The following is a 144,179-nucleotide window of genomic DNA, read 5'->3' as shown; positions in this document are numbered from 1 at the left end:
GAAGAAGAACCAAGAGAACAATAGAGTTATCAAGAATATAAAAATAAAGTTAAGAAACTGTTAAATATCACAGTAATATACGTACAATTAAACTTTTGTGGAGAGGGTAGCGGACCCTCCATTATTACAGATTACAGGTGATAAAAGAAACTTATGCTTTTCTTTCGCTTTTCCTGTGTGTCCATTTTTTTGTGCTGACTCTGAAAAGAAAGTCAGCGATGTTGTGATTTTGTTTTTTTCTCTCGACAGAAGAAATAAAAGAGAAAGAGGAAGCAGCAGCAGCGAGAGCCGCACGGGACGGTAAGATCAGAATACCGCGTTTTTGTGGAGAAGAGTGACCGGAAACCTCGGCGCGTTTTCAGAGGCCGGCGAACGCGTGATGTGGAGACGGAGAGAGAGGATAGCACCACCTGTGGACTGCTGTGGTAACTGCACCTTTAACAGCAGGTGTTCAATGTGTCGCAAATGAAAAAGCCGTAAACGTGCGAACAAGACTAACTTCCACCCCATGGATCCACTGTTTTGAGAGACGGCTGCACATTTACATGTTTGGAGGGCTCACGTTTTGTGGCTAAACTTTTTTTCGCATCCCAGTGTGCGTCAGGAATATCTATTTACATCCACATAATGTCGAGAATACAGTATCAAAGATCAACCCGCATCCGATCGCTGTATGTCAATCCACGTTCGTTGTAAAATAAATAAATGAATAAATTCTTGCGCGGTTGCCATTGATGCGTTTGAGTCCTCGCAACATGTTCCGATGCCAAAAAAAGCACGTAATAAATGCAATTAATGTACGGGAAGTAGAAAAAGACCAGGTTACACATTCATTTAGTCAACAAACTGCATTGCGTTTGTTGGATTTGATTGGGTAAAAACGCCGCTTAACGTCAATTCCTCTCATTTTCGTGTTTTAACGTGAATAAAGTCTATACAACATGGACATAAACGCAACAAAACAAGGAACATGACACAAAGAAGGAACACACAAACACAAAAGGCACAAGACGTCAACGCAGAGTTCTGAAAATGAAGTGTGCTGTGTTTATTACACTTATAAATGCAATTTCCCCCAATTTTCCCCCATTTTTCTCATTCCTGCCCTTGATTATTAGTTCAGTCTGTGTCATTCATAACTTATCATCACTGTAACATCTGCCTGTTTAAAAAAGTACAAAACGCAGTAAAAAACGTGTGCTTTAACTCCAATTCGACAAACACGATTTGGAAGTAACAGAAAAAGAACACAGTCTAAATAAAACCAAAATAGTGTTTCCTGTAGAAGTACAATATGGTGCGGCGGGTTCTTTGATGTCGAGTCCTGGGGCCACAGAGGGGAATTTGCTGAATGTTAAATAAAAAAAAAAAACAGTCCCTTTGCTCATGTTATTGCATAACTTTGATGTGCCAGTTTGATAATAGCGTGGTTTGTCTGCATGTGTCTAGTTTAGGTTTGCATCAGAGGAACGGAAAGTCCACGCCCACTCAAAATGTACTGTAAATGTGAGAACCGGAACGTGCTGAGAGGCATTTCCAGTCAAAACAGAATACAGTGCCTCTCTGCCCTGTAACGAGGAGCTTTTGGTGTGACGATCAGCTGTTTTGCATCGCTCGGGTCTGAATGTAACAGATTAGACGGGAAACGGATGACGAGACTGAGGGATAAAGTCATTTGAGTCGAGTAAAACTACCGAAAATGTCAAGTAACGAGAAATACACTGTCGAAAGTTGTTTTATGACTTGGGACAAAGCTAATTTTTCAGATTTGTTCGATCACATTAACTCTTGTTACGTTCTCAGTCTTTGCTGTATTTAAATTGTTCAATAAAGTCTGACTTGAGATGTAAAACGACAAACTTTTATGACAATGAGCTAAAACGATCACTTTTGTTTCTCTTAATGAACAAACTTTTGTTTCTCTTAATGAACAAACTCAGTGAAATAGTCAAACTTTGCGTTAACTACATTTAAACTGAGCTTTACTCCAGGATACAGCGGACTGAATACATACAAATCACAAATTCATATGTTTCAGGTAAAATAATAACAATAATTTGAACACATAAGCATGAATAAGTGTACTTTTACTTGTTTTTTATTTGTTATTATGTACGTTTCCCGTGCGCTCAGATCTTTACTTAACACAAAAATAACATATTTCTGCAATTTTAGTAATGATTACAAAATTATTAAGTCGGTGGTAATTTTTGATTACGTTTGTTGTTGTTCTTCTTCTTCATTTGTGTTTTATGGCGGTTGGTATCCAAGTGTTACATTACCACCGCCCTTATACGTCTTCTTTAGTTGTACGTCTTCTGTAGTTGTACGTCTTCTGTAGTTGTACGTCTTCTGTAGTTGTACGTCTTCTGTAGTTGTACGTCTTCTGTAGTTGTACTTCTGTAGTTGTACGTCTTCTGTAGTTGTACGTCTTCTGTAGTTGTACGTCTTCTGTAGTTGTACGTCTTCTGTAGTTGTACTTCTGTAGTTGTACTTCTGTAGTTCTACGTCTTCTGTAGTTGTACTTCTGTAGTTCTACGTCTTCTGTAGTTGTACTTCTGTAGTTCTACGTCTTCTGTAGTTGTACTTCTGTAGTTCTACGTCTTCTGTAGTTGTACTTCTGTAGTTGTACTTCTGTAGTTCTACGTCTTCTGTAGTTGTACTTCTGTAGTTGTACTTCTGTAGTTCTACGTCTTCTGTAGTTGTACTTCTGTAGTTCTACGTCTTCTGTAGTTGTACTTCTGTAGTTGTACTTCTGTAGTTCTACGTCTTCTGTAGTTGTACTTCTGTAGTTGTACTTCTGTAGTTGTACTTCTGTAGTTCTACGTCTTCTGTAGTCGTACGTCTACTGTAGTTGTACTTCTGTAGTTGTACTTCTGTAGTCGTACGTCTTCTGTAGTTGTACTTCTGTAGTTGTACTTCTGTAGTTGTACTTCTGTAGTTCTACGTCTTCTGTAGTTGTACTTCTGTAGTTGTACTTCTGTAGTTGTACTTCTGTAGTTCTACGTCTTCTGTAGTCGTACGTCTTCTGTAGTTGTACTTCTGTAGTTGTAGTTCTGTTGTTGTACTTCTGTAGTTCTACGTCTTCTGTAGTTGTACGTCTTCTGTAGTTGTACTTCTGTAGTCGTACTTCTGTAGTTCTACGTCTTCTGTAGTTGTACGTCTTCTGTAGTTGTACTTCTGTAGTCGTACGTCTTCTGTAGTTGTACTTCTGTAGTTGTAGTTCTGTTGTTGTACTTCTGTAGTTCTACGTCTTCTGTAGTCGTACGTCTTCTGTAGTTGTACTTCTGTAGTTGTACTTCTGTAGTCGTACGTCTTCTGTAGTTGTACTTCTGTAGTTCTATGTCTTCTGAAGTTGTACTTCTGTAGTTGTACTTCTGTAGTTGTACTTCTGTAGTTGTGGGTGTATTGGCTGCGTACATTTGAACATTCTGTACTTTTTGCATTGGGTATTTTGCGCGCTGACAACATGCTACGCACTCATAACAAACACAATGTACGGTTCACTTTGACGGAGCGCCCTTCATCATCTCATTTCCATAACTGAATCCAAACTTTGACATCTGCCATCGACCGAAACGCTCTCGACAAACTCTGGAACAACCTCCGGCCCAAACGGGTACAAAACATTCTGCCCTTATTGTGATAGAACGCCACATCAAAGCCACAATGTTAGCGCTGAAAACTCCCTGCGCAGGCCCACTTCCTGTTACCTGTCTGGTACACGTGTGTGCTGCGCTCAGATGCACTGCCCCGGTGCATTCTGGGTAAAGGTGCGTGCGTCACAGTGTTTGGTTTGAGTGCGAGCGAGGCGTTTGTGGCGGTGAATGAACGCTGTATGCCTGAATGTATCGCTGCACCGAGAGAGGAGACAGAGAGAGGGGACAGAGAAGAGAGACAAAAAGAAGAGACAGAGAGAGGGGACAGAGAAGAGAGACAAAAAGAAGAGACAGAGAAGAGACAGAGAGAGAAGAGACAGAGAGAGGGGAAAGAGAAGAGAGACAGAGAAGAGGGACAAAAAGAAGAAACAGAGGGGGGGCGGAGAGGGGGGACTGAGAGGGGGGACGGAGAAGAGAGACAAAAAGAAGGGACGGAGAGAGGGGACGGAGAAGAGAGAGAGAAGAGACAGATAGAGAGAGAGAGAAGGAAGAGACAGAGAGAAGAGACAGAGAAGAGAGAGAGAAGAGACAGATAGAGAGAGAGAGAAGGAAGAAACAGAGAAGAGACAGAGACAGACAGAGAGAGGGTTAATTCTAGAGCTGCACGTTCACCTCTTGTTTACCTCTCGTCCTTGTGGCTTCGGTTTGTGCAGAGACAGCTGCGTTTGTAAAAATACAAGAAGCAAAACCAAAAACAAGATGTTGTAGAAGAAAACTGTCCTCATTGTCTCACCCAAGAACACAACAGAATAACGACACATTTCAACCCGACACGGACCATCCCCAAGTTACCACGGCGATTACAGATTTAACACGTTTCATTTGAACATTTTTGACAGGTATTGGACAGTTCAATCCTAAACATTTACAAACCTTTACAGAACTTGGACTGGAGCACACGTTGGCTTTTTCAACAATCTTATTCCTGGACTTGTCAAAATGTAGATACTTTGGATCATTTAAGCGTGTCCTAGCGTTAAAACGTTCACGTCGACCGTAATTGCTGCTGGTTTCCCGGCTTTGGAGCTGAGTGTGCAGTGGGGCAGAGGTGAGACCGGTGCCGGGGCCGCGACCCGGGGGACGATGGTCGGGGGGACGATGGTCGGGGGGACGATGGTCGGGGGGACGATGGTCGGGGACGGCGTGTTCTGACTCATCCGGGCCTTCGCAGATGACCAGAGGGGGCGACGTCAGAGAGATTCACGCGAAGCACATGAAGAAGTCGATGTGTGTGAGGAACGGCAAGAATAAACCAAAAGAACAAGTGCGTCTGAAATGACACGAGGGATAAACGCAGAATAAATCAATAATTGTGATTACCTTTTGTTTCATGCCGTTTTAATGACTTTTACGTAAATGAAAGTAGAAGGTTAAAGCGCCCCCTACAGGTCGGACGACTCATTGAACTAAAATGCAGTTAAGATAAATATATTTGGAATTTTGCTCAAAATTATTAAAAAAATTATCACAGAATAGCAATTTTCTCAGGTTTATCATTTTACTTCCTGTTTGTAATTGATGACATCATTCCCAGAAATTACCCAGCAAACATTGGGCAAAAACTCTAGTCAAAAAAGTTGTGTAAATGATATGCGTATATTTTGAGTGTCCCTATTGTGATGTCACTTCCTGTCACTTCCTACAGAATTTTCGACGTTTTCTCCACAAATACCTGCTCGATTGGCGTAAAACTATAATCTATATGTACAACAGGTACAGAGACACCAAATAAAGTCAAAATTTGAAAATTGTAAAAAACCTGTCATACACCCTTTAATATTAAAGCTGCTGCATCTAATTTACAAAAAGAGGAAGAGTGTTTAAAGCTAATTGGTTCGTAGCTAACCCTTTAGCACGTTGCTATTGTATAAATGTAGAACGTTTTCGGCCACTAACACAGCTTTAGAGCGGCTTTTTCAGACAGAAAAGTAATGCAGGCTTAACCATCTTTGCATACTTCAAATATGAAGATTTTCCAATTTATGAGAAAAAGTTTGGTGTTTCGGCTTTTAAAATATGAGAAATTTACTATAATTTACCATAAACCAGTCAAGGGTGTTGAAGTTTGTGCCAGATTTAGTTTAATTTTGGCTCTCAAACATGTCCCACTGGTTGGTGCAGTTGGTGTGTGGTCCTTCTGCAGTTACGTATAATATTTGCTTAATTTAGAGTCATTTTAATCCACATTGAGTTAGTCCTTGTTTAGTATTAGTCGTAGCAATTGCAAAGTCCTGTTTTAGAACTGATTTAGCCTTAGTTCTGACATAGGCGAGTCCTGTTTCTGACCTGATTTTCTTATCTGGTGGTGAAAAAAGTGTTTGAAAACCACTGAAGAGACAATAAATCCACTATAGCAAGGGCCGCAACTTTAGAATACAATATAAATATGAGTTAAACCAATGATTGTGATGGTTTTTAAAGTTTTGGGGCGTCCGAGGAGGCCACCGGCTCTCGTGTTTTGCATCCCCGCATACTTAAATGATCTTATTATTTCATTTCACTGTTCTGTCCAATCAAAGGACCATCTTAGCGTTTTCCCACAAGAACGCCACCCAAACACCTCGGTACAAGGCATTACTCATGTATTTTCTGCGTTGGCACTCACAGACTGCCCACCGTCCAGCCGAACGCGCTGCTCGACACGACAAACGGAGCGACATCGGGCCTTCGAGGAACCGTTACGTCCGGGGCCCTCGGAGCGGAGCGATCGGCGTGAGTGGTGACGGGGCCAAACTCAGCTGCAGCTACGAAAACACAGATGATTGACACACGAGGGAAAGCGGTGACTACAATAACACAGACTCATTCGATCAGCGCATGAGAAACCGTGGCAGATAAGGAGCTGCAGACAGGGCGTTTGAACCACGGGGAACGTCTGAGGGGGACGTCTGAGGGGGACGTCTGAGGGGGACATCTGAGGGGGACATCTGAGGGGGACGTCTGAGGGGGACGTCTGAGGGGGACGTCTGAGGGGGACGTTTGAGGGGCCCGAGAGGCGCGTTGTGACTACTCATTTTCATAAACGCACATGTTGTTTTGACGCTGGTTGAGTCACGTTGTTGTTGTTCCTCTTTTTAAGGTTCAAACACGTGTGACTTTCGGTCAGTGCGCAGTGTGTTTTGTGATGAGCACAGGCGGTTGCACATGTGAAACTAGTTTATTCTAAGATTTCAAGTTATTTGATCGATGATTTTAGTCTGAAGTTGACCAAAACACATTGCAAATATGAACTCAGGTCAGATCTACCGTAAATGCCAATGATTTTAAGTCTTAGTTTGAATTGCCATGGTAGAAATGTCAGTTACTTTGCTTTATCTAATACAAAGGAACAAAATAAATCTCTTTTTTGAGTTTTAAAAATGTATTCCACCTTCACACCATATAATTTGTGGCAAAGTATACAATATAAAATGAAATACTATTGCAAGACAAACATTTCTGTACTTTTTTTGTCCAGTAAAACCTAAAAAAACATGGATATTTCTTTCATTAAAATGACTAGCTATCATAATCTTCTGTTAAATAATGTAAAATACAATAGTGATGTCACTCATGTGTATTTGAGTCTTTCTATTTGCCAAAACTACTGTCATTTTAATTTTTTTGTGGCTAATCTCATGCAGTTTCTCTATTTCTTAACGTTTAAATGATTTACTGTACATCTTCTGTGCGTTTTCAAGCCATTCTTCAACCATTGCTGTCGCTGCGAGCTTCTCCAACTCTTGAATCAGGATTTTCGTAGTAACTAACTGCAGAACTCGCTCCCCTTCCGTGCCGTTCAAAGCACTGATATTAAACCGCTCATTCACAGACGCAGTGCAATGTTTAGACCGTCGGCCCGATTACGTTCTCCAGCTGTTCTTTGCACAGACGCTGCATACTCTCGGTGCGGTCAGGGCTCAGACGCACCACTTCCTCTGCACCGCTCTCGGGCTCGCTGCACCTTCACCTCATGCTCAGTGCAAAATGTGCTAATGCTGCTAAACGGATAGTATCGCACTATCAAACAGACCCGTGCGCACCGCTTGATGTTCTGAATAGATTTAGAAGCGTGAGGAAGCAGCGATCTCATCTGTTTGAATCGTAACAGAATCGAAATCGAGCGACAAGATTATACAGACTTAACTTAACTTTAACTAATATTGTAGCAACATACGGTAGCAGATACTGTGACTATTTCATCTTCACATACAACCTGAACTGCACCAGAACATACAAACCGACCAACCATTTTGCATTTTATTTTGTTGTGCATTCATTTCCATCCATTTGACTTAATATAATACAATTCAGTATTTACTATTTTCTACTCTCAGTCCAGATAACTTTACTTTACTTGTTGTTTTGCACTGGCTTTCTTTGCACACGTTCTTGTTAGAGACGTGGACACGGTAAAATCTTGATAGCCGGACTTCTGGACATAATCCATGGAGAGATCGATACGTTTTGTATCACAATGTGGAATATTATAGCCAAAGGATCAACATTTCCATGGAAACAAGAGGAAGTAGTCCCAATGTTGTATTTGTATTTATTGTGGTTTGGTCAAAAACAAAACAAAAGGTGCTCAACATTCAAGCACAAAACTAAATTCGAGATACATTAATGTTTTTTGACCAGGTGTAGCAGAAGCCAAGGCTTATTGTGCCGACCCTTCTCTCAAACGCTCAATATTGGTGGACATTTTATAGTTCACAAGCAACAGTTCATCAACAAAAACAACACTACATAATACTGGACAGTCTGCTCACAAGTATCCTCCACAAGCATTCAAGGTATTATAACAAAGCTGCATTTTCATTCTGCTAAATATTTTTTCTATGATTGTTTCCTTAAAGATCCTTTTAAACAGAAATAAAGAAATGGCATTTTTTATCCTTACGTTGATTTGGGTGTGAAATTATGTGTGGAATTGTTATGCAAACTTGACTCTTTGGAGCTTTTACCCATGTTATAAGCTTGTTTCCTCGTCAAAAACATCCCTGGGCTGCGTCCTAATGTCCACGCTCGACCCCTGACCCCTCATTCACCACAGTGTCCTACTATTTACAGTGCACTCAATCACGGAGCGATTCTGTCACTCAAATCACTACCTTCTCCTCGCCGCGGGTCACGTGATGTGTCCAAGTGAAAAAAGTCAACAAAACTCAGATAAAAATAGATTTATGTAATAAATATGGTTCAAATCTGTCTGACACGCTCATATTTATGGACAAATAATCCTGGTAATAATCATGGATCTCACATTAAACAACAAACGGACTGGATTATTCAACTTTTTGCTTTTATCTAAGGTAAGTGGCTAACGCTAAGAACTTTGTGGCCTAACAGTTTATTTAAGATCGTTTTGTTCATTCTGGAGTGCGTTTAAACAGCTCTTCTGCTTCAGTCTGTTGTGTCCAGTTAAAGACCTGTCGCTGCTGTTTTTCCGACTCTCGCAATGCATTGTGGTCTGTTCTGATCGGTGTAGTGACCATCGCTGTACACTACTTTTCATGGTGCATTGTGGGACATTTGAGTGCACTAGTTTCTCACCTGCTGGACATTCGGACACCACTACAAAAGCCCGAAATAGTGTCCTCTGTAGGGAAAAGTGCGGACATTCGGAGTTGTGTTTTATTGCTTCATTCGCACTAGTTTTATAAATCCTGCTTAGTTCGTCCTCTCCCCTCCGAGCCTCAAAAAAACTCTGAACAAGCTGAATTTCCCAGTTTTATGACATTATAGGAAGCACTCTACGTTCCACCTGACCTGAGTACTTCTGCCATCCAATTGCGTCCTTGCATTAGCATTTTAGCTTTGTAAATCCCTGAAGCCTGATTGGAGCTCCCTTCCTGATGAGAGAAACCCCAGACTCATAGAATGTCACGTACGCTTTTAGAACTCACACTATTTCAAGTTTTAAAACACTAGACGCCACAGCAGAAGAACTCAAGAACACGTTTAAACGCCAATAGCAATACAAATGATGCACGTCCTTTTTCCGTTCCGGCCATTCCGTCTTCGCCTCGCTCAGGGGTTGAGTGAGGCGTCGGGCCGCGCCTTCGTCACCTCCACCTCCCCCCGTCCTACACCTGTACCTGCAGCGTGCTCCGACTGGATCCGACACCAGGATACGGCGTGTGCACACTCACAGAGACTCAAATGCGTATCAGGAATCTGCGCTCACACAATCCCCCCGCATGCCTCCATCTCAGGCCCGGCCATGGGAAACTCGACCAGCGCTCCGCTCCATTTACCTCCACAGCCGATGACTGACAACCTTCTGCGCCTTTGTTTCGCTCGCTCATTCACACAGACTGCATTAAAGTGTCAGCCAGCGTCACCGCCCGGCGAATACCAACGCTAAAACGGCTTGAATTCACATCGTCATCGTCAGATCGTCAGTCTTTTCAACGCTGACTTGCTTGCGTTAGTTTGAAGCATGTTTTTTTGGATCAGTTTGAATGATTAAACCCAAATTATCGGCCATGACAAGAGCAGACTACGACCCTGGTGATCCGGTTGCCATGGTCCTGTTGACGAGTGGGAGAGTGGGTGAAAAGTGTGGCCTTAAACGTGCTACAAAAGCGAAAGAATGAGGAAGCTTGGACAAGAGCGGCTTTGTCATAACGTGGGCACTTGCCAATGAAGTGTTGTACGACTTAACTGTGTCACGGTCACAAAGGTGGAGCTAGTGGAACTTCTGCCCGACGACAAAGAAGCGCTCTCCTACGCGACAACGCTACAATGCGACGTGCGATACGACGAATCGGTCCAAGGCTGCGCAGTGTAGAGCCACAGGTTTCTTGCAAATGCGTCATTGCAATCTGTAAAGCATGTACGTGGTTTCAAAGGCCATGTTGAGTGGAATTATGAATGATATTCTCTGTGTACAGTTGTTTATAAAGTACTTTTTAAATAGCTGTGCATGTGCGGTTATGAGTAAATACAACACTAACCAAAAAGAAGAAAATGAGCAAAAGGCTGAGCTCCGGATGGGTTTCTGCAGCAGCACTGTGTGGGTCAAATGCAGGACAAAGTTTTATATAGTGGGGAAAAAGCTGTTTTTGTACTGACCCCAACAAAACCCCCTGAAAACCAGAACAAAATGTACAAACAGTGAATTCGATTGTGACATTTGCGGCTCAGACACAGCTGTTAATAGTAAATGATGCTTTGTTTTCATCAAAAGAAAGACTTGCATTTGCATTTTTTTCACATGACAAACTATAACAGTCTTGATGTTCTTTATCACAGCAACAGAGCTTTCTTTTGAAGAAGTCCACAACTGAAGAACTAGAAGAGACTAAAATGAAGGCCCTTCAGCTCATTTCTGTGCAGAGGGTTTTTGTCCCCAAACTTCACTAATCATTTGTGATCCTATTTCTCTGGGACTAATCAAGTAAGTCAAGTAAACAAATCAGGACTAGGTCTAAACTAGGACTAAACTAGGACTAAACTAGGACAAAACTAGGACAAAACTGGGACTAAACTGGGGACTAAACCTGGAACTGACCAGGACTAAACGAGGATTACTACAGGACCAAACCAAGCCGAAATCACTGCCCTTTTTGTGGTAAAATCAAATCTGGAATCTGACATGTGACGTTAGATCCTCATGTTACTGATCACAACTGATCACTTCATCTGGGAAGATTTTAGAGTTCTGGAGCCAGTCCCCTGTAGTTAATCTACAGCCGTTAGCAACAGTCAAGGAGGTTTGGGTTGTTACCAAATCATTGAGCTCATTAAGGTCAAAGCCTTGTTAAAAGTCATTGTTGAGTAAATAATTTTTATTGTTTTATTTCAGATAATAATATAACAATTTCTGGTAAGACTCTTACTATATATCATATTATTACATTATTATTAGTGTGGAGACCAGATACATTACATTTATATACTTTTTGGGACCTTTTACTTAACTCTGGGCAGCATCGGCCAAGTGAGTTTGAGCAAAGAGAAAGAGAAGTTCACGTCGATGCTAATTTTGTATCACTCAAAAGCAGCTAATTCTCTATCTATGGCAACTCAAGTAAAAAAGGTAACGATCAGCTCTAACCTTCTATTGAAACTGTATCCGCGAAAGCCCTGAAGCACAATGGAATGAGGATTAGAGTAGCTGTTGATGACGGGGGCATGGGCCAGTGAAAGTAGGCTAACGGGACAGTGGACGCGATGGCGTGAGAGAGCACCTGTCCCACTGAGGCCGCACCGCTCACCGCTAACCCAAACTGGCAGCACCTCAGCTTGACCTTCTCCCCCGAACGCTGCTGGTCCCGTCTTATCCCATTAGGAGGCAGGCACCGTGCAAGACCCCTACACGCACACATACGAGCACCCGGTCCCACCATGGGCCTGTCCCGGACAAACATCAGCCCCAAGGAACAAGCGGGCCCTTAATGCGTACAGACAACGGGACAATTAGAGCCAAGCAGACTCACGGAACGAGGGACGGACGAGCACAAACGATTAAATATGTTGCCTTAGGGATATAGTAAACCTGAAGCTTCCTGAAGAGTAAAAACGTGCGACAAATTTTAAGAGGAAATCTGATTCGCATTCAGAAGCCTCCTCCAGGACAGTATCTCTTAACACAACAAAGGCTGGTTTAGAAAATCCTAGCCGGCGACCCAAACGGACCCACATTAAGAATACATTATGCAACAGGTGGAGATGGGGCCTTAGCGTTTTGTACTTGTCATGGCGAGATAATCGAGCTAACGATGAGGCGGTTTGACAGGCCGGTTTTCACAAAGCACTTTTAAATGCAATAGGAGAGATTTTAAATTTGACAGGACGAATTCTGGCTGCTTTTAATACATCAATGTCAAAATGTGCCATATTGGATTTTCTTTGTTTGCCAATAATCATGTATGCACTCTAGTCTTTTAATGTCCAACAAGTGTGCCTTCAAAAAAAGTCCAGTTTGGGTTAAAATATTCACACATGGATTTAAATGAAGATACATTTGTTATCTTAAGTTCGGGAGCAGGACCACACCCCTTTCACGCCCCTTCCTGCGGCTACAGTATTTAAGCATCCAGGTCACACACACTGGTGTTCATGGCTTCGTGCCCCTCCCTCCCATTCTAATTCTTCTATTTTATCTCCTATATGGGGTATCGAGGCCCAGGAGCCTACAAACCTCAAAAAAAACTGCATACATTTGTGTTGTTCATGTTTCTCGTACACCACCAAACACTTTGCATCGTAGCTGGGGTTGTGGTCCTTTCAAGTGAAAGGAATACTTTACCATTTTGGGATCTCCTGGGCAGGCGTCTGATCAAATTTGGTAATGACAATGTTGGTTTCTTTTTTTTTTTGAAGAACCAGACACAATGGAATGGACACAATTTGCTATATTGAATGACACAATTTTTCTAAAAGGTTAGGTTTGGTAATATTTCAATATGTGGTGTGCCGCAGAATCTTTTCAAACCAAAAAAGTGTTCAGAAAAACACACAAACCAAAGCCTCTTAATGATTAAATATTTCCTCCGAAACGTGACACCTGTTTCAGACATATACATGGACTGACACGTGTGTGAGTTTGAAAACACGCACTTTAAAAAGGTCATGGAGTCAGGTCAGACGGCCCACAACCTGCGTCTGCGTTTGAACGGGTTTCCTTTGGTGAGAAGAGGCGGGTTTAAAGTGCATTGTGAAACTCTTCTCATGCTGCACCTCTTCATGAAGGTGTTGCCTGCTTTGGAACGATGCAACACATTTGAATTATTCAAAAACACAAAAAAAGTGTTATAAAGGTCCTCATGATTAGCTTAGCCACAGTTGATGCGATTTTGAACAGGAAGTCAATGGACCCTTTTATTAGGCTGTATTATATTGATAATACAATGAACAAAATGCTAAATTAGGATCTACTTTATGTTAAATTGTATTATTAAATACTAAGAAAAAAGCATAGTCTTCTTGAAAAACAAAACACTGATTTCAATATTTTGACTCAAATCTGCACTAGCAACACCAACGCATCACGACAAGCTCTGAAATGTGAAAAAAGAAAGAAAATACATCTACCATAAGCATTTCTAGAGTGTAGTTTTCCATTGATATTGCAAGTTCTTGTCTAAACTCTGACCCAGTTGGCTGATTATGTAATTGTACTACAGGGGAAGTGGAGGCTGCACAGAAAGTAACTATGCAAACAAAAATATGACCTGGTTCAACAGCAGAGAGAGGGTCACATTGCATTTCACTCGCAAATCGTCCCTTCTGCTTCTCTCCGCTTTAGGTCGAGCAGTGGAGCGTCCAACCGGGGCGTTTGTGGTGGAAAATACAAGCATTGTGTGCACTCATGATGCTCAAGTTAGCGTCCAGCTAAGTGTTTGGCCGTCTCAAGACTCAAATAAGTGTAACCACAAAAACGCACACAAGATGCAACGGTATGTGGACGCGACATACTGAAAACTATGTTGTTCTACTCAAATATAGGCCGAAAGGAGACTTGTGTGAATGTAAATAGCAAGTTGCAACATCGTAATGAACAAATCCTGGACAGTGAAGGCCAATGACAAATGTACAGAAAAGCAGCACAATGTGAGTCTGTAAAAAAAGCTCACATTCTTTATGTAAATATGCTGTCACCAATGTGTCCAGAACACTAAGCAAAGTAAGTTTATAAAGAGACATTCAAATTGGATGCTATTTTCATACACTGAGGCAAACAAACTCTGCTGTGTTGTGAAGTTCAACACCAAAGCTCTATTACACTGTGTACTGCGGTAGAAATATGATCACAATGAGACTGCTACTTCCTTTAACACATACGCGTTCATTGTGTGTTGTTTTCCTCTTGCTCTACTTTCTGTACATTTTTTGGCAACTCATGTTTTAGAGGGAAAAAAAATTCTACAAAAGATTCACATTACTTCATATATCACTCAGGCGTTTCTCATGTAAGGAATTGATTTCGAGCTCCATCTTCTGGCTGGAGAGGGAACTACAAAGATGGGATAAACAAACCGAGCTTGCGCTTGGCACGCTGATGCAGGCACGCAGTTGAAATGAATGTGATTTGACGTCAGAAATGATCAGAACGAGTCTGGTGATGATTTTTCAAGTGTTTTTCGAGGCTCAGACGGGGGAGATGTTCAAAACAAGATTAATCAAACAAGCATGTATGAAGCTATTTACAACGCCAGGTATGTTTTTGATAAAGGGATAGTCTAATAACATGGTAAAAACAAACAAAAAATAAAACCTGGATTTGCATAATACTTGTCCTTTAAGGGAAATGCATATACTATTTTGAAATTTTTGTTAAACCTGAACATACACGATAACACAAAGAAACTGTCAATTAATTCAATGTAAGAATCTATCTGATCATGCAATGGCCAGGAAATTGAACCCACATTCTCCCGAAACCATGACGTTATTAGGATTAATTTATGGAATTACATCTAAAATCCTCCACAGACATGCACATTGCCTCATGTTTCACCCCTGCTTGATTGATACCTTGGCACTGCATTACTTGTACCATTATGAATGTGTACTCAAGCACCAGCCCACGCAGCGGGCTTAATGATCTAAACTCCATCTGTTGCTCCCACAGACCTGCTCGAACCTGCCTCGTACAGTGACAGGGAGCGCCTGTCGAGACCTGCCGCAGAGCCATCCGCCATCACCTCCGCACGTAAACAGCTCACACTGGGACATGTGTAAAAATACAAGACTGCAGGCATGTATCCACACATGCAGTACATACAGTACATATACGCATGCATAAACTCTCTAAGGGTACGAGTGCATGGCTTTGACACATCTTAAAGCTATGTCAAAACTATTTTGTTGCCTTGGGTTATAGACTGGCAACAAGTGGGGCAATGCAGTTGATCAAATTTCAGTTATTGCTCTGTTCAATTTTAAAAATGTTGTAATCATTATATACATTAAGCTTAGTTCTGTTCAGAATGACATGTCAGCTCATTCTGTACACGGCAACGTCACTCGTTTAATCTACAGTGGCTTTGAAAACAAAAGTGTCATAAAACATTACTAATAAAATGGATTATACTTTCATCATTTGAAATATTTTTTATCTAACGTGGACTTATTATACATTCTTATAGAATGTATTGGTTGAAAACATACTTTTTGGCCACTTTGGGAATAGAATTTCACATTTTCTAACTGTGTTCACCCTGCGACGAGCCGGCCCCTGTCCAGACTGCACCCCACCTAAAGCCCAAAGTCACTGGGACAGGCCCCAGTCAACCGTGACCCCTAACGGGAAAAACTGTAGATAATGAATGAATGAATGTTCTAACTTAAAATAATGTCTACATTTGGAAAACACACAAACAAACTACAACTTTGTTTCTAATTAAGGCACTCAGGTGTTGGAGCGCCCTCTGCTGTCAGCAGTGGGAATAAACATTATTCATTCATTTCACCACTTGTTCTCGTTAGCGGTCGCGGGTTACTGGAGCCAATCCAAGAGACTTTGGGCCTTAGGCGGGTCCGGTGATGGTGATTTGTGAGCGCTCAGAGAAGAAACCTTGTAAACAGGAGGATTGTTAACAAATGAAACACGTACTGTAAGTACTGTAAGTACTGTATATCAATGTGACGAGGATGGAAATATTAAATACTTGGGAGGCAGTTTGATTGGTCAATATTAGCTCAGCCACCTCCAGGACTCAAAGTGTGGTCCATACATATTTTCTGTTATGAGCAACAAGAGTCCTTTTACATTTACTCTGGACACTGGTCAAGCCTCTTTAAAACATGCAGTCCTTCAGTGTCCTCCCTGATACTAGGAGTGGACACACACTTAGTGGATTCTAACATGTTTGTAAAATGCACTTTCACTATAATCATTTGATCCAAACAGTTGTATTGATTATAATCTAAGCATATTTATGGGTTTCTAAAAGAGCTAAATCCATGTGTCTATGAAGGGAACACCATAGTGGAGTTAATACTACTATGCAATACTATGGAATGATGATAAACAATGACAAATTAAGACCCTTTACTCAATTTGGAACCATGAATGATAAACATGTGCATGCTACCCTCCCTCCCCTCACTATGATGTTGAACCATGGCAGAGAGACTGGTAAGGGTAAGGGTAAGGGTAAGGGTAAGGTAAGGTAAGGGTCAGGTAAGGGTAGGGTAAGGTAAGGTAAGGTAATTATTAACCTGTTTTGCATGTCAAGGCAGTTATTTCTTATGGTTTGCAATAACCCATAACTATAAGTAGTGGATGGGTGTAAAACTGAAAAGTCAATAAAATACAAATATGCAGTAGTAGAAGGATAGCGTGTGTGTTGCCTCTTGTTGAAAAGCTACTGTCCTACATTTCTGAGGATACTGACGCTCACGGTCTCCTGCTATTTGCCGCATATCTCCAGGAAGCCAGCCCCAGGTTCCTTTAGGTCACCCTTCACTTCAAAGGCCAACCAGAGCTTTGTCGCTAGGCTTTGGGTATTGAGTTAGAGCGGTCCGGGACTCCGGCTCCTGTGCATGCTAATGGGATTATGGCCTCCACGGGGCAGATTAGGGGGCTCCCGGTCCCACCCTGTTCCTCCTGTCAACCGAGGTAATTCCCATCCGCTGCATCCAAATTTATGGTCCTTGGCAGAGTGGGAATATTTTATAGAGTAGTGGAGCCAACATGACAAGCTGGGACATTGTTTGGTGGCTTACACAGTTTTATGGTCTAATACTGTGAAGGTCAAACTCTTGTTGTTCATGATTTTACTTGCAGTTTGTCAACCACCTTTTTTAACAGGTGCTTTTTACAGTAAACATATTCTGGATAGTATAATGGTAATTTATTACAACAAATGCAACCTTCAAAAGTTGTAATTGCTTTGAATTAATTTAGACAATATCGTTTGGGAGTTCCACAAGGCTCAATCTTAGGTTCAATGTTATTCAATAAATAGGAAGTTCATATATACATTCCAGATATATATAAGCTTCAGTTGTAGTCATCTGGACTCAGTTAGAAAAAATATACGTTTCGACTCTCATCCAAGAGTCATTGTCAATAAAAGAATTTAGATCGAGAACTCCGATATTAATACTGTTCTGTGGTAAGACCCACCCATTGGCCCATTACCACAGAACAGTATTAATATCGGAGTTCTCGATCTAAATTCTTTTATTGACAATGACTCTTGGATGAGAGTCGAAACGTCTATTTTTTCTAACTGAGTCCAGATGACTACAACTGAAGCTTTTTCTACAATGGAACACGCCTGGACGAATGAGGGATTACACCGACATTCCAGATATATGGTATTTTTTTACAAGTAGCTATAAAAATATTAAAAAAAAATGATTTAATAAAGTTGATTTATATGTCTTAACAACATCTGGATTTTTTTTCAATATAATGTTTCTGAAAGAGGTCATCTGTACTTGCTTTTACTTCTACACAAATCTAGTATTTCAGACGAGTACTATAACCTTTGTGATACAAACAAATACATTTATTATCTCTAGCAAGAGCTTGCCAACATTGGCTTTCATTCTCCAGGATCCAGGAGTCAGTCAGTCTATTATTATTTATTGGTCACACTAAGGTTAGATCACACTTCGACATGTGAGCTGCCATTTGAACAGAGCATTTCTTGGACGACAAGTGGTTAAGTAAAGATCCTTGTTCTTGCCTGGATTTCCCACCTTCTGCTCTCCAAATATCTCCAAATACTTGCATCTGATTTACTTCTAGCCAGGAAATAGAAGTGTAGACATTTCAGTGGTATCCTTCCACCCTGCTCTGGTTTGCTCTAGATTGTGCCTGTTTGATTTGTGGTTCGAGTGAAACTATTTAACAAACAGTTTCAAGTGTTGTGATCATTCTTTTTACAACTTTGTTTTGTCCCCTACAACAACCAAAACAATAAAGAAGGTGGACCATAAATCACACAAACCAGGTACACGTGTTGTTTCATAAAGTTACATCAAAACACAGTCATACTCTTTTATAATTAAAGAGAGTGTTCTGAAATGGGTCTATGGTTCAGTGTCGGTGGAATGTGTCCGGGGCAGGGGCAGCTTAGCGTGGCATGGATGTCATAATTTAGCCCTTCTAAATATAGGCTATAATGGATAAAGCTATTATTACCTGCAGAAAGCATGCATCGAGCGGGACTGCCCGAGCGTGCAGCTGCTGTGATATGGGATCGACTCACAGGATGGTTGTAGCCTAATAAATTCACTTTAGCTGTGTCGTGCTGGCGAGGGAATTATTACACCCTAAAAACAACAAAGAGAGCAGAGTTACATAACGGGACATCATTAGACATGAGGCACTCTCAAAGGGGGCAGTGGCTTTGTGTCGGGACACTGGGATTGGCTTGGCCTGTGGGGAAAGGGCACACATTTGGTCGGACTACAAGAGGAGGCTACAATGGACTGAACTCGCAGGAACACTGACCCCTAGTGATAGGAACGGGGAGTGTGGAGGAAACGCACAGGCCAAAGTTCAGACGGATTGGTGCAGATGACTTAAGCAAGAGATATTTACAATAAGAAAGAAATCATACTCAAGATGGATATTATCTGTGATACAACACAGTATATTTTTTCTGATTTCATTTTCGTTATAATTTATTAGTATTATTTAGTGATTTTGTTTTCACTTACAATGGCAATTTGACTGATTCTGATTCTTGATTGTATTTGATAGAAGATACATTCCTAATTTTTCTTTAATTTATGTTGATAATAATTCTTTCCAACACATTATTTTTCTAGCAATACTAAGTTATTTTAGTTGCACCTTAGAACAATGAATTTAGATCAATATTCAAACATAAAAGCCAGTAAATATTCTTGTAATATACTTAAGCAATTGACTACTTTAACTAAGGCACTAAAAACCTTTCTTATGAATAGAGCACGGGAAATCTCGATGTTGCAGAACTATTATCATCAGTGCATTGTCCAAAGAATTTCAATCTAATCTCGAACTGATGAACCTCCAGACCAATATCATTCATCTCTGATGCCTTTTATGAGCTTCCCTGACACTTCCCTCCATGCTCCGCCTTCCTCCTCATGTGTTTTTGACTTATCCACATTAGATTCACTCCCCGCACTCACAGTCGTCCCGTAGCTGCGCTGTCTCCGTCCCCTGCCACGCTAAAGAAGTTCCCTCTCCTCTCTTCTTCTTCTTCTTCTTCTTCTTGTTTTTCATTGGCCCAGCTGGCAGAAGTTACACCATCGCACCAAAAGATTGAAGACCAGGCAGCCAGGACCGTCCCGATAACTGGTCCAGGCCGGGACGGGGGGCTCCGGCGGGGTTTCTTCTTGTTGAAAGAGTCCTATTGTCCGACACCAAACCTCCATCATAGACCATTAATTATGCGCCATGGAGCAGTGCGGACCCCTCCCCTCTCTGTGACAGCATAAACACTCGGATGGGGCTTAAGAGGTCACGCAGAATTGGACCCCCCCCCGTCCCGTCCCTCACCGGTCGCTCCAGCTCTCCTCTCACCTCTTTTAATGAAGCCGGGCTGAACCAAAGTGCCACTACAGAACTCAGCGTCTTTGTAATAACAAGCGGGCTGGAACTCGGCAGGGAGCAGAGGAACCTTCAGAGACGTCTGATGCTGGAGCCGCTGCAGAGGCGCACATTCTGCTTTTCGGCGGCAGATCAAGGCGTTTGTTCGCTCCTGTACAGCAGCAAGGTGCACTAGAAAAAGATGAAGGGACGGTGCAAAGTGCTTTTTGAACAGTGTTGTGATGGTGTTTGTTAAGGTCAGAGGTTTGCTGACTAAAACCACATGAAAAGAGTAATGAGTAATGGCTAAAAACAATGGAAAATACAAAGAAAAGGACCAACATCAACAACATTAGGATTAAATGGGCTCAATTTTGGGCTAAATAGTGTTAAATCTCTTTTAAAGTGATGTTTGTTGACTAATGAAAACTAAAGAAAATGAATAAAAGGGAAAAGTGGAGACTAGATTCAAGAACAGAACCTCAAACCAGTTCATATACAGTACTACGTTCAAGGAAAACATCTTCACATATCCCATGATGAAATGCTTTACCGTGATCATTAGATTAAACATTAAAAAAATCAAACTAATGCATTATGAATGGAGTCATTGTATAATACCATGACATTCTCATTGACTAAAACTAGACCAAGACTAAAACAATGATTTGAATAAATGAAAAAACAGATTCCAGATAACGACAACTGAATCTCTTTCTTCAATGAATGGACACATGAGGGATGACAACGACATATTTGAATACATTTTGACCAAACTAAACTCATTTTAGCTACAAGACTCAGACCAAAACTTAATCAAATGAGTTTAAGTCAGATGTTGTGTATGGCACGGGTGAACGAGGGGCAAACATCGTTGAATCCTAGCCAAGCGGTGTATATTGTTTTAAGTTTAGTCATGCATTACTCACGCTGCAGCTCACTGCCCTGGGTTTTATGATTGGGATGTGATGATGGGCGTAGGCTTACAACACGGCCGTAGGGCATTGTCACCGCCTGATTGGGAACCAAAGACCCTCGGGATATTTGTTTCCTTTGACCCCGCTTGAAACGCACAAACAGACGCGTCAAAAGTGATGGAATGCTGCCGTCAGTGCCACTGTGAATGGGCTTGTTCTTCAGAAACCAGGAGGAAAACAAGAACCTTTTATGAAGAAGAAAGTAGTTAAAAAGTCAACTTAAAAATAGTTTGGATCGACATGTTTACCACACCAGTAGAGATGAGCCAACTGATTCAAGAATTGTTTTAATATTTATTCAATTTAAACACCAATGTGATCATTCAGTTGAGTAAAGGTGAGAAGGTGCAAGCTACACAACACCAATAATAAGATAAGATAAGATAATCCTTTAATGTCCACACATGGGGAAATTTCGGTTTTCGAAAAATAAATAAAATAAATAAAATAAATAAAATAAATAAAATAAATAAAATAAATAAAATAAATAAAATAAATAAAATAAATAAAATAAATAAAATAAATAAAATAAATAAAATAAATAAATAAAAAGATAAAGATAATAATAGAATGATAATAATAAAATAAAATAAAGTAAAATAGCTACCATAAGACTAAATAATACTAATAGTAAGTAAGTAAACAAACTAAAACACTCTTGTTTTCATCAGTTATATGCACATGAATATGACATTAATTGCTTGTGAGTACGACAGTAATTGCACATGAATATGACGGTATTGCACATGGTTAGTTCAGTAATTGCACATGAATATGACGGTATTGCACATGGTTAATTCAGTATTGCACATGAATATGACAGTAATAACAACACACTATTACCACATAATCATTCCATGTTGTCGCAAAATATTAAGCCTTGCACATGTTCGAGTGGATCCATAACGAATAACACCGACAACGAGGCTCCTGTGACCTCGCATGACCCTTGAAACTTCGCCAAAACATTAGTACATTTCTACAAATTGAGGCGTCCGCTGAGTCACGACACGCAACGACCGCACGAGTCCACAAAGGGGGAGAGTGTGGATGAGTGTGCGGTGATGTGATCGCTGCTACTCACCATAAATGAATACGTGATCATAAGCACATGTCGAGAGGAAGGTCATTTTAAGTAACGTTAGGTCATAAGTTTGCATGCAACAGAACAACTGGAAATCAACCCTAAACTTCGTGCCAAACACCATCTTGACATCACTCTCTTTCTTTCATTATCAGACAATGCTGGACTCATTTTCGGCGGTGATACACGACTTGACACGGCTATCTCGCTGCGCGACTCCGCCCAAACGGTTACTCAACACCAAACTTCACCCGATTCGAACAATACTTTGTGGTTTAACTGCAGCCAAAAAAGTGCACCCGCCCGCCCGCCCTCCCCCCGTGGCCGCCGCCTCTCCCCCAAAGCCCTTTGGCCCCCGCGTTTATTCGCTAACCTATCCAACGCGACACATCTTCGAGAGGTGTTGCGTAACGGAGTGCGCGTGAGAGCGATTGTTCTGGGCTGGAGACGAGGCGCTGAAGGCCAAGGCTGAGGCGCATGTGGGACTCAGAGCGGAGGGTGTGATCGACGCCGACACCGTGAGGCCGGGCGATGTCGGGGGGGGGGGGGGGGGGGGGGGAGTCAAGTAGTGAAGTGATGGGAGTTATACTATGGCAAGTTTATCAATATCAACAAGTTTTGTTTTAAAATCCATTGAAACAAACATTGGATTTGATTGTCAGGTACGCGTGTTTTGTGACTTTCTGGCTTTTGGTGTTTCCTTTCTTCTTTTTAAAATAAATACATTACATTTGAGAAGTGTAGAGAGCTACGCATCATTAGCTGCGCTTTACACCAGCTTGAACTCATCTGAAAATTAAATACATGTGATACTTATTTTTCTTCAATTTATTTTCAATTTTTTTGTGAATATTAAATGTTTGCATGGAAATCAATACTTTTTGATACCTCAGCAAGTGTTGATATATATTGATATTTTCACCACTGGTGCACTATGCCACTTTGCTGCGACACGCTTGTCTCCGTGGGGATATTATACATTTGTCTGACGTGTTCCACAGGATTTAGAACCTCTTTCTGGCATTTATTTCATTAGGGGTATTTTTGTCTCGCACAAAAATACCTCAGAATCATGCATTCTCACTGTAAGAATAAGGCTCATGTCTCCACAGATCTGACAGTTCTTTTTTTTTTTTTTGCGGCGGTACTTTCTAATTGTTTTTAATATATGACCTTATGTCTGTTTTGATTGTATTGTGTGTGTGGTGTATGGAAGCCTATGACTAAAGTTACCTGATTAGTCTAAATTGTATTAAATAGAGTTCAATAATATATCATAATCAGTTGTGATAGTGTGGAGCACATTAACTTCTACTTATCGTAATTACAAGCTGCAGTGACAGAGGTTTTAGCACAGACTGTAGCGCTCACGGTGACTAAAACAGACGGACATGCTCACAGACGCGGCGTGTGAGGCTGTTTACAGGAGGCCGAGGTAAAGCGGAGGAGCCGGCGTAAACAGAAGAAGGACACGCTGCAGATGGACACGCTGCAGATGGAGCCGAGTCAAAGAAGTGAGCGGTAACCGGGAACAACGGGACACACTAAACGAATACTAATGTTTTAAAGGAACGTCTGCGATCACTGTAGTAGCTTTGAGTATTGCTGTTGCGATAGGCGGAGATCTGAAGGAGAAAAGCTATTACATGACAACAGAAGATGCCCTTTGGAGTGGCTAGCAACCAAGCATCACAGCAGAAGGTTGCAGGTTCGACTCCCAGACTGGAATGGGCCTTTCTGTGCAGAATGGGCATGTTTCTTTCAGGAATCAGAATCAGAAAAGGTTTATTGCCACAGAATTCACAAACATAGGAACTTTCTTTGGTGATTCGGTGCAACATAAAACAACAAACAATGATAAAAACGACCTGTATAAAGTCAAAAAGTCACTCCCAATCAACCCAGAACACGCTCTAGAACTGTATGTGCCTGACAGCTTGTCCTAGAGGCCCTGGCACGGCGGGATGGGTCAAATGCAGAGGGATCGTCTTAAATCAGAAGGGTTTCTACTCATCTTTGATATGAACAGATGTATTTAAGTATGTGTATGTATATTTACATTGCCTTTCTATACAGTGCACACATTTTCCTCATGTATTGGTGATTCTGTCTGCTAAAGCGGCGCACATCGTCTCCCGTGACTCATTTGTGTTGAAGGTTGAGGAGTTATGAAACTGAGGGAACGTTGCTCTTTCATTACGCAGTCGAATCGAGTGTTTGGGTCGTGACAGTTCACTGACTCGATGAAGAGTTTACATGCCCTTATTAGCTCTAAATATTTACAGCTCCTCCGCCTCCTTCACCTCCTCGAACCGTCGCTTAATCTGTCTTCTACGTTGGAGTATTTTGCATTTCATCCACAAAGAAAGAGCCCGACGAAGTTTCCCGTTGCCTTGCATTCTTGCGCTCTTCTCTTCTCTGACCCTCTTGTTCCCCGGACAGGACGTTACATAACATATTTCCATCCCCCCAAACGCTCTCCTCTCAAGCCAGCTACACTTCATCAGTTCCTGTCCTCTGCCACCCGCCTTCCCTCTCCCTCGCCACCTCCTCCTCCTCACACACACACAAACACACACTCACTCGTCATCTCTTTTGCCTGGACGTGGAACAGACTCTCAAAATGCTAGTTAGCTTCTTTGCGCTTTTCATGTCTCCGAACGACATCATTTAGAAAATGTTTCACATCACTGACGGGGGGGGGGGACCGGACCCACCCCCGGTACCCGCTCGCCCGATTCCCCCACGCCAGCTCAGTCCGATTCCCATCATGCAACAGTGCTTGTGATTGGGGTAGAGGTCGCTGGGAGGGTTGAACCGGGTCGACGCGGGGGTCAGCAAACCAGGTTTTTTGGATTTGAGGGGGCGGGTGGGCATTTAAGGAGTGAAAGCAGGACTGGACAATGACGATTCTCACAGCCCGGGTCAGAGAACAGTTTGACCGACAGTTTGACCTACTGTTTTCAAAGGATGAATATAGTATAATGTCTACAGTAACACCACATGACAAAGACACGGAGAGAAGAGTTCAGCAGACTTAGCAAACTTTGTATAATGGTGTTTGGGAGTGAAATAAATTCAGACATTGAGACATTTGGCTTTGAAAATGAAATGATCCACATTTATAAATAAATAAATGGATAAAAAAATGGATAAATAAATAGATGGATAAATAAATGGATAAATTGATGGATAAATAAATGGATGAATAAACTAATAAATAAATGGATAAATAAATAAATGAATAGATAAATAAATAAATGGATAAATAAATTGATGAATAAATTGATAAATAAATAAATGAATAGATAACTAAATAATTAAATGAATCAAAAAAATAAAAATGGATGAATAAATAAATAAATAAATAAATAAATGGATAAATAAACAGACCAATAAATACATAAATACCTTGTTCTAGTCAGACCTTCAGACTGCACTCTATTGAATCAGAGCTGTGGTCGACAGGGGAAAACCTCTGTGACTTTACGTTGCCCTCCGCTCTGAGGGGCAGTAATCGCCCGTTCAGTCACAGATAAAACATCCCTGTAACAAAATCATGTAATTTATTAGAGTTGGAATGGGTCAACAGGCTGCATTACGTCAAAGCCAACTCAATTTGCAATTAGCTTATCTGCGGCTGTGAGGTCACATCACAGGCCAGAAGTTACACAAGGCAGGCGGTCACATGACCACCTCCAAACATACAACACGGCTCCAGTGCATTTTCAGGCCGACCTGTGTGTTTTCTGGTGTTAAGAGCAGAAGAGGTCAAACATGTTGCATGAGGCTGTGCGCATGGAAGAACAAGGATATGGATACACATCACACGTCTATCGTCATAACCTCGTGAGCCGTCATGGTCCACGTTTTAATCTGATTTGTTTTTTGTGTTTTTTGCTGTTTTGAGTGTATTACTGTTTATTTTCTTGGAGCTTTGTTTATTGTAACGTGTCATACTGTGCCCAAATAATGTCCCTTGTGAAAGTTGGACTAATTCAAACTCTGAAGCTCGTGTCTGCAGTTGGTCACGATGCTTCTGTTCTTTGTTAAATAATGAGCCTAAATCAACAAAAGAGGAGAGAGGCTCATTAGTAAAGGCTGTTATTCTTCTTTCTGATGGGATTGTGCTTTACAGTCAAATAAAACATGACAGCAAATGTATGTTCTCTTCATATTGATCAAGAATTAAAACCAAATAAAAGTGACTTTACAAACAGTTTATTAAGAATATAACTAACAACTTTATTAAGAGACTAAGGTTAGGAGTTGAATTAAACGCCTTTATTGCCATTCAAAAGAAAATATTTCCAATTTCTTTCTCTGCTGCAAACCACATGCTTTTACTGACGGAGGTTTGTCTGTAAAGAGCCCAAAGAAGCTCATGGACGATTAGAAAATACCGGAAATTTAATTAAAAGTACAGTTTAAGTATAAGTATAAGTTTATGTGAGATTGCCGTCTGTAGTACATAGACCTGTTTGTTTTGATAGATAAAAGTGTGGACATCCCTTTTATCATTCTATATGTCCCCATGTGACGTACTCATAGCAGCAGGGCGCCCAAGGACAGTCTAGTAAAGAAACTACCTACAGTACATTTTACTGAGTTAACATCAATATCATTTCAAATCATAGTATTTTTGTACAAACACACCCCATTTAAAAAGTAACTTAACACTTTTAGATGCTCATTTGGTACTTTCTAAAACCAAATTAGCTCATGTGAACTGACATGATCAGATCAAACTTTGGCACATAACACTGGCCTCTTTGTAATATCAAGATGAAAGATTGTTCATTTGATGACTTTCTGTTCTGATGATCACTGCATAAAATGGATGGAAATAACTTATAATGCCTTGAACTTTCACCATGTACTGTTTCTTTTTAAGATTTTTTGGCCCGAAGGCTTTACTAGACAGGAAAGTTCAAGAGTGAAATGGGGATGAGAGAGAAGGCCACGACACGGCGGCCGCTGCACCACTCGACCACTGCTTACAGCTCCTACTTCCAGGTTCATGAAGGATAAAATACTTCTTTAATTCGATGCAGACTCAATGGTCTCATTTGGTCACAGAGGCTCTAACAGTATTCTCTCTTGGCCAAAAACTAAAGCCGCTTTTCCACTTGCCCTGATCCCCCAGTCACATCGGAGCTTCTTGGGCCATTTCTGTTGATGAAGGCTTGCGTTTCCATGGCGACGGCCCGACTTGCAGGGGTCTGTTACTTGAGCAGCTGATTTCGCCCACGCATTAAGCATTAAGCATCTAAACCATACCTTCATCTTCATGAGATCAATCTTGGCGATTTGTAGCAAAATGAATGAGCATTTGAACGATTTTTAGATTTATAGTGGTTTTCACACCAAAAAACCCAATATTTGGCTTTTCTAAATACCAAGTAAGAAATGAACAACATCCAAACCATGACATCATGACTAATGGGTGTAAATCAGCTAAAGCCTAAATTATTTTTTGACATTTATTTGACCAGGAATGTCCCACTGAGATGTAGCACCTCTTTTCTCCACGCTACCGTGAAAATACCATTAAACTAAAGACCAGACCAGCACTAATAACCCTGACAACCCTGACAATAACACACATGCACATTCGTAATAGTAAAAGTTGACATAACTAGTATTCTCATGGCTGGTCCAGGTTGCTAAACCTCTCACACAACATGAGGCTTTGGGAGTCTGAGTGTGTCTGAGTGTGGGTGGCACAGGACTCAGCTGAGAGCCTTGTGATGAGAGAGAGAGAGAGAGAGAGAGAGAGATAGAGGGGAGAGAGAGGGGGGGAGAGAGAGAGGGAAAGAGAGAGGGGAGAGAGAGAGGGGGGGAGAGAGAGAGAGGGAGAGAGGGGAAAGAAAGAGGGGGAGGATGGGGGAGTGAGGGCAGGGAGAGAGAGGGAGAGAGAGGGGGGAGAGAGGGAGGGGGGAGAAGAAGAGAGAGAGAGGAGGGAGAGAGGGATACTAGAGGGAGAGAGGGAGGGAGATACTAGAGAGAGAGAGGGAGAGCAAGAGAGAGAGGGATACTAGAGGGAGAGAGGGAGGGAGAGTGAGAGAGAGACAGAGAGAGACAGAGCTGCTGCTGCCACATCATTCTACCTCAGAACATATCACATGGATGTAATTAAAAAACGCACACTTAAACTTTCGAATGACAAATAAAACGTACTTGTCCAGCAAATGTTTTGTGCCCAATTTGTCTGTTTTCAGACCTTTTGTCTGTTTCACTGCCTTCACTGAATATAATATCAGCTTCAAATACTGACAGTTTTGACTGCTTATGGATGCTTGTCTGTCATTGTAACAAACTTTGTGCTAACCGCTTTGTGCTAACCGCTAGGAAGCAACAGTTCAAAGCTACGGCTAAGAACTGCCAGGACCCAAAAGACCAACGGCCAATAGGGAGCAAGACATCCTCGTTTTCTATTGGTGAAGGTTTTACTGTACAAGCCTGTGGCACATCTTAGGCTCATGTCATGTGTAAGCTCTATATGTCTTAGCTTAGCTCTAGTATTCTCTCATTGTAGTTATCAGTCTGGGCGTGTCAGGCTGTGGGTGTGTCAGGCTGTAGGCGTGTCAGGCTGTGGGTGTGTCAGGCTGTGGGTGTGTCAGGCTGTGGGTGTATTAGACTGTGGGTGTGTCAGGCTGTGGGTGTGTCAGGCTGTGGGTGTATTAGACTGTGGGTGTGTCAGGCTGTGGGTGTGTCAGGCTGTAGGCGTGGCAGGCTGTGGGCGTGTCAGGCTGTGGTGTGTCAGGCTGTAGGCGTGTCAGGCTGTGGGTGTGTTTGGCTGTAGGCGTGTCAGGCTGTGGGTGTGTCAGGCTGTAGGCGTGTCAGGCTGTAGGCGTGTCAGGCTGTGGTGTGTCAGGCTGTAGGCGTGTCAGGCTGTGGGTGTGTCAGGCTGTAGGCGTGTCAGGCTGTGGGCGTGTCAGGCTGTGGGTGTGTCAGGCTGTAGGTGTGTCAGGCTGTGGGCGTGTCAGGCTGTGGGTGTGTCAGGCTGTAGGCGTGTCAGGCTGTGGGTGTGTCAGGCTGTGGCGTGTCAGGCTGTGGTGTGTCAGGCTGTAGGCGTGTCAGGCTGTGGGTGTGTCAGGCTGTAGGTGTGTCAGGCTGTGGGCGTGTCAGGCTGTGGGTGTGTCAGGCTGTAGGTGTGTCAGGCTGTGGGCGTGTCAGGCTGTGGTGTGTCAGGCTGTAGGCGTGTCAGGCTGTGGGTGTGTCAGGCTGTAGGTGTGTCAGGCTGTGGGCGTGTCAGGCTGTGGGTGTGTCAGGCTGTGGGCGTGTCAGGCTGTGGGCGTGTCAGGCTGTGGGTGTGTCAGGCTGTGGGTGTTTCAGGCTGTGGGTGTGTCAGGCTGTAGGCGTGTCAGGCTGTGGGCGTGTCAGGCTGTGGGTGTGTCAGGCTGTGGGTGTTTCAGGCTATGGGTGTGTCAGGCTGTGGGTGTGTCAGGCTGTGGGTGTGTCAGGCTGTAGGCGTGTCAGGCTGTGGGTGTGTCAGGCTGTAGGCGTGTCAGGCTGTGGGCGTGTCAGGCTGTGGGTGTGTCAGGCTGTAGGTGTGTCAGGCTGTGGGCGTGTCAGGCTGTGGGTGTGTCAGGCTGTAGGCGTGTCAGGCTGTGGGTGTGTCAGGCTGTGGCGTGTCAGGCTGTGGTGTGTCAGGCTGTAGGCGTGTCAGGCTGTGGGTGTGTCAGGCTGTAGGCGTGTCAGGCTGTGGGCGTGTCAGGCTGTGGGTGTGTCAGGCTGTAGGTGTGTCAGGCTGTGGGCGTGTCAGGCTGTGGTGTGTCAGGCTGTAGGCGTGTCAGGCTGTGGGTGTGTCAGGCTGTAGGTGTGTCAGGCTGTGGGCGTGTCAGGCTGTGGGTGTGTCAGGCTGTGGGCGTGTCAGGCTGTGGGCGTGTCAGGCTGTGGGTGTGTCAGGCTGTGGGTGTTTCAGGCTGTGGGTGTGTCAGGCTGTAGGCGTGTCAGGCTGTGGGCGTGTCAGGCTGTGGGTGTGTCAGGCTGTGGGTGTTTCAGGCTGTGGGTGTGTCAGGCTGTGGGTGTGTCAGGCTGTGGGTGTGTCAGGCTGTGGGTGTGTCAGGCTGTAGGCGTGTCAGGCTGTGGGCGTGTCAGGCTGTGGGTGTGTCAGGCTGTGGGTGTGTCAGGCTGTAGGCGTGTCAGGCTGTGGGCGTGTCAGGCTGTGGGTGTGTCAGGCTGTGGGTGTTTCAGGCTGTGGGTGTGTCAGGCTGTAGGCGTGTCAGGCTGTGGGCGTGTCAGGCTGTGGGTGTTTCAGGCTGTGGGTGTGTCAGGCTGTAGGCGTGTCAGGCTGTGGGCGTGTCAGGCTGTGGGTGTGTCAGGCTGTGGGTGTGTCAGGCTGTAGGCGTGTCAGGCTGTGGGCGTGTCAGGCTGTGGGTGTGTCAGGCTGTGGGTGTGTCAGGCTGTGGGTGTGTCAGGCTGTGGGTGTGTCAGGCTGTAGGCGTGTCAGGCTGTGGGCGTGTCAGGCTGTGGGCGTGTCAGGCTGTGGGTGTTTCAGGCTGTGGGTGTGTCAGGCTGTAGGCGTGTCAGGCTGTGGGCGTGTCAGGCTGTGGGTGTGTCAGGCTGTGGGTGTGTCAGGCTGTGGGTGTTTCAGGCTGTGGGTGTGTCAGGCTGTAGCCGTGTCAGGCTGTGGGTGTGTCAGGCTGTAGGCGTGTCAGGCTGTGGCTGTGTCAGGCTTTATCCAACAGTTTGTGAGTGATGCGTAACAGAAGCAGTGCCGCTAAACTTCTCATGTTATATTATCTCATAAAATTACAACATTAATGTTGATTTTCTTTCATTTGGAATGGCCCTTATCTTCGTACAAAGCATAAAGCAACAATAGTTTGTCCGTCCCTATGAATATCTGATGCTTTTCCTTTGTTGATTTCGTTTTTTTCTTTCCAAATTCACCATATCCATATTGTCCATATATTGTGCGTTGGTTGCACAGCTTGAATGAAAGGTTTGCATACTTCTTTGTCCGCCGCAATGAATCACAATATGATTTATTTAAATAGAAAAGTTTGGACACTGACAGCTGTCCAAATGAGGGGTTAAGTCCTGCCCCAGATGAAAACATGGAGCTGGGATGGGTCACTTCCTCAGCGGGGGGGTTTACAGCGGCTGACGCTCCCTGAATGGACTCTCCCAAAGGCGGGAGGACAGAACACTGAGGCGTCCGTTCTCCTGCCCGGCCCAATAAAACCCTGCAGGACCCAAATGCTAATGCTAATGAGCGCATGAGATTAGCGTAGTGTGGGTTAAGCCAGCGGAGGACGAGGGCGGGGGGAACGCCTCACTTTTTATTTGAATTTGCATCTCTAAGTGTTTGATGCTCGTGTTTAAAATGTTGTTTTGTGATTTACCTTTGCATAAATCACACTGAGTAAAGTTATGAGAATGTTGTGTAAAGATATGGGAAGAGCACTTGAATGAAACAACTTTATCTTTTGACTTGGATTGATTTATTAACATATTGGGCCTTGTTAATATGTTTCATTTATTATATTAAAAACGTTTAAAATGCCTATACAATTTTAACTATGACCCTTTGGCTCCCAGGCCTCTTGCCGAATGGGCCCAATAAACCAAAATAAGTACTTTTTGCTGTAAAATTGGAAGATTTCTGCTTTCACAACCTAAGTAATAACGTTTTTTTTTTATATTATACAGACCTAAAATGTGTGTTTGAAGCGTCAAAAATATGTCATGTTTATTGATTCACTTCATTTTCATGTCATATTTGGCGCTCTGTTCTGTAGCCAATAGCTGTACTCAAGTAAGAACGACATAAGTTCCAAATAATCAAATAAAAGTGCAAAGTAGTGACCCAAGAATTTATTCATGTAAGGGTAAAAACGTGTTTGGGAAACTATCGAGTAACTGTCTGAACCTTGCCTCTGATTCATCATTTTACATGTATTTAAATGTAAAGACAACTCCTGAAATAATGCACAACATCTGGTGTTTTCAAAGTCTTGGCTTTTGTCACTTGTCAATAGGAATCAAAACCAGAGCTAAAGCAACAAAATATTCCAAGTAAACGTACACGTAGCGAGCACATGGCTGTACGTGTGTTCTGAGCGAGCGGGACGGCGGGGGCCCCAGAAACTCTAGCCTGTTCGTGTAAAGTGTGAGAGCTCGTGATGGATCGAGCCTAGGGCCGCTCGGACAGTGACATAAACACCGCTGCGGCCCCATCCGTCCTGCATGTGGCCCCTAAAAGCTCCAAGACGTGGGGCCCCAAATCTGCCTCTCCTCCTGGGACCGTGCGTACTGTGAAGGGGGAAGGGGCCACGGTAACTTACACTGGATTGACTTAACATCACGTCACGTTATTGAAGCTGAAATGAAGAGTGCAGACGCCTGTAGCCGAGTCGCGTCTGCGGAGGAAAGTGCAAAAATGGTGGGATCATTTCAGAACGTTGAAATAGTAAAAAATAACTTTGTTAAGTTAAAACGTTCCTGCTAAATCTTTTGCTGAGCTTGATTCAAACATGTGTCGTATTCTTAAAGTCGGGCTCAGATTCCAGCCTCATCTCTTTTTTTCTTTCGCTGACCCACTTTTCCTCGCTCCACCGGCAGCGGGAGGGCAGGTTTTTACACAGCGGAGATGGTCTGGCGGGCGGTCCTAAGAGAGAGAGAGAGAGAGGGGCAAGGGGCAGAGGGGCGGTGGGGCAGGGGGGCAGGGGGGGCAGGTAAAACTACTGTACAAGTGTGATTAATGAGGCTGTGTTATGGCAGCGCTGCTCAGAACAAAGGCACTAATCTACAGCACATGGAGAAGGGTCTCGAAGGGCAGGACATACCGGAGAGAGAGAGGGGGGAGAGAGAGAGGAGGGGAAAGAGAGAGGGAGAGAGAGGGAGGGAGGGAGAGAGAGAGGAGGGGAGAGAGAGGGGAGAGAGAGAGCGAGGGAGAGAGAGGGAGGGAGGGAGGGAGAGAGAGAGAGAGAGAGAGGGAGAGAGGGCAGAGAGAGAGAGGGGGAGAGAGAGAGGGCAGAGAGAGAGAGGGAGGGGGGAGAGAGAGGGAGGGAGAGATAGAGAGGGCAGAGAGAGAGAGGGAGGGAGAGACGGGGGAGAGAGAGAGAAAGAGAGAGAGAGAGAGAGAGAGGGGAGAGGAGGGGAGAGAGAGAGAGGAAGGGGGAGAGAGGGAGAGGAAGGGGGAGAGAGGGAGGGAGAGAGAGAGAGAGAGAGTGGCTGGAGCTGGGCACATGGTGGACATGGGTGAAATGCCACAAATCTGTAATTCAATGTCACTTATGAGCAACAGTCAGACTCAGAAACTATTTTATTTCCATTTCATCTTTAACAAAGGTTGGGCCTGTCATGGTCATTATTGCATGACTTATTGTTCAATATGTTCCATGAAAACAGCTTTTTTGTATCGTTGGTACCTTTTCTTTTGCTTGGGATCCAGACTACACAGCTCTCCAATACTTACTTACATACTTACTTACTGACATACTTACATACTTACTTTCATACTTACTTACTTACATACTTACTGACATACTGACATACTTACATACTGACATACTTACTTACTTACATACTTACATACTTATATACTTACATACTTACTTACTTACATACTTACTGACATACTGACATACTTACATACTGACATACTTACTTACTTACATACTTACATACTTATATACTTACATACTTACTTACTTACATACTTACTGACATACTGACATACTTACATACTGACATACTTACTTACTTACATACTTACATACTTATATACTTACATACTTACATACTTACTTACTGACATACTTACTTACTGACTTACTTACTTACTTACTTACATACTTGATGCTAGTGTGAAGCATTAGTCCGGTCACCACTCCCCTCGTTCCCCTCGTCAAACTCAAACAATACCGTGCAATCAGGTGTGTTTATCTCTGCCATGTGAAACAAAGACTCTCATTGGTTGTTTTTGCTCAGTGATTCTGCAAATGTCTTGTTTTTATTCCATTATCTTGTGAAGACCGACCATGTGCGTCCCTGATTGGCTCATCCACCTGTCAATCACGCCCATCTGACCTCAGCTGGTCAGTCTGGTCACTGCACCAGACTCACACTGAGCTGTAAAGATACATTTCGGACTTGTGCACTTGTGGAGAGCAGTTTGATTATTTCATTACATGATTTTAGCTCTACAGGTTCAAATAAGTAACTTCCTCTACGTCTGAAAAATACAATCAAGTATTTTACTCTGCTATTCATGTGCAAGATTCTGGATTCCTGCATGAGTGGCATCGTCTCTCTTCCTCTCTCTTCCAGTGCCATTCAAAGTGACATAAGCAACAATCGAATGCCAATCGTCTCTCTTCTTTGTCGATCCCACCAACTAAATGTCGTCCATTCCGGTCCGGGCAACGAAAAATCAACCTTTATCGTTTAATTTGGCAACGGAATCCGCAGAGACATAAAGCAAAGCCTCGCCCTCGACCTAAAGGCCGTAGGGGAATCCGCTCGACAGATTGTGAAGACGTGTTGCTGAAGAACATTTCTCCACTTTCCTCCCCTCGTCCCGGGCCGGGAGGCGCAGTCACTCGCCTCCGACATAAATCACGCTGTCGGGACAAACGGATCCAGCTCCGGATCTTCCCACCGAACCCCGAAAGAGGTCGGCGTTGGGAAAAGCGTAGCCTCCGTAAATTCTTCAGGGGTTCCACCTTCAGAGGCTGATTCACGGCCCCGCACCAGCTTCAGAGACCGTCCTCGACCCTGTCCCACCACAAAGTCTCACTGGGGTTTTTACAACTTGTTTAGGACGAGGTTACGTGTCGTGTCCAAATCGGTTTGATCTTTTTTGTCTCGTTTGGGATCACCTGATTTCACCTTTTTAAAAATACCCAAGATAAGATAAGATAAAGGGAACAAGCGGTAGAAAATGGATGGATGGAAGATAAGATAAGATATTCCTTTATTGTCCACACATGGGGAAATTTCATTGTTGCAACGCAGGTAGATACAGAGGAAGAGGACAGATCATTTATAGGAAGTTTAAACAACACTCTCAATAGAAGAACTCTTATAAACAAAAAACTCTTATAAACAAAAACTCTTATAAACAAAACCTCCCATTTCCCAACAAGGGATGGAGGGGAAAAATAAATAAGGATAAAAATAAAAAATATAAAATAAAATAAAAAACAGCTAGCGTATTTACACTAATTCTACTACCGATTGTGTCACTTTCTGAAGACCTTTTAGTGCAGTTGCAGTTAAACAAGTACGATAATGGTAGTAATCTGGACCGAATGCCATTTTAAATCTGACGGAACAGGTCTGAGAATACAATTATGTTCATGATTATTTGATACTAGGCAATTTAGAGATATTAACGTTCTTTTTGAGTCTCTATACTTCCATTTGTGGGCGACATGAACACAAAACGCCCTCCGCCAACATCTTTGCAAATACTTTTTTCAGAACCAAACACTCATGCGACCTCGTCTCATAGCAACCCGAGGAATAGTTCCGTTCACTAGGTTTTCAGGTGTCCTCCCAACAAATCCGCTATAAAGGATCCGGAGAGAGACTTTGTTCCCCGTCATGTTACAGCGCTCTGGAACATGGGCTGAGCGTGTGTGAAGAACTGTGGCCAGGAATTGTAAGGAAACGTGCCGGAAAGGAGCAAGAAGCAAGAAGCAAGAAGCATGTCATTGCTTTTGTGAAGGAGCAGGTCAAGTCTCTGCTCGGATAAACATAAAGATTACGACGACAAACGACTGAATGCAAACGGTATTTAAAAGTGAACATCCCGTTATTTGTTCCCATATTGAGCGGTTGAATACAATAACAGAAACGTTAAAACAAAGGTCTTAGTGCAGCGGAATTGGAGGACTCGTTGGGTTGGGTCATCACATTCAGTGTCAGGGCAGTATGAGGAGAGTAACAGCACTCAGGACAAAGGTGTCCCTGTGTCCTGGTCCCGGGCAGGACAGCAGGTGGAGACACAGGAATACTCTGTTCTAAGCCTCATTCTGACTCCACCCTGTTGCTTTTGTTTGGTGAGGAGACGGGCAATTTAAGTATTTCCTCTGAAACATCTTCTGCCTCGTTTGGTGTAATAAGTCTGTTGCCTTGGTGTAAAAAAGACGTTTCATGTACGACAGTAACATGTATTTTATATCATTATTAGAAGTAAAGAGAGAAAAGACGAGACTTAAAGCGTTTTTTTTCAGAATCAGAATAAGTTTATTGCCATTTATCAATGAACAGGATTCACGGACATAGGAACTTGTCCTGGCGGTTCGGTGCAACACAAACATAACACTGAACAATAAATACAAAGACAATGGACAATAAATAGAGTAAAAATGGGTAAGTAGAGTTAGAAATAGACATGATATGTACACAAAATAAAATATGTGGTGCAATAAAAGATTTGATGGTCAATCTTCTACTGTTCAGGACTCTTCAGGATGATGGGAAGCAACAGAAATAGTTAGTTAGTTAGAATGAATATTAGTTTGAGTACAGTATGTAAATGCATGGTTTGAAAAGGGGATGGATAAAGATATTCAAATCAGTAGTAAATCTAAAGACAAATCCAGCGCTTCACAGTTGATCTTGTGTTTGTGAGGTCTGACTGTACGTCCACGGCTCCACTTCGTGCCTTTGTCTGTTCTGGGCATGTTCTTGGATTGACTCGGACATACTCTGGCTGGCAGTGAATGAAAGCGCTCCATGGTTCCTCCTGGATGCTCTGGAGCCGATGTGGGGCCAACTCGCTCCGCATGCCCGGGCCCCGGTGCTCGTCGTTGGCTGAAACCGGCCTCGTCCCCCCGTGATGTGGTTCTGTTCCCAGGCCCTGACGTGTCCTCTGTGTCTGTATCTCTCTCTGACTTAAATGAAGGCGTGTGCTGCTGCCAGAGAGTTACGTTTCCCTGTGTCTCTGGCAACACGAGAAGGACAAAGTGCTACACGAGATGCTTTTAATCTCAACTGTGTCTATTAACCTTTAGACACAAAAGGATTCAGCAAAATGTGAAATGGCATTTTTACACAGCTCTTCTTCCAGTAAATATTTGTGACAAAGTTTTGTTCCATGCAGTGTTACTGTACTTTCATTTTCTTAAAGGGGCAGTAGCTAACTTTTCTAGTGGATGGCCTAGAATGTTCCACAGTATGGCTAGGTTACTAGTCATATCTGTAGAGAGTCGAGCCTCCCACTGTAAGAATGCATGTTTTTCATGGTATTTTAAGCAGTGCATCTGTAATGTAATACATTAAATATGTATCCATTTTCACAGCTTTATCAGGCTCCGGATCGCAAGGGCAGCAGTCTGAGCAGGGAGGTCCAAACTTCCCTTTCCACACACACTTCCTCCAGCACCTCCAGGTCACGGAGAGACATTGCCCCTCCAGTGTCCTGGGTCTTCCCTGGGGCCTCTTCCCGGTGGGACATGCCCAGAACACCTCCCCAGGCAGGGGAGCCACCAGCTTTACTCTGAGCTCCACCCATGTGACTGGGTGACTCTAAGGGAGCACCCAGCCACCCTGCGGAGTGGTCTAATTTGTTATTTCTGTGTCTGGACCAGGGGTGTCCAAATTAGAACCTGAGGGCCAAATGCAGCCCTCAGACCTATTTCTATTGACCCTCATTCCTGAATCAGCCCAAATGATGATAATGTCAGTGATTCTATTAACCTCAATAATATCACGCAGCATGTGAGACAGAGCTAAAAGTAATATGATACGTCTTCTTAAAGGTCCCAGAGGCTCCGTCAAAGTAAAAGGCTCTGTAAAATAAAAACTCACCAGTCGGACTATGACCCTTCAAATAATAAGAGGCTCTCTGTAAAAAGAGTTTAGAACATTAGATACCCCTGGTCTAGACTATGTGTGGCTGTTTATGACATATATATTGAAGTTAGTGCAATTTTCATCAATATTGTATTTTACTTTTCCAGGTAAATCATTTCCATTACTACTTTCCCAAAATGTGATCCTTCAAATGCATGTTAGTGTTGTTGTTTATAGTGTTTACAGGAGGAAAAGCAGCTGCATGTTCTTGCTCCATAGAACAGGAATGGCCTTATGTAACATGTTACACGCGACGTCAGCCTGAACACAGACTTCTGCAGGTGTGGACACAAACAGACCTGCAGTGAGCGCCCAACAAACCAGCATCTGTGTGAAGACATGAACTCACCGCCAACGCCGAGTACGAACACACAGAGCTGAGATGTACGGGCCGGGAACTCAGACTTCACCTTGACAAGAAAAGACATCATAAAACGTAGCTGTTTTTAATAGTTATTGCAAGCGAAATGACCCACAGAGTGCCTTATGAGAATTAAACCCAAGATGTTTGGGCTTTTTGTTCTCATACCATTGTAACCACTGTGTACTTGCTGTTAATCCCAAAACACAGTCAAAATTACATTAAAGTGCAATTGCTAATAAACACTAGCATCTAAACACATTGATTCCTGATGGTTCACCACATTTCTGTGCCCAATTTTCACTTTCATTTTCTGTCCTGTCCAAAAAAAAAGCTTGCGGCCCACAATTCAAGTTTTGGTTTAGAAACAGAATGTTAATTTGCAGGATTTTCTTGCTTGGACAAAACAAAGGTTAACTTTGCAAAGAAGCTGCAGCTACAATGACAGTAAAAACATCAAATCAATAACATTTTAAACAGAATCGCACAATTTATCTATTAAAAATGATGTGAAAATCTCATTTGACCTCGTTCTCGTTGGTACTGGTTGGGTTCAAGTTACATCTTTACATTCTCAAGCACGGTTTACTTTATGGTTTATATATATATATCACTGTAATTGCTGGGCCTATTCACATGACACAAAAACTGACACTAAGCTCAATGTCTTCTCTATCAGGCCAAATCATCCAGATATAATATATTTTTTTTTTATCTCAACAGCTTCAGTTAGTGCTGGCATTATGTAAACGCACATGTTTATTCTTCTTGCCGAATGGACTTTGAGCCATTAGTTTGATGTTTTGTGGATCCGGTCCCACACATATAATAATGTGGTTAAACATTCGTGGATTTCCCGGTCGTTTCCACAAATATCAGCCCCTGCCCTCCATCTGGAATTATGACAACCTATTGTGTTTTCATGAGTTATGTTACTTCATGGTTTAATCTGCCAATACCACACTTTTATAACGTCTTTTCAGCACCAGACCGCAGGCGTATTTGGGTTCGGTCGGTGGAGGATGGATGCTGGAGCTGACATTCTGAGGTCTGAGCCCCCCGCCCTCTGACCCCCCGCCCACTGCCCCTCACCCTGTAATTACAGCGACACTGAAGTCCTGTTTAGCCAATAGAGCATACTAATAACAGTTTTAATAACCCGAGCACATGTAATATTTCACCACATTTTGGGCTGTTATGTCACGCCACCGACTCCATGGAAAAACGGCTTCACCACCGCAGGGATGAAATGACTGGGAAAAGTCCATAAATATATATGACTTATCCGTGTTTTTGTATGACACACACGGTAAAAAGTAATGTCACGTTTTGGCCATAAATCATTACTGAACAAACAGGCAGCAAAGCGAAAGTTGAAGTAAATATTGGGGTAATTGGGGTAAATATTGGGGTAATTGGGGTAATGAGAGGCGGGTTTACTATGAGGCAAACAGAATGAGGATGGACTTGAATGGATGGCGTTCACGTGACATTAAATATTGGACTTGATGGCAGACGTTGCTGTTTAACTGTATTTTTTGTAAATTTGTTGTCCTGTTATGGTTCTTATCTCTGTAGTGATGGCTTTATCCACGTGAAACACAAACTGGTGTATGAAACATCTTCTCTTTCAGGACAAATAAACAAAAGGGAAAAACTTTCTTCACGACAGCTTCAGAAAGTAGTGGCATTATTCAAAACTGAAGGCACAATTTTTGTCAGTTGAAAAGACTGAAAGGACCAGATTAAAGTGGATTAAATGTTGAGCAAAAATGTGTTTCAGGACCGTTATAGTGTAAAAGTAGTAATGTTGTGTGCCGCCTGCATCAAATTATAAAGCGTTTATCATCTGAGAACCAGGAAGTGCTTTGTTATGTTGTTGTTTTGCGCTTATAAACTCAGTAATTACTGCATTTTCCGGATGATAAGTTGCTCCTGAGTAAGTCACACCAGCCAAAAAATGCATAATAGAGAAGAAAAAATACATATAAGTCGCACTGGAGTATTAGTTTCATTTTGGGGGGAAATTTATTTAATAAAATCCAAGACCAAGAACAGACATTTCATCTTGAAAAGCAGTTTAAAATAATAACAGATTGAAGAACATGGTGAATAGGTGTACGTATGCTAACGCTAACAGCTTCAGCTACATGAGGCACAGACAGAACTGTGGTAAGTGTCTGGTATGTTAACGTAACATATGAACAGTTATTCAGATAACTATAGCATAAAGAACATGCTAACAAGTTTACCAAAGCATCAGTTTTACCCCAAATCACTAAATCCATTGAATTCTTCTTCCTCTGTGTCACTTCTAAACAACTCCACAAACTCCAGAAGAAGAGGAAGTGCAGATTCTTCTTCTGCGTCGCTTAGAGCCTAGAGCGCCCTCTTGTGGTTGTCAGTGTGAAAATACAGAATAATATCACATATAAGTCGGCCAAAACTATGATGGTGCGATTTATAGTCCGGAAAATACGTTAGGACGGTAGGAATAGTTCTTTGCTGGGAACTCACTTTACGTCAATGACCCACTCACAAACATTCATTGAAGCCAAAATGGATGCAGAGTCTTGCCCTAGAGCACAACAACAGTATGCGCTGACCAGAGCAGGGATCAAACTGCAAATAATCACTACCAAAACTGCCCTCTAGTGAGTCACACGGCAAATACACCGGTCAAATTCCCCTGAAAGCAGACAAAACATTCACCTTACTTTACATATAACCTGTAACACTCAGACCGTCTTGAAGTTCAGTCTATTTGTTTTGGTTACACCGTCACCATCTCCAAGGATCAACACATTTAAAAACAACATCTTTGTCCCCATAATAATTCCGTCCCCTTTAACCACATGTCTGACAGAGATCTGTGTTTGCACGGTCTTAAAATGAATTTGTTAACACATTTTTGCACCGCGGCGGACCCCTGCTCTCTCCACATAATCACTGTTTTGCCCAAAGTCGCGCTCTCGAGGCCTGCAATCACGGACATCCTCTGCTGCTCTTTCCACCATTATCCACTCCATCATAATAGCGCCAAAGCCCCTCCAAAACAGACAACATATATTTATGGAAATCATCCAGTAGCCCAGTAGCCAATAAGCACATATCAAATAACTCTTTCCTGCTCGTCGAAGCCAAAACAATTCAATAATATCTCCAGCGTAGACATACAAAGCAGAGCGATGGGCGAGTCGGCGGGCCGAGGTCGGAGCCAGAAAGACCGATGTGGTTATTGCTCGGTCTAAGTATCCAAAACAGAGCAATAATACAGTGGCACCGTATCCACAGAGGCAAATCCAGTCATGTAACCGACCATGCAGTGGATACCGACATGCAGCGGACGTTTATTGCCTTGAAACCTCAAATTAAACGTTCATAAATTGCGGCGCACATTTGGACGAAGGGAAAGCGGCGGCCAGCGAAGAACTTGAACGCGTTACAGAATGTTACAGCATCTGAAAGTGCAATTTACATAAGGAGGTACATGTTTTTCTACACTGGGAAAAAGGCAAATTGGTTTTCGCTCTTGGAATGTTGTAATTAGTGACCAGCGGCCTTGTCCAGTGTGATTGGTTTGATTGAATAGAGTGGACGGCATTTTGTTACTACATTTTGTCTTCTTTGAACGGAGAAATAAAGTGGAGACTCTCTTTGTTTGGATTGTTGACCACAGCACAGATTCTAAGGTGCAAAAGATGTTCTGAGAAATGTTTAGTGCTTATTAACTGTTGGTTTTAATGATCTGGTGTAGAAGTATCTGCCCACTTAGCTGAAGGTTTAGAGCTCTTTGGTCCATGCATACTGTCTTTGTGTATTCAGGCATTCAAAAAGACAGTTTGCCCTTGAACCTTTTTTTGAGAATAGATGTTTGCCTAATGTGAGCTGGTATTTGTAAGTGAAGACATTGCATTTTAGGCAGAGTGGCCCAAGTGGCACTGCAGCCATTATTTGTCGTTACAATCCTCATGTTTGTGGGGTGCAATTTAGTCATTTAGCTCCAAAATCCACATGCATTCCCTCCTTTTCTTTAATATTTACTGTAAATAAAGAGTGCAGCTGACGCTCGACTCTGTTCTTGTGTGTTTGTTGTCAGTGTCACGTGACAGTTTTAGCAAAAGTGTGTGATGTTGCTGTCCTTTATGGGAATGCAAGACAAATAATCATCAAAAAATGGCCTGATGTTAGAGATCTGCTGTGTCACGCCTTGAAATTGCAGAAGATTTTAAAATCCTTGCGTGTGCATCACGCTTAAGTTGTAGCTGTTTGTATTATTTAAGTTAAATGTACGTGACTTCCAAATATTTCATTTGCTCAATAGGATTAAGGGCCTAAAATAAAAAAATAAAAAACTCAGTACATTCACCCTCTTTTCAGAAGCAGCATTAAGATGAACACAGTGACTCCCACGTCTACACGGAGCTGGTTTAGACTAACAAACAACGGCTCCAGTCTGTGAAATACGAGCTCCAAAACAAAGCTTCCTCTTCAGTAAAACCCCTGCTCCTCCATGGGCCGGGCCCCTCCCCGTCTCCTCAGGTTTAATCGCACACTTGGGGCAGGGGTCACTCCGGAGCAGCGATGAGTTGTGGCCACTCAGTCGGTCAAGCTCTGCAACGTAATGCACATGTCATTTTAATACACTCTATGTCTTATATTAACCAAAAAATGTGGCCTGCTGTGTATGACTGGTAGTTTTCTCATTTCAAGTGTAGTTTTTTTTACCGTGTTGGCAGATATTTTTGCTCATAACGGCAAACAATATTGAAAAAAGTCAAAAAATCTGGCTATTATTGTGAAGTGAATTATTAGGCCCGAGCGCCACAAGCTGGCGAGAGGCCTATTAGTCTCGTAAGGCCGTGCGAAGCACGGCTGCGAAAGTGCGCACGTAGTGCGCACGAAATCGAGCGCGAAGCGCTCGCCCACTTCCAAACACTCACTAACGCACTCCTTCACTCACGCACGCCCCGTGCATACTAATTAGTAGTAGGAAAATGGAACTTTACCGTTGTAAACGGGCGAAGCCCGTGCAAAAGTGCGCACTAAGCGAGCACTTTACATTGGAAGCGGTCGTCATCCCCATATAAAGCACTCATTTGCGCTAAGTAGCTCACGAATACGTTCCCCATATCTTGCATGTTCCGTGTATATAAGCATGTAATGCAAAAATTGAACATTATTACTGTATAGAGGGCCAAAATATGTATAGTTTATGATATTTGAAAAATGGGAAACATTGTTTTCGCATCGGAATATTCTTCTTTCTTCTTCTTCTTCTTCTTCTTCTTCTTCTTCTTCTTCTTCTTCTTCTTCTTCTTCTTCTTCTTCTTCTTCTTCTTCTTCTTCTTCTTCTTCTTCTTCTTCTTCTTCTTCTTCTTCTTCTTCTTCTCGGGACCAACCCCCCTATTTTTCACCCAGTGAACATTGACGAAAAGTCACAAAAATTTGCACACCTCTAAAAATCGTGCCTCTCTACATTCTGGCTATCTCCTTTTTCTAAAATTAAAAAGATTGGCGCGTCAGTTTCCCCAAATGTACCAAAAATGCATTGAGAGATGTGAAATGACCCAAAAAAAATCTGATCGTAGAATCATGAAATTTGGCGCAGAGGTAGATGGTGACAAGAGAAGTAAAAAATATTATTACGGCAACGCCGTCCGCCCAACCAAATGTCGGCCATATTGCTTCAAAAATGGCTAAACATGACTTTGGAGTTTTTCCAAACGTCGTACTTTTACGAACTCCTCCCAGGGCGGTGGCCCTAAAAAGCTGAAATTTGGTGAAAATGCTACTGAGGAGTGGGACATCAAAAGTTATTCAAATTACATTGATACCTCTCACGGTCTCTGTGCGGCAAAGCCGCAAACTGTAGCAAGAATTTCAGAAATCTCCCAAATTTAACATTTCTGCCGTTTGCGCAGATAAAGTCCGAATTGCGTCAAATTAGAATCAGTTGTTAAGTGAAATAAATTAATTTGGAGCCACAGCGCCCCCTACAGATTTTATATGGAGGTTAAATATTTAGTTTTGCAAAATTATATGAAATTTGACACACAACTCAATTTTAGCATCCCCATCAAAAAAGTCAAAGAGACCCATGTCATAATTGTTATGGCTTTGCCGTAACGATGACCGAAACCTTCCATGTTATTCCAATGGGGAAATCGCCAGAACATGTTTACACTTTAGACTTTCACGAACTCCTCCCAGGGCGTCAGCCCTATTAACCTGAAATTTGGTGAGACTCATCTTCAGGGGTGAACCGTTAAAAGTTATCCACATTTTTATTCTAAGAGTCACGGTGTCTGTGCGGCAAAGCCGCACATTTTGCCAAGAATTCAAAATAAAATTGCTTTTTGATGGTAAAACAAAGGGGAGAAGATGTGACAGCGTCACAGATTCAGCAGTAGGCGTAATAAAAGGACAATTGGGGCGCGTTAGCGCCCCCTCCTCTTGCGGCGTGGCGGCGGCGTGGCGAGGGCCGATCATTGCCACTTGCGTCTATATTTATATTATTATTTCTGCTATAGATAGATGGAGTTATTCTCTTCTTGCAGTGTGTACACATGTGCATCTGATCTCCCATAAAAATGAATAACCAAAATAATTTACCCACAATCTTCTGCGCTCGTAGTGTTTATTTGCTCGTGCTAATGGAGGCTGTCACGGCTGATCGCTGGAGTTGGGTCCTGATTTACTCCAGGTGGTGCGTTGGCTATTGTCCGGCCCGAAGTGCTGCCCCTGATCCTCCAACTTTGACCCCTGAGGTGCTCCTCGGTGCCCCACGCGGAGGGCAAGACAGCCGACATGGGGATTATGGGAAGACAGAGTGGTTTGTGTGCGCAACAGATAGGTCGGTGTGTGACCCCCGGCCTAATCGCGTTTGAAGGTATTACACGCAACTGGTTTACGTCATGGTCCCAATCGATTTTTTTATTGTCGTACTTCTATTTGTTGGATTATGCAAGGCACCCACCATCTTGTCGGGACATAATCCAGAGGTGGGAGTCCATTTTTGCACTTGAACAAAAGAATTAATCCAGAAATGCCACGTTTTAAGTAGAGAAAGACTAAGAAGAGTAGGATTTGTGCCAATCTTCATGCTATTAGACAATCTCTCACCTCCGAGCAGAAAGGATAGAGAAGTTTGCACGAGGAACGGCATCAGAAATAAAGATGATTCGTTGTGTTTGTTCCTGAAGTCCTTTTAAATCACATGCTGCTTTTCTCCTGAACAACAAGCACAACGTTCACCAAGTCTTGATCATTTCTTGGCTCATTCAAACAAGTAAAACATCTTTCAAAAACACTTAAAACACCATTTCCAAGCTGTAGAATGGGTCGTGCAATTGAGCGTGGTTCCAACCGAGCGTTCCCAGATTACAGATTCAGAGGCTAAAGTGGCCGCTGACCCCTGGGTGCCCTCCGGATTGGGCTGGACGTGGGTGAGAAGCTCCCTGCTTTCAGCCTGATCTCTTTCACATGCCTCTACAACCCTCCACACCCACCGCCTTTGTCCCAAACGCTGGATATTCCGTCCCTCACATCACTCTTCTGCTACTGTTTTGTTGAGTGGATTGGATGCTTCTGCGTCTCGATGGCTGGAGTTCACTCGGGCAAAAGGCAGGTTTTGTAGACGTGGTCGACTGTGGCAAGTTTATTGAAAATATTGGCGAGATTTGGCTTTCTCTGGCCTTAAATTGGCCTTTTGAGCTTTCAAACTGCAATGAAAGCTAACAGAGTCTGCCCACCACGAGTTTTAGGAAGCAATATTCCCATTTTTCCCAAAAAACTTAGTGTAATATGGTAAATAATGACCATAAGAGCTATAATTTAATGTAAAATCTGTTTCTGAAGCTTTATAAATCACAAAGCTATTGAAACGTTTGGTAGAATTTTAAGTTTTGCGTGTGTTTTTTTTTACTTTAACCTTTTATCAGATTTTTCAAAAAAAAAAAGAAAGGTCAATGGGAAAAACGTCTATATTTCCGTTGGTTGTTTAATTGCATACATTAAACATACATATTTCCCGGGGACATTTTGAAAGACAGAGTAAAAAAACAAATCAAAAACAAAGAAATAGCATTTTAAAATGATCCCGTCTGGCCTTGATGACAATGCAGAAACATTACAAGTTTGCCCTCTGGCGTGGAACATACTTTGAGCCTATGGGAGCAGATGGGAATGCATTGGCTCTCGTTCGCAACAGCCACGGGACAGTTGGCGGGTCAAATTTAGCCGGGCGCGTGACTCCTGATTGGTGATTAGACCCATGTTAATGCCACTATACGACCCCACCAAGGCCAGTCCGCACCCCACACCCGGGACCCGGCGAACAGAGGGAATACCTTCAAGTGCGGACGAGCTTACGGGACGGCGTGTAATGGAGACTTGCGAGATAAGTGCGGCGGAGTACGAGCGAGATGAACCTGCTCCTGTTGGACTAAGCGCCCTAAACCCTTGGACTTTACAACATGTGAAATATTATTATGCTTATGAAGGTAGATTGATTAGCAGTTAGGACAGTCCGCGCGTAAAGCCCAATGTTAAACCAAAGGAGATTTTAAGCTGCTAAATGCTATAATAAATAGTACAATAAATGTATTTACCTTAGTGACCAAAAGGCTTATCAAGTCTCTAAGATAAGTTGGTTTTCTGATGTCATATCCTGAGATCTATTCCTTAGTATCAATTGGTTTTCTAAGGGAATCGTTAAAGTTAAGTACATATATATATAACTATATTCCCATTGGCAAAGTAGGAGCAACATATTTAGAAGTAAAACTACTCAAAATTTGAAAATGTACAAATTTGACAGACTTTATTGGAGTAAATCGGACAAATATGCTGAACCACACGTTTAATAACCTTTATTAGATGTCTTAGATGTGCTACCTAGAGTATATTTGTATATTCTCTGTGTTATGTTCTCTGTTTTGTAATGTTATATAGAATAAAATAAAAGTAGCCGTCTCTCCGTAAGTGTGGCCTTCTATGGTAAATGTTAAAAAGGCCCAGACATTGCTCCTTTGTAAATACAATCACTAGTAATTGATGAATCTGAATCTATATCTGATAATAATGCCAAATCATTTGCTTTCACACACACAAAAACGCATCACTGATCTCCTATTAATGTATTAAACAAATGTGTGTCAATCCAACGCTTCGTCCAACAAAGAGCAGAACCAGACAGAGATTTTAGTTTTTTTATACACTTTTATCAGATTCCCTTTTATCAAATCAACGCATATCATCGCACATCGCATATCAAATCATTTGACACTATTCCCATTAAACAGGCATTTGCAGTGCTTGCCCCAGATACTTACATAACATTCTTAGTCAAATTTACACAATTTCATTCTGACGGGGGGTATTTCGGTCCTCTTTCCGTCCACACACACACACACACATACACACACACACACACACACACCGCACATGCCACAACTCGCAGAGCTTGTGCTAAATATACCCCCGTGTATATAGTTTCCTCATAAAGCCAGCGCAGGTCAGCGTAGGTAGGTGCACGTCTCTGGGACTTGATTTTGGTCTTCGTTGACAGAGGGGGGCAGACAGACAGCAGCTGAGAGCGACATTTGTAGACCAAACGTACGCTGAAGGTCTATGTCTGGGTCACCGAGAGCAGCGCGGGTTCACCGCGCCCCGTGCCTCCGGTTTGCCCTTCACACCCGCTCCACCGGGCTATTTCTGGTCCGGGACAGAGTTTAGCCACTGACTGAGCGGACGGCACAAGCAGCTTTGATATGATGCAGTGGGTGATGAAATGATGAGAGCGTCCGACAGCAGTTGCTCCACAGAAGTCGGCCCATAAAGTGGTCACTTGTAAAGAGGCGTATTCTTGGGTTTAGCAGGTTTAAAATAGCCCTTCACCAGGAATTAACACATGCAGTTTATTCAATCTGCAATATTCTCACAGGTGATTAGAGCGGATTATTTTTATAGTCCAGTTATTGCACCTCTCCGTCATTATTAAAGTGGCAAAGCAAGAAAATAACATGGAAAGCTAAAAGTTGAACAGAGATACAATTGAAAGAGATTAAACTTTTATCTTTCACTTTTTATGAAACAGATGACAAACAGGAAGTCTCCTGTACAGTGTTTAAATTAAACCATCAATCTGTTGATTATTGTATTGATTAATCGGATAAGTAATACAAATTAAATATCATGTTTTTTAAGTTTTATTCAATGCATTTCTGTAAAACACAACTCACGCACAAATCTTAGTATTTCTGTGACATAACATATACATATACATATACATATACACATACATACACATACACATACACATACACATACACATACACATACACATACACATACACATACACATACATATACACATACATATACACATACACATACATATACACATACACATACATATACATATACATTCATGGATTAGATGAGCTCTCCTATTCAGCCATTCATCACTCCGATGCTACATATACAGATTGCACAGAAATGTTCAAATTTGTTTCCCTCTTAAAGACGCACTACTTTTATGACATTATGATTATCAAATTTGTTAATGAGAGTATTTGACTCACTGCAACATTCTGTGTTTTGGGCTCGGAGTGGGTCAAGTTTGTCGTTCTTCATAATTTGCTCCAGAAGGAAAGTCTTCTCTTTCTCTAAGTCTGAAATGGTTTTCAAATGTTCTTGCTCTCTAGACTGCAGATTTGAGAGTAACTTCTTCTGGATTCTAAAGTTGAGTTCTTCAGTGGGTCGATCGTGTGGTAAAGTCTTCAGGATCCCTTCAGGATCACAGCGAAGCAAGCACTGGAAAATCAAGAAAAGAGAAATCAAAGGCACTTCCACGTCTCAAAAATCCTCTATTAACAATCTGAGCCTGGAACTCTTCATGTTACAAAGTCTTCCCTTCCCTTAAAAGCAAAGTCTTCAGTTCCTCCAGTTTCTTAGTAAGCCTCTGTTTGAATCTGACATTAGAGCTCATGAGTGCCCCTAGTGGCACTTGAATTATCTACACCAGGGGTGTCCAGACTCTTTTCATTGAGGCCTTACACGGGGCAGAGGGCCACAAACAAAACCAATGACCAATGTTGGACATTCCTGATCTACACTATCAGATAATATGTGCTTTGTTGCTTTGAGACAATGCAGTTTCCGCTCTTCACTTTCTGTCTGAATGTTGCTGTAAATGTTGCTGTAAATGTTGCTGTAACTGACACATCATGAGTTGAGCCTGTCACTGCAGAACACGCTCCACAGAGACATTTATCACAGAAGATATTGACAACATATTGTCATCAATCACTCTAACATTGTTTCATCTGTTCTCACTTTCACCCCCTCGACGGATTAGATCATGACAGAAATACCTGTTGGATTTCCTCCTCAGTCACATGTGGATCATCTAAATTCAGATTGTAAAATGAACGCTCCATAATCTCTCGCTCCAGAAGTTCAACCATTTGCTGCACATTTAGAGTGCTGCCATTTTCTACCCACAGATTGTTGATTGCGATTAGAACTTTTTCGTCCATTGTAAGTGCATTTTCCCACGGTGTTTGGCTTTCCATATTTGCTCGTGGTGTATGTCGATTACTAGTGGATAATACAGTTAAAGTTCTCTCGTATTCTCTGCTGCTGCTGAGTGCGAAACCAGGTGCAAGCTCACTAGAGTTTATATTCTTGTTAAGATGTCAGAACTAGTGACACCATAAAGCATTGAAGAAGAATATTGCTTTAAGACATCACTAGTTCTGTGGCTGCAGCGCCATCGACCATCACTGCACGGAAAGAATAACGTCTAAAGTCTAAGACGTACAGCTACAGTGGGCGGCGGTAATGTAACACTTGGATACCAATAAACACCAAAGAAGAAGAAGTTTTTCATTGTTTTCCCTCTTAAAGACACACCTACTTTTATGACATCATGTTTATCAAGAATAAGAGTATTTGACTCGCTGCAACATCTGCTTATAATAAATTTGTCATATTTACGGTGCATATGACAGGTTTTTAAATATTTATCATAGCTCTACATCAGTAATAGGCCAGTTTATGAAGACAACTTTAAAGTAAAAAAGTTACAGGAAGTAGAACAGAGTTAGACACATTCAATTGATCATGAGACAATTTATTATAAAAATGCAACTGACAGAATGTGTGGACATTTTAAACAATATATTAAAACAACATAAAGATATCAGATCAGGTAAAGAGCTCAGGATGAGAAACAAATAAATAAAAACATCAGTGACCAGGGCAGTCCGTCCAGCTGGTGTGTTAAATGTGTATGGATACGTTTGTCATGCAGGAGCAGTGGCTCTACTCCGAGCACCTCCCTTGTGATTGAGCTCCTCATCCTATCTCTATATGTTCAAAACAGCAAAGCAAACACCGCCTCAAAACAGGTTAAATTTAAATGTAATGGGGTCCAAAGGGAGTAAGGTTCAAGTTAAGTATCTGAACATGGGACCAATTCTAACGCCTCATCACGGGGGAGACGAGAACATTATTAGTGTATGGATTTCCAAATGTGTTGCAAAAAATCCTTACTCCCAATTTTGGAGCGATACCGATATGCACAGTACGCCAATCCTGCAGCTGCCACCACACAACCTCCTATTAAGAGAGTCTTTTTCCATTTGTGCGAGTCTTTGTCATTCTCTGGGTTGTTCTCTTGTTCTTTGGACTCTGTATTCTGCTGAAATGCTTCAAGGATTTTTTCCATGTTTTCTGCTGCTTTTGCCTCCGTGTGTGAGTTATCAAAAGTATTAGATAATTCTGGGTTTTGGGCTCGGAGTGGGTCAAGTTTGTCGTTCTTCATAATTTGCTCCAGAAGGAAAGTCTTCTCTTTCTCTAAGTCTGAAATGGTTTTCAAATGTTCTTGCTCTCTAGACTGCAGATTTGAGAGTAACTTCTTCTGGATTCTAAAGTTGAGTTCTTCAGTGGGTCGATCGTGTGGTAAAGTCTTCAGGATCCCTTCAGGATCACAGCGAAGCAAGCACTGGAAAATCAAGAAAAGAGAAATCAAAGGCACTTCCACGTCTCAAAAATCCTCTATTAACAATCTGAGCCTGGAACTGTTCATGTTACAAAGTCTTTCCTTCCCTTAAAAGCAAAGTCTTCAGTTCCTCCATTTTCTTAGTAAGCCTCTGTTTGAATCTGACATTAGAGCTCATGAGTGCCCCTAGTGGCACTTGAATTATCTACACCAGGGGTGTCCAGACTCTTTTCATTGGGGCCTTATCCGGGGCAGAGGGCCACAAACAAAACCAATGTCGTATTTGTCAAATGGCAAAGTTAATCATTCAAAATTTTGCATTTAACATTGTTTCGATGCCTCAACACCTTTAATAAGACTTGAACATTAATATTAGGTTGGTATAACATCAAAATGCTTTAATTTGTCAAATTTTACAGTAAAAAATACTACTTTTGGTTGTTTGGACCAACTTAGTAGGAAGCCGGAGGGCCAACAAAAATTGGTCTGGGGGCTGCATTTGGCCCCTGGGCCGTAGTTTGGACATTCCTGATCTACACTATCAGATAATATGTGCTTTGTTGCTTTGAGACGATGCAGTTTCCGCTCTTCACTTTCTGTCTGAATGTTGCTGTAAATGTTGCTGTAAATGTTACTGTAACTGACACATTATGAGCTGAGCCTGTCACTGCAGAACACGCTCCACAGAGACATTTAGCACAGAAGATATTGACAACATATTGTCATTAATCACTCGATCCACCTCTGGTATTCATCAGCTGATGCTGGGACATTGCCAAGTCGCTATGAACATTGTTTCATCTGTTCTCACTTTCACCCTTGGAGACAACGGCTGTTGTGATTTTGGGCGTTACAAAATGAATTGAAATGAAAATTGAATTGATGCTATCGGATTAGATCATGACAGAAATACCTGTTGGATTTCCTCCTCAGTCACATGTGGATCATCTAAATTCAGATTGTAAAATGAATGCGCCTTAATCTTTCGCTCCATAATTTCAACCATTTGCTGCACATTTAGAGTGCTGCCATTTTCTACCCACAGATTGCTGCCTCCGATTAGAACTTTTTCGTCCATTGTAAGTGCATTTTCCCACGGTGTTTGGCTTTCCATATTTGCTCGTGGTGTATGTCGATTACTAGTGGATAATACAGTTAAAGTTCTCTCGTATTCTCTGCTGCTGCTGAGTGCGAAACCAGGTGCGAGCTCACTAGAGTTTATATTCTTGTTAAGATGTCAGAACTATTGACATCATAAAGCCGAATTCTCATAGAATATTCTTCTTCTTCTTCTTCTTCTTCTTCTTCTTCTTCTTCGATGTTTCCATGAGAATAAGGGGGGTAAGAATTCTAGAGCGGTAATGTAACACTTGGATACCAACCGCCATAAAACACCAAAGAAGAAGAAGAGAATACTGTTATATGACATCACTAGTTCTGTGGCTGCAGCGCCATTGATCACATGACGCTGTTTAACCAATGAAAAGTCAGAAACACGTCAATCGGCGGTCGCTCCTCAGAGTCAGAGACATGATGAGTTTCAGGTGAAAAAACGACCTGTATCAGCCGAGAGGACGCCATCCATCGCCAACGTCCCTCATGCACGTGGACTGGAATCAATGACGAGGGTTGAACTGTCCATGGTTTCAGTTTAAAAGGAAACATCATTGCACAACACACTCAATGCAGTCGACAATATTGCACAATCAAATCTCCAACACACACGCACACACCATTCATATTCAGCCCATACATGCAGTTATGTCTCAATCGAACAACATCTGCCCACAATAATAACGACCCACACAAGCAAAAACACATGACCAGACCCAGCATTGATTCCAACAGTTGTGAGCGTTGAACATTCAACTTCATTCAATTGATTTGGAGATGTTTTCTGCTCTTCAAAGAGACTTTAGACGATGTAAATCTAAAAAAATCGTTCCTGTAAAACACGTGTAACAAGATGGTGAATGAACCTCGCAAAACTATGATTTCTTCCCTAAATCCTGCTTATAAAAAAACTATAGACGTTCTAAAGCTTAAACTTTCCCCCGAGATGATTAAAACGTCATCTTCAGTTGAAAAAAGGTGAAGGTTTAGAGGCTTCGAGATGCTATCCTACCATTTTATGACATTTTCTCTGGCCAGACACTAGACACGCACTTAACCCGACACAGAGCAGAGCTAACACGGGCAGTAACTCAAACGTGCCCCTCTGTCAGTGCGCCTCTGGTTGATCCCGTGGCCCCTGAGAACGGCCTGAGATACGCCTGACCGGCAGCCTGTAGTCAGAGAGGGCAGAGAAGGAGGCCCTGAACTCGCAATCGGAACCTGCTGGGGCCGCCCCGACGGTCCACTCGCACGCACAACCAAAAGCCCTGTGGACGTTTCCTGCTTGAAGTTGGAGTTCTTCTGTTGGAAACGAGTAAAAGTTGGATTATTGAGACATTCGCTTACCGTATTTTCCGGATTATAAATTGCAAGTTTTTTCATTGTTTGGCCGGGCTGCGACTTATACTCCAGAGCAACTTGTATATGATATTATTAACACATTATTCTATCATTTTGTGCGTTATTTTCACACTGACAACCTCAAGAGGGCGCTCTCGGCTCTAAGCGACGCAGAAGAAGAATCTGCACTTCCTCTTCCTCTGGAGTTTGTGGAGTTGTTTAGAAGTGACACAGAGGAAGAAGAATTCGATGGATTTAGTGATTTGGGGTAAAACTGATGCTTTGGTAAACGTGTTAGCATGTTCTTTATGCTATAGTTATCTGAATAACTGTTCATATGTTACATTAACATACCAGACACTTACCACAGTTCTGTCTGTGCCTCATGTAGCTGAAGGTGTTAGCGTTAGCATACGGACACCTATTCACCATGTTCTCTCATCTGTTATTATTTTAAATTACATTTCAAGATTAAATGTCTGTTCTTGGTCTCGGATTTTATCAAATAAATTTCCCCCAAAAATGTGACTTATACTCCAGTGCGACTTATATATGTTTTTTTATTCTCTATTATGCATTTTTTGGCTGGTGCGACTTATATTACGGAGCAAATTGATTGCTTTTCCCATTGCACAGCCTATTGTTTGTATACACGTAAAAGAACAACATGAGCCTATATTAGTCAAATAATACTTTGTTTTATCGGCCGAAGGTGCGAAGATGCGAATAGGCTCCACACAGGTTAATATGGGTCGTTTATTCTTGAACACTGATGTCAAACTCATAAAAATGCCCAATCTTTCACTAATTTAATCGAACTGAACGCAAACCTCGCCGAGAGAACGAGATGGGGAGGGGAAAGGGTGAGCTGCATCTCGTTTCATTGCTCAAAAAAGACTGTCAGCATTAACAGTTTTGAGAATAAGTCACTGTTTAGTGCGTATGTGGAAGGACTGGACTTTAGCAAAGATAAAATGGCAAAAGTGCATCACTCTGAAACCCATGACCATAGATAGAGACTCAAAACGTCCCTGCATTGTGTGCATTTTGAGAGAGTGAATGGAGTGTGCAGGGGGGATAAATATTTGAATCGGGACGGTCCGCACTTACCAGTAGTTTACAAGACGGGTGACACATCGAGTGGGGCGTAAAACGGTCCAATCAGCTTCTGGTAAGTCGATAAACTGCAGTTAAATTAATCAGAAAAGCCTGTATTATTACAATTGTTCAGAGTCGCGGACGAAAACCCGAAATTCCACGAGATACGAACGAGGAAAACCGCGCGCCCGACTTTTCCCGGCCCAAAACCGTCGGATATGAATCCCTCCCGAGCACGGCGACCCCTGACCCCGTCCCAGAATCCCCCGGGGCCAGCGCTGCAGTTATTGTCTGTGTGTTTGGGTCCAACTCTGCGTGACCTCGCTCCGTCTCCCATCTGCACCAGCCCATTACAGCCGTTTATACCAGTGCCACAACGCCGTCCTCTCTACTGCGTCTCCATTCACCGCGCCGGGCAACACAGGCGGCGATTCATGGGCCGGACGTGACCGTATTGAGTCAGAATGCCAAGATCGAGGGGCGACATTTTTGGACGCCGGGAAAGGCCACGCTGGAAAGGCCACGGGGGACAGAGGCGAGGGGCAAATGCCGTGGACCTCGCCCAATGTTCGAGATGGTGCCGCGCGTCGGGAAAAGCTTCGAGGGGGGCGGCGGGTGTCACGGTTTGACGGGACTTCGCGCCGATTTTGCAGCCATCACTCACTTGACAGTAAAGCGAAACATATCTGAGCGCTGTGTCATGGGAACAGCCTCCGGGGCGGCGATGTATGGGCGACAGAAAGCGTTTGAAAAACCTGATGGATTGTTTGGGCCAGTTTGAAGTGGTTTGGGTCGTTTTAGGAATGAATTTGGAAAGACGTCCTGGAATGTGTGCATGTGTGTTCTAGGGGTAGATTCAGTTTTTTACTTTTGGAGGAATGAACGCAACATCATGCCACAGTCGAGAAAATGACTTGATGTCCGTTTAGTACGATTAGCAGAGCTTGACGTGGCACTTTGGCCAGTTTAATTTGAAATAGTTATATACCGTATTTTCCGGACTATAAGTCGCTACTACTACTCCGGAGTATAAGTCGCACCAACCAAAAAATGCATAATAGAGAAGAAAAATAACATATATAAGTCGCATTTTTTTGGGAAATTTACTTGATAAAATCCAAGACCAAGAACAGACATTTCATCTTGAAATGCAGTTTAAAATAATAACAGATGAGAGAACATGGTGAATAGGTGTACGTATGCTAACGCTAACACCTTCAGCTACATGAGGCACAGACAGAACTGTGGTAAGTGTCTGGTATGTTAATGTAACATATGAACAGTTATTCAGATAACTATAGCATAAAGAACATGCTAACAAGTTTACCAAAGCATCAGTTTTACCTCAAATCACTAAATCCATCGAATTCTTCTTCTAAACAAGTCCACAAACTCCAGAGGTAGAGGAAGTGCAGATTCTTCTTCTGCGTCACTTAGAGCCTAGAGCGCCCTCTTGTGGTTGTCAGTGTGAAAACAACGAATAATATCACATATAAGTCACATCCCGACAAGACTTATATTCCGGAAAATACTGTAAATAGTTAAATAAATACTGTATAAGCCCCATTAGTGACAACCCAGTCAAAGAGTCCTACCAAGTGGTCTAAGCAACAGCACATATGCCAGCTTGTGGGCCGGCTTCAGCGTTATGGTATTGATTCCCGGCTCCCGCAATGTGCTGAATGTCCTCCCTGCTCTCCAAGCCATTGCATTATATAAGAAGCTCTTATATAAAGCCTGAATTTTCCCTTTATTACATTTTCGTGGGTGCAATAACTATGAAACTAGATATTACAAATGATAAACTTTTATGTCTGTAATTGAAGTTCAAACACAGACTAATGGAGCTTATGTCCCGCCGCCATCATTAAAAGTAAATACACTGGAATATGTTAGTGTCAAAAGAAGAATGTTCACTAAAGCTCATTACAGTGAGTGTCTCGTCCATGTTTTAAGCACTTTTAACCGTTCAGAAGATAATATTTGCTGTTGGATTTGAGTTTAAAGAGTCGCCGTGTTCGATGTGATGTTCTGATGCAGCGTTTCATATTTGTCCCTGAACTTTTCACCCTGCTCCAGCTGCACGGACGCTCTGAATAAGAGGCTTATTTCCTTTTCTCCGCAGCCTCTAGTTTCCCAGGCTGAATGTCAGACTTCTATATGTCCCGGGGCTTTGCAGTGGACTTACTCCTGCCTTAACCCGCTCCTGCTCCTCCCTCCTGCTCCTCTCTCCTGCTCCTCTTCTGCACCTCTTCTGCTCCTCTCTCCTGCTCCTCTTCTGCACCTTTTCTGCTCCTCTTCAGCACCTCTTCTGCTCCTCTCTCCTGCTCCTCTCTCCTGCTCCTCTTCTGCACCTCTTCTGCTCCTCTCTCCTGCTCTTCTCTCCTGCTCCTCTTCTGCACCTTTTCTGCTCCTCTTCAGCACCTCTTCTGCTCCTCTCTCCTGCTCCTCTCTCCTGCTCCTCTTCTGCACCTTTTCTGCTCCTCTTCTGCTCCTCTTCTGCACCTCTTCTGCTCCTCTTCTGCTCCTCTCTCCTGCTCCTCTTCTGCACCTCTTCTACTCCTCTTCTGCTCCTCTTCTGCACCTCTTCTGCTCCTCTTCTGCACCTCTTCTGCTCCTCTTCTGCACCTCTTCTGCTCCTCTTCTGCTCCTCTTCTGCACCTCTTCTGCTCCTCTTCTGCTCCTCTTCTGCACCTCTTCTGCTCCTCTTCTGCTCCTCTTTCCCTCTTCTTTTGTACTTTCCAAATCCTACTCCTTTCTGTTACACTGCTACACTATTTTTCTCTGCTTCTTTCCCATCCTCTCCTTTCTTCTTTCCTCCTTCTCCTGCTCCTCCTCGACCCTCGCCTCTTCTTTTCTTGCTCCTCTCCTCCTCTTCTGTACCTCTTCGCTCCATTGCTCCCCTCCTGCTCTTTTCTTTTTTGGTCATCTCTGCTCCTTGCTCTTCCCCTGCTCCTCTCTTCTTTCTCCTGCTCCTCTTCTGCTCCTGTACGACCCTCACCTGCTCTTTTAGTCTTCCCCTGCTCCTCTCAGCTCCTCCTGTTGCTCCTCTCTCCTCTCCTGTTGCTCCTCTCAGCTCCTCCTGTTGCTCTTCTCTTCTTTCCTGTTGCTCCTCTTTCCTCTCCTGTTGCTCCTCTCTCCTCTCTCCTGTTGCTCCTTTTTCCTCTCCTGTTGCTCCTCTCTCCTGTTGCTCCTCTTTCCTCTCCTGTTGCTCTTCTCCTGTTGCTACTCTTTCCTCTCCTGTTGCTACTCTCTTCTCTCCTGTTGCTCCTCTCTCCTCTCCTGTTGCTCCTCTCTCCTCTCCTGGTCCTCCTCTTTCCTCTCCTGTTGCTCCTCTCTCCTGTTGCTCCTCTTTCCTCTCCTGTGGCTCTTCTCCTGTTGCTACTCTTTCCTCTCCTGTTGCTCCTCTCTTCTCTCCTGTTGCTCCTCTTTCCTCTCCTGTTGCTCCTCTCTCCTGTTGCTCCTCTTTCCTCTCCTGTGGCTCTTCTCCTGTTGCTACTCTTTCCTCTCCTGTTGCTCTTCTCCTGTTGCTACGCTTTCCTCTCCTGTTGCTCCTCTCTTCTCTCCTGTTGCTCCTCTTTCCTCTTCTGTTGCTCCTCTCCTCTCTCCTGTTGCTCCTCTTTCCTCTCCTGTTGCTACTCTTTCCTCTCCTGTTGCTCCTCTCTTCTCTCCTGTTGCTCCTCTCTCCTCTCCTGTTGCTCCTCTCTCCTCTCCTGTTGCTCCTCTTTCCTCTCTTGTTGCTCCTCTCTCCTGTTGCTCCTCTTTCCTCTCCTGTTGCTCTTCTCCTGTTGCTACTCTTTCCTCTCCTGTTGCTCCTCTCTCCTCTCCTGTTGCTCCTCTCTCCTCTCCTGGTCCTCCTCTCTCCTGTTGCTCCTCTTTCCTCTCCTGTTGCTCCTCTCTTCTCTCCTGTTGCTCCTCTCTCCTCTCCTGTTGCTCCTCTCTTCTCTCCTGTTGCTCCTCTTTCCTCTCCTGTTGCTCCTCTCTTCTCTCCTGTTGCTCCTCTTTCCTCTTCTGTTGCTCCTCTCCTCTCTCCTGTTGTTCCTCTTTCCTCTCCTGTTGCTCCTCTCTTCTCACCTGTTGCTACTCTTTCCTCTCCTGTTGCTACTCTTTCCTCTCCTGTTGCTCCTCTCTTCTCTCCTGTTGCTCCTCTTTCCTCTTCTGTTGCTCCTCTCCTCTCTCCTGTTGCTCCTCTTTCCTCTCCTGTTGCTACTCTTTCCTCTCCTGTTGCTCCTCTCTTCTCTCCTGTTGCTCCTCTCTTCTCTCCTGTTGCTCCTCTCTTCTCTCCTGTTGCTCCTCTTTCCTCTCCTGTTGCTCCTCTCTTCTCTCCTGTTGCTCCTCTTTCCTCTTCTGTTGCTCCTCTTTCCTCTTCTGTTGCTCCTCTCTTCTCTCCTGTTGCTCCTCTTTCCTCTCCTGTTGCTCCTCTCTTCTCTCCTGTTGCTCCTCTTTCCTCTCCTGTTGCTCCTCTCTTCTCTCCTGTTGCTCCTCTCTCCTCTCCTGTTGCTCCTCTCTCCTCTCCTGTTGCTCCTCTTTCCTCTCCTGTTGCTCCTCTTTTCTCTCCTGTTGCTCCTCTTTCCTCTTCTGTTGCTCCTCTCCTCTCTCCTTTTGTTCCTCTTTCCTCTCCTGTTGCTCCTCTCCTGTTGCTCCTCTCTCCTGTTGCTCCTCTTTCCTCTCCTGTTGCTCTTCTCCTGTTGCTACTCTTTCCTCTCCTGTTGCTCCTCTCTCCTCTCCTGTTGCTCCTCTCTCCTCTCCTGGTCCTCCTCTCTCCTGTTGCTCCTCTTTCCTCTCCTGTTGCTCCTCTCTTCTCTCCTGTTGCTACTCTTTCCTCTCCTGTTGCTCCTCTCTTCTCTCCTGTTGCTCCTCTCTCCTCTCCTGTTGCTCCTCTCTTCTCTCCTGTTGCTCCTCTTTCCTCTCCTGTTGCTCCTCTCTTCTCTCCTGTTGCTCCTCTTTCCTCTTCTGTTGCTCCTCTCCTCTCTCCTGGTGTTCCTCTTTCCTCTCCTGTTGCTCCTCTCTTCTCTCCTGTTGCTACTCTTTCCTCTCCTGTTGCTACTCTTTCCTCTCCTGTTGCTCCTCTCTTCTCTCCTGTTGCTCCTCTCTTCTCTCCTGTTGCTCCTCTTTCCTCTTCTGTTGCTCCTCTCCTCTCTCCTGTTGCTCCTCTTTCCTCTCCTGTTGCTACTCTTTCCTCTCCTGTTGCTCCTCTCTTCTCTCCTGTTGCTCCTCTCTTCTCTCCTGTTGCTCCTCTCTTCTCTCCTGTTGCTCCTCTCTTCTCTCCTGTTGCTCCTCTTTCCTCTCCTGTTGCTCCTCTCTTCTCTCCTGTTGCTCCTCTTTCCTCTTCTGTTGCTCCTCTCTTCTCTCCTGTTGCTCCTCTTTCCTCTCCTGTTGCTCCTCTCTTCTCTCCTGTTGCTCCTCTTTCCTCTCCTGTTGCTCCTCTCTTCTCTCCTGTTGCTCCTCTCTCCTCTCCTGTTGCTCCTCTCTCCTCTCCTGTTGCTCCTCTTTCCTCTCCTGTTGCTCCTCTTTTCTCTCCTGTTGCTCCTCTTTCCTCTTCTGTTGCTCCTCTCCTCTCTCCTGTTGTTCCTCTTTCCTCTCCTGTTGCTCCTTCCCTGTTGCTCCTCTCTCCTCTCTCCTCCTCTCTCCCCTGAGAGGTGAAAGTCTAGAACAGACAGGTCCGGGACGCCCCAAAAGCACAACGTCACTTCAGTATTTGTTGTCTTGTATCGAGGTGATGTCATCAAGGTGATGTCATGGACCGCCTCTTCGCACTTTCCTCTGAGATTAGCGGCGCAGATTAAAAAGGACATTTGGCTGTTGAGGGATAATGTAAAGGGTTTGGAGGATTGGATTATCATTGGATTCTGGAGACACTTAAATATATCTTGTTATTTAGTATTTTCGATCCACACAAACCAGCTGCAGATGTAAGGATCATGTACTTATGTATTATGACAGTAAAGTCATGGGACATTTGTACAGGTTCTGGTTACAGCACAACAGCCATAACAGAAACGACGCTTGCACTTCTTAAAACCATGTTCGACGGTCAAAACAAAAGCAAATAAAACAGAAATTCGAACGTGACAAAATCCCTGCCTTCTACTCTACAAAGTGAAGTCCAGTGCGACGTGAGCTGTTGAAACGAGGATCTGTTCTGTGTAACGGTTTAAATGAGAAGAGCAAACAATGTAATGCAATTGGCGCGTTCACTTCTGCAACAACTCAACACTCTGACATCTGCAGCAGGAACAGTTTGAACGCTTCACAAACAGTTTACTTTAGAAAATTACCTTCAGTTTTTCACCTATTTTGTCAAAAACATTGTGGATATTGATAGACATCTGAAACCAGGCATGGTATTTGCATTAAAACAGTCAAATAAAACAATAAATAACAAACTGATTATATGAGGTAAGTAGGACACATATAATCGTTGTGACATTTAATGTGTGTCATGGCATTGAATGAACTGCGAGGCAAGGCAAGTTTATTTGTAGAGCACATTTCATACACAATTCAAAGTCCTTCACACGACAGCAAAAATGCATTCAAATCACAAATAAATGACAGACACCACATACACAGCATTCCAGACACTCTTTCCCATATTTATTTGACATTGCAGCATGACAAGTGTCTCCGGGATGGACACAACACTTTTAGATTGATTCTTTCCCATATCAGCGCGCTTTCTGCAAACTGACTTTTGAAAACTGTATCGTATTTATTTTTGAAGAGTTCATTTGATAAAACAGAAGTGCCGTATAAACTGGGGTTTGGCAGTTTACGCTTTGAATTAAAATGATTTCATATGACTTCACTTGACATAGTACATTTTGACAATTGATTTTTTAACAAGATATGGAAATACAGGTATTTTTTGAATCTGAACTCTTCCTTTTTTGCACAGGACTACAAATTATTATTCACTATTATGATTACGGATTAAAATGGTGCAAAAATGGTGCTTTACAGTTCTTTGCCTGTTTTTCGAGCAGAAAGTACTACTCTCTGCACTTATTAACACGCAAAGATCCATGAGGCGCTGTCCACTGCTTCTCATGCACTTATACAGCTGAATTTTAAACATTGACTGCGTGAAACAAATCTTACACAACTGCGGCGCGTACACTGAGCCAGCACGTGTCAAAAAGCCTTCAGACTCATTGCTCTGCGCAGTAATGCCTTTTTGGTGAAGCTGCCTGTTCGAATCAGGTCTGAGGACTTCCACTCTCCTCTGCACCACGGACCACCACCACCACCACCGTGTCGTCCCCCCCGGTCCAGTCCCGTCCCTGCAGCCCCCTAATGAAGATGAGGTGAGCTGGGAAATGAAGTCATCAGCCCGTTGGGAGGCTATGGGAACGCAGCACCGCCAGTCATAAATCTAAAGTCATTGTCTGTCCGATGGAGTGCGCGTGAAGGATTGGGACTGGAAGGGGAGGAGTCGGGGGGAAGAGGGGAGGAGCAGGGGGGAGAGGGGGGAGAGGAATCGGGGGTCAATAGTTTGGGAACGCACTGCAAAACGATGAGAATCTGTTCCTATGTTTGTGAATTCTGTTCATTGACAATGGCAATAAACCCAATATGATTCTGATTCTGATTCTGATTCACAACGATGGCTTTAATTTGCAATTTTACACTTGTTTGAGGTAGTTTTTATTTATTTCAAAGCAGGTTGTTTATCAAAAAAAAGATGAACGAATCTTGAAACCAGCAGAAATGTTTTAAAGTTTAAAAAGAAACTTGTCAAAATGACTCAAAACAGGCCAAACATTGTGAAGTTTCCATGTTTGTTCTGTATAAAAGCTGCAGTTTGGACAGAGCAGCCAAACACTGGACTGTAGTAAAAGTAAAGTTACTTCAAAATAAGATTACTTAAGTAGAAGTACAAAGTTGTGGTTCAAGAAACGACTCAAGTAAAAAGTATTTGGAGAAGCTATTACTCAAGTAGGAGTAACAATAACAAGAGTAACTGTCTGCACGTAACATTTGGTTTATGAAATTGTAGATAAAAACATTAAATAAATGCACAAATTCTGGTATTTTCCGAATATAGAAACAAAAAAACATATTCATATGGTAGACATAAAGCTTTTGTCACTTGTCGCACACTTTTACTCAAGTTAGAGTACTGTCAAATATGAGTAAAAGTATGGCACCTGATAAGTAGTTAAAGTACGTGCAATGTCGTCAGAAATGTACTGCACCTCTCAGTTCTATGCTCTGAAATACATGTGATTCTTGCCGTACTTTTGCAGTTCTTGGTACATCGAGATGATTAGGCTAATCAATAATTGTAACTATTCAGGTCATAAGAGCTACAACTAATAAATGTGGCATTTCAGAAGTAAAAAAAATCTATAGTCCAACAAAAAATACATCTAAATTTAAAGTGTCCTACTTTTGTATCTGTCACTTTAACATGTAATTCAGAAAGTACAAACACTAAAATCTGATATTGTGACATGTCCATCCAGTTTATATCAAAGTTAATGTTTGATATAATTAAACTTGTGAATCTGGCTTAAAATAAATACAAAAATTCACCACTAACATAACTAACAATAGAAAATTCACAATATTTCTCCACAATTATTCATCTTCTGCCGATCGTCTTTTTGCAGTGCTTGGGGGGGGGGGGGGGGGGGGGGGGGGGGGGGGGTCCAGGGTGCGGTCAGTGTGATGTAATGTGCTGGACATCTGTGCAGTGGTGACAGACAGGACGCACCATGTTCCCCTGTCTCCCCCCCGTCTCCCCCAGAGCTGTCCCGGGACGTGCAGAGAGAGAGAGGGAGAGGGAGAGAGAGAGGGAGAGGGAGAGGGAGAGGGAGAGAGAGGGAGAGGGAGAGAGGGAGAGGGAGAGAGAGAGAGGGAGAGGGAGAGGGAGAGGGAGAGAGAGGGAGAGGGAGAGGGAGAGAGGGAGAGGGAGAGAGAGAGGGAGAGGGAGAGGGAGAGGGAGAGGGAGAGAGGGAGAGGGAGAGAGAGAGGGAGAGGGAGGGAGAGAGGGAGAGGGAGAGGGAGAGGGAGAGAGGGAGAGGGAGAGGGAGGGAGGCAGAGCTGGTACTAATGAGACTAAATGAGTCCTGGAGCCGCTCACTGCAGAGGTCACACTCTGTCAAACTCTTACTGGCAGCTGGTTACAATATTGGGCCTAGTCGTTGCACACCGGCCCCTGGAACATCGACTTAAACTAGAGCAGGGGCTGATGGGAGTGGCCGTGCGGGCGTGGGCGGGGCGGGTGCGCTACAGGAAACGTACAGGGTTTTTACGCCATTTTTAGTGTTGTTTTATGATAAAGATTAAGCTTTCCGCACACCATTCACTGCCACTACCTGTTAATTATATATATATATCATGATTTTACATTATAAAGTTATACATTTAAAGTTTAAAATCATAGGCAATCCTTCAATTTATGTCATCAACCCAAACAATTACATCAAGAATTAAGGAGCACATTTTCCCGATAGTTTAGGCGTTTTTTTTTTTTAGCAAAATGAAGGTGTTTTGATGTATTTATATTTGCTAAATAATAAGGTTTTGGCCCTTGTTTACAGTATGGGTGCTGTGTAGGGGTCAAACTTCTTTAAATTCATGTGCTTTTCTATCTCAGAAACACTAGATTTTGATGTCGTTAATAATAAAATCCAGAATCGTTCACTCTTTGACCGTGTTTATAGAACCAATCAGAGTAGCCATTTTTAGCCTCCTCAAATGTTGAATGTAATTTGGAAAACGTCGTTGTTTTGGAAAATGTCGAATCATTTTTCATTTAGCCAGCGAAATGTCACTTTTTTCTACTGCAGATCTGCTCTTATGATGTGGACAACTGGCAGTAAACCCCTAAATGTTGTAACGTCCAGTCAAAGAGCTCAAATGTTGTTTAAAATGGACAAATCTGTGTATTTTCTTACATCTCTTCACAGCAGGTCTCAAGTGTTGGGCAACAGCGTTTGACCCGAGCTCCTGAGTTGTTTTTACCACTTATTTAGTTTAGTCTTTATTTGTCAGGGGTCGTGGACAAAATCATGAATCTTCAAGAGAAAAGATGATTTAGCTGCTGCTACTTTCAATCTGCAGTACCCCGGGCAGGTGAATACACAACAACAGTAATAAAAGTACACGTTTCATTACATTTACAGCATGTTACATTTCATTAGCAACATTAGCTCAGTAGAAAACACTGTAAAACAAACCCATGTCTATGATGTAGATGATGTAGATTATTCAGGATTTTGAGTGTTATGAATATGAATGAGAAGTTATGAATATCTACAGACAATTTCAAACTATCTGGTAGTTGATTCCGCTGTCTGATAATTCAAAAAGAAAAGGCCTAGGATCTTTTCGGGATTGTCGATCGAGTCGTTTGTTCAGAGCAAAGTTGGAGGAGGAGGTGGAGCAGCATTATTAAGGATTTTGAATAGAGTTCTTAGATTTGAAAATGAAACAAAATTGGCAAAACTAAGCATTTTGTCTTCTAAGGATGTTGCAATGGTGATAACAAAGTGTTTTTTTGGTCAATTTGAGATTTGTGGAACCAGGAAGTAAAACAATACATTTGACAAAACTAGGGAAAACTGAAAAAGATTTCAATAAATTATTGAATGAAAGTCAAATATTTGTAATTTCGTTGCTTCATTACTTCATATGCACCAATATGAAAAGTTATTTCTATTTTTACCACATCCTTCGATTCTAGCCATCCATGAATTCAAACCTCTATCATAAACAGATGTAGAGCGATTTATTTGATTTATTTTTGAATTATAATTGGTTTAATATTCTGTAAAAGGTTAAAAGTCTACTCTTCCTGTATGTATAATTTTCTCGATGTAACCGTACGTGTGGTCTCACTGTAACACGCCGCCAAGTGATTTAAACTCGAACTGGCTCCGTGTTTTCAGTATTTATTTGTCCACAGATTACATTTTGTGTATTTCTTCATCTAAGCTTCGACATGTCAAGTTCAAACAATAATCAGTTTCATTCCCGGCCGAATCAGGCACTAACAACCTCGTCAAACATTCGTCACTTTCCACCCCGAACGAGCGCGTCAGCCGTCTCGCTTGTCAATCACCGGGCGGGTTCTGTCGGGCCGCTCGCTGATTAAAGCCATGGCGGGACGGGGTCGGCATCGCCCCCGTCCCGCCATGCTTGTGTAAGGTAAGGGCACAAGACAGGGCTTTAAGTCGGACCTGGGCGCGGCGACGGGGAAAGCGCTGACCGAGGCCGCGCGGCGTGATTGAAAGTCCAGGGGGTCGCGGCGAGTTTATTTGAATGCGGGTAATATAGGCTTCCTTCAAAAACAAACAGCACTAATTTTGTTTGCTATGTGTTTTAGCAGCTGTGACCTGGTATAAGATGAAGCCTGACCCCGGCAGTTCGACCTGAGGGGGATTTCAGCGTCTCAGATGTCCCGTATAGAGTGTAAACCCCGAGGTAAAGACGGGACCTGTTAGAAATGAGGCCACGGAGAGTGCTAGAGATGGGACACACAAATGCACAACTGCAACTTCTTTTTTTGCCAATTTAAATTAAAATTAAATGTTTTTTTCTTCTCTATTATGCATTTTTGGCTGGTGCGACTTATACTGCTACTTATAGTCCGGAAAATACGGTATTCTTGCATCATCCTAAACCCAATTTACAACTTCTTTTACCTCAAATACTTAAGAATTTAGAGCCATTTAATTCAATCTCAAAGTAAAAAAAGAAAAAAAAGAACGTAGTATTGTTAAAGTATTTGATCTTGTCTGGTTTTGTGTACACTTTTCAGACTTTTTCTGCTTGGTACATATTTATCATAGTTTTACATCAATAAAGTTACATTTAACGTTTAAAATCATAGGCAATCCTTCAATTTATGTCATCAACCCAAACAATTACATCAAGAATAAAGGAGCATATTTTCCCAATAGTTTTCCCAATAGTTTAGACGTTTATTTAGCAAAATGAAGGTATTGTCATGTATTTATATTTGTGAAATAATAAGGCCATGGAGAGCGCTAGAGATAGGACACACAAGTTATTTTTTAGCTAAAGTAATGTCATATTTGTTGTTGTTTGTGCTTCATGTTGAACCATACAGCGACAAAGATTATAGTCAAGGGTTTCATGGGGTTGTTTTTTATTTCATGTGCATCATTTTGAGCACTTCTGACAGTTCAAAACAAAGAGCATTTCATTTTGAACGGCTGAAACTGTCCCAACATATATCTACAAATCTATTTCTAGTTTAACGACACGTGGGATAAAAAGGAAACCGCGATCATATTTAGTGCCTTGAAAATTCACAGCAACACGCCTTTGTATTATTATATTATTAAGACTTTAAAAATACCACTTGACCAGCCTTCATTCCTCGAGATGAGCCAATCACATCTGCTAATGTCTCTCAAAAGCAGAAAACATCTCCTCTTGGATACCGTATTTTCCGGACTATAAGTCGCACCCCGGCCAAAATTATGAAAAAAGGTGCGACTTATACTTATATTTATACTTATATACTTATGCTCTGGAGCGACTTATATGTGATATTATTTGTTATTTTCACACTTACAACCACATTTCATACTCCAGTGCAACTTATATATGCTTTTTTCATCTCTATTATGCGTTTTTTGGCTGGTGCTTATAGTCCGGAAAATACGGTAATCTTGCATCATCCAGAACCCAATTTACAACTTATTTTACCTCAAATACTTAAGAATTTAGAGCCATTTAACTCAATCTCAAAGTAAAACAAAAAAAACATTAAAAATAAATAAATATATATGTACAAATTGTTAAAGTATTTGATCTTGTCTGGTTTTATGTACACTTTTCAGACTTTCCCCCCTGTTTTATGTCCCTTACAAATAGAATCGAACTCATCCTTTATCCCAACACGGTGTATATTGGTCAGAACAGCACGAGGACTCTAGAGCGGTCATCCTGGGAGTGACCGTTGTCTTTGTGGATTGTGTGGTGCGTCCCAGGCTGTGTTTGGGGCGTAGAGAGTCCCTGGTACAGGTGCAGGATGGAAAGATACGCCGGACAATAGTCACAGTGAGCTCCGAGCGGCCCGCGTAACAGGAGTCCACACGCAGTCACTCTGGCCCACAGCGGAGCCAAAACCAGGACTTGGACGGAACTGTTCCCATGACTCAAGGCCTGGATGATGATTACGCTGTTGCTACGGAGACGCCGCAGATGACAAAATATTGTCAGTGAAATATTCCCGACCAAGTGCTCCAGCAGATTTTCCCTCCACCAAAGAAATGTCGTAGTAAAAGTCATGATGGGGAGTTTGACTTTGGTCCGAGAACATTTGGATTCAGACGTAAACAAGGGCGAGAGAAGAGGGGGAATTCTAACCTCATTTGGAGTCATTTAAAGTGTTAAAGAGTCTGTTTAACATGTGCCAAATCTATATGTGAATCACACGTTTGGAGGATTTGTCTGTGGCGGCACCAGAAAGATGAAGCAAAAAGAGAAAGAAGTGAATGTTTTTTTTCTGGAAACCTTGAACAAAATGTATCTTTTTGGTAAGAAAAGAGAAATCGAATATTTTCCATCCCCTGAATGTCAACTTTAAGCTAACTTTGAGCTCTTACTGCTTTACAATTGCATTCCCTTCATTGTGATAGGTGAGATTAAGTGAAATTAGTGGTGAATTTAGTTCAAGCTCATGTAAAAATGGCCTCATGTTTGGCTGGATTTCTGAGCTACTCAGCCTGTTTTAACGATTAATTTACTTTACAGACTCTAAAACACATGCAAAAAGACCTTTTATATCTTTTTATAATGAATGTAAATGTCTAAAAAGCCTTCAGTCATCATATGTCAACGTTTAATTGGTCGATAATGCATTCATTATAAATAATAATGACGACATCCTAATCGACGACTTAAAACTATCATTAGTTGCAGACCGTTAACTCATAATGCCGCGTTTGACAATCACCATTTCCTGTCCTATTGTCTAAAAACATCACACCACGTTTGCAAACCATCTTCACATTCAATTAATTTGTTGTATTTGCTTTGCCATATCCGGTGCCCTTTTCCTGAACTTCCCTCAGGTTATTTTTAGTCCTCCCGACATCTACGATCCGACTGTCCCTTCATAACTCCGGCTATTTTCGCGCTCACTCCGTCCAACGCGTCCAAAACCCTTCTGCCTCTAATGAAAGAACCCATTGGCCATCTTCAGAAACATCCAAATCCAGCCCCTTTCATTAAATATTGGCGGTGTTACATGACGGTGCGGTGTGTTTGCCCCGCGGCCCCGTGCACATACGTGATCTCTGTTACAGTTGCAGTGCATGTGTGGACTCCTGTGTATTGGGACTGGTTTGGGAGATAACTTTGAGGTGTATTGAGTGTCGAGCGGCGAGGGGCAGGGTTAGAAGAGCCCCCTTTCACACAGGACGGGATACTGATAAGAAGCAGAGCCGTCCCCGTCATGAATTCCCCCTCTGTTCGGGCCCTCGCATGGGCCCTGAGAACTGGGCTCGGACGGGGGGGGGGGGGGAAAGACAGGGGGGAGGGAGGAGCGCTGCAGGCTCTCGAAGTTTAATTAGCAGGATTAGACGCACGAAGGAGCGGTGAGGAAAAGAGTTTTGTGCAGCTGTTATGGGCTCGTAAATGCACTGATAATAAAGACTGTAGCGCGTTTGGAGACACGGGATTGTTTGCTAATTACATTTTAATAAAGTTCATATGTTGAAGAATGCACTTGCTTGTACAGTGTAATCATAATTGCAGTTTTTGTATCCGGTGAAATGATTTATTCAGTAATGCTACGTCGTGTTTAGTTGACTATGCACGGCAAGTTTGAATTGAAATACGTCAATTTAAGATGTTTTTATTCTGAAGCTTTTGTCCAGTTAACTTAATTTAACATTCTTCTGCTACGGATCCGTCTGTGGACAAACTTAGAGTCACAGAGACAGTTTTGAACATGCAAACTTGTGTTGTACAAATCTTACAGTGTTTTCAAAGGCTGAAACTAGTCAAGTCCATCTGTTCTTGAACAAATCTCCTCAACTAATGTGTGTAAAAAATAAGTATCAAATGGCGAACACATTTTCAAACAAACTCTTCCCCATATTTTTAAGTATTAGCTGGTGGTAGAAGCCCACAAGAGGTTAAAGTGCCTATGGCAGGTTTTTACAATGTTCTAATTTGGACTTTATTTGGTGTATTTATACCTGTTGTACGTATAAATTATAGTTTTACACCAATCGAGTAGGTATTTTCTCCAAAAATGTTGAAAAAGCCTGAAAATGACAGGAAGTGACGTCACACTAGGAACTCTTATTCCAGTCAAAGTTTATGCATAATTTACACACAAAACAAACTTTTTTGACTCTCTAAACATTAATTCAACAATATAAAGTCGCTCTCATATATTTTTATTCCTCAAAAAAACTAAAAAAAACATTAGATGAGTTTTTGCCCAGTTTTTGTGGGTAATATCCTAGTGTGATGTCATCAATCACAAACAGGAAGTGAAATTATAAACCTAAAAAATTTGCTATTCTTGGATAACATTTTTCTATATTTTTTAGCAATATTCATCTTAACTGCATTTTAGTTCAATGAATCGTAAAACCTGTCATAGGCACTTTAACCTTATCTTCAATCTAAAGGCTGCTGTCAATGCAAAGACATTAAAACATTCGGTCTGTAAGGCTCTATATAAATCTGACCGTGTTGTCCCACCGTGACTCGACACTGTTTTGTCCTTAGACTCTTAAACCTGATGGATTTGTGAGTAGCTCCGTCTCCGTGCCGACCACTGGGAACAGCTCTTCTCTTTTGTGCAACGGTCATTTGTAAAGCCTGAGCCAGGGTCAGTCCACGGGACGGGCGCACGGATGACCTGTCCCGCGAGGGGTCCCGCGGATTAAGAGCACTGAAGACTCCTGGAGGGACCACTTCTGCAGATCGACCGCGACCCCCTGAACCCCGGCCTGGACACTACACACATAAATGTCAGTCTGCGCTGTTTTGTCTTCATTGTAAAGCAAAGCAGCAAACTACGGTTCACAACAACAATACTAACAGTGTGGAAACAGTCGAGGGATTCACAGTTTTGTCTTCTTTTTGGTTCCATTCCATTGAAAATACGATAACATACGAAAGAATTTGCGTTATTGTAATATACTTCAGCAATATCATCACAAATCTGGAGTTTTGATCTTGGATTGACCTCAATGAGCTCCACTTTGCTAAAAAGACGGGAAGAGGTCGTTTCTTTGGGAATGAGAGGCCGTTCTGAGCTCATAAATACTGGACAAACAACCTTTCTCACGGATGGATGGGAGCACAGCGTTTGATTGGCTGAAAGCACGCAGACCGCAGCGTTATAGCTACATAAGAAACGGGTAGAAAATCATGCACAATTTCTTAGTTTTGAGTGTGTCAGCAACGCCCCAGAGACGCACATGGGCTAAAAGATACTGCCTCACTACTACCTCATCGCTCAAGCGTAAATCCAGATCAAATTCGGTGAGAATGGAACGTTTTCCTCACGTTTTCCTCACGTTTTTCTCACGTTTTCATTCAAACCGGGCCTAATATTTAGCATTGCACCATTTTAGGTCATCTTTTCTCACCTGACTTCTCCTCCAATGTCGCTTCCTGGACGACTACAATGCAAGGGACACATCTTCTGATCTTGAGCAAGGACCTCGGAGTAGGAGCGCCAAACCCTTTTCTACTGTGAGGTGGAAGAGCTAACCACTCTGCCACCATGTGAAGTATTGACATTTTGGTCAATACTGGCGCAGACTGGGCAGTTTTGTACCCTTGATCTTTGACAAATGCCATATCCCTGTGTTTGATTCCTGCTCCACAAAGACCCCCCTCGGAGCCACGCTCGTCCATCATGTTGTATTGTGGAGTCCCTGACAGTTTCCCCGGGTGTTTACATTGGAACAAGACCCTGTGATTTCTGTTTGTTAAACTTGTTTACAGCACAAGCCTCATGTTCAATCTGGCAACATCATCTCATTTCACATGAACTCACGATAAACTGGGCGGGTGGGCGGGCGACCGCTGAAGCATGTTTCAGCAACATTTGACACATGCTAGATTCATCTGGACGATTGGTACAATTTCAATCATGCTGTTTGTGGACAGACATTTTTATTAAACCATAATGAAAACTAAAGTCATGGTCGTGCGGCAATAAAGCCAGCTTCATAAGCCGAGCCACTCGACCTAAACCTTAACAATAGGTTGCTCCTGGGAGAGCGGCGTCTACACGGATCTACATCACACTTCATCATTTGTGTCAAGGCAGTTCCCCCAAATGGTTTGTGAAACTGACTAGCATGATTTCCCTAGCAAGGACCACAACCCCAGCTACAATGCAAAATGTTTATTGGCAGGCGAGAAACATGAACAACATCAATGTACAGAAGTTGATGCTGGGCTGAAGGCTCCCGGGCCTCGATACCCCCATCTAGGAGATACATTAGAATATGAATAATTAAAAAGAGGGTGGGAGGGAGGGGCTCGACGTCATGAACACAGGTGTATGTGATCTGGATGCTTAAATAGTGTAGCCGCAGGAAGGGGCGTGGTCCTGCTCCCGAACTTAAGAACAAACTTATCTTCATATATCAAATAACGTGCTATGGCAAGTTGAGAATCCTCAGCCACTCTTGACCATGAACCTAGTAGAACTGAATATTGGATAATAATGGCAAACAACACCTTTTTCTTGGAGATAATCACATCTACCATAACCTTAAAGCCGGGGTACCCAACTAAAGAACAGTACATTTTATTAAAGCAGCACAAACAAGGCCTCTACATGCCGTCTGCAGAATACAGAATATTGAAGTAAGAGTGGTAAGCAGCACTCTGATCCACCCAACTTCCCTTCGCCATCTGAAAAAGTGCGAGAAACTAGTAGAAACGACAGCTCTAAACACATACTTCCCCTTTTCCTGGTTTGAAAATCAGGCACCCCAGCATTGTGCGAGGACTGACATTCGTTCTTTAGTCGTTGGATTGTGAATTGACAAACCTTTCGAGCGTGCGAGTTACGAGACGGCACAGAGCAAGGGTATGCGTGGAGAATGAAAGCGTGTCTAGCCTTTGTGGGACGGACCAGATCCGATCCAGCCTGTTCCTCATCTCCTAATGTTCTTGTGAGTTGGCCCCACATGCACGCAGCCCTGTACGCTGTGGGGAGCTGTCAGGAGGGCTTTGTCAGTAATAAAGTGCTGCTCGGCTGAATTAAAGGAATGCAGTGAAATGAGAGCCGGCCTCCTCCTCGTCTCCTGCGGGTCTCTTCCTGTCTCTACCTACGCCTCCCCCCCGGCTCCAGCCCGCGCTCCCCAAACCAAATCTGTTTGACATTTTTTACAAACAACTGATATGTGGGATTTCACCAGGGCCGCGCAGACAATATTATGTTCGTGTTACAGGCAGAGGGACGGCTCCGACTCCCTTTTTAAGTCTCCTGTGAGAGAGTTGACCTGTAAATGTCCATCAGAAGTGTAACAAAACGGTCAAAGATCTAGTTTTGAACAACCGACTTAGCCAGTGCAGTGCTAGCAATCCAATGTAGCATGGATTCACAACTGTCGTCAAGGTAAAAACAGGGGTATTTATCACTGTGTTGGGACATAAAGGGTGCAAGATCAGGTCCCTATGATGTAAATCCTTCAAAATTCAATTGTTTGATCCTGGTTAAGTTTAGGGTTTAGGCTAAAGCTGTGAAACTAGCAAGTATGGTTAAGGTTAGGATCAGTCTTTTGGAAATGAATGTGTAATTTCCCCCAGAATCCTTTAAAACCAACCGAAATGTACTTGGGGCAGATCTTGAGCCGTTACTGCTGGAGGATTAACCTGCAAATCTGAAGCCCAATTAAGACCCCAAAGAAAGAACGTGCAAACTCTGCCAGGGCTGAAACTAACAATTCATTTAGTAGGCGAGTGTTTGCAATTATTTTTTCAATTAGTCCATCCGTCTTCTTTAGATTATCTGGGGCCGGGTGGCAGGGGCCGAGCAGGGACTCCCAGACTTCACCCACCCCAGACACTTCTTCCAGCTCTTCCGATTTTGAGATTAGTTGGCCGGTCAAATGATTATTTCTATTGTCGCTTGAGATTCATAACCCAATATAGATTGAGCTATGGTGCCAGAAGCTTTCTAGATAGATAATATTTCCAAATAAAGTTTACTATTGATGAAATCCAGAAACAGTTTGTTTTGATTCAATGTCGCTTTCTTTGTTATAAAAGGTCATTTATTGTCTCCAGAAGGAGCATTTGTCTAAATATCTAATCATACTCTATGCAAAATTGTCTCTGAACCAGGACTAGGACTACACCTGACTACAAAACTATTCCAGAACTGAATCCAGATTAAAAGGGTGGATTTAATAGATTATGACCCTAAACGCATTGATTCCTGACAGTGAATAGATTCCGCCCTCTAACATTTCAGATTAATAGAAAACCCACTATTAAACCACCATAAAACAAAGCGAGGGCGCGGCGTGTCTTTGGATATCTGACCTATTTATTTCATGGAAACTCCATTATCCCAAGTGTCTGGGAATAGCAGTAAAAACAAACAGCACGTCAACTGGAAGCTTACGTGTTATCATTCATCCTGTGGTTGCACTGGATGCGTCCTCTTTGCTTGGCCGTTGTCAAGGAGACGGCGGTTTCTTGTGCCCTAATTTTGTCTTTTGACGAGAAGGAACGACGGAACGAAAGATGGATGTGAAAAGTGTGGACGTCTGGAGACCACAGTTTCGGGCCTTATTTTCCGTGGAGTAGGTTGGAGTGGTCACCGGTCCCGTTCGGTTTGGGGGGGGGGGGGTACGCTGAGGTTGAGGCACGAGGGTCTCAAGATTGCCCCCTCCCCCACCACCGACTTCCCATAATGATCGCTGCGGCGGCCTGACCCGATTCTGGCTCCCAAAGTCTCGGTACCAGAGCGCTTTCCCATGGTTCCAGTCGCTTCTAGCCCATCATTACTATTTAATATCCTATAATATAACTCCCCCCACTCATCTCCAAAAAGGCCTTCACTAGCAAGAAATGTACCGGGGGGCTAGCCACACCACACATTCTCCAGGATACCCAATATCCCCCTCTTTTATTTGCATGTAAGCAGTCATTATAGGCCAGCCACATAATAGAGGGGCTACAGCGGACTGCATCAACAAGAGAGAAAAAAGCATTCTGGGTAATCACATGGTATTTGTTTATATTGGAAAAGTTGGCCTTGATAAATGAGACAGGATGGACGCTCTGATTGGTTGATTAGGGATGAAGTCTAAAGTAACAACTACAGTAGGTGGTGGTAATGTAACACACACAACAGAAGAAGAAGAAGAAGAAGAAGAAGAAGAAGAAGAAGAAGAAGAAGAAGAAGAAGAAGAAGAAGAAGAAGAAGAAGAAGAAGAAGAAGAAGAAGAAGAAGAAGAAGAAGAAGCTTTTCATTCACCCAAGACACCCAGACAATAAGAAGAAGACATGTATTTTTGTTGTTTTTGTTTTATTTTTTATTTTTTTTACCTGTATTAACTCAAACTTTCGTAGACCTTTATTTTACATTTACATTACAAACAACAATGATAAAACAAGTCAATTGGTTGCAAGCAGCGGATTCTAATATACATGTGTTTATTTAAAAATAAAATCCTGCACGTGTGACTTGGACTCCAACTACTCGGATTGGCGTCTCTTTTACATGACAACAAGCGACAGTATGTGTTTACTGAATGTCAAGCCGCGCTGAAAAATGGAGGCCGTTCTGAGCTCACAAAGGGATGATAGATCTGTGCAATGATTGACAGTCTGTAGGCGGCATGCAGGCCTCAAAACATTTATATCTACACGAGAAACTGTCCAAAAATCATGTAGAATTACTTGCGGTTACTATACAGGCCAGAAATGCAGCAGAAAAGCACATCCAAGCTGTAAACAATAAGACTACTTCAGTTAGTTCGGGTTTTAACACATAAAATAGCTTATTCTCACACCTGATCATTGACTTCTAAAAGCAGATCATGCTCGATGCATTTTCCTGACCACTGTTGTCGTGTAATCAGGGCCTGAGGCGAAGGTGAGCGGTCTAGCCTCAAATACATACAGGACAATGCCGGATTATGCAAACAGTCATGAATCAATCCAACCAAAAAAAAACCTCATAAAGTCAATTTCATGTAAAATCTTCCTTTTAAGAACGATTTGTCAATTTCTTACAGTCAGAAAGCGTTCACGTCCCTTTGATTTAGGATAATACGAGACTAATATGAGACTTTTGATGATTATTTTCACCATTCAATCAGATAATTCCACTGCTCTGACCAAGATCCTGCCTCAAGATCTGGAAGTTCCTCAAGTGCAACGTTTTAGGAAATGCAATTGAACATTAAAGTATGACGGCTACTAAAACGGACCCTTATTACGATTACTTTGCATGCTTCTATTACCTGCGACTCACTTTTTTGCTAAAATGCCGCCTACATTTCAAAGACATCAGTCCGTCTTGGCAGGAGTATACAGTACCGTGAGTGTCCAACCCGATCCCATATAATTAAGCTGGTTTAAGGCCAACTGATCCTTTGGAGAGCCATGTCTTCCATACATTCCAATTAAAAGTGATTACCCACAGTGGTGCTCTCCTCCCGCCGCTAACCGCTAACTTACCTCCAGCTCCATTCCCACGGGTTCAGCTGTCCGCGGCCCGCATCAATCTCAATACACCGCCGTTTCCTGTAGCTTTTGTTTCCCCCTTTCGATGCTAATAATTTCGCAGCGAGTGCCCCGAGGAATCAAGAATGTAACGCCAGAAATGTTCCCTCCCTTTCGAGCGCTCTCACCTCATTTATTTCCCCCCCCCCGTTTGCTGCGCCTGTGTTTGCAATCATCCAGGCCACGTTCACAAGGGGAAGATCGCCTCCAGTGGATTTTCAGTGCAGATATTTGAGTCAATTTAGCCTTTTATGCCAGATGCCCGATCACAAACTGAAGGGTGTTTTGAATTGGACTGGCACTTACACACTTACTGACTGTGCCATTGTTTTTACAAATACATTATTTACAACCACACATGACATGATTTATAAGGGTGTATGTGTAAACCGTTTCAAACATGTTGGGTTTCGATGCTTTTTGGGGAAGTTACATTGGCTTATGTTGGGCTCAAACTTGTTGGATCTTGTATTTTTTTCTCATTGTGGTAAAGAAGTTGCAATGAATCTTCCAAAATATCTATATTTTTCTTGTACAATAATTGAAGAGGTGTCATTATCATTCATCGCTCACTTTCTTTTACCACCCATGTCCAAGATTTGGTAAAAAAGCTTAAACTAAACTAGTTCAACGCTAAAATAAGCTTGTTAATGCAACTTGTTAATGTCAATCTTGGACTGTGGTGATATGTTGTACACGCACTCAACGTAACCAGGCCTTGTTCACAGTGTTTCATGGAGTTTTGAGGGATTCATTACAAACTTTAAGTCCCTCACTCATCACTTCCTGTTATAATCCCAAACCAGATGGTTCTCTTCCCATCCGCCGCTCGATTCTTTTCATCTATGAGGTAGTTTCTATCTGTGCACACACTTGCAGCAGAGGCACATTGAAGCGTGTCATCTGTGCTAACAAGTGTGTGTCGATTGTGCCTAAGGATCGCACTGACTTCACAGCTTCAAAACTAGATGCTGTTGTTGTATGTGTTTTACGCTATGTTGTCAAAAAAAGAGGGAAAGAGTGACTCATTACACAGTCACTCAATACAAATAAAGAAATACAAAAACTAATAATGAATGCGTGAATGTATTACACAGTCACTCAATGAATTGCTGAAGGACCTTATTTCACTGTACTCTTTCAAGAACCACCTGAAAGATTGCTGAAGAAAACTGTCCCTGCCATGCTCAAATTTTGTGTCATTTTTGTGTATTTTTTGTAGTTGCTTGTACTAATAAAATAAAAATAGACTCAGATCTGCTTTGATGTGACGATCAAGCTCCAGCGACGCACTGCATGGCGAGTTCTCTTAGTACACAAGCAAGAAGAAAGAGAGAAGCCGAATAAATGTCCCATTCAACCATTAACCATAGCTGCACATGCAAATCCAACCTAATTAATACAGATCTGACCCGGTCCACTTTTGAGACCAGTGTGAACGCAGCCTAATTCTCGTCAATGGGAGATGTAGAGTCATGCATATTCAGCCTCCACTGTGGGCCAAGACAAAAGCTGGAACCGAGCAAAGCCTTAAATCTTGTCAACTTTCACTGAAGGCAGCCCCTCTCGCTCTCTTCCTCTCTCCCCCCCTCGCCGTCCCACCCCCGTGCACCCACGCAGCCCTCTCCCCCGTCCTTTTCTTGCGAGCTCAAAGAAAAGCCCACATTTCCACATGAAGTGATCAGCCAGTAGCCATCTTTGCACCCTCTGGCAAACTTTACTTTTCTTCTGGCTGTGAGAATGCGTGGTGGGCTGGTAGTTATGAATATGCATGTCCAATAGAGGCCTGTCAATCACTCAGCAAAGGCTCAGGGGGAAGTGGCGGCTCCAGCGGTCGCGCTTGGCCCAGCGAGGAATGCGTGCTAAGTCTCTCTTCTGACCACTCCATGTTTCGACTATATTTATCCTCCCGTCTGTCGTGTTTGGAAGACTTTTTGACCTGATCGTATTCCCCAGAAACAGCGGATAATACCTTTTAGCCATTTAAGCGGCCGAGCCTCATCTTGATAAGGGAGGAGCCGGCGTATTGTTCAGATGTACCGACATGTCCACCGTGATGTGTGATTGACGTGGGCGTATTCAGAGCCTGTACAAAGACATTTTATAGAGATGCTATTATGGCTTAATGGCCGTAGCCACAAAGCATTCATTTCAATGGAGCCATGCTTATATTTGTGTCCTATACCGAAACAAATGAGCTGTTATGAACCTTTTGGAATTATGACACACTATATTATCATTGCAGTGAAAATGTGTTTTTTTCAGCTTTTAAACGTTTGAATTGTTCCTGTTTGTGCACGTTTTAGGTTTGTGCGTGTCCTTTATTGTAGTAAAGTAAAATGTTAACTCGTACTTCAAACTTCTCCATTTTCAATCCATTTCCTTGTCATGGTTGGACACGCCCCCTGCTGATCAGCTGTTGCTCACTCAAAACAGACCAGACAAACAGATCAACGTTGTTTTTTTAAACTTTTACAACTTTTTTAAAACTCAGAGTAATTCATGTCTTCGTGATAATCTCTTTTCTGCCATTTATTTATTCTTAAATCACTGTCCCTTGTTGACTTGACTTCAAAGCCATGTTCCTATCTTATTGATTTGAATTCCCTGCCTCTTTCCTGTCTACGGTGCAAATGTATCTGACACTATAAAGAATAAATCACTATTAATCACACCACACTTCTCACTAAATTAACTGCCACTTCAATTTCGAGTATACCCCCAAAGTTGTTTTTGTGTAGCCTCGGGCCTATACCGCGGGTTCCAAGGCCCGAGTGCATTGCCCACCGGTGTGCCCATTGTCCGTATTGTACAATAAATACAGCCGTGATCGAGTGTATCGGCGGCACAATGAGCGAGAACATTCGTGGGAAGCATGAAATCCATATGAAATGAGGGTCCTGCCCCTGCAAACAAGAGCCGAGGGGAAGCGTGTGATGGGACGGGGACCAAGCTCACACAAGAGAAGGCCCTAAAAAAAAAAAAAAAAAAAAGAAATACAAAAAAAGGCACTGCTGGGCTTCGGCATAAATCTACACTCTCACAATCAGATTCAAATGCAAATGCGGAGCAGAGCACTCAGCGGAGGAGGGCCCTGATTTAAGCACGGTCCCCCCCACCGCGCCCCCCCGCTGACAGGAACACCCCAGTCTCCACACGGGACGGCCCCATGTGGATGTGATTACAGGAATGCATACATATGGATACAGCGCTCACTGGCAAAAAGACAACATCCTTTTGTTTACACGGCTAATGTTTCACCGGTATCTTCATAAATTATCATGTGGAACAGGCTAGCGGGAGGAAATATGGCGCAGCGAACAGTATGGAGACATCTGTGTTTGTACGGGTTGGACCAGAGCTCACAGGAACATCAAAAGCGTAATCGAATTAGCTGGCTAAATTACCACTGAAACGAGACAAAAGAGCTTATGGGTTACTTTTTCTTTCCTTTTATTTTTGCATGTTGAGTTGTAGGCGTGTCCTGCAAAGTTAGACACGCACGATTGAAAGTGACTTCTAATTTGAAGAGATCCTTAATCATTAACGCAAAATAAACTAACATTATCAATCATTAACGTCACATCGTGTCTCTAGTGAAAGATGATTAAACATGTCTTATTACTGTGCTTATTTTTTGTCAATGATTTATAAATGCCTTTCAGTGTATATATGCTAACGTTTAGCCTGAAAAGTTCCACAATATGGCATTAAATGTATCTCTATATCAAGTGTGATTCTTTTTGATTCTCTGACTGTGTGGATGTGACTTGTGACTTAACGTGTCCTGGTGGTTTCTCCTGCTCTTCTCCAACAATATAAAGAAGTTTAATGCCATTTATTCATTCAGAGAAGCAGGCGGCGGACACGGCAATAAAATGACACCTTAAAGTTAGTTAGATGCATTACCATATTTTTTTCGTCTGTGTTTGTCCAACTTCAGATGCGAAAAAGAGGTCCATTATAAAATATCAAGTGCGTGTCCCAGTCCCTCCAAGTTTTTGCACCTTTGACACACAAAAAAGAAGCTAATTTTGATTTGATTGTGATTTGGTGGCGACGTAAATCTTTCCAAACCAAACAAACATGCAAAACAAGTCCAGATAAAACTCTCGTCCTTATGAAAACCCACAGAAGAGCACAAACGTGACATCTTTGTAGCACACATGCCACCGTCCTGTAAATGGGCTGATTCCAACATAAGCGTTTTACTATTTACTTGTATGTTTTTGTTACCCGTAAAACCCCCGTGCGCACATCCCCTGTCCACTTCCAAGCCCCCCCGCTCAGAAATGAACCTGAACGGATTGCGAGTCAAAAGAAGTTGCCCGGGCAGCTTCAGTGGGGCAGAAGCGGTTGCCGGGGGTACTTTTCGGGGAGGGGGGGTTGGCGCTGGTTGCTTGGGACTGTCCTGTTGATGGAGCGAGTGGTAAAGCCATTAGGAGGGGTTAGCATGTGAAAGGCGGTGGGTGTGTCGGGCTGAAGATGAGTCCTGGGAGGATAGCCCCACTGTCAAACGGCAGGGCTTCCACAAAAGAGGCTTTCACTTGGCCCATCACTGCCCTCCCACCCACCACCAAAGCTCTGGGTCCAACACACAAGCGCCTGTCCCAAACCAGAGCCCATTCAAACCAGTGGGAATTCCCCCGAGTGGAGGAATGACTGGGCCAAGTGTCCACAGAGCTGAGCCGCTGTCTTCTCGGGATGTTTGATGATGATGCAGTGCCCGTATTCAATTACATTATGCAATATTACTTCATTATATCTGACACATGATGATCTGTTTCCACTGTTTTTGTCCAGAGTTTTGCGTTGGACAGCAATAGCCACATTACATTTTGAGAACGTGTAGCAGTTTGTCAAATGTCGTTATTTAAAGGGGCAGTACGTAACCCAAAAACGTGAAAAAAGCATGTTTTTTATTTTGAAGGGTTTTATTCCACTACAACTGTGTCCTTACAGTGATTGGGCTGCATCTCCACAGAACTGACTCTTCCTTGGTCTGGAGGAGCCTCTTCCTGCTTGTTTCCATGAATGCTGTACATTAATATTCCACAGTATGGCATAGAACATGTCTATCTGCATTGAAAAAGCTCCAAAATATGGTTTTGATATTCTTATTCCATGTAATTATACAAGTGACTTTCCACCTCCAGAAACTGCGCTTTTAATAGTAATAGTAATAAGTTTCATATGCAAAGTCAAAAAGCAAAAAGGGTCAAAAATATAGATGTAAAATGTAATTATGGCTGAGAATGTGTTAAATTATATATTAAAAAGTGACATCTTGTAGTACGGATAAACAATACATTATAATTTCATAATTTTTCCCCTCTTCCTTGTGAATCCCGCTATAAATTGTCAATTTCCCTGCTAAATCCCTGTGCTGTCTTGTTTTTTAATATAGATGAAACAAGTTAATGTCATTGCCCCCTGCATTTGACCCACCCTGCAATGCCAGAAGTACATTAGCTGGAGTATTTGTAGCATTAGCAGCAGATTAAAACGAGCTGCGTCGCTGGTAATAACACGATTCCCTCCATAAACTTCAACACCCAATGGTACTTTTAATGGCGCTCTCTTCACTTCCCTGTTGCGCTAACTATGTTTTCTCCACCGCTGATGACGCTCTGCCCCCTGGGAGTTGGTAACCCTGCGCCTCTGCTGCCGGGCCGGTCCTCACTGGTTCTCCTCGTCCCGTCCGGCTCCGACCAAACCTCCATCAGCTGTTTACGTCTTTACTCCGCTAATGAAAAAGACACACGCGCAGGAAGCTAAAAATAGACCCGGCTAATGCAAGCCAAACATTGAGGAAATCTGTCTGTATGTATGTTATGTACATGTGCGCGAGTGGGGGGGGGGGTCCGAGACAGGGGGGAGGGATGGTCTTAAAAGCTTGCCTCTGTTTCCTGTTCCTAACGGGCTAATGGTGGGGATTTACTGACTTTTTATTATGATTTCTCCAATTAGCTGTAAAGCATTGCAGGCCCAAGCGCTCTAACGTCCCTGCGCCACTGTCCCGCGCTCTCCAACCTCAATAGTTAAAGGGTCACTTCACCGAAATAACAATGGAGCTGAACCGGGCTTTTGATGCAGAGCTTTTGAACGCGGCGCTTCAATAAAAAACTAGACACAAGTGGGGCCTATTAGCCGCACAGATGTTGGACGTCTTTGGTGCCGGAGGAGCAGAAATGCACTGGGAGGCTTTGTAGGGCTTTTCCTGGGTGGGAAGGTGGAAATGTCCAACACAAAACAAGTTTTTTTAAGTAAATGATAAGAGAGAGAGTGAGAGGTTCATGTGGAAATTGTGTGTTTTAGTGACTGATTCTTAAAGGTAAAGGATGTTGTAGACGTGGAATAAGTTTGGAGCAGAGAAGAGGAAAATCATAAAATATACTTTCTGCATGAAATAAATAACCGTTTGACATGTTTTGTTACTTACAAAGAACTTTCTGACCAAAATTAACAAAACAAAACAAAAGAAAAACAAAGCAATAAATAAAAACAATCGTGAAAACAGAAATATCCATTTTGGAAAAACTGTAAGATATGTCTTTCTTTTTACATCTATAGATATTATCAAAAGAATAATGATGAGAAGATTTGATCAAGATGGGATGAAATATAGTATTTGTAGTATTCTGTATTTGCTAACTAATTCTACGACTCTGTGGTGGCATCAGCTCCTGTAGGTGTGGCCTGCTGGAGCAGCAGCATCACAGAGAGGGAGAGGAAGAGGCTGGACAGAGTCATCAAGAAGTCCAGCTCCGTCCTGGGCTGTGCTCTGGACTCGGTGCAGGAGGTGGGGGACAGGAGGGTCCTGGCTAGATTCACATCTATGCTGGACCATGAGTCTCACCCCCTGCAGGACACTCTGTCCACTCTGGAGAGCAGCTTCAGTGAGAGACTGATCCACCCTCGCTGTGGGAAGGAAAGGTTCCGTAGGTCTTTCCTTCCTGCTGTTGTCAGACTTTATAACAAAAACTGTTAGTACTGAACACTCGCAATACTGACCTAACCTAATACTGATGTGCAATTCTGTCATATGTGCAATTGCTGTTGGAATTCATGTGCAATTACTGTGAAATTCATGTGCAATCTATGTGCTGTCGTGACACATATTCATGTGCAATTACTGTCGTGATCACATGCAATGGTATTTATTTATGTATTTATTTGTCTATGGGAGTTTTTATTTATTTATAGGAGATCTTCTACTGAAAGTGTTTTTCAGACTTCCTATAAGTGATCTGTTCTTCTGTATCTACCTCTGTATCTACCTGCGTTGCACCAATGAAATTTCCCCATGTGGGACAATAAAGGAATATCTTATCTTATATTCCACAATCCTCCTTTTTATTTTAATGCACTGTTTACATTTCTGGTCCAATGCATCATCACTAACTTTGATTTGTTGCTTTCCATGTGCGTTTGCACGTTCTGCCTGTGCCACATCAGCCTCAAACATCCACAACAATCAAAAAAACCACATCCACAAAACTTTGCAAACACTTTTTATCCACTTAAGATAAGATAAGATAAGATAATCCTTTATTGTCCACACATGGGGAAATTTCATTGATACAACGCAGTAGATACAGAGGAAAAGGACAGATCACAGAATATAGGAAGTTTAAAAAAACACTCTCAATAGAAGAACTCTTATAAACAAAAACTCCTATAGACAAAACCTCCCATTTCCCAACAAGGGATGGAGGGGAAAAATTAGGATGTCCGCCGGAATAACGTGACGATCTCCGGGTAAGACGATGGTTTTCCGCAGTTTCATGAGTTCCTCCTTTGTATAAACGCACCGGCGCCGATCCATACGGCGGCTGCGGCCGAGGAGCGCGGTGGGGCCGGGGGGGCTAGCTCAGAGCTAGCGCACATCACGACGACACAACGAAAAACACTCAATAATCCAGCCGAACAAAGTCGAAACAAGTTGAATTAAGTGATTCCAGCGCGTGTCCCGATCGTACAACTAAAGTAGAAAAAATATTTACAAAATACAAAAGATAAAGCACAAAAGTGTGAAAAAAGTGTGAAAAAAGAGCGGAGCGTTGCACCGGGCTGCCAGCTGGACCGGCGCCTTTGTGACCTGCACCGACTGAAACGAGGCATCAAAAACCATCCAAAATCTCTCTTTTCACTTTTCACTTTTGCTTTTCTCTACTGTGTGCACGGTTTCAATTTCCCTCCGACTCTGTCCAAGCATCTGTGTCCAACCAACTTTAACAGACTGCTTTTCCTGTTATTCAACCACTCGTGACAAAACGCACGAATCACACACACACATCGACATTAGACTCGTATTGAAAGTGTATTTACGTTATCGATGACACGAAACAAAACAGCCGTCAAACTCCGACCGCTTTCGTTTTTTGGCTCGGCTCTGATTTCCTGCTGCTTTTTAGTCATGTTTGAGTCAGACCGGTGACTATCGGCCACTGTGGCCAATACTATGACTAAGGGGAGGCTTATGAAAAGAGAGGAGAGGGGAGTTTTTGGTTCCGCGCTGCGATTGGTGGAGACGGGTGACAGGGTGACCTCAGCGGGATAATGTGTTGCTTTAGGGCCAGTGATATTATCGTAACGGGATAGCCATCTTTAATCATGAGTGCGTGGGCACGAGGGATCCGGAGACATGCTAGGTTATTTCAAAAGAGCTTTTTTTTTGCGACATCATAACGCAACGACAATGTGCGGTTGTTTAAAGTATTGAAAGCGAGTTAACGCTGACACGCAAAAGGCGGTTGTGCATTGTTTTTCGGAATATCCTCTTTCCGAGTTGAATGCGCCCATGGGATGTGTGACTGTCTTTATGACCGGAGCGTTTTTACTGGAGCAGCAGCAGGTTAGGAAAATGTGGCTCATGCGCCCGGCCCGTCGTGGCCCGCTGCTCAATCCATTTGTTCTGCCGGATTCAGTGTCGTTTGGTGCAGTTTTGTGGTGCTTGTGTCTACCGCAGTCTAAACGTAGCACTTTTAAGGAATTAAAAGTGATACGGTTATGTGAACTCAACTATTATTCAATTCTATTTTCTATTTTTTTGACTTTTATTGTGCATTGAGAGGTTGAATAATGGTGATTCAAGACGTCTAGATGGAGATTTTTCACGATTTAAGTGTGTTGTTGATGAAAATACTCAATTATTTATTGTTTGTAGATATTTTGATTTAGAAATGCTGCTGTTTTTGTCATCTTAAGCTTTTTTTAAACTGTTTTAGAGTTTGTATTGTCCAGATAACAATTACGATGATCAAATATGGCTTTCTAGAGTCAACAATACCATTAGACAGCACCATTAGTTGATCCATTGTTGCAGCTCTAGTATGTAGGGATGGGGTCTTTATTTTACATCATTTGTTACAGAAATAATATTACCTTGGATTATTATACTGTCTTTCAAGATGCCTAAACTTGCGTACATTGTATTATTTGTTAATTTTTCACAATTGGTAGAGGTAAGCTAATGCCAACCGCTAATTATTCAGTCAAGATGAGTAACGTGTCTTGTCCGAGGAAACAGCAGCAGTAAATGCACTTGTCTTCTTCTATTTCCTCTTCTTTGGTGTTTTATCTGCCAAATACCACCTAATGCTCCCAAAGGTTTGAATGACACTTTAGATTAGGTAATAAGAATGTAATTATGACCAGCTGTAATAAAATGGGGAAATAATGTGCACCAATCGATCATAATAAAGATATCAAGTGTCATAAAGGTGTAATACGTGTAACAACGTTGTTTAAAGTAAAACCAGCTGTGCTAAAGGGTGAAGGATTAAAGGTGGGGATGGAGGCTCTCTCCTGATTCTTTCTTTTTTTCCTTCCTCTTTCTCCCTCTCTTTCTCTGCCTCTTTCTCGCTCTTTGGTTCTTTTTCCCTTCCTTCTTCACGTACTTTGAAGACGCACAACTTCAGAAGATGTACAACAGAAGACGTACAACTACAAAAGACGCACAACTACAGAAGATGTACAACAGAAAACGTACAACTACAGAAGACGCACAACTACAGAAGATGTACAACTACAGAAGATGTACAACTACAGAAGACGTACAACTACAGAAGACGTACGACTACAGAAGACGTACAACTACAGAAGACGTACGACTACAAAAGACGCACAACTACAGAAGATGTACAACAGAAGACGTACAACTACAGAAGACGCACAACTACAGAAGATGTACAACTACAGAAGACGTACAACTACAGAAGACGTACGACTACAGAAGACGTACGACTACAGAAGCCGTACAACTGCAGAAGTCGTAAAACTACAGAAGACGTAAAACTACAGAAGACGTACGACTACAGAAGACGTCCAACTACAGAAGACGTACGACTACAGAACACGTACGACTACGGAAGACGTACGACTACGGAAGACGTACGACTACAGAAGACGTACAACTGCAGAAGTCGTACAACTACAGAAGACGTAAAACTACAGAAGACGTACGACTACAGAAGATGTACGACTACAGAACACGTACGACTACGGAAGACGTACGACTACAGAAGACGTACAACTACAGAACACGTACGACTACGGAAGACGTACGACTACAGAAGACGCACAACTACAGAAGAGGTACAACTACAGAAGACGTACAACAGAAGACGCACAACTACATAAGACATACAACTACAGCAGACGTACGGCTAAAGAAGACGTACTACTACAGAAGACGTACAACAAAAGACGTACTACTACAGATGACGTATGACTACAGAAGACGTACAACAGAAGACGTACAACTACAGCAGACGTACGTCTAAAGAAGACAAAAACTGGTTCACCCTAAGAACAAGTTGCCGACTCAAAAACAGAGCAATGTAGTTTATTCGATCCAATGCAGTGAAGAAAGTTGTAAAGAACGTTACATAGGTGAGACGAAACAGCCTCTACACAAGAGGCTTTATCAGCACAGAAGAAATACAAGTTCAGGACCTCAGAGTGCCGTGCATCTCCATCTTGAAGCCTCTAATCACTCGTTTGAAGACGGTGAGGTGAAGGTTTTAAGCAGGGAGAAAAGATGGTTTGAAAGAGGAGTCAAGGAAGCTATTTTTGTTAAAAAAGAAAGACCTTCTTTAAACAGAAATGGAGGGCTCAGATTATATCTTCCTGGTATCTATAATGGAATACTGAACCCCTGGAAAGGTAGAGGACCAGGACCAGGACATTTGAATGCTAATCAGGTACTCAGGGTGGTTGAGCCAGGGTCTCACAAAGACAAAGAGGACTCTAATAGCCCATTAAGATTCTGAATAGGCTAGCTCGGTAGATACAAGGGGGGTGTTTCTGTTGAAACAAACAACTCTTTCTACTTCAGGAAGGCTCCTCCCAATGGGCGGGTCGTACCACAGAACAGTATTAATATCGGAGTTCTCGATCTAAATTCTTTTATTGACAATGACTCTTGGATGAGAGTCGAAACGTCTATTTTTTCAAACTGAGTCCAGATGACTACAACTGAAGCTTTTTCTACTATGTCTAAAGAAGACGTACTGCTATGGAAGACGTACTACTACAGAAGACGTATGACTACAGAAGACGTACAACAGAAGACGTACTACTACAGCAGACGTACGGCTAAAGAAGACGTACTACTACAGAAGACGTACAACAGAAGACGTACTACTACAGAAGACGTATGACTACAGAAGACGTACAACAGAAGACGTACTACTACAGCAGACGTACGGCTAAAGAAGACGTACTACTATAGAAGACGTACAACAGAAGACGTACTACTACAGAAGACGTATGACTACAGAAGACGTACGACTACAGAAGACGTAAAACTACAGAAGACGTACAACTACAGAACACGTACGACTACAGAAGACATAATAACTACAATGGTTGGCGATAAGTGCACCTTTTCAGTTCAACAAGAATTAAAGGTGCAAAATGTAACTTTTTGGTGGAAGGTACTCGGTCTGATCACAATCAGATTGAAATAGACCCCATTCCAAGCAGACTCCTCAAAGACATTCTTCCCCTTATTATAGACCCTATTCTTAATATAATAAATACTTCACTCGAAAGTGGCTATGTTCCACAGTCCTTCAAACATGCAGTCATTAAACCTCTTCTGAAAAAGCCTAATCTAGATCCCGACCTATTGGTAAACTACAGACCTATTTCAAATCTTCCCTTCGTCTCTAAAATCCTTGAAAAAGTTGTAGTAAAACAGCTTTGTCGCCACCTGCAGGACAATAACTTATTTGAAGTTTTCCAGTCAGGGTTCAGAGCCCACCACAGCACTGAAACTGCACTAGTTAAAGTCACAAATGATTTGTTATTAGCCGCTGACGATGGACTGGTCTCAATCCTGGTTCTGTTGGACCTCAGCGCAGCGTTTGACACCATTGACCACAACATTCTACTGCAGAGGTTAGAATGTGATGTAGGTGTTGGAGGAACAGCCCTCAGCAGGTTTAAATCCTATCTATCTGAGAGGTACCAATTTGTTAATGTAAACCAGAGCTCCTCACCAAGCTCTAAAGTAATTTACGGTGTGCCACAGGGTTCGGTACTCGGTCCAATTCTGTTTACTCTTTATATGCTGCCATTAGGCAACATTATCAGAAAGCATGACATTAACTTCCACTGCTATGCAGACGACACTCAGTTGTATTTATTAATGAAACCTGATCAGAGCGATCAAGTAGACAGACTTAGTACTTGTGTGAAGGAGATAAAAACCTGGATGACACTAAACTACCTGCTTCTTAACCCTGAAAAAACCAAGGTCATTGTGCTTGGCCCTAAGCATCTACGAGACTCTATCTGAGCAGATAGTCACACTGGACAATGTCAGTGTAGCCTCCAGTTCTACTGTAAGAAACATTGGAGTCTTATTTGACCAGGAGCTCTCATTTAAAGCTCATATAAATCAAGCTTGTAAAACAGCCTATTTCCATTTGCGCAACATAGCCAAAATCAGAAGAATCCTGCCTAAAAGTGATGCCGAAAAACTTATCCATGCATTTGTAACGACTAGATTAGACTACTGTAACTCCCTGCTTGCAGCGTGTCCTAAAAGCTCCATAAAAAGCTTTCAACTGGTTCAAAATGCAGCAGCAAGATTACCAACAGGAACAAAAAGAAGAGAGCACATTACGCCGGTGCTGAAGTCTCTTCACTGGCTCCCCGTCGAGTTTAGAATCAAATTTAAAATTCTACTCTTGACCTACAAAGCCATAAATGACATGGCCCCATCCTACCTCAAAGATGCTATAGAACCATATCATCCAAACAGAGCTCTTCGCTCTCAGAATGCTGGCCTTCTGGTGGTGCCAAGAGTCTCTAAAAGTACTGTAGGAGGTAGAGCGTTTAGCTCCCAAGCTCCTGTGTTATGGAATCAGCTCCCGACCCATGTTAAATATGCTGACACAGTCTCTTCATTTAAGTCCAGGCTTAAAACGTTCCTCTTCGAAATCGCTTATGGTCAGACTAGTTAGGAACAGAAACATAAACCCACAGCTTTAGCTACGCTGCCCTAGGAGTAACTATGCTGGGGGAAGTATGACAGCTTGAGCACTATCCTCTTCTTCTGACTACTTATGCTATCAAACAATATTTATTTTTTGATTCCACTTGCAAACTGTTCACCGCTTTCTTTTCTTTCTCTCACTCCTGAGGACCTGTGGACCCAGATGCCCCTCCCCTGGTGAAGTGGTCCCTGCCCTGTGTGGACGGTCCCTCATCTGCCTGAGGAGTGGGTCCAGCTCGCCCCCGACGGTCCCTCATCTGCCTGAAGAGTGGGTCCAGCTCGACTCCGACGGTCCCTCATCTGCCTGAAGAGTGGGCCCAGCTCGCCTCCGACGGTCCCTCATCTGCCTGAAGAGTGGGTCCAGCTCGCCTCCGACGGTCCCTCATCTGCCTGAAGAGTGGGTCCAGCTTGACTCAGACGGTCCCTCATCTGCCTGAAGAGTGGGTCCAGCTCGCCTCAGACGGTCCCTCATCTGCCTGAAGAGTGGGTCCAGCTCCAGTCTCCCTCGTGTCCGTCTGTCCGTCTGTGAGAGTCGGATCTCTCCTTCACTGGAACTCCTCCAGGTTTCTACGCTTTTTTCCCAAAGAGGTTTTTTTTGTAGTTTTTCCTGGCCGAGAAGGAGAGTCTAAGGACAGAGGACCCTGGGACATCGTCCCTCGCCACCACAGACATTGTCTGACTCCATCGCCACCACAGACATTGTTGATTCATTTCTCCCTGTGGCCCTCAGAGGCAACTGTTGTTGTGATTTTGGGCCTTACAAAAATAAATTGATTTGATTTGATTTGAAATCGCAAATTTGTTGAGACATTATCTATTTTCTTTCAAAATTAAATGCATCATACATCTCACATCCAATCACAATCTAAACTTCTACATGTCATCAACATATCATGTTTGTATTGTTGATTTATTGGGTCACCTCGCCGTAGATCTGGCCTATAATAATTTGGCCTGGTCCTGTCACCTGCTTGTCTTCATAGAGGTGACTTTGGTTTAAAGCGACGCTGTGGAACATTCCGGATCAAGTAATAGGGTTTATTGGGTCAGGAGTTAGGGATAGGGTACTAATTAGGTAGTTATTAAGCCCTTAATTGTTCGTAATGAAGTACCGTATTTTCCGCACTATAAAGCGCACGTAAAAGTCTTTAACGTCCTCAAAAGCCGTCCGTGCGCTTAATAGTCCGGTGCGCATAATATATGGTTTATTTCTGGTTGTGCTTACTGACCGCGAAGATATTTTGTGTGGTACACGGTGTATAAAGAAGATTTGGGACATGAGACGCGATGCGCGACTAGAGTTACAGTACTCTGGAACCGGAAGTCCCAACAACATGTGTGCAAAGCATTCTGGGAATAGTAGTCTACCTGCACGCGGCACACGCGACACTTTGTCAAAACGTAAACAACATTTTCAGTCAGGCACAACGCAGACACCTACCGGTGATGGCCCAAGATGGCTGCTGCCAAGAGACCTTTGGAACTCTTATATTATGCGCTTACGGGCTAAACTATCAGTCAACTGTGGGATCAAAAGGCCGGAATCATCACTGAACTGCCGCGTGGGTCCGAGATGCGGGATCACATGACCAAAGAGATTTTAGCACGGAGCACTGTCGGCGCTTTGGCTGCTTTTACCATTATGCGCCCCAGCAGACATTAAACCGGGACACGGGACAAACAATCGGGGCTGTCCCAGGTAAATCGGGACGTCTGGTCATAGCTGTGCGGGATGTACTTGGGCGCATTTGAAGGAATTGATGACGAGGAATGAACTGAAAAAGTGAGTGTATTGTGTTGTATTCTACATGTTGCAACTGAACGAGGCTGGTAGTTGTTGTGAATACGCTAACGTGTCTTTTAGCGGTAGCAGAGTGTGTTCTGTGTTTGTATTTTATGTGTTTACAAGTGATCTTGACTGAGAATTGATTTGGATCTGCTAACATGTCTGTTAGCGATAGCAGAGTGTGTTTTGATGTTGAACAATGTTGATCTGAATGAGTTGAACGTGTTTAATAAAGCTCAACTGACTCTGACTTATCCGTCTGTTTTGTTTATCTTATGCGCTTTATCGTCCGGTGCGCTTTATGTATGGACCAGTACACATGGTACACAGAGACCTGATGGTGCGCTTAATAATCCGGTGCGCCTTTTTTCGTGCGCTAAATACGGTATTTACCCATTCTGTGTTGAGTCTCTGATCATGCTTTATTAAGGCTCTGATAAGTGTAGGTATTATTAAGTGTTTACCCACGTTTAAGTCAAAAACAAGGAGGAAAAGACGAGAACAGAAGGAGGTACAAGGAGGAGCAAGGAGGTACAAGAAGGAGCAAGGAGGTACAAGGAGGAGCAAGGAGGTACAAGAAGGAGCAAGGAGGTACAAGGAGGAGCAAGGGGAAAGCTGAAAATCAAATGGAAAATTAAGATTTAAAAGGCAAATATGGTCACAGCATCGCACTGTTGAATGCCTCAGAGAACGCCCAGTGACATTACATTATGAACCGTGTTGGAACAGGGATACATCGATTTCACAACACACACACACACACACAGCAGCAGGACGATTGGTCACGCTCGCCTTCCCTTCTCCTGTTTATCAATTAACACCGAGAACGTGGGAACGGGAGCTGCTCAGATCCGGGGGATTAAAAGGCAGAGTGACAGCAGCACATGGGCCGCGATCCCCGTTGGACGCATCTTGGGGACTATCTTTTTCTTTTTTTTTTACTGTCTTCCAGTCATTACAACATGGTGTGCTGTCTCTCTTTGCTATGGCACTTTGTTGATTACAGGGTCATCACTCAGGAGACAGGTCCGTGGGCTTTGAAGCGTGACCGTAACAAACTCATTGTCCACACTTTACGCCGCGCTGCTAAAACAGGTGCAAGGTAGGTAGTCCAGTGTGGGCATATGGATGGAAATGCACACTATTCCCCAGATGTATAGAATTTACAGGTCACCGACATGGAATAAATAAAGGCTCCTTCTGTGTGTCTAATCTCAGCTGAGATGAGATGCATGCAAATTAATTCAATTTTATTTGCAATTCGTACAAAAAGGCAAAGTGCTTTACAACATTAGCATTTCGATTAGGATTTGTGTACGAATTGCGCTCTACAAATAAAATTGCACTATATGTTTCATTATTGGCCTTTAAACATGCTCTTGAGTACTTCTACTTTTTCATGTCTTGTTTTAGGATGTGATTTGTTGTTAGGCCGCCATCTACTGGCATCAGGGGGAATTACCACAGGGAGAAAAACAGAAGCTTGCTTACAACCAAAATGCTATTACAAGCTTGCAGTTGTCCTGAACCTGTTTTGATGACAGAAATACTTAGAACGAGTGTAGTAATACTGACTTATGAACGTGAAACCAGTGCAGGAAACTTTTGGAATTCTACCTATGACATCACACACATGGAGAGTTTGAAGATGACCTTGAAAAAACATGCAGCAACCCAAATTCGTTGACTAATTTGGATAAATCCAATCATTAATGCAGGCATCTGAACATGCCATTTAGAAGTAAAACAGTAAATGTTTGACCAATGGGACGGAAAGCCATTATTGGAAGCGCTATTTACATAAGACATAAATCTTATTTCTTCAGCACCCCAGTCCAGACAGGGACATCTATCTTAGCGTCATGAGAGTAAAGACCGACACAGCCAGAGCAGTCCTGGGAAACACTTCTGCACCTATTTGGGAACAGAATAACATGCCGTTGTTTTCCTTACAAATACCCCACTTTGGGCCGGGTCGGATCGGGCCCAGTCAGTGGGAGAGGAATGCACTGGGGACGCAGGGCTTCACTGTTGTTACATGGCCGCCATTTTGGCTCCTACCGGCCCCACACGGAGCCAGCTGTTTCTTCAAGCTCAACTAAGCTCTTGGTATTGGAGCTAATTTGAGCCAAGTAGGGCCGATTGGGAGCCTGCTGAGAGCGGGCCTTAGATCAGTGGAGCGCACAATGGACCAATGCCATTGTGCTATAGGAACTCACTCATACAAATCCTATAGCTTCCTGATGAGGGTTTTCATTCATTCCCCAGCAATTTGGTTACGGCAAAACTTTAAATTTCCCATTAAAACCTTGCATCGTATTAGTAACTCTGATGTGTGTTACATAAGTGAAGAGCAGCAGCTGTAAACCCAATGGACGCACCAAACAATGGGAACTCTGTGGTTATATGCTCGAGGGACCACACAACACGGGAATCATATAAGACCATACATCTTTTCACTTTTGACTTTGGACTTTGCTGATCTAATTAGTAGATAAAAGTCAGAATGTAAATATATAAACCACTGTCACAGATCTATTAAAAAGCAATGATGGATTATGATCGAACAATTAAAAAGCAAGACAAATGATCGAGTGGACAAACGTGGTAAATGTGCATTATTTTAATACAAAGACCGGCGCGCCTCGACTCCTTTCTCTCTGTACGCTGGGATGAACCTGTTGATTGATGGCAGGAAAATTATGGGGTTAAATTTTAAACCGATGCTGTTGTTGGCGCTGCTGCTGCTGACACACACCGAACTGCGGCTAATCTCCTCACATCACCAAGGAGATGTCCAGGGGCAGCGTGAAGGGGGCCGTGGAGGGGGCCGTGAAGGGGGGGCATGCGGGAACTGGTCCATGAAGGCGCAACTCCGGGTGTCATTGTGTGCGCTTTTTTTTCCTTTCATTTTCATAAGAGTTAATCCCAGTTTGGCCAAGCGAGTCGGGCCGTGCATATTTAATGACTTTTTTAGTGGGAGTTCAAACAGCATCAGTATGCATGAGGCCGCATCGCCCCGGCACCGGGACAACAGCGCTCCTCCAAAAACACATGTTGCCTCAGTGTCTGCGGATCAGAGAGGAGCGGCCCACAAAGGGACACGGAGCGGAGAAGGAGGGACGGGACGGGACTGTGGGACGAGCAGGACCAGCGCCAAGTCATTTACATTCTCTGATGAAGGGCGCACTGTAAGGTTTGACCTATAAAGGTCACTAGAACATGTGCAAACGTATTGCCCTAATTAAATCAAGTAGCCTCGCTTCAAATAAAGATAAGATAAGATATTCCTTTATTGTCCCACATGGGGAAATTTCATTGGTGCAACGCAGGAAGATACAGAGGTAGATACAGAAGAACAGATCACTTATAGGAAGTCTGAAAAACACTTTCAGTAGAAGATCTCCTATAAATAAATAAATAAATAAATACCATTGCATGTGATCCCGACAGTAATTGCACATGAATATGTGTCACGACAGCACATAGATTGCACATGAATTTCACAGTAATTGCACATGAATTGCACATGAATTCCAACAGCAATTGCACATACGACAGAATTGCACATCAGTATTAGGTTAGGTCAGTATTGCGACGGGATAACGTGACGATCTCCGGGTAAGACGACTGTTCTCCACAGTTTCATGAGTTCCTCCTTTGTGGAAACGCGGTACGGCGCCGGCCGGGGGGCGGGGCCGGAGCCGGGGGGCGGAGCCGGAGCCGGGGGGCGGGGCCGGAGCCGGGGGGCGGGGCCGGAGCCGGGGGGCGGGGCCGGAGCCGGGGGACTCAGAGCCAAAACACATCGCAACGACACGACGAAAACACTCAATCCAGCCGAATAAAGTCAAAACAAGTTAATTTAAAGCGATTCCAGTGCGTGTCCCGATCGTTCGTGAAGTTCCTCTTTCATATAAACGTTTATATAAACGTGTACCGACGACACGCCGTACTTTAGCGCGGCCGGAGGGCGCGGGGGGGCTGGTGGGCTCGCTCGGAGCTAGCTCACGTCACAACAACACAACGAACGCAACGAAAAACGCTCAAATCCAGCCGAAAAAAGTCAAAAACAGTTGAATTAAAAAACTATTCCAGAGCGTGTCCCTATCGTACAGTAAAGTAGAAAAAATATACTAACTATATTTACAAAATATAGGAGATAAAGCACAATAAGTGTGAGAAAGAAGAGAGAGCGTTTACACCGGGCTGCCAGCTGTACCAGCGCCTTATGACGAAAGGAGTAACGGTATTACCTGCCTTTGCTCCTTTCTTTGGAGTGACCTTTTCTCTTACGTTTGAAAAAGTTGTGTATTGGTTATGAACATTTTACCATTCTCCTGTTCTTCTTATTTTCAAGCAAAGGTTTCATGTAAAACGTTTACAGTACAATAAGTTAACATGCACTTACAGTACAATAATGAAAAAAACAACGTTTTTTTATTGATGTAAATCATCAGTTAGCATACAATACTCCAAATCAATCAGCTCCACTCGGGACTGGGATCTCCCCTTCAGTGAGGAACTCGTCCAGGTTGGTAGTTTTTCCTGGCCCAGGAGGAGGGTCTAAGGACAGAGGACCCTGGAAAATTGTATGCCAAACTGTGGAATGTCATAGCCAAAGGACCAGGAGGGCCGAGAGAGGAGACACCGACTGGGCAGAGTCGGGGAGTGAGGAAGGGAGCGAAATTCAAAAAGAGGGAAAGAGACGGAATACTAAAAGAAAGAAAGAGACAGAATACTAAAAGACAGAAAGAGATAGAATACTAAAAGAGTGATAGTATCCAGTGGGCAAAGAGCCATTACAAAGTCATATCATGACCTCATGGGCTTTGTAACACCAAAGCAATGGAAGGTGTACTTTTACGGACTACGACAGAGTCTGAGGACTACGAAACGTCTCAGGAATAAAGTCTGGCGGTAATGCAACACTCGGATGTCAACCGCCATAAAACAACAACAACAACAACAACAACATTGCGAGTGACTGCATAATGCATGGCTGCATCATGTACAGTTCCCGTGACAATGATGTCACTGACGACGATGTCACCAATCACCAACATTCCTAAGAGATAAGGACAAATCTAAATTTTGACAAAACCGAGGGATACAGAAAGCAATAGCAACAATCAGATGAAGAATATATACAAAACGAACTTTGGATAACGAAAAGCGAACAAGAGATGCGATGTGTGTGGATGGAAGGCAAATGAAAAGATGCATTTACCGCCACCTACTGTAGTTTTCAAAATATGTGAGAGAAAAAGAACAAAAGATATATATATATATATATATATATATATATATATATATATATATATATATATATACTCCACTCCACTACATGTTGTTGTTGTTGTTGTTGTTGTTTTATGGCGGTTGGCATCCAAGTGTTGCATTACCGCCAGACTTTATTCCTCAGACTTTGTCGTAGTCCTGACACGTTAGCTTAGCTTTAGCATTTGCCGCCACCGAGATATGAATGGCGTGAATTCAGCTACAGCTACAAAACAGCACTTTCAACAAATTGTTTATTGTTGTTACGTATATTTCTATATTGTTTAAAGCATCACTTGCCATTGCGCAAGAATGGCTTCTTGCGCAATGGCAAGAAGCCATTCTTCTTCTTCTTTGGTGTTTTATGCGGCTGGTATCCAAGTGCGTAATGCATGACCATATCATGTACAGTTGCCATGGTGATGATGTCACACAGCACCAACATTCTACGCATTACCAACATTGAGGTCAGCAATGAGGTAAATTCACTTGAAGCATAAAACACATACTTTGAAAACAACAACAACAACAACAAGACCTTTTCAGTTGGCTGCAAACTGCCATTTAAAGTAACAAGAAGAAAAATACATATCTTTGCCTGGAAATGCATTTCCTACAGAATAGTCAGGCACACTTGTCACATGTTTAGTTAATGGACATGTTTTCTCGAGCCGTGAGACCCAGCCTCAGCCTGGTCCATGGCCTGTGCAGCGCAGCACAAAACAATGCTAACGTAGCGGTGCTCGGAGTGTCCGGCAGGATAGGCCCGCCTCCGCCTCCGACTCCGCCTCCGCCTCTGCACCTCAAGAACCTGCCGCTGGTGCACCAACTCTCTCTCTGTGACAGGACTTCTCAAACCCCTCCTCCTCCTTCTCCTCCTCCTCCTCGTCATCCTCCCCTTCTTCCCCCTCATCCCCATCGTCTTCCACCCCCTTGGCCCCCCTACCCCTACCATTTTCCTAACCCGTTGCCCCCCAAACCCGCTCCTCCTCCTGCTCGCACTCCCCCACCCCCCCATCCTTCCCCCTAGTGCTTATGCTGGGGCCTGTTTCACCTTCTCCCCTTTGGACGTCATGAATGGAAAGAAAGGTTTGGAAAGTACCTTTGTCCAGTCTGAGGAGGCAGAATGCAAGCACTTCTCTCCTTCTGGGAAACAGTGGAGAAGGTTTTCCTCGGTCTTGTCATTTTTGCGTATCTGTCGTCAAAGTTCTTCTTCTTTTTCCTCTGTTACTTTAATGGCGGTTGGCAGCCAACTGAAGGATGCATTACCACCACCTACTGGATGGAGTGTGTACAGGAGATCAATGGAAACCAAAATACTAAAAGTGGGTTGTAGTGTAACACAACAAAGTCGCTATTAACGTTACAATGTTCCAATTAATACTGTGTTATTTAAGTAAGCAACTTTAGATTTTTGTGAGTGGATTTTACAACGATTCAGCAGATTGAATTCCTGTTTTTATTTTGAAACCATAAAACTAATTCAGTTCTCTCTCTCTTTCATATGCTGTACAGTGAATCAGCACATGCTCTACAGTCTCTGGCCCTTGACAGTGATTACATAAACCGGTCGGATGTTTGGCGATCCTACTCAGCGACCTACTGAGTCCAGCGTGGCCCGTTCTCATGCGAGTAAAGGCTCTTTTCACCCATTGTCAAAGCCCTTCCCTGGCTGCCGGTCTCCTTCCGGATACAGTTTAAAATTCTAGCTTTTAGTTAGTTTAGTTTTAGACTTTTTGAGCTTTGCATGGTCAGGTCCCTTTGTACATCAGATCTGATCAGACCGTACACTCCCTCTTGCTCACTAAGGTGTTTGGATCAGAAACTGCTGTTGGACCAGAGGAGACAGATCCTTCCAGGCTGTTGCCCCCAGACTCTGGAAGGCTCTTCCGCTCTCCCTACGGTCACTGGACTCTGTTGTTGCTTTTAAGGGTCAGCTTAAAACCTTTTTATTTAGTCAAGCCTTTTAACTGCATTTGTTTTAGGGACTGATTTGACTGTATATAGTTGTATATGTATCGCTCACTGTAAGTTTTTTGTGTTTTTATTGGTCTATTCTGTGTTTTTGTGAAGCACTTTGTGACTTCTGTCTGTGAAAGGTGCTGTACAAATAAAATGTACTCACTTACCGTGTTTCTGCCCATGGACCTGCATAGAACACTACTTTGTGTCTGATACAGATGCGTCCAGTATCACAAACACTCCAATAGTCTTGTAGTTTACGTACATGACTCTTAATAATAGGCTTGACTTCAGATTTACTTGAGTTTGACGCGAGGAGACCAGACTCATATCCCTCTGTATAAAATAGTGACAGCAGATAAATCACAGTATCATTATTTATTCTATAATTAAATATAGCACATTTACTTCATGTTAACAGTACCACAGTATATAAGCTTTTGATTTCACTTCATCCCTCCTTGTATTATGTTGCCGTTAGATACTTATGTAAGAGCCAGTGTGCAGCAGCCTCCCCCTGTTACTGTTCTCCACAAAGACAACATCCTGAACGGCTCCTTATCCAGCCTCGCTCTGGACAGCAGCAAGGCCAACCGTCCCATCTGTTTGAAGTTCACTGTTTGTCTGAGTGATACACAGCTGTACCTTTCATTCTGCAAAACACCAAATCAGGAAGTCGCTTAGAGATGATCCGATAACTCAACGGCAACACACAAACTCACATAGACAGAATATGAATGACCATGTAGGCAGATACTGTACTTAAAGGGCCACTGGGTCATTTGTCTGGCTGATTTTGTGTTTATGTTTGATTCATTATTATTAAAAAAAATATTGTTCAACATTGATTGTCAGATTTACCGGACAGTAAACTCTTTAGAACTATATTTTAAAGAAGAACACGCTTATAGATATAAATAAATACTTATTCTACCATAATTATAGACATAAATATCATAGATTCTGCAGTGCAAAAAAAAAAAGTTACGAAAATTAAGGTAAAATACTTAATTTGTGCATTTTCTTTAACAAACAGTAAGTATCTAGCCCAAAAATAATGTGTGTCTTATTTTTGAACATTATTCGTTTTTTTGTTTAATTATTACACTGCTTGTCTATGAAAATTGTATTGCTTTGCAGAATGTTCCACAGTATGACTTTAAACAGATATGACAGGTCATATCTGTGGAGAGACGAGCCGGCTCCCATTAAGAATACATGTTTCCCAAGGTATTTAGCAATAAAAACTGCTGTAATTGAATATAATTAAGTTGGACACGTTCAGGCCAGACTGTGGAACATTCAGGGCAAATCAATAACATCTTAAAGGGGACAAACAAGCCCAACCAGAAAAGTGAAGACAAAATAACGGATCAATTGTTTAGCTTAAGTTTTGACTTAATTAAAACACACTTTCCAACTATTGTGCAACCTAAGGCTAAAGCAAGCAGTGGCCGAGTGCGTCAGATGGAGGTTATTATGGTAACCCCGGCCAGGCCCTTCCCCAGCCACCTCGGGGTGCTTTGAACTGAGAGACAGGGGTGTGTGTGGGGCTGTGGGGGGTGAACATAAACAAGGGATAAAGAGGAAGAGCCCGAAGAGAGAGCAAACAGCAATGGGACGTCCCGGACTGAAGAGGTCTCGCTTCCCCTCTAAGAACCAAAACACAGCGATAAGACAGCGCTCGCTTCCTGTGGGACGTTTGGACACTCTACAGCAGGAGACGGCCATTAAAGAGTGAAGCGAGAGCACCCGAGGGAGCCGTGTGCGTCTTGTGTATGATCTGAAACATTATCTATCGTTTTATGTTATTTTGTGTCAAAGAAAAGACAACGCGTCACACCAAAACTAATAATTGCTCAAAGGCTCCGTGTTTCTCCCCCTATGCAAAAGTATTAATGTTATTCAACCCTTTTTGCTTGGGGCATGTTTATCCCAAAACGCCTGAAATAATGACCCCCATTTTGAACTGAAGCTGTTGAACTGAATCCTCTGGAGCACAAACAGTGGGAGACTCTGTAGTTTTGGACTCTCATTTGTTCTGATCTGTTTTACTTTAATTTTTAAGTAGAAACAAGCATTGTTAAATATATACATTAGTAAAGCTGGGTTCTGGAGGGATCGACTGATTGACAGTAAAATGAGCATTCTCTTTTCAAAGCTGAAGATGAAATAACTAAAAATGAGTGTTTGGGACTTGTTATAAAGCAAAAAATTATAATGTATGCATATAAAAGTCCTATTCAATTTATTTTCGGGTGTTTTTGTTTGTTTGTGGGTTTAGTACAAACTCACAATGATTGATTTGACTGGAAATAAGACTTAAGCATTTAATGGGCATTGGTGTATTATGTGTATTAAGGGAGGAAAAAACATCTGAAACGATCTTATTGACTGTATTGTATTGTATTGTATTAAAAATGTATGAAATCGACTCTTCCAGTGTCTGTAAAGAGAACTCTGTTTCATACGTTGGCAATGCATTTCAATAGCACAGTTAGTAACAACCAAACATCACAAACTATGAAAAACCAGAGCTGTTTTAGCGACGCACAACCTCTCGACCACATGAGAAACACCATTTTTACATTTTTGGCCCATAGTCTTTATTTAGTGTGAAAGAGGGACGAGAGAGGGAAGGGCATGCAGCAAATGGTCGGAGATGGATTCAAACTCATGACGCTTAGGCCGGCTCAAGTGGAGTGTATTGATATAGCAATTAGCGCTGACATTAGGATAAAGCCGATGTAATTAATCCAGAACAAATCACACCAAAACAGAAGATTGTCAGAAGGAAACTACGACTCATGTCATTTCAAGTCTGGACATAATTCTGATTTATAATTTGAAGTTAATGTAATTGACAGTTTTTTTTTGAATTAACCACAAAAACGAGGCAAACTGAATCTGAAGTAGCGGCGCCAGGAACGCAAACGATTTTATACTGTCAACATGAAGCTTTTGTCCCTTTTACACTTACTCACAGTGAGAAGAGCCTAGCCAAACTTTGACTTAAGTTTATAACTCCACAGCAGGAAGTGGCGGTCATTGTATCCTCGGTCTTCTGTCTTTGGCCGGGACAGTGGACAGCAGGCCGCGGCGGAGGAGACAGAAGGAGGAGTTGTTTTCTTTCCTGTGTTGATAAAAGCGCTCAGGAAGGAAGCCCCCCGCAGAGGACCTGTAAACTGCGCTTTCCTCCTCGACTGATTACCGCCCCATTGTTCTGCGGCGGGCCCCGTTAGCCCATTATCTGCCCTCCATTGTCCCGGGACGCGGAGGTGATGAGTCCGGCGGCCGCGGGGACACACGCGGTGAGACAAAGCCCAGGGCAGGACAGTAATGACCGTGAGACGTGGGTTACTGCCCCGAACAGACCCGGTGGAACGGGCCCTGGACGGGGGCAGATGGCCACTGTCAGCGCTTTCTCATGTATCACAGCTCTGTTTAGGGCCGTGGCACACCATGTGACCGCCGCTGCACTCAGGGTGACTCGCGACCAGGAAGTACTGTTAAAACAAGTCTAATTTATATGGTACTTTCAGTCTCTGGAAGGAAACGTCTCTGGTGACGGGTCTAAATGTCTTGGTCGTGGAGCTTTACAGCCTCAAATCGTAATCAATCCTCTCATTGCTCAATAAATAAGAGCTGGGACTATTTTTTGGGGCTCAATATATATATAGTGTGTGCGGTTTCTTTGCACTCGATGGGATAGTCGGTTATTTTTTGGTTGTACGATAGGATTTGAGCCGCAAATAAGTCAAATAAGTAACTTCTGTGTCGGTGTACGAAAGCGGGGCTGTTCAGCTACATCTTCCTAAGGGCCAGATTTATGACTTTTGATACAATATGATGTGAACATGAGCCCGACACTAGATCTATGTCAATGATGATACTAAAACAACTTTGATATTAGCTATTTGTGAAACATAAAATACAAAAGGTGTTTTTACCAACGTCGTCCTGCTAAATTGCCAGTCCGTTTATCGTCAGAAACGTCATCAAAGGTAAAATACGGGGTGTTTTAACTTTTAAATAAAGAAATGAAGAGATTTGTGAGATATTTGGAAACCGAATGGAATAAAGCAGAGAAAGAGAAACGAGCGCATCAACATTTTAGTCAGAACGTACGAGTTAAAGCATGTTGACAGTGAGACTATAGCCAACAGCAAATATAACATTAAGAGGTCTCATTTACAAAGTATGTGTGTACGAATACATTACACACGTGACATTCCACCTTTAGTTTGTGCGCAGAGTTTTCAGTGATGAGGCGCAAGGAAATCTATAATAAGTGGGTTTGTGGGCGTTTCTATTTTACTCGCGCGTACACTTTTAGTAAGAATTCCCAGCTTTATAAACGACAAACGCCAAAGCATTTCGCCCGACCTAAAACGCAAAAGGAAACACGTTTTAAACTCCATTCTCAGGACCCCTGTCGCCTGCGGGTACGGAACAGCAGACCAGTTAAAAAAACGCAGTACATTCCGGCCTCTCGAATCCACGGAAAGAAAAATATGGCCAAAGTGAAGCTAATTACCATCCATTAACGAGATCGCCGTTTTAGCTAATATCTCTCCTCTTCATTCAAAACGCAGACTGCTCGCTAAACCGCCGTTGTAACAGCATAATAAGCTAACCGCTGCAGGGATTCTGTTTTTACAGCTTGTGCGCGACAGTTAAGAGGACACTAAATTGAGGCTAATTCACATTTAAGCTTTCAAATGAATGTAATGGCGCTAAAAAGCTTCCGCCCAGTTCCGTGGGACGTTGGCGCAGGTTGAATCTCGAACGGAACTTTGCAGCGGCGTCAGACGGTTGCGGGATTCAGAACGGTTTAAAGTGTATTCGATTTTCTTTCCGTTCTCAAGCAAAACTAGCGTTAAGCTCCGAGTGTCGTCTGCTCGCAACTTCCCGTTATTTGTTTCTTTGGCTTAAATCAATAGCACTGTCTCCTGCTGTTTTAGGGCCCGTACTCTCCATCTTTACAGCCCGCAGAGTTTGATGGGCTGAAATTTCCCTTTTTTATTTTACAGGGGACATTAAGAACACTTTACTGACTGTCATTGAAGTGCAGCAATAAAATACAGCTCACTCTTAAATGGAAAAGACACTTGGGACAATTTATTCAAGTTCACATTTCAGATTTGTAAAGCTTGTGTATTTTTGGGGGACAAACCGCTTCACTTTCCCACAGATGTTGCGATAAAGTGTGATCAAACTGAATTAGAGATATTGTTGGTCAGTTAGCACCACACATTTATATAAAACAAACCCGATTTCACAACCTCAGGACTAACAATGATGTCCTCTACTTAGACTGCGTTTTATTCAAGGTTAAGGTGCACTTTATCGTCCCCGTGGGGAATTTGGTCCTCTGTATTTGACCCTTTCTATCTTCATTTTATCAATATACTGTAAATTCTATATTCTATTCTAATATTCTTGTAGTTTATTTCACATTTTCATGCTTGAATTAAAATAAGTGCCACTAGGATTTGGGGTAGTATCTCTGAGATGATTTACTCACACATTTGTTGGACTTGTGTGAGATGCATCGTAATTTTGCTCATTTTTGATCAAGTCATTTTTTGTGCTAATATTATATGTAGAAATGTCTTTTTGTGTTTTGTAACAGGCTATTTGTGATATAAGATCTAATTTGCTCATATGCTCAAAATTAAATATTGAATCATTATTTATTTAGCTCTTTTTTCTTTGTTTTAATAGCCTACAGTGCATTTTTGTATTCTTCTGCTGCTGTCCTTGTACACTGAATATCTATTTTGTAAAGAAGAAACATTCTCTTCAGCAACAGCATTTCATACACGGTAGAACGGCGTTTTGTCCTGTCGTTCTTATTGTTAAACAATTGAACATTCCTGTCTAAATGAAAACAACTCAAAAACTGCTTTCTATTGTCTGCACTCTGAAGGCGGATAATCATCTCAAGGGCTCATTCCTTAAAAATACATTTAAAAAACTATCTTTCAAACAGTCGCTCTACAGTGTAATGTTTGTGACTGAGTTAAACGTTTCTTGATGTAAAGTGATTTAATTTCCCAATAGAGGTGAGACAATGAGTATTATTAAGTATCGCACCAATCAAAAATGCATAATAGAGAAGAAAGAAACATATTTAAGTCGCACTGGAGTATAAGTCGCATTTTTGGGGAAATTTATTTGATAAAATCCAAGACCAAGAACAGACATTTAATCTTGAAATGCAGTTTAAAACAACAACAGATGAGAGAACATGGTGAATAGGTGTACGTATGCTAACGCTAACACCTTCAGCTACATGAGGCACAGACAGAACTGTGGTAAGTGTCTGGTATGTTAACGTAACATATGAACAGTTATTCAGATGACTATAGCATAAAGAACATGCTAACAAGTTTACCAAAGCATCAGTTTTACCCCAAATCACTAAATCCACTGAATTCTTCTTCCTCTGTGTCACTTCTAAACAACTCCACAAACTCCAGAGGAAGAGGAAGTGCAGATTCTTCTTCTGCGTCGCTTAGAGCCTAGAGCGCCCTCTTGTGGTTGTCAATGTGAAAATAAGTTGCTCTGGAGTATAAGTTGCCGGCCAAAACTATGAAAAAAGGTGCGATTTAAAGCCCGGAAAATACGTTATACAGACTGTGCTCGTACTCAGCAGAACTTATTCTCTTGTTAAATCAAACGTTTCTGAGTCTGCGTTGCCACGCCAACAGGAGGGGCCGTGGTTCTTTGGTGGCAGCGGGAGTTTGTTGCCTCGTAGGCTTGTGCTCGGGCCGCTCGCCGCCACCTTTCGTTTCCTTTTCTTTTGTCCTCCACTACTACGCATCCCTTAGAATACTTCCACACACCCTGAGCCTTCAGTTACACAAACGGTCTTCGCTTGACGTTCCCGGTCCAGTTGTACGGTTTCTTAAGTTCAGTTAGCCAGTTTACGTAGCAGCCGTCCTAAAGCTAGCCCAACTCGACACATAGTCATAGCAACGACAGAGAAACTGTTTTCAGTTTAAATGTTGCCGTAGAACGTTAATTAAAGGGAAACAACAGCTAAACAGCCCAAAGCAAAGGAACACATTATTCAAATAACGATTGTCAGTATAACCTAACAGAGGTCAAAAAAGCTCTTAATAAACATGAACATTTTCCACTCAGCCTCCTGCTCTACCTGCCCTGACCTCTGCCCTTCCTCATCCTCTCTCTGATCCCCTCCTGCAGCGGGACGGTCCCATCATAACCCAGACCAGGTCTGGATCTGTGGTCGGGCCGTAAATAAGTCCAGAGAGCAGCTTTATGTTTTATGGGATCCAGAGTCTCTTTATCCCTTCCATGTGTTGTGTGTGCGCCCAGGCCCTGACCCTCACCCCGCGCCTCTGCCTTCAGTTATCCCAGAGCAGGGCAGACGCTGCTGGGACGTCCTGTGAGCCCAGGGCCTGGCTGTAGTGGATCAGGGGTTGATTATGTCCTGACCCCGTCCTCCCCTGCGCCTCACCTTACCCCCATCTTCATTTCACAGGCTGTAAAACACTCGCACCAGGTGGAGTCTGACCTGCTTCACACAGGTCTGAGCGCACTGAATTACAGCACAGACATACAGTATGAAGTGCTGAGCCCCATTTGTTTATGTTATCTTCTGAAAGTCGGATGAAACATTGGCTTCATCCCTCAAGGCTTATCTGATTGAAGTGTTTGTAACGGCCCATGAGTCACACTGTCTTGGCTCAAAGGAAAAACAATTAACATTTGTATTATTTTCTTTTATCTCCTGATACATTGTTCAGGTTGAACCAATTGGTTTAATTCAATTCATTCATAACCCCAAACTATTTCTGCGAGATTGAAAATATTTTCTGAATCACATTTTGATGCAATGACGAGTGGTTCGTGTCCTATTTACTCTTTGATGTCGTACGCTGGGCTTACACTGTCATTTTTAAGATTTTAAGATATTCTAAATCATTGCTAAACTCACACTGCGACTGAACCTCATACTAGGAGCTCATGATGATGTGTGCACTGACCATGAGCTGCTCACACTGTACGAGGGACAAGAGCCAGAGGGGACACATTTGGGGTCAAACTGTCTTCTCATACAGTGAGTTTAAACTCCCAAAACTTCATAGAAATACATTAGCAAACTGTTAGCAAATCTAACTGTAGCATTGCACAAAGATCAGCTGGTGAACAGCAGCGCTCGGACCATACGACTCAACAAATATCACGTCTGAAATATCTGCAATCGCATCTTCTTTCAAATCTTTGTACAGTTTTGTAATCCTTTTGTAGGGCTCTGAACACTACTATTACTTATTATTTTCTGGACGCGTCTCTGGAGAGCTGTTTTGGGCATGTCCCAGGCTGGAGGGACTATGTCTCTCAGCTTGCCTGGGGGCTGCTCGGGACCCCCCTGGAGGAGCTGGAGGAAGTGTGTGTGGAAAGGGAGGACTCAGCTCAGACCCGTCCCCTGAAGTGAAGGACTTGGCAATAACTGGGAGCCACAACTAAAACTAGAGGATCTCCTTTTGTTTACCAGACTGTCCGATGTGTACAACAGTTATGACCGGGATCCCTCAGTGTTATGTCCGTGCTTTGTCAGTATTATTTAGACACATGGAAACGGTTCCTCACATTACGCTGTTAGCTGCTCTCGTAAGTGAAGTGACCAATCAGAGCGCGTTCATCTGGTGCGTTCAAGTGTCATCCTGTTTCCTAAGCGTCTGCACACCTCTGCTCCTTCATGGCCTCCACCTCCCTCTGATCTCCATCCAGGGGTCATAGCTCAAAGGTGAAAGGTCGCCGTCACAAGGACAGGGCTCCCTTCAGTCCTGGCTCCTAATTAGCCTTTAATCAAGCTAATTAAGCTTTATTAACGGGCTGGAGGGCTGGTGCCTGTTAGCCAAGGACAGACCTGGGACGTTTATGAGCTGAGGGTGCTGGGGTGAGTGCGGGAGGTGGCGGGAGGTGGCGGGAGGTGGTGGGAGGTGGCGGGAGGTGGTGGGAGGTGGCGGGAGGTGGTGGGAGGTGGTGGGAGGTGGCGGGAGGTGGCGGGAGGTGGTGGGGGAGGAGAACAGAAGGCTGGTTTTCTGAAATATGTACAGGGTGCATAACATATCAGTGGAGGCCTATGTCACACACTTATTCACATGATGTCACTCGTTACAGCTTAAGGCAAAGGAAGTCATTAACTGTGATTGCTCCCATAATGTATGACTTCAGACTATATCATGTATTACTAAGATGAACGGTGTCTATGGAAATGCATTTAGTCAGTGCTTTCTCCTGTGATTATTTCTTTGTATATATTTTATACATGAAAATTATAGACCTGCATGACTCCCTTTGTATACTCTTTGTGGCAGTGTGGTTCAGTCCCTACAGCCACACCTTAAACATGTGTACAAGCTGTATCAAGGGCAACAGAAACAGGAGCAAATCTACAATCTATTTCAAATATGTACTGACTTTGTGCCAGGATGTTTCAAACCTTTACATGCTTTTGACGCAACAGATTTTTTCATTTGAATAATATTAATATCAATGAAGTCAGACTGTGCCATTGGCCCAACACCAACACCAGTCACTCACGCTCACACCACATTACACCATGCATATGGAAGTGTTATGCAAAAGCAGGTTTGAGTGATTTGCCTTCAGGTTGGTGGACAGGTGCTCTAACCACCGAGCCACTGTCAGTCCAATTTTAGGTGACATTTATTGCATATTCTTAATTTCACTTGTGGCAGGCAAAATTCCCTTGTAAAGGATTTCCACAGGGAACAGTTCTAGGTCCATCAGAGTTTACGTATGGTCCTATACCACAATAAGACATGATTTCTCAATCTAAGTTCTCAAAAAAAGTAGAGCAGACTTTGTTTGTTTACAATCTTGTTCCCGAAACGAAAGACAAGAGTTTCTATGACTGAAAATGCCACATTCTGACCCAATCGCTGCGAAAAGAAGCAGCACATTGTTGATTATTAAAGAATATTTACAAGAGCAGAATGTTCCAGTGTGTTGTTGTCTCTCTGGGTTGAGCCTCTCTCTGTGGTGTCCTGTCCAGCCCTGGGGTCCCGGGACACTGCAGACCTGTGGTGCACAGAAAGCCTCTTTGTGTCGGAACGGGACCATCGGCCACTTCTGCCCTGGCCCACCTCCAGAGCTCAGATCCAGGCCAGGCCTCACATCTCGGCGCTCCATCCCAAACAAAGAGCCTCTACACTGGGTCGACTCTTCTGTCAGCTCCCCCCCCCTCCTCTGGCTCTCAGCCCCTCTGTTGAAAACTGGGTTACTGCAATCCACCCGCCATTAATGTGCACGTCAATACGTCTATTGATCCAAATGAAATTATTCTGCTAATCTATGATTTCCTATTCAATTATGTCATTTGCTTTAAGTTCACGAGGGGAATAAGGCACTGTTTCTTCCGTCTGGACGTGCCTCTGTGTGGTCAGTCCCCTCTGTCTTTCTCAGAAACTGAAACGTCTTTTAAACGTGACGTGTGCGTTTGAGTTTTGACCTTTTTGTTTTCAACACAAATAGTGAAATTGCAGGTCAAATGTCAATAAGAAAACACCAATGCATCACCGTTTCACAAAATGTTTAATCTGCACGAACAGCACCTCTAATGTTTAACTATTCAAGTTGGACAAATATATTTAGAGAAAACAACACCAATATAGTGACATCTGAGTCTATTTTTGATATCAAATCTGCCAATCAATTTTGAGGTGAATCAACAATGGTCTGTGTTAGATCCAAGACAAACATGGATTTATTTTTAGAAAACAAACAAAGCAAGCATTCCTTTACATACATATACTACATTTGTCTCAGATTCATGTGTACGTATATTTAAAGATCTCATTTTGCTTTGCCCGTGTCTTCCTAAAGTCGTATGGAACTATTTGACATTTCTCACACATTTTACAGGCTAACGTTGTGTGGATATTTCCCCTTACGCTGGCAGAAAGTCCTCTGGAGCGAGGTATCATATATAATTTAAAGAGCGTATCTTTCCCTTGGCATCGTGCTTTAATTGGACACTTTGACAGCCGCGGCTATATTTTTCACAATATCCAAATTGTGCCGTTGGAGTTCACTTAAGGTCCTTCTCCCTTCAAAATATTTACAACTCCTTCACAGAACTGTGGTAAAGATTCTGCCTACAACCGTTTTCCCAACGGGTCCAGTAACCACATTTAAAAGGGAAAACATATCTAAATTCAACCTAAGCCTTTGATAAATCTTCAATTTCCTCGGACTTGTTTTTAATAAAACTTTTAACACACGTCGCCGGGTTGGTACTGGCACGTCCCGAGTAAGAAGGGGGCTATTGTGCAACGCTTTAATGTCCCAGGTGGACGGGATTAGATTCTCAAAACAGTAAAGACACACAGGCGACCTCTTGGAGACGACCTGGGCTGACCCGGAGGGAGCAAAGGTGAGAGTTCAGAGGTCGCGCGGCGCTCCGTGGAGTGAGATGTTCCAGCGACGTCCGTCTTCTCATTAATGGAGTCGTTCTGAGGACCCCGGGGCCCGACGGTCCGCTGAAAGTTGTTGAGAGGAAGCGCGGTGCCCTGGTTTTCTCTGACGCGTTCATGTGGTTTTCATGCACCGAGAGAATTGCATTATCCATCATGAGAAACATCCAAAACTGATGGTTTGGTTCCAGAAACAAGTTGGAAGGAGAGTTGTTTGTTTTCCTCTGAAGGGATGCTTGTGATGAATGTAATATTTAGCACACTTTTAAACTGTTTTTATGTTTTTTTTAATGTCAGGAAACGTTTATTCTCATTGTGGAAACGGTTACTAAAGATTTCCGCTACAGGAACCAAATTACGCTCTTCATCTTTGCCAGGCCCTACGGCAGCAGGTACACGGACAAACTCTGTCTGATGTGCATTTTATATATTTGACACCTTTATACAGCGTGCACACTTAGAGGGTTAAATGTGTTTTGAATTGCTTACACGCCTGCACAGACCAACCAGGTCAGAGACAATGAAGCAAATTCATGTTCAAATTCAGTCGAGTGATTTCTTCTTGATTCTAGTTTCCATCAATTTAAAAAACAGTTTAACGCCCGATCGACCGATGGGACGAGATCTTGCGCCAAAAGATCTCTTCTTCCACATGTTTCCATCTGGAGTGGAGAAAAAGGCTTAACTCTATTGACTTTCACCTTTTGAGAGGCTGAAGTTCCAAAAAGCAGTGCTGATGACAATGAACAACACATTGTGACCTGAACTGCCAATGTATTTATTATTATTCATAAATTGGGTCTTGCCTCATTCTCGTGAACCCGATCGCTCTAATTGTGTCTCGTCCTTTCCTAACAGACGTTTTGAGAATCGGCTGACATGTTTCAATAAAGGGACTGGTCGAAGGACGGGTCAAATGCATTGTCCACATTCTGCTCATCTTACATCAGGCGTGTCTGAACTTTTTTCTACGAGGGCTTTATTTTGAAACTTCTATGGAGCAGACGGCCACAAACGACCCGAAAATGTTGAATTTGTCAAATTGCGAAGTGAATCATTCGAAATTTAGCATTTGACATTATTTCGATGCCTCCACAATTTTAATAAAAATTTGAACGTGGGACTTTTTTATCAGAGCTTTTCTATTAAGAGTGTTTTCTTAAAGTTTTCTATAAGTTATCTCTTCTTTTACTTCTGTACCTACTTTGTGTTGCAACACTGGAATTTCCCCCATTGTGGGACAAATAAAGGCTTATCTTATCTTATCTTAACATGAATATTTAGGTTGGTATAACATCAAAACACTTGAATTTTTCCAATTTTACAGTAAAAAAATACCACTTTTTGTTGTTTGGACCAACTTAGCAGGAAGTAGTTTGGACATGCCTCAAAAACATCTTTAGAAGAAAACTCTCCCACGACAACTGGACCTTCCTCGCGTCTCCTCGGTGGACCGTCGTTATGAGCGTATTAAACGCCGAGCGAAGTCGCGGCGTGTGGAACATGCCTGCAGCGCTGACCCCGTGAAACCCTAACGTGTCAGCGCGGGACTGTTTTGTGTAATGCTACTTTAAATCCAAACTACCGCCTCTGTTTACACGTCTTCTGGGTTCCTCAGTGCTCTTACGGCATCTGAGCGGTGAGGCCTGCTCTGCCGCTGCAGCCCTGGCAGTGACACGCAGGTACTTTATGAACCGGAGATCCCCTCGTTCACGTTACATCCAGCCGGCGGTGAGGGCTTTACCGCCTTAAACGTGGCCGCAAATTGCCGTGGCTCAATTATCCGAATCCCACCCGATAATTAGAGGAGGGGAAGGGGAGCTGGAGGTGATTCGTGCGGTAGGATGCGCCGCTTTCTTCTTCACATCACGTTTGTGTCTTGCTCTTCCTTGTGGTTTCTTGCGCGGAGGTTTTCGCTGCTTGAGTTGCATGAGGACCACACACAAAGAGAAGGACGGTTTAAATCACATCATCGTTGGAGATACCTGGTCCAGATCGGCCTTTGGGCAATCAGACTTGTACACCAGAGGAACATAAAACCCCTGGTAGGTTTGAGTCATGAATGTGCTATTGTTTGGCGAGTAATACCGGGTTACATTTGGTGTGCGTTCGATTTGCTTTGTCTGCTGCAGATGGATTGTCTGGAGAAAAGGTGACACGCCCGTTTGGCAGGTTGGACGAGCCATTGAACTAAAATGCTGTTAAGATTTATGTATTTGCAAAAAACATTTTATTTTTCCTCGAATAGCTCATTTTTTAGGTTTAAATTTCACTTCCTGTTTGTTATCGATGACATCACACAAGGAAATTACCCATCAAACACTGGGCATAAACTCATCTAATGTCACAATTTGTGTTATTTGACAATCAAAAATATATGAGAGTGACTTTCTTTTGTCGAAACGATGTTTAGAGAGTTAAAAAAGTTTGTTTTGTGTAAATTCTGCATAAACTTTGGATGGAATGACTGATGTCCCTGTTGTGATGTCACTTCCTGTCATTTTCTACAGATTGTTCAACTTTTGTCCACAAACAGCCACTTGATTGGTGTGAAACTATAATTTACAGGTAAAAATACACCAAATAACGTCAAAATTAGAAAATCATACAAACCTGTCATCCGCCCTTTAACAGCATCGTGATGTAGAAAAAAGGAATGCTGCCACACAAACTCATACAATTTGCCCATTTGAATGTTTTGTTTGTCGTCCACTTTCAGGTAAATCCTGAGGTTGGAGAGCAGCAAATTACAAATACTCACGTTTCTGTTATTGAGAAGCGCCAGTCCAGGTTGTCTCTGTGTCTCACCTCTGTCTCGACAAACACACAACAGCTCTGCATCGCTCTGCATCGCTCTCTGCATCGCTCTGCATCGCTCTGCATCGCTCTGCATCGCTCTCTGCATCGCTCTCCGCATCTCTCTCTGCATCGCTCTGCATCGCTCTCTGCATCGCTCGCTGCATCGCTCTCTGCATCGCTCCGCATCGCTCTGCATCGCTCTCTGCATCGCTCTCCGCATCTCTCTCTGCATCGCTCTGAATCGCTCTCTGCATCGCTCTGCATCGCTCTGCATCGCTCTCTGCATCGCTCTCCGCATCTCTCTCTGCATCGCTCTCTGCATCGCTCTCTGCATCGCTCTCCGCATCGCTCTGCATCGCTCTGCATTGCTCTCTGCATCGCTCTCGGCATCTCTGTCTGCATCTCTCTCTGCATCTCTCTCTGCCTCGCTCTGCATCGCTCTCTGCAACTCTCTCTGCATCTCTCTCTGCATCTCTCTCTGCATCTCTCTCTGCATCTCTCTCTGCCTCGCTCTGCATCGCTCTCTGCATCTCTCTCTGCATCTCTCTGCATCGCTCTCTGCATCGCTCTCCGCATCTCTCTCTGCATCGCTCTGCATCGCTCTCTGCATCGCTCGCTGCATCGCTCTCTGCATCGCTCCGCATCGCTCTGCATCGCTCTCTGCATCGCTCTGCATCGCTCTCTGCATCGCTCTCCGCATCTCTCTCTGCATCGCTCTGAATCGCTCTCTGCATCGCTCTGCATCGCTCTCTGCATCGCTCTCCGCATCTCTCTCTGCATCGCTCTCTGCATCGCTCTCTGCATCGCTCTCCGCATCGCTCTGCATCGCTCTGCATTGCTCTCTGCATCGCTCTCGGCATCTCTGTCTGCATCGCTCTGCATCGCTCTCCTCATCGCTCTGCATCGCTCTGCATTGCTCTCTGCATTGCTCTCTGCATCTCTGTCTGCATCGCTCTGCATCGCTCTCCGCATCTCTCTCTGCATCGCTCTGCATCGCTCTCTGCATCTGCATCGCTCTCTGCATCTCTCTCTGCATCGCTCTGCATCGCTCTCCGCATCTCTCTCTGCATCGCTCTGCATCGCTCTGCATCGCTCTCTGCATCTGCATCGCTCTCTGCATCTCTCTCTGCATCGCTCTGCATCGCTCTGCCTCGCTCTGCATCGCTCTCTGCATCTCTCTCTGCATCGCTCTGCCTCGCTCTGCATCGCTCCCTGCATCTCTCTCTGCATCGCTCTGCATCGCCCTCTGCATCTGCATCGCTCTCTGCATCTCTCTCTGCATCGCTCTGCCTCGCTCTGCATCGCTCTGCCTCGCTCTGCATCGCTCTGCATCGCTCTCTGCATCTCTCTCTGCATCGCTCTGCCTCGCTCTGCATCGCTCTCTGCATCTCTCTCTGCATCGCTCTGCATCGCTCTGCATCGCTCTCTGCATCTGCATCGCTCTCTGCATCTCTCTCTGCATCGCTCTGCATCGCTCTGCCTCGCTCTGCATCGCGCTGCCTCGCTCTGCATCGCTCTCTGCATCTCTCTCTGCATCGCTCTGCATCGCTCTGCATCGCTCTCTGCATCTCTCTCTGCATCTCTCTCTGCATCGCTCTGCATCGCTCTGCCTCGCTCTGCATCGCTCTCTGCATCTCTCTCTGCATCGCTCTGCCTCGCTCTGCATCGCTCTCTGCATATCTCTCTGCATCGCTCTGCATCGCTCTCTGCATCTGCATCGCTCTCTGCATCTCTCTGCATCGCTCTGCATTGCTCTGCCTCGCTCTGCCTCGCTCTGCATCGCTCTCTGCATCTCTCTCTGCATCGCTCTGCCTCGCTCTGCATCGCTCTCTGCATCTCTCTGCATCGCTCTGCATCGCTCTCTGCATCTCTCTGCATCGCTCTGCATCGCTCTCTGCATCTGCATCGCTCTCTGCATCTCTCTCTGCATCGCTCTGCATCGCTCTGCCTTGCTCTGCATCGCTCTCTGCATCTCTCTCTGCATCGCGCTGCATCGCTCTGCATCGCTCTCTGCATCTCTCTCTGCATCGCTCTGCATCGCTCTGCATCGCTCTCTGCATCTGCATCGCTCTCTGCATCTCTCTCTGCATCTCTCTCTGATTCGCTCTGCCTCGCTCTGCATCGCTCTCTGCATATGCATCGCTCTCTGCATCTCTCTCTGCATCTCTCTCTGCATCGCTCTGCATCGCTCTGCCTCGCTCTGCATCGCTCTCTGCATCTCTCTCTGCATCGCTCTGCATCGCTCTGCATCGCTCTCTGCATCTGCATCGCTCTCTGCATATCTCTCTGCATCGCTCTGCCTCGCTCTGCATCGCTCTCTGCATCTCTCTCTGCATCGCTCTGCCTCGCTCTGCATCTCTCTCTGCATCGCTCTGCCTCGCTCTGCATCGCTCTCTGCATCTCTCTCTGCATCGCTCTGCATCGCTCTGCATCGCTCTCTGCATCTGCATCGCTCTCTGCATCTCTCTCTGCATCGCTCTGCATCGCTCTGCATCGCTCTGCATCGCTCTCTGCATCTGCATCGCTCTCTGCATCTCTCTCTGCATCGCTCTGCATCGCTCTGCCTCGCACTGTCTCGCTCTGCATCGCTCTCTGCATCTCTCTCTGCATCGCTCTCTGCATCTGCATCGCTCTCTGCATCTCTCTCTGCATCGCTCTGCATCGCTCTGCCTCGCTCTGCATCGCTCTCTGCATCTCTCTCTGCCTCGCTCTGCATCGCTCTCTGCATCTCTCTCTGCATCTCTCTCTGCATCTCTCTGCATCGCTCTGCCTCGCTCTGCATCGCTCTCTGCATCTCTCTCTGCATCGCTCTGCCTCGCTCTGCATCTCTCTCTGCATCTCTCTCTGCATCGCGCTGCCTCGCTCTGCATCGCTCTCTGCATCTCTCTCTGCCTCGCTCTGCCTCGCTCTGCATCGCTCTCTGCATCTCTCTCTGCATCGCTCTCTGCATCTCTCTCTGCATCGCTCTGCCTCGCTCTGCATTGCTCTCTGCACCTCGCTTTGCATCGCTCTGCCTCGCTCTGCATCTCTCTCTGCATCGCGCTGCCTCGCTCTGCCTCGCTCTGCATCTCTCTCTGCATCGCTCTGCCTCGCTCTGCATCGCTCTCTGCATCTCTCTCTGCATCGCTCTGTATCGCTCTGCCTCGCTCTGCATTGCTCTCTGCATCTCGCTCTGCCTCGCTCTGCATCTCTCTCTGCATCGCGCTGCCTCGCTCTGCCTCGCTCTGCATCTCTCTCTGCATCGCTCTGCCTCGCTCTGCATCGCTCTCTGCATCTCTCTCTGCATCTTTCTCTGCATCTCTCTCTGCATCTCTCTCTGCATCTCTCTCTGCCTCGCTCTGCATCTCTCTCTGCATCTCTCTCTGCATCTCTCTCTGCATCTCTGTCCGCCTCGCTCTGCATCGCTCTCTGCATCTCTCTCTGCATCTCTCTCTGCATCTCTCTCTGCATCTCTCTCTGCATCGCTCTGCATCGCTCTGCATCGCTCTCTGCATCGCTCTGCATCGCTCTGCATCGCTCTCTGCATCGCTCTCCGCATCTCTCTCTGCATCGCTCTGCATCGCTCTCTGCATCGCTCGCTGCATCGCTCTCTGCATCGCTCCGCATCGCTCTGCATCGCTCTCTGCATCGCTCTCCGCATCTCTCTCTGCATCGCTCTGAATCGCTCTCTGCATCGCTCTGCATCGCTCTGCATCGCTCTCTGCATCGCTCTCCGCATCTCTCTCTGCATCGCTCTCTGCATCGCTCTCTGCATCTCTCTCTGCATCGCTCAGCATCGCTCTCTGCATCTGCATCGCTCTCTGCATCTCTCTCTGCATCGCTCTGCATCGCTCTGCCTCGCTCTGCATCGCTCTGCCTCGCTCTGCATCGGTCTGCATCGCTCTCTGCATCTCTCTCTGCATCGCTCTGCCTCGCTCTGCATCGCTCTCTGCATCTCTCTCTGCATCGCTCTGCATCGCTCTGCATCGCTCTCTGCATCTGCATCGCTCTCTGCATGTCTCTCTGCATCGCTCTGCATCGCTCTGCCTCGCTCTGCATCGCTCTCTGCATCTCTCTCTGCATCGCGCTGCCTCGCTCTGCATCGCTCTCTGCATCTCTCTCTGCATCGCTCTGCATCGCTCTGCATCGCTCTCTGCATCTGCATCGCTCTCTGCATCTCTCTCTGCATCGCTCTGCATCGCTCTGCCTCGCTCTGCATCGCTCTCTGCATCTCTCTCTGCATCGCTCTGCCTCGCTCTGCATCGCTCTCTGCATCTCTCTCTGCATCGCTCTGCATCGCTCTGCATCGCTCTCTGCATCGCTCTCTGCATCTGCATCGCTCTCTGCATCTCTCTCTGCATCGCTCTGCATCGCTCTGCCTCGCTCTCTGCATCTCTCTCTGCATCGCTCTGCCTCGCTCTGCATCGCTCTCTGCATCTCTCTCTGCATCGCTCTGCATCGCTCTGCATCGCTCTCTGCATCTGCATCGCTCTCTGCATCTCTCTCTGCATCGCTCTGCCTCGCTCTGCATCGCTCTCTGCATCTCTCTGCATCGCTCTGCATCGCTCTCTGCATCTGCATCGCTCTCTGCATCTCTCTCTGCATCGCTCTGCATCGCTCTGCCTTGCTCTGCATCGCTCTCTGCATCTCTCTCTGCATCGCGCTGCATCGCTCTGCATCGCTCTCTGCATCTCTCTCTGCATCGCTCTGCATCGCTCTGCATCGCTCTCTGCATCTGCATCGCTCTCTGCATCTCTCTCCGCATCTCTCTCTGCATCGCTCTGCCTCGCTCTTCATCGCTCTCTGCATCTGCATCGCTCTCTGCATCTCTCTCTGCATCTCTCTCTGCATCGCTCTGCATCGCTCTGCCTCGCTCTGCATCGCTCTCTGCATCTCTCTCTGCATCGCTCTGCATCGCTCTGCATCGCTCTCTGCATCTGCATCGCTCTCTGCATCTCTCTCTGCATCGCTCTGCCTCGCTCTGCATCGCTCTCTGCATCTCTCTCTGCATCGCTCTGCCTCGCTCTGCATCTCTCTCTGCATCGCTCTGCCTCGCTCTGCATCGCTCTCTGCATCTCTCTCTGCATCGCTCTGCATCGCTCTGCATCGCTCTCTGCATCTGCATCGCTCTCTGCATCTCTCTCTGCATCGCTCTGCATCGCTCTGCCTCGCTCTGCCTCGCTCTGCATCGCTCTCTGCATCTCTCTCTGCATCGCTCTGCCTCGCTCTGCATCGCTCTCTGCATCTCTCTCTGCATCGCTCTGCATCGCTCTCTGCATCTGCATCGCTCTCTGCATCTCTCTCTGCATCGCTCTGCATCGCGCTGCCTCGCTCTGTATCGCTCTCTGCATCTCTCTCTGCATCGCTCTGCCTCGCTCTGCTTCGCTCTCTGCATCTCTCTCTGCCTCGCTCTGCATCGCTCTCTGCATCTCTCTCTGCATCTCTCTCTGCATCTCTCTGCATCGCTCTCTGCATCTCTCTCTGCATCTCTCTGCCTCGCTCTGCATCGCTCTCTGCATCTCTCTCTGCATTGCTCTGCATCGCTCTGCATCGCTCTCTGCATCTCTCTCTGCATCGCGCTGCCTCGCTCTGCATCGCTCTCTGCATCTCTCTCTGCCTCGCTCTGCCTCGCTCTGCATCGCTCTCTGCATCTCTCTCTGCATCGCTCTCTGCATCTCTCTCTGCATCGCTCTGCATCGCTCTGCCTCGCTCTGCATTGCTCTCTGCATCTCGCTCTGCATCGCTCTGCCTCGCTCTGCATCTCTCTCTGCATCGCGCTGCCTCGCTCTGCCTCGCTCTGCATCTCTCTCTGCATCGCTCTGCCTCGCTCTGCATCGCTCTCTGCATCTCTCTCTGCATCTCTCTCTGCATCTCTCTCTGCATCTCTCTCTGCCTCGCTCTGCATCTCTCTCTGCATCTCTCTCTGCATCTCTCTCTGCCTCGCTCTGCATCGCTCTCTGCATCTCTCTCTGCATCTCTCTCTGCCTCGCTCTGCATCGCTCTCTTTATCTCTCTCTGCATCTCTCTCTGCATCTCTCTCTGCCTCGCTCTGCATCGCTCTCTGCATCTCTCTCTGCCTCGCTCTGCATCGCTCTCTGCATCTCTCTCTGCATCTCTCTGCATCGCTCTCTGCATCGCTCTCCGCATCTCTCTCTGCATCGCTCTGCATCGCTCTCTGCCTCGCTCGCTGCATCGCTCTCTGCATCGCTCCGCATCTCTCTGCATCGCTCTCTGCATCGCTCTCCGCATCTCTCTCTGCATCGCTCTGAATCGCTCTCTGCATCGCTCTGCATCGCTCTCTGCATCGCTCTCCGCATCTCTCTCTGCATCGCTCTCTGCATCGCTCTCTGCATCGCTCTCCGCATCGCTCTGCATCGCTCTGCATTGCTCTCTGCATTGCTCTCTGCATCTCTGTCTGCATCGCTCTGCATCGCTCTCCGCATCTCTCTCTGCATCGCTCTGCATCGCTCTGCATCGCTCTCTGCATCTGCATCGCTCTCTGCATCTCTCTCTGCATCGCTCTGCATCGCTCTCCGCATCTCTCTCTGCATCGCTCTGCATCGCTCTGCATCGCTCTGCATCGCTCTGCATCGCTCTCTGCATCTGCATCGCTCTCTGCATCTCTCTCTGAATCGCTCTACATTGCTCTGTATCGCTCTCTGCATCTCTCTCTGCATCGCTCTGCATCGCTCTGCATCGCTCTCTGCATCTGCATCGCTCTCTGCATCTCTCTCTGCATCGCTCTGCATCGCTCTGCATCGCTCTGCATCTCTCTCTGCATCGCTCTGCATCGCTCTGCATTCCTCTCTGCATCTGCATCGCTCTCTGCATCTCTCTCTGCATCGCTCTGCATCGCTCTGCCTCGCTCTGCATCGCTCTCTGCATCTCTCTCTGCATCGCTCTGCCTCGCTCTGCATCGCTCTCTGCATCGCTCTGCATCGCTCTCTGCATCTGCATCGCTCTCTGCATCTCTCTCTGCATCGCTCTGCATCGCTCTGCCTCGCTCTGCATCGCTCTGCCTCGCTCTGCATCGCTCTGCATCGCTCTCTGCATCTCTCTCTGCATCGCTCTGCCTCGCTCTGCATCGCTCTCTGCATCTCTCTCTGCATCTCTCTCTGCATCGCTCTGCATCGCTCTGCATCGCTCTCTGCATCTGCATCGCTCTCTGCATCTCTCTCTGCATCGCTCTGCATCGCTCTGCCTCGCTCTGCATCGCTCTCTGCATCTCTCTCTGCATCGCGCTGTCTCGCTCTGCATCGCTCTCTGCATCTCTCTCTGCATCGCTCTGCATCGCTCTCTGCATCTGCATCGCTCTCTGCATCTCTCTCTGCATCGCTCTGCATCGCTCTGCCTCGCTCTGCATCGCTCTCTGCATCTCTCTCTGCATCGCTCTGCATCGCTCTGCATCGCTCTCTGCATCGCTCTCTGCATCTCTCTCTGCATCGCTCTGCATCGCTCTGCCTCGCTCTGCCTCGCTCTGCATCGCTCTCTGCATCTCTCTCTGCATCGCTCTGCCTCGCTCTGCATCGCTCTCTGCATCTCTCTGCATCGCTCTGCATCGCTCTCTGCATCTGCATCGCTCTCTGCATCTCTCTCTGCATCGCTCTGCATCGCTCTGCCTTGCTCTGCATCGCTCTCTGCATCTCTCTCTGCATCGCGCTGCATCGCTCTGCATCGCTCTCTGCATCTCTCTCTGCATCGCTCTGCATCGCTCTGCATCGCTCTCTGCATCTGCATCGCTCTCTGCATCTCTCTCTGCATCTCTCTCTGCATCGCTCTGCCTCGCTCTGCATCGCTCTCTGCATCTGCATCGCTCTCTGCATCTCTCTCTGCATCGCTCTGCATCGCTCTGCCTCGCTCTGCATCGCTCTCTGCATCTCTCTCTGCATCGCTCTGCATCGCTCTGCATCGCTCTCTGCATCTGCATCGCTCTCTGCATCTCTCTCTGCTTCGCTCTGCCTCGCTCTGCATCGCTCTCTGCATCTCTCTCTGCATCGCTCTGCCTCGCTCTGCATCTCTCTCTGCATCGCTCTGCCTCGCTCTGCATCGCTCTCTGCATCTCTCTCTGCATCGCTCTGCATCGCTCTGCATCGCTCTCTGCATCTGCATCGCTCTCTGCATCTCTCTCTGCATCGCTCTGCATCGCTCTGCCTCGCTCTGCCTCGCTCTGCATCGCTCTCTGCATCTCTCTCTGCATCGCTCTGCCTCGCTCTGCATCGCTCTCTGCATCTCTCTCTGCCTCACTCTGCATCGCTCTCTGCATCTCTCTCTGCATCTCTCTCTGCATCTCTCTGCATCGCTCTGCCTCGCTCTGCATCGCTCTCTGCATCTCTCTCTGCATCGCTCTGCCTCGCTCTGCATCGCTCTCTGCATCTCTCTCTGCATTGCTCTGCATCGCTCTGCATCGCTCTCTGCATCTCTCTCTGCATCGCGCTGCCTCGCTCTGCATCGCTCTCTGCATCTCTCTCTGCCTCGCTCTGCCTCGCTCTATATCGCTCTCTGCATCTCTCTCTGCATCGCTCTCTGCATCTCTCTCTGCATCGCTCTGCATCGCTCTGCCTCGCTCTGCATTGCTCTCTGCATCTCGCTCTGCATCGCTCTGCCTCGCTCTGCATCTCTCTCTGCATCGCGCTGCCTCGCTCTGCCTCGCTCTCTGCATCTCTCTCTGCATCGCTCTGCCTCGCTCTGCATCGCTCTCTGCATCTCTCTCTGCATCGCTCTGCATCGCTCTGCATCGCTCTCTGCATCGCTCTCTGCATCTCTCTCTGCATCGCTCTGCATCGCTCTGCCTCGCTCTGCCTCGCTCTGCATCGCTCTCTGCATCTCTCTCTGCATCGCTCTGCCTCGCTCTGCATCGCTCTCTGCATCTCTCTGCATCGCTCTGCATCGCTCTCTGCATCTGCATCGCTCTCTGCATCTCTCTCTGCATCGCTCTGCATCGCTCTGCCTTGCTCTGCATCGCTCTCTGCATCTCTCTCTGCATCGCGCTGCATCGCTCTGCATCGCTCTCTGCATCTCTCTCTGCATCGCTCTGCATCGCTCTGCATCGCTCTCTGCATCTGCATCGCTCTCTGCATCTCTCTCTGCATCTCTCTCTGCATCGCTCTGCCTCGCTCTGCATCGCTCTCTGCATCTGCATCGCTCTCTGCATCTCTCTCTGCATCGCTCTGCATCGCTCTGCCTCGCTCTGCATCGCTCTCTGCATCTCTCTCTGCATCGCTCTGCATCGCTCTGCATCGCTCTCTGCATCTGCATCGCTCTCTGCATCTCTCTCTGCTTCGCTCTGCCTCGCTCTGCATCGCTCTCTGCATCTCTCTCTGCATCGCTCTGCCTCGCTCTGCATCTCTCTCTGCATCGCTCTGCCTCGCTCTGCATCGCTCTCTGCATCTCTCTCTGCATCGCTCTGCATCGCTCTGCATCGCTCTCTGCATCTGCATCGCTCTCTGCATCTCTCTCTGCATCGCTCTGCATCGCTCTGCCTCGCTCTGCCTCGCTCTGCATCGCTCTCTGCATCTCTCTCTGCATCGCTCTGCCTCGCTCTGCATCGCTCTCTGCATCTCTCTCTGCCTCGCTCTGCATCGCTCTCTGCATCTCTCTCTGCATCTCTCTCTGCATCTCTCTGCATCGCTCTGCCTCGCTCTGCATCGCTCTCTGCATCTCTCTCTGCATCGCTCTGCCTCGCTCTGCATCGCTCTCTGCATCTCTCTCTGCATTGCTCTGCATCGCTCTGCATCGCTCTCTGCATCTCTCTCTGCATCGCGCTGCCTCGCTCTGCATCGCTCTCTGCATCTCTCTCTGCCTCGCTCTGCCTCGCTCTATATCGCTCTCTGCATCTCTCTCTGCATCGCTCTCTGCATCTCTCTCTGCATCGCTCTGCATCGCTCTGCCTCGCTCTGCATTGCTCTCTGCATCTCGCTCTGCATCGCTCTGCCTCGCTCTGCATCTCTCTCTGCATCGCGCTGCCTCGCTCTGCCTCGCTCTATATCTCTCTCTGCATCGCTCTGCCTCGCTCTGCATCGCTCTCTGCATCTCTCTCTGCATCGCTCTGCATCGCTCTGCCTCGCTCTGCATCTCTCTCTGCATCGCTCTGCCTCGCTCTGCATCGCTCTCTGCATCTCTCTCTGCATCTCTCTCTGCATCTCTCTCTGCCTCGCTCTGCATCTCTCTCTGCATCTCTCTCTGCATCTCTCTCTGCCTCGCTCTGCATCGCTCTCTGCATCTCTCTCTGCATCTCTTTCTGCCTCGCTCTGCATCGCTCTCTGCATCTCTCTCTGCATCTCTCTCTGCATCTCTCTCTGCCTCGCTCTGCATCGCTCTCTGCATCTCTCTCTGCATCTCTCTGCATCTCTCTCTGCATCTCTCTCTGCCTCGCTCTGCATCGCTCTCTGCATCTCTCTCTGCATCTCTCTCTGCATCTCTCTCTGCCTCGCTCTGCATCGCTCTCTGCATCTCTCTCTGCATCTCTCTCTGCATCTCTCTCTGCATCTCTCTCTGCCTCGCTCTGCATCGCTCTCTGCATCTCTCTCTGCATCTCGCTCTGCATCTCTCTCTGCATCTCTCTCTGCCTCGCTCTGCATCTCTCTCTGCATCTCTCTCTGCATCTCTCTCTGCATCTCTCTCTGCCTCGCTCTGCATCGCTCTCTGCATCTCTCTCTGCATCTCTCTCTGCATCTCTCTCTGCCTCGCTCTGCATCGCTCTCTGCATCTCTCTCTGCATCTCTCTGCATCGCTCTCTGCATCGCTCTCCGCATCTCTCTCTGCATCGCTCTGCATCGCTCTCTGCATCACTCGCTGCATCGCTCGCTGCATCGCTCTCTGCATCGCTCCGCATCGCTCTGCATCGCTCTCTGCATCGCTCTCCGCATCTCTCTCTGCATCGCTCTGAATCGCTCTCTGCATCGCTCTGCATCGCTCTCTGCATCGCTCTCCGCATCTCTCTCTGCATCGCTCTCTGCATCGCTCTCTGCATCGCTCTCCGCATCGCTCTGCATCGCTCTGCATTGCTCTCTGCATCGCTCTCGGCATCTCTGTCTGCATCGCTCTGCATCGCTCTCCTCATCGCTCTGCATCGCTCTGCATTGCTCTCTGCATTGCTCTCTGCATCTCTGTCTGCATCGCTCTGCATCGCTCTCCGCATCTCTCTCTGCATCGCTCTGCATCGCTCTGCATCGCTCTCTGCATCTGCATTGCTCTCTGCATCTCTCTCTGCATCGCTCTGCATCGCTCTCCGCATCTCTCTCTGCATCGCTCTGCATCGCTCTGCATCGCTCTGCATCGCTCTCTGCATCTGCATCGCTCTCTGCATCTCTCTCTGCATCGCTCTGCATTGCTCTGTATCGCTCTCTGCATCTCTCTCTGCATCGCTCTGCATCGCTCTGCATCGCTCTCTGCATCTGCATTGCTCTCTGCATCTCTCTCTGCATCGCTCTGCATCGCTCTGCATCTCTCTCTGCATCGCTCTGCATCGCTCTGCATCACTCTCTGCATCTGCATCGCTCTCTGCATCCTCTCTGCATCGCTCTGCCTCGCTCTGCATCGCTCTCTGCATCTCTCTCTGCATCGCTCTGCCTCGCTCTGCATCGCTCTCTGCATCTCTCTCTGCATCGCTCTGCATCGCTCTCTGCATCTGCATCGCTCTCTGCATCTCTCTCTGCATCGCTTTGCATCGCTCTGCCTCGCTCTGCATCGCTCTGCATCGCTCTGCATCGCTCTCTGCATCTCTCTCTGCATCGCTCTGCCTCGCTCTGCATCGCTCTCTGCATCTCTCTCTGCATCGCTCTGCATCGCTCTGCATCGCTCTCTGCATCTGCATCGCTCTCTGCATCTCTCTCTGCATCGCTCTGCATCGCTCTGCCTCGCTCTGCATCGCTCTCTGCATCTCTCTCTGCATCGCGCTGCCTCGCTCTGCATCGCTCTCTGCATCTCTCTCTGCATCGCTCTGCATCGCTCTCTGCATCTGCATCGCTCTCTGCATCTCTCTCTGCATCGTTCTGCATCGCTCTGCCTCGCTCTTCATCGCTCTCTGCATCTCTCTCTGCATCGCTCTGCCTCGCTCTGCATCGCTCTCTGCATCTCTCTCTGCATCGCTCTGCATCGCTCTGCATCGCTCTCTGCATCGCTCTCTGCATCTCTCTCTGCATCGCTCTGCATCGCTCTGCCTCGCTCTGCCTCGCTCTGCATCGCTCTCTGCAGCTCTCTCTGCATCGCTCTGCCTCGCTCTGCATCGCTCTCTGCATCTCTCTGCATCGCTCTGCATCGCTCTCTGCATCTGCATCGCTCTCTGCATCTCTCTCTGCATCGCTCTGCATCGCTCCGCCTTGCTCTGCATCGCTCTCTGCATCTCTCTCTGCATCGCGCTGCATCGCTCTGCATCGCTCTCTGCATCTCTCTCTGCATCGCTCTGCATCGCTTTGCATCGCTCTCTGCATCTGCATCGCTCTCTGCATCTCTCTCTTTATCTCTCTCTGCATCGCTCTGCATTGCTCTCTGCATCTGCATCGCTCTCTGCATCTCTCTCTGCATCGCTCTGCCTCGCTCTGCATCGCTCTCTGCATCTCTCTCTGCATCGCTCTGCCTCGCTCTGCATCTCTCTCTGCATCGCTCTGCCTCGCTCTGCATCGCTCTCTGCATCTCTCTCTGCATCGCTCTGCATCGCTCTCTGCATCTGCATCGCTCTCTGCATCTCTCTCTGCATCGCTCTGCATCGCTCTGCCTCGCTCTGCCTCGCTCTGCCTCGCTCTCTGCATCTCTCTCTGCATCGCTCTGCCTCGCTCTGCATCGCTCTCTGCATCTCTCTCTGCATCGCTCTGCATCGCTCTCTGCATCTGCATCGCTCTCTGCATCTCTCTCTGCATCGCTCTGCATCGCTCTGCCTCGCTCTGTATCGCTCTCTGCATCTCTCTCTGCATCGCTCTGCCTCGCTCTGCATCGCTCTCTGCATCTCTCTCTGCCTCGCTCTGCATCGCTCTCTGCATCTCTCTCTGCATCTCTCTCTGCATCTCTCTGCATCGCTCTGCCTCGCTCTGCATCGCTCTCTGCATCTCTCTCTGCATCTCTCTCTGCATCTCTCTCTGCCTCGCTCTGCATCGCTCTCTGCATCTCTCTCTGCATCTCTCTCTGCATCTCTCTCTGCCTCGCTCTGCATCGCTCTCTGCATCTCTCTCTGCATCTCTCTGCATCGCTCTCTGCATCGCTCTCCGCATCTCTCTCTGCATCGCTCTGCATCGCTCTCTGCATCACTCGCTGCATCGCTCGCTGCATCGCTCTCTGCATCGCTCCGCATCGCTCTGCATCGCTCTCTGCATCGCTCTCCGCATCTCTCTCTGCATCGCTCTGAATCGCTCTCTGCATCGCTCTGCATCGCTCTCTGCATCGCTCTCCGCATCTCTCTCTGCATCGCTCTCTGCATCGCTCTCCGCATCGCTCTCCGCATCGCTCTGCATCGCTCTGCATTGCTCTCTGCATCGCTCTCGGCATCTCTGTCTGCATCGCTCTGCATCGCTCTCCTCATCGCTCTGCATCGCTCTGCATTGCTCTCTGCATTGCTCTCTGCATCTCTGTCTGCATCGCTCTGCATCGCTCTCCGCATCTCTCTCTGCATCGCTCTGCATCGCTCTGCATCGCTCTCTGCATCTGCATTGCTCTCTGCATCTCTCTCTGCATCGCTCTGCATCGCTCTCCGCATCTCTCTCTGCATCGCTCTGCATCGCTCTGCATCGCTCTGCATCGCTCTCTGCATCTGCATCGCTCTCTGCATCTCTCTCTGCATCGCTCTGCATTGCTCTGTATCGCTCTCTGCATCTCTCTCTGCATCGCTCTGCATCGCTCTGCATCGCTCTCTGCATCTGCATTGCTCTCTGCATCTCTCTCTGCATCGCTCTGCATCGCTCTGCATCTCTCTCTGCATCGCTCTGCATCGCTCTGCATCACTCTCTGCATCTGCATCGCTCTCTGCATCCTCTCTGCATCGCTCTGCCTCGCTCTGCATCGCTCTCTGCATCTCTCTCTGCATCGCTCTGCCTCGCTCTGCATCGCTCTCTGCATCTCTCTCTGCATCGCTCTGCATCGCTCTCTGCATCTGCATCGCTCTCTGCATCTCTCTCTGCATCGCTTTGCATCGCTCTGCCTCGCTCTGCATCGCTCTGCATCGCTCTGCATCGCTCTCTGCATCTCTCTCTGCATCGCTCTGCCTCGCTCTGCATCGCTCTCTGCATCTCTCTCTGCATCGCTCTGCATCGCTCTGCATCGCTCTCTGCATCTGCATCGCTCTCTGCATCTCTCTCTGCATCGCTCTGCATCGCTCTGCCTCGCTCTGCATCGCTCTCTGCATCTCTCTCTGCATCGCGCTGCCTCGCTCTGCATCGCTCTCTGCATCTCTCTCTGCATCGCTCTGCATCGCTCTCTGCATCTGCATCGCTCTCTGCATCTCTCTCTGCATCGTTCTGCATCGCTCTGCCTCGCTCTTCATCGCTCTCTGCATCTCTCTCTGCATCGCTCTGCCTCGCTCTGCATCGCTCTCTGCATCTCTCTCTGCATCGCTCTGCATCGCTCTGCATCGCTCTCTGCATCGCTCTCTGCATCTCTCTCTGCATCGCTCTGCATCGCTCTGCCTCGCTCTGCCTCGCTCTGCATCGCTCTCTGCAGCTCTCTCTGCATCGCTCTGCCTCGCTCTGCATCGCTCTCTGCATCTCTCTGCATCGCTCTGCATCGCTCTCTGCATCTGCATCGCTCTCTGCATCTCTCTCTGCATCGCTCTGCATCGCTCCGCCTTGCTCTGCATCGCTCTCTGCATCTCTCTCTGCATCGCGCTGCATCGCTCTGCATCGCTCTCTGCATCTCTCTCTGCATCGCTCTGCATCGCTTTGCATCGCTCTCTGCATCTGCATCGCTCTCTGCATCTCTCTCTTTATCTCTCTCTGCATCGCTCTGCATTGCTCTCTGCATCTGCATCGCTCTCTGCATCTCTCTCTGCATCGCTCTGCCTCGCTCTGCATCGCTCTCTGCATCTCTCTCTGCATCGCTCTGCCTCGCTCTGCATCTCTCTCTGCATCGCTCTGCCTCGCTCTGCATCGCTCTCTGCATCTCTCTCTGCATCGCTCTGCATCGCTCTCTGCATCTGCATCGCTCTCTGCATCTCTCTCTGCATCGCTCTGCATCGCTCTGCCTCGCTCTGCCTCGCTCTGCCTCGCTCTCTGCATCTCTCTCTGCATCGCTCTGCCTCGCTCTGCATCGCTCTCTGCATCTCTCTCTGCATCGCTCTGCATCGCTCTCTGCATCTGCATCGCTCTCTGCATCTCTCTCTGCATCGCTCTGCATCGCTCTGCCTCGCTCTGTATCGCTCTCTGCATCTCTCTCTGCATCGCTCTGCCTCGCTCTGCATCGCTCTCTGCATCTCTCTCTGCCTCGCTCTGCATCGCTCTCTGCATCTCTCTCTGCATCTCTCTCTGCATCTCTCTGCATCGCTCTGCCTCGCTCTGCATCGCTCTCTGCATCTCTCTCTGCATCGCTCTGCCTCGCTCTGCATCGTTCTCTGCATCTCTCTCTGCATTGCTCTGCATCGCTCTGCATCGCTCTCTGCATCTCTCTCTGCATCGCGCTGCCTCGCTCCGCATCGCTCTCTGCATCTCTCTCTGCCTCGCTCTGCCTCGTTCTGCATCGCTCTCTGCATCTCTCTCTGCATCGCTCTCTGCATCTCTCTCTGCATCGCTCTGCATCGCTCTGCCTCGCTCTGCATTGCTCTCTGCATCTCGCTCTGCATCGCTCTGCCTCGCTCTGCATCTCTCTCTGCATCGCGCTGCCTCGCTCTGCCTCGCTCTGCATCTCTCTCTGCATCGCTCTGCCTCGCTCTGTATCGCTCTCTGCATCTCTCTCTGCATCGCTCTGCCTCGCTCTGCATCGCTCTCTGCATCTCTCTCTGCCTCGCTCTGCATCGCTCTCTGCATCTCTCTCTGCATCTCTCTCTGCATCTCTCTGCATCGCTCTGCCTCGCTCTGCATCGCTCTCTGCATCTCTCTCTGCATCGCTCTGCCTCGCTCTGCATCGCTCTCTGCATCTCTCTCTGCATTGCTCTGCATCGCTCTGCATCGCTCTCTGCATCTCTCTCTGCATCGCGCTGCCTCGCTCTGCATCGCTCTCTGCATCTCTCTCTGCCTCGCTCTGCCTCGCTCTGCATCGCTCTCTGCATCTCTCTCTGCATCGCTCTCTGCATCTCTCTCTGCATCGCTCTGCATCGCTCTGCCTCGCTCTGCATTGCTCTCTGCATCTCGCTCTGCATCGCTCTGCCTCGCTCTGCATCTCTCTCTGCATCGCGCTGCCTCGCTCTGCCTCGCTCTGCATCTCTCTCTGCATCGCTCTGCCTCGCTCTGCATCGCTCTCTGCATCTCTCTCTGCATCGCTCTGCATCGCTCTGCCTCGCTCTGCATTGCTCTCTGCATCTCGCTCTGCATCGCTCTGCCTCGCTCTGCATCTCTCTCTGCATCGCGCTGCCTCGCTCTGCCTCGCTCTGCATCTCTCTCTGCATCGCTCTGCCTCGCTCTGCATCGCTCTCTGCATCTCTCTCTGCATCTCTCTCTGCATCTCTCTCTGCCTCGCTCTGCATCTCTCTCTGCATCTCTCTCTGCATCTCTCTCTGCCTCGCTCTGCATCGCTCTCTGCATCTCTCTCTGCATCTCTCTCTGCATCTCTCTCTGCCTCGCTCTGCATCGCTCTCTGCATCTCTCTCTGCATCTCTCTCTGCATCTCTCTCTGCATCTCTCTCTGCATCTCTCTCTGCCTCGCTCTGCATCGCTCTCTGCATCTCTCTCTGCATCTCTCTCTGCATCTCTCTCTGCATCTCTCTCTGCCTCTCTCTCTGCCTCGCTCTGCATCGCTCTCTTTATCTCTCTCTGCATCTCTCTCTGCATCTCTCTCTGCCTCGCTCTGCATCGCTCTCTGCATCTCTCTCTGCATCTCTCTCTGCATCTCTCTCTGCCTCGCTCTGCATCGCTCTCTGCATCTCTCTCTGCATCTCTCTCTGCATCTCTCTCTGCATCTCTCTCTGCATCTCTCTCTGCATCTCTGCATCGCTCTCTGCATCGCTCTCCGCATCTCTCTCTGTATCGCTCTGCATCGCTCTCTGCATCGCTCGCTGCATCGCTCTCTGCATCTGCATCGCTCTCTGCATCTCTCTCTTTATCTCTCTCTGCATCGCTCTGCCTCGCTCTGCATCGCTCTCTGCATCTGCATCGCTCTCTGCATCTCTCTCTGCATCGCTCTGCCTCGCTCTGCATCGCTCTCTGCATCTCTCTCTGCATCGCTCTGCCTCGCTCTGCATCTCTCTCTCTGTATCGCTCTGCCTCGCTCTGCATCGCTCTCTGCATCTCTCTGCATCGCTCTGCATCGCTCTCTGCATCTGCATCGCTCTCTGCATCTCTCTCTGCATCGCTCTGCATCGCTCTGCCTCGCTCTGCCTCGCTCTCTGCATCTCTCTCTGCATCGCTCTGCCTCGCTCTGCATCGCTCTCTGCATCTCTCTCTGCATCGCTCTGCATCGCTCTCTGCATCTGCATCGCTCTCTGCATCTCTCTCTGCATCGCTCTGCATCGCTCTGCCTCGCTCTGTATCGCTCTCTGCATCTCTCACTGCATCGCTCTGCCTCGCTCTGCATCGCTCTCTGCATCTCTCTCTGCCTCGCTCTGCATCGCTCTCTGCATCTCTCTCTGCATCTCTCTCTGCATCTCTCTGCCTCGCTCTGCATCGCTCTCTGCATCTCTCTCTGCATCGCTCTGCCTCGCTCTGCATCGCTCTCTGCATCTCTCTCTGCATTGCTCTGCATCACTCTGCATCGCTCTCTGCATCTCTCTCTGCATCGCGCTGCCTCGCTCTGCATCGCTCTCTGCATCTCTCTCTGCCTCGCTCTGCCTCGCTCTGCATCGCTCTCTGCATCTCTCTCTGCATCGCTCTCTGCATCTCTCTCTGCATCGCTCTGCATCGCTCTGCCTCGCTCTGCATTGCTCTCTGCATCTCGCTCTGCATCGCTCTGCCTCGCTCTGTATCTCTCTCTGCATCGCGCTGCCTCGCTCTGCCTCGCTCTGCATCTCTCTCTGCATCGCTCTGCCTCGCTCTGCATCGCTCTCTGCATCTCTCTCTGCATCGCTCTGCATCGCTCTGCCTCGCTCTGCATTGCTCTCTGCATCTCGCTCTGCATCGCTCTGCCTCGCTCTGCATCTCTCTCTGCATCGCGCTGCCTCGCTCTGCCTCGCTCTGCATCTCTCTCTGCGTCGCTCTGCATCGCTCTCTGCATCTCTCTCTGCATCTCTCTCTGCATCTCTCTCTGCATCTCTCTCTGCATCTCTCTCTGCATCTCTCTCTGCCTCGCTCTGCATCGCTCTCCGCATCTCTCTCTGCATCTCTCTCTGCATCTCTCTCTGCCTCGCTCTGCATCGCTCTCTGCATCTCTCTCTGCATCTCTCTCTGCATCTCTCTCTGCCTCGCTCTGCATCGCTCTCTGCATCTCTCTCTGCATCTCTCTGCATCGCTCTCTGCATCGCTCTCCGCATCTCTCTCTGCATCGCTCTGCATCGCTCTCTGCATCGCTCGCTGCATCGCTCTCTGCATCGCTCTCTGCATCGCTCCGCATCGCTCTGCATCGCTCTCTGCATCGCTCTCCGCATCTCTCTCTGCATCGCTCTGAATCGCTCTCTGCATCGCTCTGCATCGCTCTCTGCATCGCTCTCCGCATCTCTCTCTGCATCTCTCTCTGCATCTCTCTCTGCCTCGCTCTGCATCGCTCCCTGCATCTCTCTCTGCATCTCTCTCTGCATCTCTCTCTGCCTCGCTCTGCATCGCTCTCTGCATCTCTCTCTGCATCTCTCTCTGCATCTCTCTCTGCATCTCTCTCTGCCTCGCTCTGCATCGCTCTCTGCATCTCTCTCTGCATCTCTCTCTGCATCTCTCTCTGCCTCGCTCTGCATCACTCTCTGCATCTCTCTCTGCATCTCTCTCTGCATCGCTCTCTGCATCTCTCTCTGCATCGCTCTGCATCGCTCTGCCTCGCTCTGCATCTCTCTGCATCGCGCTGCCTCGCTCTGCCTCGCTCTGCATCTCTCTCTGCATCGCTCTGCCTCGCTCTGCATCGCTCTCTGCATCTCTCTCTGCATCGCTCTGCATCGCTCTGCCTCGCTCTGCATTGCTCTCTGCATCTCGCTCTGCATCGCTCTGCCTCGCTCTGCATCTCTCTCTGCATCGCGCTGCCTCGCTCTGCCTCGCTCTGCATCTCTCTCTGCGTCGCTCTGCATCGCTCTCTGCATCTCTCTCTGCATCTCTCTCTGCATCTCTCTCTGCATCTCTCTCTGCATCTCTCTCTGCCTCGCTCTGCATCGCTCTCTGCATCTCTCTCTGCATCTCTCTCTGCATCTCTCTCTGCCTCGCTCTGCATCGCTCTCTGCATCTCTCTCTGCATCTCTCTCTGCATCTCTCTCTGCCTCGCTCTGCATCGCTCTCTGCATCTCTCTCTGCATCTCTCTGCATCGCTCTCTGCATCGCTCTCCGCATCTCTCTCTGCATCGCTCTGCATCGCTCTCTGCATCGCTCGCTGCATCGCTCTCTGCATCGCTCCGCATCGCTCTGCATCGCTCTCTGCATCGCTCTCCGCATCTCTCTCTGCATCGCTCTGAATCGCTCTCTGCATCGCTCTGCATCGCTCTCTGCATCGCTCTCCGCATCTCTCTCTGCATCTCTCTCTGCATCTCTCTCTGCCTCGCTCTGCATCGCTCTCTGCATCTCTCTCTGCATCCCTCTCTGCATCTCTCTCTGCCTCGCTCTGCATCGCTCTCTGCATCTCTCTCTGCATCTCTCTCTGCATCTCTCTCTGCATCTCTCTCTGCCTCGCTCTGCATCGCTCTCTGCATCTCTCTCTGCATCTCTCTCTGCATCTCTCTCTGCCTCGCTCTGCATCGCTCTCTGCATCTCTCTCTGCATCTCTCTCTGCCTCGCTCTGCATCACTCTCTGCATCTCTCTCTGCATCTCTCTCTGCATCTCTCTCTGCCTCGCTCTGCATCGCTCTCTGCATCTCTCTCTGCATCTCTCTGCATCGCTCTCTGCATCGCTCTCCGCATCTCTCTCTGCATCGCTCCGCATCGCTCTGCATCGCTCTCTGCATCGCTCTCCGCATCTCTCTCTGCATCGCTCTGAATCGCTCTCTGCATCGCTCTGCATCGCTCTGCATCGCTCTCCGCATCTCTCTCTGCATCGCTCTCTGCATCGCTCTCTGCATCGCTCTCCGCATCGCTCTGCATTGCTCTCTGCATCGCTCTCGGCATCTCTGTCTGCATCGCTCTGCATCGCTCTCCTCATCGCTCTGCATCGCTCTGCATTGCTCTCTGCATTGCTCTCTGCATCTCTGTCTGCATCGCTCTGCATCGCTCTCCGCATCTCTCTCTGCATCGCTCTGCATCGCTCTCTGCATCTGCATCGCTCTCTGCATCTCTCTCTGCATCGCTCTGCATCGCTCTCCGCATCTCTCTCTGCATCGCTCTGCATCGCTCTGCATCGCTCTGCATCGCTCTCTGCATCTGCATCGCTCTCTGCATCTCTCTCTGCATCGCTCTGCCTCGCTCTGCATCGCTCTCTGCATCTCTCTCTGCATCGCTCTGCCTCGCTCTGCATCTCTCTCTGCATCGCTCTGCCTCGCTCTGCATCGCTCTCTGCATCTCTCTGCATCGCTCTGCATCGCTCTCTGCATCTGCATCGCTCTCTGCATCTCTCTCTGCATCGCTCTGCCTCGCTCTGCATCTCTCTCTGCATCGCTCTGCCTCGCTCTGCATCGCTCTCTGCATCTCTCTGCATCGCTCTGCATCGCTCTCTGCATCTTCATCGCTATCTGCATCTCTCTCTGCATCGCTCTGCATCGCTCTGCCTCGCTCTGCCTCGCTCTCTGCATCTCTCTCTGCATCGCTCTGCCTCGCTCTGCATCGCTCTCTGCATCTCTCTCTGCATCGCTCTGCATCGCTCTCTGCATCTGCATCGCTCTCTGCATCTCTCTCTGCATCGCTCTGCATCGCTCTGCCTCGCTCTGTATCGCTCTCTGCATCTCTCTCTGCATCGCTCTGCCTCGCTCTGCATCGCTCTCTGCATCTCTCTCTGCCTCGCTCTGCATCGCTCTCTGCATCTCTCTCTGCATCTCTCTCTGCATCTCTCTGCATCGCTCTGCCTCGCTCTGCATCGCTCTCTGCATCTCTCTCTGCATCGCTCTGCATCGCTCTCTGCATCTGCATCGCTCTCTGCATCTCTCTCTGCATCGCTCTGCATCGCTCTGCCTCGCTCTGCATCGCTCTCTGCATCTCTCTCTGCATCGCTCTGCCTCGCTCTGCATCGCTCTCTGCATCTCTCTCTGCATTGCTCTGCATCACTCTGCATCGCTCTCTGCATCTCTCTCTGCATCGCGCTGCCTCGCTCTGCATCGCTCTCTGCATCTCTCTCTGCCTCGCTCTGCCTCGCTCTGCATCGCTCTCTGCATCTCTCTCTGCATCGCTCTCTGCATCTCTCTCTGCATCGCTCTGCATCGCTCTGCCTCGCTCTGCATTGCTCTCTGCATCTCGCTCTGCATCGCTCTGCCTCGCTCTGTATCTCTCTCTGCATCGCGCTGCCTCGCTCTGCCTCGCTCTGCATCTCTCTCTGCATCGCTCTGCCTCGCTCTGCATCGCTCTCTGCATCTCTCTCTGCATCGCTCTGCATCGCTCTGCCTCGCTCTGCATCGCTCTCTGCATCTCTCTCTGCATCGCGCTGCCTCGCTCTGCCTCGCTCTGCATCTCTCTCTGCGTCGCTCTGCATCGCTCTCTGCATCTCTCTCTGCATCTCTCTCTGCATCTCTCTCTGCCTCGCTCTGCATCGCTCTCTGCATCTCTCTCTGGATCTCTCTCTGCATCTCTCTCTGCCTCGCTCTGCATCGCTCTCTGCATCTCTCTCTGCATCTCTCTGCATCGCTCTCTGCATCGCTCTCCGCATCTCTCTCTGCATCGCTCTGCATCGCTCTCTGCATCGCTCGCTGCATCGCTCTCTGCATCGCTCTCTGCATCGCTCCGCATCGCTCTGCATCGCTCTCTGCATCGCTCTCCGCATCTCTCTCTGCATCGCTCTGAATCACTCTCTGCATCGCTCTGCATCGCTCTCTGCATCGCTCTCCGCATCTCTCTCTGCATCTCTCTCTGCATCTCTCTCTGCCTCGCTCTGCATCGCTCTCTGCATCTCTCTCTGCATCTCTCTCTGCATCTCTCTCTGCATCTCTCTCTGCCTCGCTCTGCATCGCTCTCTGCATCTCTCTCTGCATCTCTCTCTGCATCTCTCTCTGCCTCGCTCTGCATCACTCTCTGCATCTCTCTCTGCATCTCTCTCTGCATCGCTCTCTGCATCTCTCTCTGCATCGCTCTGCATCGCTCTGCCTCGCTCTGCATTGCTCTCTGCATCTCGCTCTGCATCGCTCTGCCTCGCTCTGCATCTCTCTGCATCGCGCTGCCTCGCTCTGCCTCGCTCTGCATCTCTCTCTGCATCGCTCTGCCTCGCTCTGCATCGCTCTCTGCATCTCTCTCTGCATCGCTCTGCATCGCTCTGCCTCGCTCTGCATTGCTCTCTGCATCTCGCTCTGCATCGCTCTTCCTCGCTCTGCATCTATCTCTGCATCGCGCTGCCTCGCTCTGCCTCGCTCTGCATCTCTCTCTGCGTCGCTCTGCATCGCTCTCTGCATCTCTCTCTGCATCTCTCTCTGCATCTCTCTCTGCATCTCTCTCTGCATCTCTCTCTGCCTCGCTCTGCATCGCTCTCTGCATCTCTCTCTGCATCTCTCTCTGCATCTCTCTCTGCCTCGCTCTGCATCGCTCTCTGCATCTCTCTCTGCATCTCTCTCTGCATCTCTCTCTGCCTCGCTCTGCATCGCTCTCCGCATCTCTCTCTGCATCGCTCTGCATCGCTCTCTGCATCGCTCGCTGCATCGCTCTCTGCATCGCTCCGCATCGCTCTGCATCGCTCTCTGCATCGCTCTCTGCATCGCTCTCCGCATCTCTCTCTGCATCGCTCTGAATCGCTCTCTGCATCGCTCTGCATCGCTCTCTGCATCGCTCTCCGCATCTCTCTCAGCATCTCTCTCTGCATCTCTCTCTGCCTCGCTCTGCATCGCTCTCTGCATCTCTCTCTGCATCTCTCTCTGCATCTCTCTCTGCCTCGCTCTGCATCGCTCTCTGCATCTCTCTCTGCATCTCTCTCTGCATCTCTCTCTGCATCTCTCTCTGCCTCGCTCTGCATCGCTCTCTGCATCTCTCTCTGCATCTCTCTCTGCCTCGCTCTGCATCACTCTCTGCATCTCTCTCTGCATCTCTCTCTGCCTCGCTCTGCATCGCTCTCTGCATCTCTCTCTGCATCTCTCTGCATCGCTCTCTGCATCGCTCTCCGCATCTCTCTCTGCATCGCTCTGCATCGCTCTCTGCATCGCTCGCTGCATCGCTCTCTGCATCGCTCCGCATCGCTCTGCATCGCTCTCTGCATCGCTCTCCGCATCTCTCTCTGCATCGCTCTGAATCGCTCTCTGCATCGCTCTGCATCGCTCTGCATCGCTCTCCGCATCTCTCTCTGCATCGCTCTCTGCATCGCTCTCTGCATCGCTCTCCGCATCGCTCTGCATTGCTCTCTGCATCGCTCTCGGCATCTCTGTCTGCATCGCTCTGCATCGCTCTCCTCATCGCTCTGCATCGCTCTGCATTGCTCTCTGCATTGCTCTCTGCATCTCTGTCTGCATCGCTCTGCATCGCTCTCCGCATCTCTCTCTGCATCGCTCTGCATCGCTCTCTGCATCTGCATCGCTCTCTGCATCTCTCTCTGCATCGCTCTGCATCGCTCTCCGCATCTCTCTCTGCATCGCTCTGCATCGCTCTGCATCGCTCTGCATCGCTCTCTGCATCTGCATCGCTCTCTGCATCTCTCTCTGCATCGCTCTGCCTCGCTCTGCATCGCTCTCTGCATCTCTCTCTGCATCGCTCTGCCTCGCTCTGCATCTCTCTCTGCATCGCTCTGCCTCGCTCTGCATCGCTCTCTGCATCTCTCTGCATCGCTCTGCATCGCTCTCTGCATCTGCATCGCTCTCTGCATCTCTCTCTGCATCGCTCTGCATCGCTCTGCCTCGCTCTGCCTCGCTCTCTGCATCTCTCTCTGCATCGCTCTGCCTCGCTCTGCATCGCTCTCTGCATCTCTCTCTGCATCGCTCTGCATCGCTCTCTGCATCTGCATCGCTCTCTGCATCTCTCTCTGCATCGCTCTGCATCGCTCTGCCTCGCTCTGTATCGCTCTCTGCATCTCTCTCTGCATCGCTCTGCCTCGCTCTGCATCGCTCTCTGCATCTCTCTCTGCCTCGCTCTGCATCGCTCTCTGCATCTCTCTCTGCATCTCTCTCTGCATCTCTCTGCATCGCTCTGCCTCGCTCTGCATCGCTCTCTGCATCTCTCTCTGCATCGCTCTGCCTCGCTCTGCATCGCTCTCTGCATCTCTCTCTGCATTGCTCTGCATCACTCTGCATCGCTCTCTGCATCTCTCTCTGCATCGCGCTGCCTCGCTCTGCATCGCTCTCTGCATCTCTCTCTGCCTCGCTCTGCCTCGCTCTGCATCGCTCTCTGCATCTCTCTCTGCATCGCTCTCTGCATCTCTCTCTGCATCGCTCTGCATCGCTCTGCCTCGCTCTGCATTGCTCTCTGCATCTCGCTCTGCATCGCTCTGCCTCGCTCTGCATCTCTCTCTGCATCGCGCTGCCTCGCTCTGCCTCGCTCTGCATCTCTCTCTGCATCGCTCTGCCTCGCTCTGCATCGCTCTCTGCATCTCTCTCTGCATCGCTCTGCATCGCTCTGCCTCGCTCTGCATCTCTCTCTGCATCGCGCTGCCTCGCTCTGCCTCGCTCTGCATCTCTCTCTGCGTCGCTCTGCATCGCTCTCCGCATCTCTCTCTACATCGCTCTGAATCGCTCTTTGCATCGCTCTGCATCGCTCTCTGCATCTTTCTCTGCATCTCTCTCTGCCTCGCTCTGCATCGCTCTCTGCATCTCTCTCTGCATCTCTCTCTGCATCTCTCTCTGCATCTCTCTCTGCCTCGCTCTGCATCGCTCTCTGAATCTCTCTCTGCATCTCTCTCTGCATCTCTCTCTGCCTCGCTCTGCATCGCTCTCTGCATCTCTCTCTGCATCTCTCTCTGCATCTCTCTCTGCCTCGCTCTGCATCTCTCTCTGCATCTCTCTCTGCATCTCTCTCTGCATCTCTCCCTGCCTCGCTCTGCATCGCTCTCTGCATCTCTCTCTGCATCTCTCTGCATCGCTCTCTGTATCGCTCTCCGCATCTCTCTCTGCATCGCTCTGCATCGCTCTCTGCATCGCTCGCTGCATCGCTCTCTGCATCGCTCCGCATCGCTCTGCATCGCTCTCTGCATCGCTCTCCGCATCTCTCTCTGCATCGCTCTGAATCGCTCTCTGCATCGCTCTGCATCGCTCTCTGCATCGCTCTCCGCATCTCTCTCTGCATCGCTCTCTGCATCGCTCTCTGCATCGCTCTCCGCATCGCTCTGCATCGCTCTGCATTGCTCTCTGCATCGCTCTCGGCATCTCTGTCTGCATCGCTCTGCATCGCTCTCCTCATCGCTCTGCATCGCTCTGCATTGCTCTCTGCATTGCTCTCTGCATCTCTGTCTGCATCGCTCTGCATCACTCTCCGCATCTCTCTCTGCATCGCTCTGCATCGCTCTACATCGCTCTCTGCATCTGCATCGCTCTCTGCATCTCTCTCTGCATCGCTCTGCATCGCTCTCCGCATCTCTCTCTGCATCGCTCTGCATCGCTCTGCATCGCTCTGCATCGCTCTCTGCATCTGCATCGCTCTCTGCATCTCTCTCTGCATCGCTCTGCATTGCTCTGTATCGCTCTCTGCATCTCTCTCTGCATCGCTCTGCATCGCTCTGCATCGCTCTGCATCGCTCTCTGCATCTGCATCGCTCTCTGCATCTCTCTCTGCATCGCTCTGCATCGCTCTGCATCGCTCTGCATCTCTCTCTGCATCGCTCTGCATCGCTCTGCATCACTCTCTGCATCTGCATCGCTCTCTGCATCTCTCTCTGCATCGCTCTGCATCGCTTTGCCTCGCTCTGCATCGCTCTCTGCATCTCTCTCTGCATCGCTCTGCCTCGCTCTGCATCGCTCTCTGCATCTCTCTCTGCATCGCTCTGCATCGCTCTCTGCATCTGCATCGCTCTCTGCATCTCTCTCTGCATCGCTCTGCATCGCTCTGCCTCGCTCTGCATCGCTCTGCCTCGCTCTGCATCGCTCTGCATCGCTCTCTGCATCTCTCTCTGCATCGCTCTGCCTCGCTCTGCATCGCTCTCTGCATCTCTCTCTGCATCGCTCTGCATCGCTCTGCATCGCTCTCTGCATCTGCATCGCTCTCTGCATCTCTCTCTGCATCGCTCTGCATCGCTCTGCCTCGCTCTGCATCGCTCTCTGCATCTCTCTCTGCATCGCGCTGCCTCGCTCTGCATCGCTCTCTGCATCTCTCTCTGCATCGCTCTGCATCGCTCTCTGCATCTGCATCGCTCTCTGCATCTCTCTCTGCATCGCTCTGCATCGCTCTGCCTTGCTCTGCATCGCTCTCTGCATCTCTCTCTGCATCGCTCTGCCTCGCTCTGCATCGCTCTCTGCATCTCTCTCTGCATCGCTCTGCATCGCTCTCTGCATCTGCATCGCTCTCTGCATCTCTCTCTGCATCGCTCTGCATCGCTCTGCCTTGCTCTGCATCGCTCTCTGCATCTCTCTCTGCATAGCTCTGCCTCGCTCTGCATCGCTCTCTGCATCGCTCTCTGCATCTCTCTGCATCGCTCTCCGCATCTCTCTCTGCATCGCTCTGCATCGCTCTCTGCATCTGCATCGCTCTCTGCATCTCTCTCTGCATCGCTCTGCATCGCTCCGCCTTGCTCTGCATCGCTCTCTGCATCTCTCTCTGCATCGCGCTGCATCGCTCTGCATCGCTCTCTGCATCTCTCTCTGCATCGCTCTGCATCGCTCTGCTTCGCTCTCTGCATCTGCATCGCTCTCTGCATCTCTCTCTTTATCTCTCTCTGCATCGCTCTGCCTCGCTCTGCATCGCTCTCTGCATCTGCATCGCTCTCTGCATCTCTCTCTGCATCGCTCTGCCTCGCTCTGCATCGCTCTCTGCATCTCTCTCTGCATCGCTCTGCCTCGCTCTGCATCTCTCTCTGCATCGCTCTGCCTCGCTCTGCATCGCTCTCTGCATCTCTCTCTGCATCGCTCTGCATCGCTCTGCATCGCTCTCTGCATCTGCATCGCTCTCTGCATCTCTCTCTGCATCGCTCTGCATCGCTCTGCCTCGCTCTGCCTCGTTCTGCATCGCTCTCTGCATCTCTCTCTGCATCGCTCTGCCTCGCTCTGCATCGCTCTCTGCATCTCTCTCTGCATCGCTCTGCATCGCTCTCTGCATCTGCATCGCTCTCTGCATCTCTCTCTGCATCGCTCTGTATCGCTCTGCCTCGCTCTGTATCGCTCTCTGCATCTCTCTCTGCATCGCTCTGCCTCGCTCTGCATCGCTCTCTGCATCTCTCTCTGCCTCGCTCTGCATCGCTCTCTGCATCTCTCTCTGCATCTCTCTCTGCATCTCTCTGCATCGCTCTGCCTCGCTCTGCATCGCTCTCTGCATCTCTCTCTGCATCGCTCTGCCTCGCTCTGCATCGCTCTCTGTCTCTCTCTGCATTGCTCTGCATCGCTCTTTGCATCTCTCTCTGCATCGCGCTGCCTCGCTCTGCATCGCTCTCTGCATCTCTCTCTGCCTCGCTCTGCCTCGCTCTGCATCGCTCTCTGCATCTCTCTCTGCATCGCTCTCTGCATCTCTCTCTGCATCGCTCTGCATCGCTCTGCCTCGCTCTCTGCATCTGCATCGTCTCTGCATCTCTCTCTGCATCGCTCTGCATCGCTCTGCCTCGCTCTGCATCGCTCTCTGCATCTCTCTCTGCATCGCTCTGCCTCGCTCTGCATCTCTCTCTGCATCTCTCTCTGCATCGCTCTCTGCATCTGCATCGCTCTCTGCATCTCTCTCTGCATCGCTCTGCATCGCTCTGCCTCGCTCTGCATCGCTCTCTGCATCTCTCTCTGCATCGCTCTGTATCGCTCTGCATCGCTCTCTGCATCTGCATCGCTCTCTGCATCTCTCTCTGCATCTCTCTCTGCATCGCTCTGCCTCGCTCTGCATCTCTCTCTGCATCGCTCTGCCTCGCTCTGCATCGCTCTCTGCATCTCTCTCTGCATCGCTCTGCATCGCTCTGCATCGCTCTCTGCATCTGCATCGCTCTCTGCATCTCTCTCTGCATCGCTCTGCATCGCTCTGCCTCGCTCTGCCTCGCTCTGCATCGCTCTCTGCATCTCTCTCTGCATCGCTCTGCCTCGCTCTGCATCGCTCTCTGCATCTCTCTCTGCATCGCTCTGCAACGCTCTCTGCATCTGCATCGCTCTCTGCATCTCTCTCTGCATCGCTCTGCATCGCTCTGCCTCGCTCTGTATCGCTCTCTGCATCTCTCTCTGCATCGCTCTGCTTCGCTCTGAATCGCTCTCTGCATCTCTCTCTGCCTCGCTCTGCATCGCTCTCTGCATCTCTCTCTGCATCTCTCTCTGCATCTCTCTGCATCGCTCTGCCTCGCTCTGTATCGCTCTCTGCATCTCTCTCTGCATCGCTCTGCCTCGCTCTGCATCGCTCTCTGCATCTCTCTCTGCATTGCTCTGGATCGCTCTGCATCGCTCTCTGCATCTCTCTCTGCATCGCGCTGCCTCGCTCTGCATCGCTCTCTGCATCGCTCTGCCTCGCTCTGCATCGCTCTCTGCATCTCTCTCTGCATCGCTCTCTGCATCTCTCTCTGCATCGCTCTGCATCGCTCTGCCTCGCTATGCATTGCTCTCTGCATCTCGCTCTGCATCGCTCTGCCTCGCTCTGCATCTCTCTCTGCATCGCGCTGCCTCGCTCTGCATCTCTCTCTGCATCGCGCTGCCTCGCTCTGACTCGCTCTGCATCTCTCTCTGCATCGCTCTGCCTCGCTCTGCATCGCTCTCTGCATCTCTCTCTGCATCTCTCTCTGCCTCGCTCTGCATCTCTCTCTGCATCTCTCTCTGCATCTCTCTCTGCCTCGCTCTGCATCGCTCTCTGCATCTCTCTCTGCATCTCTCTCTGCATCTCTTTCTGCCTCGCTCTGCATCGCTCTCTGCATCTCTCTCTGCATCTCTCTCTGCATCTCTCTCTGCCTCGCTCTGCATCGCTCTCTGCATCTCTCTCTGCATCTCTCTCTGCATCTCTCTCTGCCTCGCTCTGCATCGCTCTCTGCATCTCTCTCTGCATCTCTCTCTGCATCTCTCTCTGCCTCGCTCTGCATCGCTCTCTGCATCTCTCTCTGCATCTCTCTCTGCATCTCTCTCTGCATCTCTCTCTGCATCTCTCTCTGCCTCGCTCTGCATCGCTCTCTGCATCTCTCTCTGCATCTCTCTCTGCATCTCTCTCTGCCTCGCTCTGCATCGCTCTCTGCATCTCTCTCTGCATCTCTCTCTGCATCTCTCTCTGCATCTCTCTCTGCCTCGCTCTGCATCGCTCTCTGCATCTCTCTCTGCATCTCTCTGCATCGCTCTCTGCATCGCTCTCCGCATCTCTCTCTGCATCGCTCTGCATCGCTCTCTGCATCGCTCGCTGCATCGCTCTCTGCATCGCTCCGCATCGCTCTGCATCGCTCTCTGCATCGCTCTCCGCATCTCTCTCTGCATCGCTCTGAATCGCTCTCTGCATCGCTCTGCATTGCTCTCTGCATCGCTCTCCGCATCTCTCTCTGCATCGCTCTCTGCATCGCTCTCTGCATCGCTCTCCGCATCGCTCTGCATCGCTCTGCATTGCTCTCTGCATCGCTCTCGGCATCTCTGTCTGCATCGCTCTGCATCGCTCTCCTCATCGCTCTGCATCGCTCTGCATTGCTCTCTGCATTGCTCTCTGCATCTCTGTCTGCATCGCTCTGCATCGCTCTCCGCATCTCTCTCTGCATCGCTCTGCATCGCTCTGCATCGCTCTCTGCATCTGCATCGCTCTCTGCATCTCTCTCTGCATCGCTCTGCATCGCTCTCCGCATCTCTCTCTGCATCGCTCTGCATCGCTCTGCATCGCTCTCTGCATCTGCATCGCTCTCTGCATCTCTCTCTGCATCGCTCTGCATTGCTCTGTATCGCTCTCTGCATCTCTCTCTGCATCGCTCTGCATCGCTCTGCATCGCTCTGCGTCGCTCTCTGCATCTGCATCGCTCTCTGCATCTCTCTCTGCATCGCTCTGCATCGCTCTGCATCGCTCTGCATCTCTCTCTGCATCGCTCTGCATCGCTCTGCATCACTCTCTGCATCTGCATCGCTCTCTGCATCTCTCTCTGCATCGCTCTGCATCGCTCTGCCTCGCTCTGCATCGCTCTCTGCATCTCTCTCTGCATCGCTCTGCCTCGCTCTGCATCGCTCTCTGCATCTCTCTCTGCATCGCTCTGCATCGCTCTCTGCATCTGCATCGCTCTCTGCATCTCTCTCTGCAACGCTCTGCATCGCTCTGCCTCGCTCTTCATCGCTCTGCCTCGCTCTGCATCGCTCTGCATCGCTCTCTGCATCTCTCTCTGCATCGCTCTGCCTCGCTCTGCATCGCTCTCTGCATCTCTCTCTGCATCGCTCTGCATCGCTCTGCATC

This window comes from Eucyclogobius newberryi, unplaced genomic scaffold (assembly GCF_026437365.1).
Source record: "Eucyclogobius newberryi isolate DKJ021-1_F unplaced genomic scaffold, fEucNew1.0.hap1 SCAF_8, whole genome shotgun sequence".
In the NCBI taxonomy this organism is placed as follows: domain Eukaryota; kingdom Metazoa; phylum Chordata; class Actinopteri; order Gobiiformes; family Gobiidae; genus Eucyclogobius; species Eucyclogobius newberryi.
Note: the sequence above shows the minus strand (reverse complement) of the source record.